General features: G+C 41.5%; 7 protein-coding genes and 2 long non-coding RNA genes across 16 annotated transcripts in view; 4 read left to right on the forward strand and 5 right to left on the reverse strand.

The window, feature by feature from the left end:
* Nucleotides 1-1,001: 1,001 nt before the first annotated feature.
* Nucleotides 1,002-9,787, reverse strand: LOC105022233 (outer dense fiber protein 3-B-like). 2 transcript variants are annotated; one of them, XM_020056651.2, is made up of 7 exons: nucleotides 9,688-9,787; nucleotides 4,186-4,304; nucleotides 3,576-3,779; nucleotides 2,249-2,350; nucleotides 1,574-1,695; nucleotides 1,293-1,433; nucleotides 1,002-1,168 (listed from the first exon to the last, which is right to left on the reverse strand). In XM_020056651.2, exons 1-7 carry the CDS (start codon nucleotides 9,705-9,707, stop codon nucleotides 1,076-1,078), a joined length of 801 nt encoding a protein of 266 aa, XP_019912210.2. In that variant the 5' UTR covers nucleotides 9,708-9,787; the 3' UTR covers nucleotides 1,002-1,075. The 2 variants fall into 2 exon arrangements, with proteins under 2 accessions (XP_019912210.2, XP_010888775.3); XM_010890473.3 differs by lacking the exon at nucleotides 9,688-9,787 and adding an exon at nucleotides 4,396-4,589.
* A 10,768-nt stretch (nucleotides 9,788-20,555) lies between these two features.
* On the forward strand, nucleotides 20,556-24,467 carry miox (myo-inositol oxygenase). The gene is made up of 10 exons (XM_010890429.3): nucleotides 20,556-20,714; nucleotides 20,951-21,028; nucleotides 22,195-22,275; nucleotides 22,433-22,595; nucleotides 22,734-22,801; nucleotides 22,931-23,040; nucleotides 23,226-23,293; nucleotides 23,380-23,429; nucleotides 23,638-23,750; nucleotides 23,846-24,467. The coding sequence occupies exons 1-10, from the start codon at nucleotides 20,700-20,702 to the stop codon at nucleotides 23,952-23,954; spliced, it is 855 nt and encodes a 284-aa protein (XP_010888731.1). The 5' UTR covers nucleotides 20,556-20,699; the 3' UTR covers nucleotides 23,955-24,467.
* Nucleotides 24,468-24,769: 302 nt separating this feature from the next.
* Nucleotides 24,770-35,624, reverse strand: lmf2a (lipase maturation factor 2a). The gene is made up of 15 exons (XM_013138854.4): nucleotides 35,380-35,624; nucleotides 33,508-33,624; nucleotides 33,267-33,403; nucleotides 33,161-33,189; nucleotides 32,848-33,041; nucleotides 32,380-32,558; nucleotides 31,958-32,099; nucleotides 31,717-31,845; nucleotides 31,504-31,609; nucleotides 31,275-31,371; nucleotides 29,190-29,372; nucleotides 27,822-27,990; nucleotides 27,534-27,645; nucleotides 26,285-26,393; nucleotides 24,770-26,204 (listed from the first exon to the last, which is right to left on the reverse strand). Exons 1-15 carry the CDS (start codon nucleotides 35,471-35,473, stop codon nucleotides 25,866-25,868), a joined length of 2,136 nt encoding a protein of 711 aa, XP_012994308.3. The 5' UTR covers nucleotides 35,474-35,624; the 3' UTR covers nucleotides 24,770-25,865.
* Nucleotides 35,625-40,433: 4,809 nt separating this feature from the next.
* On the forward strand, nucleotides 40,434-45,199 carry LOC109616915. The gene is made up of 3 exons (XM_020056660.3): nucleotides 40,434-40,501; nucleotides 43,495-44,409; nucleotides 44,961-45,199. Exons 1-3 carry the CDS (start codon nucleotides 40,480-40,482, stop codon nucleotides 45,128-45,130), a joined length of 1,107 nt encoding a protein of 368 aa, XP_019912219.2. The 5' UTR covers nucleotides 40,434-40,479; the 3' UTR covers nucleotides 45,131-45,199.
* Nucleotides 43,896-46,146, reverse strand: LOC117593335. The gene is made up of 2 exons (XR_004574783.1): nucleotides 45,793-46,146; nucleotides 43,896-45,759 (listed from the first exon to the last, which is right to left on the reverse strand). It is a non-coding gene; the product is annotated as an uncharacterized LOC117593335 (long non-coding RNA).
* Nucleotides 46,147-53,009: 6,863 nt separating this feature from the next.
* c2cd5 (C2 calcium dependent domain containing 5) lies at nucleotides 53,010-85,418 on the reverse strand. The gene is given in 28 exon segments (XM_029114940.2): nucleotides 53,010-53,729; nucleotides 53,820-53,966; nucleotides 56,804-57,000; nucleotides 58,230-58,301; nucleotides 58,649-58,687; nucleotides 59,212-59,304; nucleotides 59,442-59,514; nucleotides 59,672-59,761; nucleotides 60,190-60,288; nucleotides 61,716-61,777; nucleotides 62,578-62,641; nucleotides 62,819-62,956; nucleotides 64,130-64,294; nucleotides 64,413-64,599; nucleotides 65,489-65,680; nucleotides 66,679-66,852; nucleotides 66,977-67,091; nucleotides 73,533-73,641; nucleotides 75,670-75,758; nucleotides 77,444-77,577; nucleotides 77,579-77,602; nucleotides 79,534-79,765; nucleotides 80,170-80,325; nucleotides 80,498-80,593; nucleotides 81,132-81,303; nucleotides 81,420-81,506; nucleotides 84,296-84,404; nucleotides 85,080-85,418. Coding segments are annotated over 27 exon segments (3,222 nt in total). The 5' UTR covers nucleotides 84,386-84,404; nucleotides 85,080-85,418; the 3' UTR covers nucleotides 53,010-53,603.
* Nucleotides 84,302-89,243, forward strand: tnni1c (troponin I, skeletal, slow c). 3 transcript variants are annotated; one of them, XM_010890435.4, is made up of 9 exons: nucleotides 84,302-84,339; nucleotides 86,709-86,743; nucleotides 86,827-86,830; nucleotides 87,015-87,056; nucleotides 87,693-87,734; nucleotides 87,838-87,969; nucleotides 88,077-88,166; nucleotides 88,318-88,500; nucleotides 88,649-89,243. In XM_010890435.4, the coding sequence occupies exons 2-9, from the start codon at nucleotides 86,733-86,735 to the stop codon at nucleotides 88,745-88,747; spliced, it is 603 nt and encodes a 200-aa protein (XP_010888737.1). In that variant the 5' UTR covers nucleotides 84,302-84,339; nucleotides 86,709-86,732; the 3' UTR covers nucleotides 88,748-89,243. The 3 variants fall into 3 exon arrangements, with proteins under 3 accessions (XP_010888737.1, XP_010888735.1, XP_010888738.1); XM_010890433.4 differs by lacking the exon at nucleotides 84,302-84,339 and adding an exon at nucleotides 86,337-86,480; XM_010890436.4 differs by lacking the exon at nucleotides 84,302-84,339 and adding an exon at nucleotides 86,337-86,480 and having other exon boundaries at nucleotides 86,725-86,743.
* A 22,459-nt stretch (nucleotides 89,244-111,702) lies between these two features.
* Nucleotides 111,703-113,104, forward strand: LOC117593419. Its single transcript, XR_004574815.1, has 2 exons — nucleotides 111,703-112,484; nucleotides 112,648-113,104. It is a non-coding gene; the product is annotated as an uncharacterized LOC117593419 (long non-coding RNA).
* Nucleotides 113,105-126,636: 13,532 nt separating this feature from the next.
* The window catches only part of b4galnt3b (beta-1,4-N-acetyl-galactosaminyl transferase 3b), a 22,934-nt gene continuing 5,391 nt past the window's right edge, over nucleotides 126,637-144,179 (reverse strand). The window contains exons 2-20 of one of the 5 annotated variants that reach the window (XM_034288051.1): nucleotides 141,222-141,277; nucleotides 141,043-141,114; nucleotides 140,755-140,850; nucleotides 140,347-140,437; nucleotides 139,727-139,827; nucleotides 139,342-139,409; nucleotides 136,866-136,944; nucleotides 136,692-136,758; nucleotides 136,465-136,605; nucleotides 136,270-136,379; nucleotides 136,075-136,175; nucleotides 135,577-135,629; nucleotides 134,411-135,470; nucleotides 133,821-134,068; nucleotides 131,703-131,856; nucleotides 131,179-131,251; nucleotides 130,931-131,084; nucleotides 128,512-128,638; nucleotides 126,637-128,256 (exon numbers count right to left, since the gene is read on the reverse strand). In XM_034288051.1, coding sequence (XP_034143942.1) covers nucleotides 128,145-128,256; nucleotides 128,512-128,638; nucleotides 130,931-131,084; nucleotides 131,179-131,251; nucleotides 131,703-131,856; nucleotides 133,821-134,068; nucleotides 134,411-135,470; nucleotides 135,577-135,629; nucleotides 136,075-136,175; nucleotides 136,270-136,379; nucleotides 136,465-136,605; nucleotides 136,692-136,758; nucleotides 136,866-136,944; nucleotides 139,342-139,409; nucleotides 139,727-139,827; nucleotides 140,347-140,437; nucleotides 140,755-140,850; nucleotides 141,043-141,114; nucleotides 141,222-141,277 — 2,963 coding nt within the window. In that variant the 3' untranslated portion in view covers nucleotides 126,637-128,144. Of the gene's footprint in view, nucleotides 128,257-128,511; nucleotides 128,639-130,930; nucleotides 131,085-131,178; nucleotides 131,252-131,702; nucleotides 131,857-133,820; nucleotides 134,069-134,410; nucleotides 135,471-135,576; nucleotides 135,630-136,074; nucleotides 136,176-136,269; nucleotides 136,380-136,464; nucleotides 136,606-136,691; nucleotides 136,759-136,865; nucleotides 136,945-139,341; nucleotides 139,410-139,715; nucleotides 139,828-140,346; nucleotides 140,438-140,754; nucleotides 140,851-141,042; nucleotides 141,115-141,190; nucleotides 141,281-144,179 lie in introns of those variants that run through there. The other 4 variants (XM_034288050.1, XM_034288052.1, XM_034288053.1 and 1 more) reach the window with 4 other exon arrangements.

The raw sequence follows: 144,179 nt of genomic DNA on the forward strand, positions 1-144,179 counted from the left end.
TTATAGCTACAGTAATCCACTTAGCCAGCCTACACACACTGCTCATCATGAAAGAATTAATGAACATTTTGGATTCGTTCACGACGTAGACGTGACGTAGCGTATTTTTTAAATAAAAGTGTTACGCAAAACCACATTATTTGGGGGTACACTTTAACCCGTTTCTAATATTGGGGGGGGGGACATGTCCCCCCCGGCTCCTACGCCCTTGATTAGTTACCTTAGACTCTGTTGGATTTTGCTAAGTCAACCAATTAATGTTTTGGGCACATAAGGCAACAACCTCCTTTAAGTATGAGTTAGAATTAAAAAAAAAGTGAGACTTTACTGGGCAGTTTTTAAGGCAACTTCTGGTCACATTGGTACCAAAATACAAATTGCCAGCTTTTCTAAAACAAAAAAAGAGGTATGTTTAGTTTGAATGTTTGCTACAATGTTTAACAATGTTTATACTTTGAGCTTTGCATACTCTGGTGCAGTAAGGTGGCTTGAAGCACTGAGTAATTGCAGGTTTCAGTCAAACAACTCAAGCCTGCTCATTTTATAAACTGATATTCAGTACAGTATGCATTATATTGTTCGAAAAACATACTCTACTCGCTGAAAGTGATCAGCTGAGCATTTTAGCAAATTACTTTAGTCAAGACATTGACCAACACTGGTCACCATGTTTCATGTGTTGCATTATTTGGATAAAAAGTATGCTGAATTGGAATGGAGATAAAAAGAACGCCAAATTGGAATGGGGCGAGAGACAGTTACAGGAACAAAGTCAATGACATGCCCCTAATATTTTCGTGACACAAAATATGAAGGTAAATTTAACATTCAAGTATTCTGGATAGACTTTGAATTTTGTCTCAGCGATTTAAATCAAATATTGTGATGAGAGGGTTTAATGAATTTTAAAATGACCTTTTTTTTAATAATTGGCAATGATTTGATTGTCCAGTTCTCAATGTAGTATAAGCAAAAGAGACGAATAATAAGGCACATGTAACTACTTTATTAGTGAGCTGTTTGGTACAGCTGTGTTTATTACTTTAATAATGGGATACATGAAATGGACAGGCTCCTATTCCATCACATCCACAATGAGTGGAACAATGAACTCGGAATGACGAACTCCGAAAGAGAAACTGGGAGGTTTGATCCTTGTGAAGGTCACCTAACAGCAGAAGATTGGCAGTTAGTGCATTACCCTTGCAACGATGGATACAAAAACACAATATCTCATCCTTTTTTATTTTAAGCTAATAGATGAGTGATCTGGTTATAATGAGGTGACTTGCCTTTTCAGGATAATAAGCTCCAGGACCTGGTGTCTTGGTGGTGTCTCCAGGCATGCCGTTCCGTCCTGTCATGCTGTAGTGGGGTGGCTTGTTTTTATATATGCATGGGTCCACCACTCTGTATGTCCCTGGGCCAGGGGACTGGTGCGTGGATGAAGACGCATTGGGTAGCAGTGTTAGGGAAGAAACAACAAGCCACAGGCTTACGGACTCAATTTGTTCATTAAAAGACAACTGTTCAATTTTGAATAATTTTCTGTTTTAAATGTCATATACATTACCTTCTGCAGGTCTTCATTGAAGTTGCCAATTTTGCTGCGTCCTTGGAGAGAGAAGTTTGGAGCAGAGGTTTTGTTGACAGTTGCAGGCCCGAACAAGGATGGCAGCATGTAAGCAGCAGGGCCTGAGAGACGATACAAACAATCACATTCCCTAAATACAAACACCAACATTCTATTCCACAGTTTCTATAGGTTCTCATGGCCAGGTGATGTTTTAATGGCTGTGTGCATTGGTCGGGTAAGGATGTAAACCTTCCACATTGAAATCAGTGCAGCCAAGCCTAATTTCAAGCCCTAACTGAAGTAAAGCTTCCGTCCAGATTTTGTGAATGTTATATTAATGTCATACTCAACCCACCATCAACTCCATAATACTCAAATGTTATTTCTACTATTCTATGCTAACTGTTCTACCTTTCTGTCTTAATGAAAGTTAGCATTCTAATAACACACCAATTAAACAAAAAAATATAAAGTGGTATGATCAGTAACAATATCACCAAATAATTTTGTAACAGACATTTTTACATCTGTACCCAGGTAGTGGGGCACAGCCACTACAAAACACCACCCATTGAGGATTGATCAGATTCTGAGTCTTCAGTCTATTCCACATCTCTTAACCCATAGTGTTGAATAGTGTTGAACAATCATTATCATTAGAGAGACTGGTACCTGGGGTCTGGTCATTGCAGAAACCTTTGCTTCTGGCAGATATGGAGTAGGCAGGGGCAGAGTAATATGCAGACTTCCCTGATTTTTCCGGAGAGTAGTGGCCTGAAACACCAAACATACTGTTAGAACATGTTCTCGTTATGTGTCTTGTGTGTGTGTGGGTGGCTGTGCTTATTTTCTTAGAGATGCTATACACATTTTCAAAATGCGTGTGTCAATAGTAGGACTGTCAAATAATTAAAAAAAAGTTATTTAGTACATCATTTTCTGTGTGTATTGTGATGAGTTCGCATTTTAGAATTAGCTAAAATTGGTCCCCGAAGAACAGTACATTGAGTTACAGACACTGAAAAAGCTTTAGACATTCAAAATGTGTCCCCATTGCTTATTGGAGGGTTTACCAGGGCCACATACAGTATGTAAAGTTGGGCACAGAAATAAAACCAGTTCACTAATAAGGTTTGTGAATGATGCATTTACATGAATAAAGAAATGCTATGGTCGTTATTTTTTTTTAATTTAAATGTAAGGAATTAAAGGAATAATGCTGAAACCAAATGTCTGCTGTAAAAACATTGCTATGTAACAATGTCTAAAATGAAAACAATATTTAGTATTTTATTTTTTAATATTAAGTTTGTGAAATGTCAATATAAATTATAGAAAGAGCCTTTAAACCTATTCAACAATGGTGTAAATTGTACAGAAAACAATGGAAAGATTTGCTAGGTTTTAGTTAATTTACATGATTTATCCACGTTCTTCCACATGAACTACATCTACCCCCTTTATCCCCTTGTGTCCCTTCCCTCAAGAGGATGTCTTCCTCCTGCCAGGCTGGGGTTGTAAATAAGAATTTGTTCTTAACTGACTTGCCTGGTTACATAAAGGTTAAATAAAATAAAAATAAAATACAAGCTGCTACTAGAAGGGGGATAATTTGTTCAACTCTTTCTACTTGAAAAATTACCAAGATGTCCTGTTATGATTAAATCATTGTAGAGGTTCGCTAGGTGGCATTAGCCTGATTATATACAGTAGCTACTTTTGTAGGCTACAAATTGTGTTTTTAATGTTCTCCAAAGAACACCTGTGAATGTGTAGTTGAACCTTCACTAGGTTTCCCTTCAAAATGTGTGCTCAAGGTTTAATTTAAACAGAATACAAAACTATAGAGCTGTAGTGTGCACTAAAGTCCATGGAGAGATGTGCTCTTAAATACAGTAGTGTTTATGTGCTGAGGAAATGGAGATGTATATAACAGCTTTAAAAAATAGATACCATTATTAACTTTGGTATACAGGATTCTCTAGTATGTGTTACAGACCAGGTCCTGGGCTCTGGAAGAGATAGGGGTCTTTTGGACGGCTGCAGATGGAGTATGATGGAGTTCCGTCACGTCCAATCCTGGTGATGTTGGGGGGAACCAAATACTTTGGCCCTGGGGAGGAGTCAGAGGTGACCTGGCGGTGACGTGTCCCAAAACTGAACGCCGGACCATTCGGCTTCGTAGGATCATGGCAGTTCAGACCTGATGGCATAGAGCAGTGGTACTCAACACACTCCCCAGGGACACCCAGCCAGTCTGTGTATTTGACTTACACCTGAGCTAGCACACGTGATTCAACTTTTCTACTAATCCTCAAGCCCTTGATAAGTGTATCTGCTGTGCTCAGAGCTACAGCTAAGTTGTGGATTGTCTGGGTGTCCCTGAAGAGTGGGTTGAGAACCACTGGTTGAGGATCCATTGTCTTCTTTCTTATAAGATAATCTCCGATTTTATTCTGATTATGATGGGACCAGATTTTCTAATCAGTTCACATATTTAAAAAAAAAAATTCTGAAAACTCCTAGCCTTCCGAAGAATGAAAATGCTTTCAAATTGTAGAAATATTGTAGTTGTTTATAAGAATTTGAATTTACTATGTTATTGGTACCTGTGGCTCCAGGCAGGGCATATTTGGGTCCAGGACCGCTGTAGTGAGCAGCAATGGGTCCTCTGGGCTTGTGAGGCCTCCAGACACCAACCCAAACATCAGCGTCTGACATGATTATTCTGGGGAGAAAAGATTGAGGTTATAGTCAAATTACCTTGAGGGATGCTTGTCCAAATCTTTGAATTGAGTATGTTAAACTTGGGTGACTACCTCTATAGCTAGTGAGTCAGAGCTATTTAGGTGGTGTGTGTTTGCTTGTTAGTTTAAAAAACTACAGTTACTTTATTATGTCATAATGGAATGGAATTCGGATGCATAGCGCAGCCGAATTCTTTAGCATCTACTTGCTGGTCTAGTTGCTTATAAATATATATCATAAAAATCACAACATCTCTGCTGCCTCTACAGCAGCCTAACGATCTCGACATTTTAGTGTTCAGTATGACGTGGATTAGTCAAAGTGATACATAACCATAAAACATCGTTCACCCCAACGCACATGCATTTCGTCTATTGTAGATAGATCTAAATACACATGATAAACGGTTATTGCCGTGATACAAGTATCCATTAGATAAAGCCAGCTTATCGATAATGATGTAGTGCCTGGTCTTTATGGCACTCGGCAACCTGGAACACGAACGTGAGAAAAGACATACAAGATTGTTAGTTAATAGAGTTAGTTAATACAAGATTGGGTTTTTCAATGTTTTATTCCAGTTAGTTATTGCAGAACTCTTTAGTTAAGATCGTAACTTTGTGTTTCCCAAAAAGTAGAAGTCCTGAATCCTGCATCACTGATACACCTTGTCCAACGACGGGGTACCTCACACACAGAGTTGGGGAGTTAGATGTAACGGATTACAAATAAAACTGTCAACACAAAGAAAATATATATACATTGGCATCGGATTACAGATACTTTTGAAAAAATGTATGATTACTTTTGGATTAATAGGTGCGCGAAATAATTAGGGCACGTGACATGTGTGATCTGTTATTTAATGTTTTAAAAACATCGTTGTTGTTTTTTTACCAAAAAAACTATTGCACGCCTCATTTGTGTGATCATCATGCGCGCAAAAGTGGATTAGTGACCGATGAAGCGCTAATTAAAATGTCTCAGGTTTTGGTTGGTTATGTCTCGTAAAAACAGAGTATATCTACGATATTATTAGTCAATTCATATAAAATATGATTTCCTTATCTACTATCGCCGCATTTTTCTCAGAACAATGATAGGTGACAGGCCTACCTGCTGTAATATTTTTTATAGACTAACTTAAGGTGCATTTTATTCAAATGCACCGAACAACTCAGCCAGGAAGAGTTGCACTGAACAACTCTGACAGGAATTGTTTAGATTCGACTATTTATTAGATATCTGTAACATTGCGCTGCCTTCAAGATAAAACATTATATGGAATTCATCACGATATTTGAGGAGAAAATGTGTGTTGGGAAGCACTCCGCCGAAGGAAGGTTGCATTTGCAGCCAACTCAACTTGGTAGGCTGTGTGATTCTGCTTACTTTGCATCTCAGAAAATTTAGTTAATTTGTTATGGGTTGGGCATCATTGGCTGCTGACGACATTTATTTTAAGCTAAGAATGCAGGTGTATAATCACAGTTTATTTATTTCATTTGCGTTTTGAAAATCCATCGCTGGTAGCCCTAATAATTTCAGGTTTCGTTCGCGCGGGTAAAAGGTAATTGTGTGCATTGCAAATATGCATTCGCACGTTTCTGCACGTTTTGACAATGTTGGTGGTTGAGGAAAACATCAAACTACTGCAGATTTAGTGTACGAGCGAAAATCTTCGGATATATACAATAATATCAATATCCTTTTCGAGAAATTACCATTTATTTTTCAACAATGTTTTGAAGCAATTAAAAAAATTAATAAAACACAAATAACATAATAAAATAACTCATCCTTAGATTTGGGGTTATGTTCAGATAGAAAGTCAAATTCTGGAAGATCAAGGGTTATTGGATTAATTGGAATGAGGGACTATCTGAAAGATCTAATGTAATGTAGAGATGTAGCATATTGAAGTAGAAAGCAATGATTTAGAAATCCTTTCCAACTGCACTGTAGCCTACACAACCCATAAGGTAAAATGCAAATTCTGTTTTGGGCCAGCTATGTTAATTCTAACATTGATTGATCTTGCAAAAGGTGTTCAAATTGGTTATAAGGTATTCCTGTTTGTTTTCAAATGCCTCTTAAGATGAAAGTAATCAGATTATGTCAGAGTTTGAGTAATCAAAAAGTTACTTTACTGATTACCAATGTGGACAGGTAACTTGTAACTATAACAGATTACATTTAATAAGAAACCTTACCCAACCCTGCTCACACATGTGGCCCAGATCATTCCAAGGCTAAACCAAGCCCAGAACTATGTGACTGGAGGGGTGGGTGACAGGCTTTTGCCATGTACAACAGAGGGAGGCTGGCCCATTGCCAGCAGCCATCACAGCCAGAGGAGTTGAGCTTTATGAAGGAGAGGAAACCACCTAGACACACTCGTAGGAAGAGGAACACTTGACTCTAGGACTTTGGGGTCATAGGAGGGTACATTACAGACATTAGTGGGCACACACATTAAATGTGGGCACACCAGAATGGTTGAGGGGAAGCAACAGCACAAGGGGAACTGCGGCATTAATAAGGCTTTAAAGCACTGCAGTTTTTTCACATCTAACAACCAGGAAGGTTGGAGTGGAGAAGGGCACGCAACACAATGGGGCTCCAACATCCATAATTACATGAGCCAGGATCCTGGACGTGGGGAAATCAGAGCAGAGGCGAGTCGTATTGACACTTACATTTTTTACTTCATATTCTTATTTTAAATCAAAATAGTAGTTGTGAATTACTTGTGATCATTTCACAAAACTGGAAAAAATTTCCTGACATTTAAGTAATGGTCCAATCATCTCTTTAATAGTTGAGTATACAGTACATTTTATAATCGGAGAAGCCTATATGTTAGGGCCCAGGAGAATAATCCAACTGATTCTGTGTTTTGTTTTCTCACTTCTCCGATAAGGACAGTGTGGCAGACCTCTAACTCAATGCATTGAGATGAACTGGGAACAATTATATAAAGTGAAACCTGCAACCTTACCCTTTGGCACCTTTTGAGTACCAGAGCCAGATATGTGGCATAAAGGACTTTTAAAAAGGTGGAAAGCCTGACGTCTTTGATATCTCTGGAACACATTTCCTATCGAACGGTGAGACAGAACATCAACACTTGAATATGAACCTTGAGCCTTGTGCCCAACAGAAACAGATCTTAGGCACAGTCGCTCACTACAGGAGATATTGTGAATGTGTCCAAGTATTTACATCACGAAGAACGAGGCAGAGAGGTCTTTGTGTCGATACATCAACGGATGAGGACAACAACAGTAACACAACAATGTGCCAGGTGAGGGGAAGGGACTGGGGAGTAGCTTCACAATTAAATGTAGACGTTTGACATGCATTTTCATAGAGGTTGCACTGTATTAGGTCAAAATCGAGCAGGAAGTCAAAATAGTAATCTGTAAACCCAGAATCTGCCAGTTAAAAGATTCCAGTTAAAATTGGGTTGGGAAATGACTGACTGGCTGACTACCCCTTGTTAAACAGCATAGTGGTTAGAGATGCGGACTCCCACACAGGGGACTGGTGTTCGAGCCTCACCACAAGCAAATTATGCATTAGGATTTGTTCAGGATGGAAAAAAATGTTACTTCCCACAACCTTCAGAAGCTACATTATAGTTTTAAGCCTAAAATAACATTGTTTAGTTATATTCCGACTATTTCTTGGTTGCAGTTTATACTGTACAATATTGACTGTAGACTGTATGGTTTGTCATTTGCATGACTTTTTAGCACATGGAAAGTTTACCACATGCGGAAATCTCAGTTGTACCCATATTGACTGGGGAACATAGAAGGAAGGTAATTGTGGGAGGTGGAACATGGGCCTTATGAATCAGTCTGGGACCCAAAGGGAATACAATTTTTCTATCAATTGTCATGGTATTGGAATTTTGTGCCAGGAATGAAGTAATGTGTGTGGTGAAGTCAAGGTTCATCCAAAGGGAGCTCTTTTGACATCTGTACAGCTGATCTTGTGCACCTACAAAACACGGCTGCTGGCAACATTTATTATTTTTGTATAAATGAGGGGGCATGTCTAATCACTGCACACATTAACCCATTTATTATACACAAACATGATAGGTAGTGCATAAGTTATTTTTACGAAATTTGATCCACATTATGTTCAGTTCACCACTTGGTACCTTAGCACTCAGAAATGTTGAAAGCTGGACCACTTTGGCTGACTGGAGAGTATTTTGTAAATAGTTAGAAAAGTTATTCAACTTTCAGGTACCAATTAACACGTATCATACTATACTGATAAGTATTATTAAATGTTTTTGACATTTTAAATGTAAGTTAGGAATAAAAAGTATATTCACTTATCAAACTTGTGTTCAGGGCGGCAGAGGTACATCATTATAATATGTTAGATCACAGTTGATTGCTATATGACAGTAATCTGTCTGCGTTTCACCTCTTTTGTGTATTATGCTGTGTTGGGTAGTATTGTAAATATAAGCATGCTCATTCTAATCCTCTGTTCTTGATTTAGTTCTGGTGACCCTCAACAAGATGCCCTGGGCTGTAAGGGAAGACACTTGTGTTCCATTTGCAGATTGCTTTTGTAAAGACTGTGTTGGATACTCCAGTAACGGAAAGCGTGGGGTTCTCCAGGGATATTTTATGGACCCCTGATTTCCTGGACAGTGCCCAGAAAGTCACTTTTAGGGCAGGAGAGTGGACTGTGTATTAGGCTTTTTTTAATTGTTTGAGATAAAATCTCTTGTTAATACACATTAAAACATTTTAAAGAGTTTTAAGAGTTGAGCTTGAATCCTTGGGAAATTGTTTGTCTGATCGTTTTGCCATGTCTATGCAAATAATATAATCATTGTCGATGTACAACAAAAAATTGGTATGGCCTTTAAAGAGTTTTGTGTTAGGATACTATAAACATGTAAAACAAAAATGTTTTGGTGTTTAGTAAGAGATAGAGTTGGTAAGCTAATACTAGTAATGTACATGTAATATTCATAGTCAATAACATTACAGAAAGTGATTCTATAAATATTGTTAGTGGGTTGATTAATACTATTTAGCCATGCTATTCATTCTAAATCATATTGTTATAATTTAGATGTAGGTTTTACATGTACTGTTTTTAATTGTACTATGTGTAAGTAGTGCTGCACGATTTTGATAAAATATTGAATAAAGTTTTCTTTGACAAATATTGCAATTGCGGTTGATTTGATAATTTCAAATGGGTGTAAACAGCGTAGATAATCTCAGCCTAGAATAACCACGCTATTGTATATGGGACAATATATTCATGTACTCGTTAGCTTGAAGCATACGTCTTGACAAGCAGTTGCAGTGTTAACTTACATTGAAAATCCATCAAGCATTTTTTTTTAAATAGTCCAGGTATTTTCGTAAACTCCAAAAAAACTACAGCACCTGCAAGACAAGCTATACGAATGTACGATGCGTGCCAGTTGTCACCCGTGAAGCGCATTTCAATAAAAGAATGTGTAGATGAAAATCGCGTAAATTATTGATTGGGAACATTTTTGCACGTGTCAGTATCGCAATTTCGATTATAATACGCTTAATCGTGACGCTAAATGTATAAGGTATAATGGTTTTAACAAGCTAGTTTTAGCGAGAGCAGATGTAAGGGAAATTATGAAACGGAAGTAAACAACGGTGGAATTGTCCAAACGTTACTTAGGTTACTCAAGTGACAACAGTTTGAAATTGCGAGGAGTTGGTCAGGAAATGACGAAACGGAAGTATACATTTTAGCCAGCCGTGTCTGCGGGGCTGCAGCCAGATGCTTTTGGATTTTGTAGAGATTATGACGCATCGGCCTTCGGTCATAACCACCTTGTTATTTTGTTGAATTACATTATTAGGGGTCAGGAAACCTATTATTTAATTCCCCTTTTATTTGTATCACAAATTAAATATCACAGTCTTTTCTGAAGTGTATACTAGAAAGTTGTAGCTACCTGTCTTGCCCTCCAATAAAGAAAAAAATTATCACTATGATATTAGCCTACAAGATATCTGGTCGGTCACGCAAGTCAAATTTCACGAACTTGTCTAAAATAACATCTTTAAAATCACCAAAAAATTATTTTACCTATATACATTTCTATAAAAAATTGTGATGGGCTATAGCTGAACGGGTATATATAATAGCAGAACGTACCATTGTTTACCAGCACTTTTACATTTTGGACAGGATTTAGCCGTTAGAAACGGCCGTTAATAGGGGGTTGCCGATGATAGGGGGACGTTATGAAGCCATCTAATCGAAAATACTAATCTGTGTGCTTGGCACTGTGTTCTTCTTGGCACTGGTTTATAACTATAACCAGAGCTGTCGCTAGGATCACAATACATTCAGGGCATAGCCTACCACTGACTATAACTGTTATAGTTTTAACTTCGGTCGTCCTCACGCTCACTATGACGGCGTTATCATGGAGACACAACTGTCCTTTCAGATTTACATTTAAAATATGGTTTTACATAGCCTACATCATAGTAACTATCATAAAGGCAGTTATCCTTTTATAACCACTTGTGTGTTTCTGATTTAACTATATAACAGGGCAAACATGTCCCCAAACTAGTGAAATCTGAAAACGTTGACAAATGGCGGAATTTCTTCTGTCCTATTTTGAAAAGGGATCTGTTTAGTGTTTAGGGCAAAAGCTAAAGTTGGGGAGCGAGTTAGTGTTAAGGTAACTTTGTACTTAACACCACTTGTTACCCTATGTTCATGGATTGCGAAATGTAGATTTTTTTTCATGATTAAGTTCCTCTAGGGCTATTCAAAGCGATGTTTTCATGCTGTAGAGGAATATTTTCATGAAGAATGTGTATGTGTCTTACCAATTCTGTGTTCCTAGATTTTTTGTGTGTGTTTGTGCTCCCCTACTTTGTAATGTGTACTAAAGCTATGTGTGGACTGGGCTCAGCATGACCCCCCCCCCCCCACCACCACTATAAATACATCTGAAATTAAAGTTGAGTATTAAATTACATCCTGAGTCTCTTAAACCTCTCACGACAACTCACTTTTTCTGTTATTTGTCAGAAGAGTTTGAAATTCTTCAAATGGCCCCATCTGTGTGTGTGGGAGACCCTGTCCTCTTTAGGTTCGGAACAGGGTTTGGGCTGTAGCTTTAATGGGAGACATAGGCACAGATAAGGTAAGTGATACCATCTGCTTTCCACCTCCTCCACATGACCAGGAGGCCTTCTCGGTTCCATTTCTCACTGCTTGTCCATTTTCAGAGTTTTAAGGGGTATTATATGATGATGGGATTTTGATGGGAAATGACAAAAATATAAAAATGTGCTAAAAATGGACAAACTTTTATTTGAATATTTTTCTTTAGGACTATGTTAGTTTGGACATTGTTGAGCTGCTACTTAGAAATATGGTGCCATCTTCTGGAAATCTTGAGAACTACAGACATTAATTTAGCTTTTCCACCTGGACACCAACTTTTTGGGGTGGAACTGCAAAAGTTTTTATGTTGTAAAGGAAAATATATAAATACTGCTTGATTGATTGATTGTGTTATCTTAATTTTTTAAAATTATAATTCCTGTTACTTTTTAACTTTTAACTGCACTGTCGGGAGTAGGAAAACCAAGCATTTAATTGCCGTAAATTGTTATTGTAAATACCTTTTGAACTTTTAAAATGAAGGGAACACCTAATCATCACAGTATAACATCAAAGTCAATTAAACTTCAGGGATATCAATTTGCCCAGTTAGGAAGCATAAACGATTGTGAATCAGTGTCACCTGTTTTGGTGCAAATGAGAGTGACAACAGGCTCACTGGAAAGGCAACATCAAGACAACCCCCAAAATGGTTATGGTTTTGGTTTTCCTCTTTCCTTTTCCTTCCTGACTGATTCTTCTCTAGTTGTGCATTTTGCTAGTGTCCTTGTCACTAATGGTAGCATGAGGCAGTACGTGTAGCCCATTCAGGTTGCACAGGCAGTCCAGTTTCTCCAGGATGGCACATCCATATGTGCCATCACAATAAGGTTTGCAGTGTATCCCAGTACAGTCTCAAGAGCATGGAGGAGATACCAAGAGACAGGCCTTTACACGAGGACAGCTGGACAGGGCCGTAGAAGGGCATCAACCCTGCAGCAGGACCGGTATCTGCTCCTTTGTGTGAGGAGGAACAGAAGGATCATTGCCAGAGCCCTACAAAATGACCTCCAGTAGACTACTGGTGTGCATGTTTCTGACCAAACTGTCAGAAACTGTCTCCATGAGGGTGGCATGAGGGCCCGATGTCCTCAGTGGGACCTGTGCTCACAGCCCAGCACCATGTAGCTTAATTGGCATTTGCCAGAGACCACCAGAATTGGCAGGTCTGCCACTGGCGCCCCGTTCTCTTCATAGATGAGAGCAGGTTCACACTGAGAACATGACAGACATGAAAGAGTCTTCAGATGCCGTAGTGAACGTTATGCTGCCTGCAACATCCTCCAGCATGACCGGTTTGGCGGTGGGACAGTGATGGTCTGGGGAGGCATATCCTTGGAGGGCCGCACAGACCTCCACGTGCTAGCCAATGGTATCCTGACTGCTGTTAGGTACCGGGATGAAATCCTCAGACACATCATCAGACCCTACGCTGGTGCAGTGGGCCCTGGGTTCCTCCTGGTGCAGGACAATGCCTGGCCTCATGTGGCCTGGGTGTGTAGGGAGTTCCTGGATGACAAAGTAATGATGCCATTGACTGGCCTTCAAGTTCCCCGAATCCAATTGAGAACCTCTAGGACGTTGTGTATTGTCGGGAGTGCATACAGTCATGTCGGGGCCATACACACTACTGAGTCACATTATGAGTAGCTGTGATGAAATTCACACAAGTTGGAACAGCCTGTGATTTCAATTGTTTACTCTGATATTCAGTGTGAGTTTGAATCCAGCCCTCAGTCGGTTGGTGATTTTTGATTCAATTAACCATTGTTATGTCATTTTATTCTCAACAAATTACACAATGTACAGTGAAGATTTTGACCTTTAATGTATTTAATTCATCGAGACCCGATGTGTGATGTAAGTATTCCCTTAATATTTTTGAGCAGTGTATACATACACTGGTGGCCAACATTTTTGAATAATGTACAGATTTTGCTGTTTCGGTAGGAAATTGATACTTTTATTCACCAAAGTGGCATTCAATTGATCACAAAATAAAGTCAGGACATTACTTATGTATCAAACACCACCATCACTATTTTAAAAAGTCATTTTGATTAAATCTAGACAGGTTCCATTTCTAGCAGCCATCACTCTAACACCTTATTCTTGACAAATCGTGCTAAATTGCTAATTTGGTACTAGAAAAAAATTCACATACCATTATATCAAACACAATTGAAAGCTATTTGGTTTTTTAAATTAAGCTTAACATTGTCTTTGTGTTTTTGAGTTGCCACAGCATGCAAGAGGCTGGCATGTCTTAAAGTCAATATTAGGTCAGAAATGGCAAAAAAGGACTCATCAGTTAATCATTGTTTTGAGGAATGAAAGCTATATATACAATGCTAGAAACGCCAAAAAACTGAAGATTTTATACAAATGTGTACATTATCAGTAACCATCTCTCCTGTGTTCCAATGGCATTTTGTGTTTGCTAAACCAAGTTAATAATTTTAAAAGGCTAATTGATCATTAGAAAACCCTTTTGCAATTATTTTAGCACTGCGGAAAACTGTTGTACTAATTAAAGAAGCAACAAATCTGGCCTTCTTTAAACTAGTTGAGTATAAGGAGCATCAGCAATTGTGGGTTCGATTACAGTCTCAAAAGGACCTGTAGAAACAAAGAACATTCTTCTGAAACCCATCATTTTATTCTTGTTCTGAGAAATGAAAGCTATTCCTTGCATATAAATTGCCATGAAACTGAAGAATTCTTACATCACTGTGTACTACTGGCAGTTTCATTAAACAGTAACCACAAAACACCAGTCTCAATGTGAGCAGTGAAGAGGCAACTCCTCCTCAACTGAAAAAAAAGCCATATCTCAGACTGGCCAATAAAAAGAGAAGGTAAAGATGGGCAAAAGAACACAGGCACTGGACAGAGGAAGATTGGAAAAAAGTGAAATCAAAGTTTGAGGCATTTGGATCACAAAGAAGAACATTTGTGAGACGCAGACCAAATGAAAAGTTTCTGGAGGAGTGCCTGGCGCCATCTGACAAGCATTGTGGAGGCAATGTGAAATGTCTGGGTTTGCTTTGGTGGTGGTAAAGTGGGAGATTTGCACAAGGTAATAGGGATCTTGAAGAAGGAAGGCTATCACTCCATTTTGCAACACCTTGCCATACCCCCTATATTGGAGCCAATTTCCCCCTACAACAGGACAATGACCAAAGCACAGCTACAAACTATGGAAGAAGCAGTCTGCTGGTATTCTGTCTATAATGGAGTAGCCAGTACAGTCACTGGATCTCAACCCTATTGAACTGTTGTAGGAGCAGTTTGGCCATATGATACGCAAGAAATATCCATCAAGCCAATCCAACTTGAGGGAGGTGCTTCAGGAAGCATGGGGTGAAATCTCTTCAGATTACCTCAACAAATTGACAACTATAATGACAACAGTCTACAAGGCTGTGGTTGCTGCAAATTGAGGATTCTTTGACAAAAGCAATGTTTAATGGACCCAATTATTATTTAAATTAAAATGCATTATTTCTAACCATGTCAATAACTATTCCCTATTAATTTTGCTATATTTCCTATTCAAAGTAATTTTATGTATGTTTTCATGGAAAACAAAGGCACTTCTAAATATAGTGTATATTCTATATACACTGATGAGACAAAACATTATGACCACTCACAGGTGAAGCGAACAATGTTGAGAATCTCCTAACAAGGGCACATGTCAAGGTCTGGGTAGATTAGATGGTAAGCAAACAGTCAGTTCTTGTAGTCAACATGTTGGATGCAGGAGAAATGGGCAGGAGGAAAGACCTGAGTGACTTTGACCAGGGCCAAATTGTTCTGGCCAGATGACTGTGTCAGAGCATTTATGAAATGGCAAGGCTTATGGGGTGCTCCCAATCAGCAGTGGTGAGTATCTACTGACAGTGGTCCGAGGAGTGACAAACCACAATCCAGCAACAGGGAACCAACAGAACATTTTAATGATGGTTGTGGGAGGAATGTGCAGACCAGGTACACCCCTTCATGGCAACGGTATTCCCTGATGGCAGCGGCCTCATTCAGCAGGATAACCGCCACACAGCACACATTGTTTGCAAATGGTTTGAGGAACATGTTGAAGAGTTCAATGCGTTGCCCTGGCTTCCAAATTCCCTGATTCCAAAAGTCCAATCCATGGCGGCTCCAACTCACAATTTATAAGATTTTGAAGGATCTGCTGCTAATGTCTTGGTGCCAGATACCCTCCCGTCTCAGTTCCAAGGTGTTACGCTGCTATATTATGGTGCTGGGGGATATGAGGGATGTACTACTAACTTTTCTCAGTCTCCTCCAGTTTTAAATTTTAGGAGGAGATGAGGTCCTGGTCCACACCTGCGGATTACCTGGTTTGGGGGGCCCGTTGCTGTCCCTGTCCTTGTCCACCTGGTCATACTTCTGACCTAGTCTAAAATCAAATAGACTCTGGATTTAGCCCGGAGAAATGTATTTATTATTCCAATTGGACTCTTTATATCTCACCCGGCACAGCCAGAAGAGGACTGGTCACCCCTCTGAGCCTGGGTCCTCTCTAGGTTTCTTCCTAAAATTCGACCTTCTTAGGGAGTTTTTCCTAGCCACTAAAATTCAACACTACTGTTGTTTGCTCCTTGGGGTTTAAGGCCGGGTGTCTCTGTAAAGCACTTTGTGACAACTGCTGTTGTAAAAAGGGCTTTTATAATAATTTGATTGATTTGATTGATTGAGGACACCTTCAGAGGTCTTGTACAGTCCGTGCCTCAGTGGATTGGCGCTGTCTTGGCAGCATGCAGAGGACCAACAGCATCTTAGGCAGGTGGTCATAATATTTTGGCTCATCAGGGAATAGCAGTGTCATAAAACGCAATACAGCTGGGGAACCTAAAGACACCATATTAAAATGGAGGGCTGTATTCCAAGAAGAAAGAATAACAAATCCTGGGAAAGATGGACTGATCTATGGACAGTGAACAGTAGGAGTTAAGATCTACCTATTGGTTTAACTGCCGACATCAAACCAGTGAAAAATGAATGTCTAGTGAATGTGTTTTTTCTGTTAAAACTACTAAAGTGAGGAGAGAAAAAAAAGTGGAGGTACTTATGGGGAAAAGAGAAAGCAATTTTAGCGGGGTTAGAAATCATCAAGAAAATAACATTAGTTTAGAGCGATGGTATTCAAAGCTGGCTCTCGAAGCAAGTTTCACAGCATTTTTTTTATTGCAACCATCTAATCAGGGACTTATTTAGACCTGGGAAACAGGTGGATACAATTAACTATTTTTGCAAGGCAGTGTATATAAAACAGCAACATTTAATAATATGTGAAAAACTAATTTGAGTGAATAATCTGTCAGTAGGAACATTAGTTAGCACCTCACTACTCTCATCGAACAATTTAATCTTTCCTTCTCTGCTCCTAACATTTTTATAATATAGAATTCTTGCTCTTGGATTAAAGAATAGATCAGTTGAATGAATGGACGGCATTTTATCTTATCAAAGATCTCTTCACAAATTGGCCACATTATTTTCAGAAGGTAGGAGAAGTCTTAAAAGAAATTTAAAGAATCAAATTGATTATATATTTTTTGTAGGTCGGCCAAGAGGCCAAAGGGCCATATGTGAACAATTAAGACATTGATCTAACAATTCCAGGTGAAATATTTATCAATTCATCATATTCTGTAAAATCCTCCAGGGAGCACAAAATACTTGGATATTTGTCATGAATTAGAAAATTGGCTGAATGTTGGCCCAGTTCCATAGTCTTCGAACACCTGGCTACTGAAAACACTCAAGGTAGTATTTGCATTTTTGTAATTTAGGGGATTCTTTCTTTCATTCTAATCTTCCTTCCATAAAGAACATAAACAGACAAGTGCAATGAAATGACAGCTCTACAGAGAAATGACAGCTCTACAGAGAAATGACAGCTCTACAGAGAAATGACAGCTCTACAGAGAAATGACAGAACTACATTTAGACTACTTACATTTACAATGACACTTATACAAAATAAACGTAATATTATAGTACAATATATGAATGGGCTAGTTCACTGCAGAGACATCTAATGCCCTTTGAGATGATAAAACGTAGTATAGAGTGCCCTCTGTAAGTATTGAGACAATGACAAATATTTTTCCAATTCTTGCCCTGATAGGGGGGAATCATGTTGTCACTTCTAAATGGTGAAACCAATAATGGTGAAACCCGTAAATCTAAACTTTAACCTCTCATTTAAATCTAAACTTTAATATTTCATATAAAACTGTTTAGTGTACAGAGCCAAAAAAATGTAATGATTATCAATGACCCAGTATTTAGGGAGGGCACTGTGATTTTGTAAACACTGCAATGTGTTGCTCTACTGAATCAGTTGTTTTGTCTAATCAGGCCTTGAGATCCTGAACTCTATGCTCTCTTGTTTGAAAACATTTTCTGTACAATGACGCAAAAACCCACCTCCCGAAATTACTTTTCCAACTCTACTAGGAACTTCTGCGTCACTAATTTGATTGGCATGTTGAACTGTTGCATGAAATAAAAGCTAAAAGACTGAAATACTATGTATTTCATTTTATAATTTTTTTATTTCCTTTTCACTAAGTTGAAGCTTAAAACAGACTGATCTATTCATCTTCTTTAACCCTCTGTCTGCCATGGCATTATTTTACTGACATTTGCTCTCCTGGGTCAATGGCCTTATGACTTTAACCCAGTACAAGGTAATTTTAGCTAAAAACCTGGTTGCCTTTGCCTGACCTGAAGTTACATTATATAGCAGAATTATTGTATATTCTACAAACCATACAGGTATTTTAGTTCATCAACTGCTAGTCTTCTTTTTGAAACAACTGCCATTTTGACAATTTAACAAGTTAGATTAAAAGTATAAAAAACTTAAAAACTTAAATGAAATACTTTGCTATTCAAATGTAGCAAAAAAACATATTTCTCAATAACCACAGAAATAACTTTAAAGAAGTAACTTTAAAGAGACTCATATGTAAAATAAATCAATTTGTTGCTAGTTGTAAGTTGCCACATGTTCTGAAATTGTCATAAGAGTATCTAGTAAACAACACAATTCACCAAACAGTAAAAAAAAAAACACTTGAGTAGCAAAACATCTACTATACGATCTTATAGTTCAAGAAAAGTTCAAGTAAAATGGTAAATAATTATATTTGTATCTGATTTAAATTCACCTACATTTCACTTTGAAATGTCTTGAAATAATCAATACCATGTAGCTTTTGCTCGTTCAAACTGCAAAAATAAATCTTTTTCAGATTGGATATGGGAATATATAATGTAGGATTTCAATCGCTTCAAAGTGCTAATGTTAATAAGTCTTTAATTAGCACCCTACAAATTGGCCCATAGCTGCCTCAGGTGCACATACGGTATACCACTGATCCATTGGTTCGAATTCGGCCCACTGCTATTTGAGGAAACTGCCCCTTATCTCTCACACTCTAGCTCTCTAGCTGATAAAGCTTCAAATACGATAAAAACATACAACAATATTACTATATAACTACAAATATGTTTTATTTTGTGCTCCCTCCTCAAAATAACAATACTGAATCTTATCTTGCAGTGTTTGATGAGGTGGGGGAAAACATAAAAAGGACCTGAAATCATTCATCCATGCAGAATCTCTCCAAAATCCCTGAGTGTCCTCTCTTATTCAATTTACCCCACAGGATTTCAGTGGCGTTTCTGGTAGCTGGGATGGCTATTGCAAAAGGCCAGTGAGAAATGTTTGTGTGAATCTAGATGCATGCTATGGGTCATTGGCCTGCTGGAAGATCCAGCAACCCGGTTTTAGCTTCCTTGCAAAGGTAGACAGATTAACAGAGGGTGGACAAAATAATGGCAACACCACATGGAAAAGGACAGTCACTTCAAAGTAAGGAAATTACAATTCAAAGGCAGCTAAAGAGGTCACATTAGGTTGATTGCCAATTAGCAGTACATACATAGATTTAAAAAATCCTGGTACTCGAGTTTGATGCCATATACTCTATCCAAGTTATCAGGGCCTTTGTAAACAAAACAGCACATAACATCACATATCCACAACTATACTGGGGAGTAGTTTCTACTTTTGCATGACTTCTCCCTTCTTACAACAAATTCACAGATGCTTCTTACGGAGCCACTCCTTAGTTGCCCTGGTTGTGTGTTTCGGGTCGTTGTCATGCTGGAAGACCCAGCCACGACCCATCTTCAATGCTCTTACTGAGGGAAGGAGGTTGTTGGCCAAGATCTCGCGATACATGGCCCCATCCATCCTCCCCTCAATACAGTGCAGTCGTCCTGTCCCCTTTGCAGAAAAGCATCCCCAAAGAATGATGTTTCCACCTCCATGCTTCACGGTTGGGATGGTGTTCTTGGGGTTGTACTCATCCTTCTTCTTCCTCCAAACACTGCGTGTGGAGTTTAGACCAGGTCTTTGACCAGGTCCTGCCATGTAGTTCTGGGCTGATCCCTCACCTTCCTCATGATCATTGATGCCCCACAAGGAGAGGCCCTGCATGGAGATTGACCATCATCTGGAGTTCAAACTGGTGCAGTTATTACAGGTAATGAGTGGAGAACAGGAGGGCTTCTTAAAGAAAAACTAACAGGTCTGTGAGAGATGACATTTTTACTGGTTGGTTAGTGATCAAATACTTACGTCATGCAATAAAATGCAAATTAATTATAAAAAAATCATACAATGTGATTTTCTGGATTTTTGTTTTAGATTCCGTCTCTCACAGTTGAAGTGTACTTATGATAAAAATGACAGACCTCTGCAAGCTTTGTAAGTAGGAAAACCCGCAAAATCGTCAGTGTATCAAATACTTGTTCTCCCCACTGTAAATACCGTACACCTCCAGACATCAGATAATTGGGGACACAGTTGCATAATTAAAGACTCACCTCAAACACTGTTCTCTTTATGAAAACAAACACACACGTACGCGATGAACCCGGCTAGTTATCTCAATGAGGTTAAACTATCACTAACTGTACGCTGTGTGAGGTGTATGACCTACATGTTAAACCAGACTGATATAGAGCAGAGAGCTGGGGCTACACCATAGAGGAGCCAGAGGACCACTTCTTACTCAAACCCGGACTGACTACACCTCTCACCATGAGGGTCATTATTGTACGTATGACTGCAAAACAGGAGAAAATATGCGTATACATCATTAGTTTGACATGGTGTATGTCAGTTGCAGATTCATATCTATTACCAATCAAACAATGTATTGTGTTTTCTAGTGTTACAGGTAAATGTTTTGTTGATATATTGTTATCAGAAATGTTTAGTGTTTTTCACCTGCAATGTGTTAAGATCTGTATTTTATTGTTTTTGTTATTATCTGTCCAAATCTGTCTCAGGGTCCAGACCCATCTCTGGTATATCGTCCCAACCTGAACCAGGAGCATAAAGAAAAATCAGAATACAGGAATTTTGAGGTCAGCGAAACACCATTATTTTTAATGGTTGTGTTAAAGGGGTACTTGGGATTATGACAATGAAATCTTTCCAAGACTCAGATCTAGTTAAGGAAGAGGTATAAAATGCTAAATGGGTTGCTAGTAGATGCAATATTTTTTCAGTCACTGCGCTAACACTAGTCAGTAATTGAGCAAAACAACACACAGCAAATTCCTTATAAAGTACATATAATGTTCACAATTTAATGTGATTCAAGGGAAGTAGATAAAATGCCTGCGGGAAGAACAATCCAAACTATCAGAACAATCCCTTTCAAATTGGTATCCTTAGTTTTTACATACATTTCGGAAGTTCTTAGATCTAAAGTTGTATTGGACAGAAATGAAACTTGGTCCCTTGGTCACTTTTTCACATGCTATTAGTAAGGACAGTTTTGGTTGCTTAAAATATTAGATTAAAGCCAAATTGTATCAAACACTTTTGATGTACCACACATTTTTGCGTCAATAGCATTGACAATATAAATCACAACTGTTGCTGTTGCAGTAGTTGCAGAGTCTCTGTCTTAAATCTGATTGGTGTACATTCAAAATACAATGCACTGATTAAAAAACATGAAGTTGAACATTCAAGATTCTTTGATGGACTGGATCTTAAAATAGGACAACAATTGTTATTAATGATACCATGTTCATCTGAAATAGGGCCTGATTCTACATTAATTTATTGAGGAGGTGAAGAGCAATAATTTTCTTTCAATTATACAGCTTTCCAAATTGTAGCTGGTTTCCTAGTACATTCAGATTTAGTGTTTCAACTAATTTTCTAAATACAAATTGGCACAACAGTCCTGCTGTGTATGTTCTATAGAAAATAGAATATATAAAAAGATACAGAAGTATTTCTGGCATTTAGCCTCACCTATTTGGATACAGAGCTGCCAGAATTGCAAATTTGTGTTAGATACTTGGAGTGGTTTTGCTAAATGGAATCACAGGAATTTGAATGTTGAACAATAGAAATATTTCAGTATGGATATACTCATCACTAAACATTCAACAGACTTGAAATATAACACAACACCTGTGTAGAACAGAACTCAACACTACTATTTTGTATTCATATAAACCCAAATGTGATAAGCGGCAGGTGTCCTTTAATACATCTGTAATGTGTGTAACAGAGCGGGGGTCTGATTGATCGTGTCTATAACACATACAAGCTGATGCACACCCACCAGACCCTGGACTTTGTCAAGAAGAAAGTGAGTTGGTCAGAGATTCAGAAAATGATGTTAGTTTGGGGGACAACGTAACAAGTAAAACAAGTAGGAGTGTAAAATAACTGTGACGATTAACATGGAATGCCCTCTAATGTTACAGATTATAATCTGAACACGTTTTTCCATCTCCTCTTTGCAGCACTGTGAGTGGTCAGGTTGTGGGCATGCCCAGATGAAGATGATGGAGGCTGTCATGTCTCTAGACAAGCTGGTTGATGAGTCTGACCCTGATGTCGACTTCCCCAACTCATACCATGCCTTCCAGACAGCAGAGGGAATACGCAAGGAGCACCCTGATAAAGGTACACGCACACCCAGACACACAGACACACACAGACACACGCGCACACACACACAGCGTTTTCAGTGTAGCTGAATAAGAATTTGCACAGAAAGTGGGCCTCAGTTCCCATGCTTTACTCTGTTCTCCCTCCGTTCAGACTGGTTCCACTTGGTAGGGCTAATCCACGACATTGGAAAGAACGTGGCCCTGTGGGGGGAACCTCAGGTGACTGATTTTTATGTTCTCCAGAGTGATGATGAGCCTTCATGATGCTGGACTATGCTAACTGCAGTGGTAACATTGCTTGTAATGCTAAGCATTGCTAAGCTACTACACTGTGCCCCTGTCCACCAGTGGGCTGTAGTGGGGGACACGTTCCCAGTGGGGTGCAGGTTTCAGGACAGCATTGTGTTTCGAGACAGCACCTTCGTGGACAATCCGGATGACAAAAACCCTGCTTACAAGTACTGCTCCACCTTCCTCTACTTTTTTTGACCATTCTCATCAAAAAGGTCTTAGAAACCCACCATTCATGGTATAACTTGCAGGCTAGCCAGGCTGGAGGTGTTTATTTATAATAATAAATAGATTGACGTAGTTTAACAGTTTAGATGGCATATTTGTATGACAACCTCTCCTCTCTCTCTAGTTCTGAATGTGGGATCTATAAGCCTAACTGTGGGCTGAGCACGGTGCTGATGTCCTGGGGCCACGACGGTGAGTTTACCCAAACACCATCACTCAAAGACACATAGGTTTATACTGTAATACTACTGACCTGCTCTTGGGGCCGTTTGTTTCAGAGTATCTCTACAGGGTCATGAAGTTCAACAAGTGCACCATCCCAGAAGAGGTGAGTACCTGACTAGTGAAATGTTTTCATTCTGCTACCTCAACCCCAGGTAATGTTGTTCACTATACCTACACATGCCTTTTTGCCTTATTTTTTTCACAATTGTTATGTTTTGGAATGAAAGCACCATTACTCATATTGTAGTTCATTATAATCCACCTGGAAACCCAGAGATGTTAATGTAACTTCACCTCTCCTCTGTGTGTAGGGTCTGTATATGATCCGGTTCCATTCGTTCTACCCCTGGCACTCCCATGGAGACTACATGCACCTCTGCGATGACAGTGACCTGCGCTTTTTGCCCTGGGTCCGCGAGTTCAAGTATGTCTCTCTCTCTCTCTGACACCAAAACACACACAACTGTTTATTCAGTCCTGCGTGCAGTCAGTTTGACGTCAAACCTCTGACCCCTACAGTAAGTTTGACCTCTACACTAAGACGGCCGAGCTGCCTGATGTGGAGAATCTGAAGCCATACTATCAGTCTCTTATTGACAAGTACTGCCCCGGTGTACTGAACTGGTGATTCACAGAACTGGTGTTGAGCAATTTTCAAACGAATCCTCGTTTCTTAATTGGTTCTCAAAGATTTGGTCTGGTGAGTCACTATAGTGCAACAGAGTTTCCATCTCGTTCTACAGGCAGAATCAGAATCAAACTTCTCATATCTCAGAACTCTAAATAATTACAACTTAAGCCTAACAAATCTGTTTCCCTTATTTCTGTATCCATTAGAAATTCAGCAAATTACTTTGAAAATAAAACAAACACAACCTGCAACAATTTTAGAGATTTAGCTGTTTTACTGTCTGATAAAGTTATTGAACGTGAGCATCGGTCCGTTTATTATTGTTTTGCGACGTTAAAAAGGTTTACATTTTTGTTCAGTGCATATTAGGCCAACAATGTTTTAAATGGTTCTCATTACTCATGCAAACTGTTAAACGAGAACACAACTTGTAAATATAAAGTGTAAGTGAATATCTTTTGTAGCCCAACAGACAGGCCATGTATGATGTAGGCCTATAACAACATTAGCATGGACCAGAGGTGTGCATTCTTATTATGTTCTAGATTTGTATTCCATGTTATAAAAATAAAAAAAAGTGAAATGATAAATTGTTTTAATGACATTTGTTCCATTTTGTGAACTGCATAACAGAGCTACTGAATTAAATGGGATTGAGATTTTTATATATATCTATATCTAAAGAGATCAGTGATTCAAAAGATTGTAATCATTTTAAAAGAACTGAATAACGGAATTCATTTGGAATGCCCTTAATCAGACAGACACACAGACACCTCAGGGATGGACCATGAGCTGAGCTTGATACAAAAACATGTAAATGACAGATGTTTATTATGAATGATACAAAAACATTAGCATTAATGACCACATTAGGGTGTGATAATTTTTCAAAAGTGAGAAATACACTTGATGAGACAAAAGGAGCACAGTGACAAACCAAACACCCTGTAAACAACACGCCAACACATTGTGCACAATTAAGCACAGTAACCCTGATATATACTGAGAATATATTTTTCAGGCATCTTTTGCTTCATTGGACAGGAAAGTGGTAAAAGAGTTTCGGCAGTGGACCAGATTCAAACTCATGCTGCAGCATTACATACGCTCCAGAGGCAGTGACTTGGACCAGGTGGCTCTCCATCCTCTCCTAGGGACACCACCATGTTGTTGTAGCTCTAAACCAGCTCACCTGAATCAAGCAGCCATGGGCTTAATAAATTAGTTGACAAGTTGATTCAGGTTTGCGGGCTCTGGGATTGGTATAACAGACCTGCTGGGGGACCCCAGGAGAGGTTTGACCACCACTGGCTTAGACCCCTAAGCCACAAAAGTTCAGGGGTTTGAACACTTTCTGAAGGCACTGTTAAGTTGCCAGAGAAGCGTGTGTGTGTTAAGGAAAAGAGCTCACACAAGTGGATGGCATTATATACATGTATATTAGGCATATATAGTGTAGAATCACAATGATTGCAATGGGTGAAAATGCTTGTAAATATATTCAGCATCTACCAATAATGTTTAGTCATTGTGATACAATATATTAACAGCACTGATTCACTGGGATGCAATGAAATGTGTATTGTGATTGTAGTGACTCTTCCCAGGATCCTGTGTGTGGTGATGTGACTTACGGTCTGACCGATCCTAGATCTTCCTCTGGCACGTCTGAAAGCAGCAAATAGCCGAAAACTGGTTCCATCAGTACAATAAAGCTCCATCTATTGTTTCACATGACTTACAGTCAAGTCTTTGGTTAGAGGTTTGCCGTTAGGGAAAGGCTGACATGAAGTCAAGACAGGCAGACAGATAGTAAGGAGAGGCAGCTTTCTCCAAACTAGGACAGCTGGACAGGAGAGGAGTTAGTTTCAGGTATAAAGATCAGGAGGAAACGTATTGTTTCAGTCAACCATCCTCATCAGTCACATCCTCTACATTTTCATAATCGTCTTTAAAACCTCCGGTCTTCTTTCCAGCATCATCCTCTACCTCCTCCTCCTCGTCCACCTCCTCTACAGACATGGTCTGTTTATCTTCTTGGGGGTGTGGTAAGGTTGTGGGTTCACTAGGTTTGGTCTTGAGTGTGACCTCAAACTGCAGTCCTCGGAGCAGACAGATGGAGGCGCTGCAGAAGAGTAGGCTCCAGAGCAGCAGGGGTGCAGACAAACCGTTCACTTGAGCGCGCACCCACCTCACCAACTGGACTAGAGCAGTCTCAGACAAACGTCGAGGGGAGGACTTCTCCTACACACATATGTGCACAGATCAGAGACATACACTGGTCTGACACACCAGGACAAGCCCCCCAATCAATGGGTATTTACCTTGAGTCCGTGATGGCTGAGCATGCTCTCCAGGAAGGCATCACCCAGATGCACTGTGGGGTAGAACTCCTCAACATACACCCTCCTCCACCAGCGCTTAGGGAATGGCCTAACACACACACACACACACACACACACACACACACACACACACACACACACACACACACACACACACACACACACACACACACACACACACACACACACACACACACACACACACACACACACACACACACACACACACACACACACACACACACACACACACACACACACACACACACACACACACACACACACACACACACACACACACACACACACACACACACACACACACACACACACACACACACACACACACGTTTGTACAGCTACCCTCATGGGGACCAGAAAATAGAAATTGCATGCTCCCTTGCCCTAATCTTAACCCTAACAAAGTAACATTTATGTCTAAACTTTACATAGATGTAATGCCTAACCTTAACCCTAAACTTAACCAACAACGCCTGGACCTTAAAGAAACCCCATTTCTAACTATAAAATCAATTGTTAAACCCTGAGCCAGAAATTGACTTTTGCCTCACGGGGACCGGCAAAAGGTCCCAATGAGGACGATTTTTTTCTGGTTTTAATATACTCATTGGGACATTTGGTCCCCATGAGCTCAGTAAGATCTATAACACACGACACCCCCACACGATTTTGATGTTCCTCACTTTCTTTTTTGCCGGGCCGCATGACTGACTGACTGACTGAAGTTAAATAGCGTAGTGGTTAGAGATGCAGGCTCATGAAACAACAGGTCCCACGTTCGTCTCCCGTAAGTCGGAACGCATTATGCCAGAGGTTCAGGACAAACAAAAACTTTGCTGGCTACAGCCCTATGTAGCTACATAATAGGAAGACTAAAATAAAACAGTTCTAGTGGATATTAAGATTTGTTCAGCATAGACAAACACATCGCTGGCTACACAATTCTCTTGTCTCTTCTCTTGACAAAAAAGTAAGTTATCCTCACCTATAGTGATACAGTAGTTATTGTATCAATGTCATTTACGAATGGCTAATAAGATGTTAAAACGGCCAGTGGCAAAAGCCATACAGTTCATAGATGCGATTTGTGGTGGAGGTAAACTTAATAGGAAACGTTACTCAGTTTAACACAATGCTTAATGGCATCTAGAAGTCCTAAAGTGTAGGATAAGAACATATGTTAAATGGCAAATGCAAACATACTAACCCATTGGCCAGTTTTTCAGTGAACCAGTATTTGTAGCGGTGTGCTCTGAGGTACATGGGAGGCTGCTGGTGAAACGGGTACTTAGACATGTCAGACTGGATCAACTCGATAACTGGAGAAAAACACATTAAAAATATTTCTAAAAACAATTAACTTATAGGTGTGATGTGTATTGGCTCGTAACTTCTGGATTTAAATATTCTATTTCAGGTGTGTGTTTTAATAGGGCTCTAATGCAGCAAATAACATGTTGTCATTAAAGCAGAAGAATCAGTCGTGTCTGGTCACCCTCGGTCTTGCCCTGCAGCAGCCTGTGCATCAGGCTGGTGAACCAGGGAGAGTGGCTGTGGACTCCCAAGGCTGCAAACCACATCTGCCAGTCCAGGCGAGGTTGATGAGGGGTGATGACCGCGGGAGTGGCGCTGAGGTTACCTGGCTTATACATGAACTCTATCTCCTAGAGGAGGGAAGCGAAAGGAGTATAAAGAGAGTAATTGCACTGAATAATAAAGAACAAATGCATTTGTGATGTTACATTTTTAAACATTATAGTCCCAATTGCAGATGCATTACAAACAACTGTGTGAAGTTGGCCCCCCACCCAACGCCAAACTTCGGCAAAATAGACTCAATCGTTTGTGCTCTGTTTGTGCCATAAAAAAAGTATTTTGTGCTGCTGTGATTTTTAGATAATAAATTATACATCCTCCGAAATAAACAAAAAGTCGTATTTGTTTGTGCCGTAAAAGTTTTCGTTAGTGCTGCTTCTGTATTTTGTATATTATACATTCAATTACTGGTGATAATGTCACTCAGCCCCCCAAATTGAGTCAAAATAGGCTCATTCGTTTGTGCAGTTACAGTTGTCGTTTGTGCATCATCTGCGTTTTTAATATTAGAAATGAGTGACCTCGGAATGATCTATAGATTTCTAATATTAAAAACACAGATGAAGCACTAACTAAAATTTTAACAGCACAAACCAGCACAAACAAACAAGACTATTTTAGTTGATTTGGGAGGATGTTGGGGGGCTGAGTGACCTCAGAATTACATAAAATATTCTTTAATATCTAAAAAATGACAGCAGCACAAATAAAAATGTTAACTGCACAAACAAATTAGCCTATTTTGACTACATTTGCAGCATGTTGGGGGGCTGAGGGGGGGGGGGGGGCTTCACAAGTAATAAAATGTCTAATATATAAAATACAAAAGCAGCACAAACAAAAATATTAACGGCACAAACCAGCACAAACAGAGCACAAACGATCAAGCCTATTTTGCCAAAGTTTTGCATTGGGTGTGGGGCCAACTTCAAGCAGGTATTACAAACAGGTTAAAAAGAAAAATCAATTATCTTTACTAAATCAGGAGGGGAATCCTGAATGCTGATTGGCTGAAAGCCGTGGTGCAATATGAGACCACATATACCACGGGTATGACAGCAATTGTTTACTGTTCTAACTGCATTGCTAATCGGTTTATAATTGCAATAAGGCATCTTGGGGGCTTGTTGGTACAATATAATGCCAGAATAAGTGCTGTATTCAGACAATCCATGATGTGTTGTACATAAGAAACGGTCAGCGTGGCCCAAGTGCCGTACTACATAACTACAAACCGCTTCCAACTCCGTCACGCGCACACACCTACCGTCCAGGTGACTCTGTCCATGGATCCCTCTATCACCACCTCCGGCCGCCCCCCCACCCCAGTCATGCGTCGGAACAGGCCATAGGAGTTGACCAGCTGGTAGCGGCCGACTGCATCATAACCCTGTCTCAACCCCGGCCATAAACTGGCATTACTGTCGTACTCTATGTAGGTGAATGGGACCTGGAACACAGCAGCACACAGGCATCCCAGTCATATCCCACGCAGCCCGTGGGCCGGACCAAACACTTCAACATCCTCTCCAAAAAAAAGATGTCATTTAGGTTGTTTTTTTCACACCGGGTGCATTCAGTGATTTTTGGCGACGGTTTAGAAAAGTGCAACCGTGGAGTGAGCGCAGGCACACTGAACAGTGTGAACCATGTCATGCCGATTGGGCACAATGACACCAAACCACTCAATTTCAAAAAACTTATTTGAGGGCATGAGTCATTCTGCTTAATAGGATTATTATATAAACCCACATAGTTCCTGTACATACAAAATGGGAGGTTTAATATACACTCACCTAAAGGATTATTAGGAACACCATACTAATACTGTGTTTGACCCACTTTCGCCTTCAGAACTGCCTTAATTCTACGTGGCATTGTTTCAACAAGGTGCTGAAAGCATTCTTTAGAAATGTTGGCCCATATTTATAGGATAGCATCTTGCAGTTGGAGATTTGTGGGATGCACATCCAGGGCACGAAGCTCCCGTTCCACCACATTCCAAAGATGCTCTATTGGGTTGAGATCTGGTGACTGTGGGGGGCATTTCCGTACAGTGAACTCATTGTCATGTTCAAGAAACCAATTTGAAATATTCAAGCTTTGTGACATGGTGCATTATCCTGCTGGAAGTACCCATTAGAGGATGGGTACATGGTGGTCATAAAGGGATGGACACGGTCAGAAACAATGCTCAGGTAGGCCGTGGCATGTAAACGATTGCCCAATTGGCACTAAGGGGCCTAAAGTGTGCCAAGAAAACATCCCCCACACCATTACACCACCACCACCAGCCTGCACAGTGGTAACAAGGCATGATGGATCCATGTTCTCATTCTGTTTACGCCAAATTCTGACTCTACCATCTGAATGTCTCAACAGAAATCGAGACTCATCAGACCAGGCAACATTCTTCCAGTCTTCAACTGTCCAATTTTGGGGAGCTTGTGCAAATTGTAGCATCTTTTTTCTATTTGTAGTGGAGATGAATGGTACCCGGCGGGGTCTTCTGCTGTTGTAGCCCATCCGCCTCAAGGTCGTGCGTGTTGTGGCTTCACAAATGTTTTGCTGCATACCTCGGTTGTAACGAGTGGTTATTTCAGTCAAAGTTGCTCTTCTATCAGCTTGAATCAGTTGGCCCATTCTCCTCTGACCTCTAGCATCAACAAGGCATTTTCGCCCATAGGACTGCCGCATACTGGATTTTTTTCCCTTTTCACACCATTCTTTGTAAACCCTAGAAATGGTTGTGCGTGAAAATCCCAGTAACTGAGCAGATTGTGAAATACTCAGACTGGCCCGTCTGGCACCAACAACCACGCCACGCTCAAAATTGCTTAAATCACCTTTCTTTCCCATTCTGACATTCAGTTTGGAGTTCAGGAGATTGTCTTGACCAGGACCACACCCCTAAATGCATTGAAGCAACTGCCATGTGATTGGTTGATTAGATAATTGCATTAATGAGAAATTGAACAGGTGTTCCTAATAATCCTTTAGGTGAGTGTATATAAATAGAAATACATGAGACATACTTACAAGAGACATACTTGGGACATTGTGTGGTATTGTCATTGCAATTAATGTGTCGTTATTGCTCTAATTACACCCATGTTATAATTGTTCTGACCATGCAAAATCTAGTCAGAATAATAAATGAATCCCTGTGTAATTTAATGTGTTTATCATGTAGGGAACCACCTGACAGCATGTCCTAATACTTCACATTGAGAGAATACCTAATTTACCCAGTGGATTAATGAGAAATGGTCCCAGTGAACCACTAAGGGGATGGTGACAGGTGTTGAGGACAGGACAAGAACATTTGTTCCAGCCAAAGTGTTCCACTCACCAGACTAATGGCAAACATAGAGACAGCAGCAGCACCAAACACCGTCCACTGAACTGTACCCAAAAACCTCCTGAAGAACCCCTGCACACACGCACACCTACCAAACACACAGACGCTTCTGTAAATACACTCACAACTCTTTCTTCAGGGGGGTGTGTGTGTGTGTGTGTGTGTTTGTTTGTTTGTTTGTTTGTTTGTTTGTTTGTTTGTTTGTTTGTTTACTAGTTACCTGAACATGGCAGTCACTAGTTCCCATGTGAGAGACAGTACTCCCAGCCAGACTGCAGGGAAGGTGACCGTCTTCAGGAACTGGTTGAACTGGTGAAAGGTGAATGCTGAGAAGACAAGCAGCCACAACAGTAACCATAACGACCAGCTACTACATTTGACAACTGACAAACTGCCACATGGTGATGGAGGAACAAACAGAGCACACACCTACCTGTCCTGGAGGACACAGTCCCCTTGTCCCAGTCAATCTGCAGGTCAAAACATGTGACTGTTCCATAGCCAATCAGGGTCCAAACTGCAAGCTCCACCAAAAACCCTGCCCACGACCACAGTGAGGAGCCTATTTGTGGGAGAATAGAACCAGGATGGACAAGTCACAGCTTGCTTACAGAAAATAAGCTACGGATCTGAAACTGAGAAGTTCTGAAAACATGTTTCCGGAGCGTGTGTACCTTTGTTAGGAGTGTGTATGTACTTCCTACGGAGCCAGAAGTATATGTGCTGGTCATCCAGCAGAGACAGACACAGTGTCAAAGTAAGGAGGTTGAAGAAGTTATAGTTCCCCGACAGGATGATCAGCACCTGCAGTAACACCTGAACACCAAAGGGCAGACAGCGATCAGGTCCAACCGCACCGTTTAAGCATCCAATTGAAATAGCTAAATGCTGCTCTTCATGATTATCTGTGCGTCCAACGGTGTCCGTAAAAGATCACCCAATGAATGCCAAGGTCCCACACAGCGGACTACACTGACAAGCTGAACGCTGTCATCGAGACTGCCCATGGTGAGAGGCCTCCATCTATCCGTGTCCATCAAAGTCTCATCTTACTGGTGATGACAGAAAGCTGCAACATACATACAGAAACGCCAACCTGCATGTAGAAGGCCCCGAGGCGAAGTCGACGTAGAGGGCTGAAGAAGAGGAAGGGAACAGCAATCTCAATGACGAAGGTAGCCACCACAGACAGCTTGTGCAACCAGACAGGGAGTTGGTGGGCAAACCAGGCCAGGGGTGTAGGGATACACTGGGTCTCATAGTGATAGGTCAATGCTGTAGACACACGACACATCCTTTAACCTTGCCCTAAACCAAACCCCTACGGACGAAACCCTTTTCCGGGGACTCTGGTTCCTGCATGTACAGTAGAACTAGATATGGATCAGAAACATACACAGACAAAATAATTATTGGTAAGCCAGCAGTTTGTCATTTGCTTATTTGGAAAATAGGCCCATCGGGTGAATAAAAACAACTGATCCAAATTAACAACAGGAATGGGGTTACTTAACCCTGGTATAAAAAAGATGGTGTAACATTGGCATAACAGGGATGACGTTACCTGTGAGGCCCCACCAGGTTGGGCAACGTGACGTGAGTTTGACAACACCAGAGGCAAACATCAGCCTGAAAAGCAGCCAGCGGGCCAACCAGAAGGTCACAGGGTCATGCACTCTCCCAGCCCGCCATCCTGGCACAGTTGTCAGTGGGGCAATGAGCACACATAGGAATCCAGTCTCCAAAAGAAGAGAATCCCTGGATCAGGTCACCAAGCAGAGAAAGAGCAAACGAAAGGTTCTACTGTAGGATCTAGAGACATACTCAGGTTCTCACGCATAAAACGAACAACACACTCCGATGAGTGAGACACTCACCACTGAAAGTAGAGGAACACCTGTCCCACCTGGAACAACAGAACAGTCAGATCAGTTACACTGTATACCATCTTCTGCTGCAGAGCCACTGTTTGTTATAACTAACCTGGCACAGTGACAGATATAAGACCCAGAGAAACAGAAACACCAGGCTGTCTCTAAGAGATTCTAGTAGCGTAGCAGCCAGACTCAGTGCTGCCCCCAGCAGGCAGAGCAGCTCCATAGCAGTCTGAGTGTCCAGACCTAGAATTCAGTTTTTTACTGTTAGATCTTAAATAAAAGACATTATTAACATGGTGGGTTGATCATTTTTTACAAAATGAAGGCTAAAATAGTTTAGGACTCACCTAGGTGTGGCCCAAGCCAAAGTAAGGTGGGAGTGGAGAGGAGCTGCTCCAAGAAGGCTTTCCCACTGTACCGCAGCTGCCACCGTGCTGGCAACAAGCCGTCATTTCCATACAGGCCTGGCCAAGGACACAAACTTTGTCAGCAGTTAAGGGCAGAAAAAGAAGAATGAAGTTGACATCCTGGAGGTTTACTAGGGGGGTATTTGCATTAGAAAACCCATAAATGTCCTTTAACTAACGGATGGGAAATTCTACAGTAACAGGGCACCGAATCTGGATTTTCAAATTAGCGCAGATGAAAAGTTTCGAAAAAGGACAACAATGTCACATGTTGTGCAGTTTGGGCAGTCAGTCCATAAACAAAGTGAATTTGCAGGGTTCTTCAAGATATTCGTTTGCAACGTTCTTTACAAAAATAAAATAAGTGTTAATATGCAGACATTTCTGTTATCTTGGTAAACACACAAAAGCCTCCAAAATTGCTGTATGTGATTATACATATATTATTGTATATGCTTTATATATGTAAAGAACTTAAAACACTTCCAATTCAGAGGCTGTGATGTATTTTAAAGGCTATAATGAACAAAATATTTAATGTAGGCCTGCATTGAAAAACAGAAAGACTCCATCATTTAAATCAAAAGGATTTGCTAAAGGATTTTCACCAGTGCTTTTTGTTTACAGGGCACTTAAAGGCCTACATTCTGATCAAATAGCTTATTGGCTACACTCTGAAAAAGCCTGTGTTCACTGTAACTGCATGCCAGAAGTTGCAAAGAATATTCACACATTTAAAGTTTCAGCTCAGGAGACCAGACATTTGCACAGTAACGCAGTAACACTGAGAACCACTATAGCGGCACAGTGAGTACACAACTTATTTATTGATTTGTCTACAGAATACATTGTGCTGCTATTGCAGGTAAAGTACATTACTGAGGAGTGTAGCATGAGAGCAGTCACTAATACAATTGTGTAGTCAATCCATTGAGTCACTGGTACTGAGGTTCAGTTTGGGTCCGTTTGTCACACATTCAGTAGCCCAGAAAACACAGGCAAAATGTGAATGAAACTTGAGTAAAAAATGCATCTTACCATAGAGATCTGGTATTTATAAAATAAAACTGACTGGCCAGAGGGTGGCACTATAAATGGCAAGGGGAAATGCAAAGGCTATGTCCCTCACTTTGCTTAACATTTAGTCAAGAAATAAGGTAAACAGGTCCCTCGCATAAAAAGAAACACAGTTGCCTCAGGGACTCAAAACACCAGCAACAATTTATTTCGTGAAAAACAATTAAAAAGCTACTCCACTTGCACCAACTTTCTGCATAAAACGTTCCATGTGGCATCATGGATGTTTGTAATATTTTGGCTTGAGAATTAGAAATCACTATTAATTGGGTGGCACAGGGTGGTCCGGCAGTCGGGGCAGCTGCCTCCTATACACGTACGGCAGCGAAGGTTCGAATCCAGTCCTCGGCTCTTTCGTGCAAAGGTGTTAACGTTCAGATTGAGTGTCGTTGTTCTACAGAACTCCACCCGTAGCACCATAGGCATAGTACATAATTGAAGATAGCGGACCTATATAGTCTAAACTTCGTTAACTGGTGAATGGTAAATGATAATCAAAGTAACTACAGAAAAAGTTGTTGATACACAAATAAAGGAAATGTGAAATGTTTTTGTTGACTTCAATCGTTAACCCCGTTTTGCAGTCCTAAATTCTAGTATCTTCGGTCGTAATAGTAAATCTGCTATAGCTAGCTAGCTGGCTAACAGTTGCTAAACCACAATCCTAGTACTATAAAGTACAGTAACTGCCTAGAAAGTAGCTAAATTGGACAACAGGTTAGCTAGATATCTCACCAGGTATCTGCAGGTAGAGGGAGAAGAAGGCAAACATGTAGATGAGAGCCATACACCAGAGGAACAGGCGACGCGGTAGAGTGATGTAGCCCATGTTTGAGCAGTCTTGGAGCGGTGACTTTTCCTTCTACAGTAACCCTCCTCTCGCTTACTTTCACTTCTCCACTTTGGCCTGTCAACTACAGTCAGGACAAGCAGTGTTTTAATACGACCCGGAGACACGTCGCTACGTACAAACGGATAATGAGAGGCGGGGAGGGGCGGTGGGCGGGGGATGCAAGGGCTAAAGACTAACTGATACACATGCGCAGAATAAATCACTTAAATGAAGCTCCGGACCATTTCTATATATGCTCATGGACAAATGAGTAGTAAGTTAAATTAGCTTTACGAATTTAACTTACTACAAAAAAAAAATGTTTTACTGTCAGATAATAGTTTACAATTCAAGAAATCAACATACACTGATAGCTTAATGTATTGTTACAATACATAATGTGCTTGCGCTGCCTTTTTGTCCATGGTGTTACCATATATTAGGTAACACCAGTGACAATTCTGGCATTCCACAATGTAATTTGACTGCTTATTTTAATCTACAGTGAATATAAAAAGTCTACACACCCCTGTTAAAATGCCAGGTTAAAATGCCAGGTTATTGTGATGTAAAAGAATGAGACAAAGACAAATCATGTCAGAACCTTTTCCACTTTTAATGTGACCTATGTGAACAATTCAATTAAAAAACAAACTGAAAACATGTCAAGTATCATTTCATTCCATCAGCACTCAATGGTGGTAAAATAACCAGTGAATATTGTCCCACACCTGACATCATAGAAGATAATATGATCAACCCTGTAAAATATCAAGTTATGGAATTTTTTGAGATTTCACAAAAAATGTTGTTAAGTCAAACAATGTAATTGTTTGTTAGTTACTATAATTGTTAGTTACTATAATTGTTTACTTTAACCATTACTTCATTTAACTTTACAAATATATTTTTATTATAATAATACGCCATTTGTTTGCTATCGCAGGAGTGAAATGCTTGAATGTGCCCTTGTTTCAAGTTAATGCAACATCCTTTTTGCTACTTGTCACAGTAATTGCCTAAATTTCTGATAATGGGCTTGTGAATTAGGATAATCAACTATTGGTGGACCCTTCTGCATTCATTTCAACTGACTGCATCTCTACTCTTTCCTCTGGTGTCATGTTTTTCTCTATAAATCATACCCTGTCTCCAGCCTTGCTTTTCACAGGCTTCGTATCTGCATTTTTTATTGGTTCACTATAATATAATCATTTAAGTTTATAATACTATATTCTAGTTTTAACTTATTTTAACAGAAACAAATATTATATATATTTAAGAATCTTAATAATTCATTAATTACTTTCACAGAAAATTCTACTGCGGTGAAGTTAGCTTAAATTTATATTTAAGATTTGAACTTTGATCATCAATGCCTAATCAACGAAACAAGGAGTGTTACTTGTTCGCTATCGCCAGCAGATTCAGAATATGTAATTGTTGTCTTTCTGGCAGGTTTCGTTGACTCCCAATCTTGAATATAAAGCTAACTTCACTGCAGTAAATTCCAATTATCCGTAACTCATTTACACAATAGCCAACTTTGGTTAGCTAGCTCACATTCAACATTTACCAAAATATTGCTAGATTTTAAAATAATATTAGGCTATAACAAACACCACTAAAATGTATGGGAAGTGCGATATCATGTGTGCCACTGTTGTAGGACTACTCAACTTTGGTAAGACAGGAAAATGACCTTTGTGCTGAGTCTGCCTGTGTAATGGAGAAGCACTGTCAGCAGTGTTCTTAATAGGCCATCAAAACATCTCCATTATGGTGCTGCACTTGGCAGCATCTGGTTCCAGAGAGTTATTTTTCTCTTACTTTCTCCACGCTACCTTTCCTCTTCCTCTCCATTTTATCAACAAATGTATGTTAAGAAAAGCAGAAAATACAAAAAACGTTTGCTAAACATACTGACCAATCCCGTTCTGCAAAAATGTTGGACAAATATAAAGAGCGGGCAGCTGGGCGGCCCACAGGGAAAAGTGCCAAACCTTCCGGTGGCCAGTCCACCCCTGGTCCGCATGGTAGCCAGCAGTTAATAATGCAATTATGTATACCTTTTAATCCGGATGGAGGGGTTTTGTAGGTTGTTTTAAATGTGTTGGTGTTGAGTTGTTAAGTGTACACTTCACAGTTATGTCATCTTTTATTATACTGCAGGGCGATTATTCTACTCCTATCACATTTCCCTTTTTTTCAAACACTGTCTGTAACCATGATTATCTAGATTTAGTTTACTTTTGATTTGCTAGTTCATGTTCACTTGTGTTAAAATATCACTTACCAAAGTCAAAGTTTGTCACTTTAAAAGAAAGTCTAGCTAAAATTGTGAAGTGCAGTAGAGTGCATTATACAGTTTGTGCAAAGTAAGGAGCATTTTGCGAGGTAGGTCAGTTAGTGTGCAAAGGTGGAGTGGCAAAGACAATGAATAGCATAACCAGAGGGCATACCTGGGCAAATGGTATAGTGCAAAGAAGCAATAATATGAGACAATTGTGCAGATAAAAGTGCAAATGTGCCATGGGGCATGACAGAGATAATAAAGGCAGCTATGTGCAGGATCAATGTGCGCATGATGGAGGAGAGTTAACACGTACAACGAACGGTCAGTAGCTCAGACGTTTTTTAAAGGCAGTGAGGGGAATGAGGGTCTCCAGTTTCAGTTTTTTTTGTAATTCGCTGAGAACTGGAAGGAGTGGTGGCCAAAGGAGGTGAGGGGGTGACCAGAGAGATGTATCTGTTTGAGCTTAGGTACAGTTTGTAAATGAATTGGTACCAGTGAGATAGGGGCCGGGTGTGTAATGAGGGCCAACCAACTAATGTGTAGAGGTTGCATTGGTGGGTATTATATGGGGCTGCAGTAGCAAAACGGATGGCACTGTGGTAGACCACATCCAGTTTCTTCAGGTGATAGCTTCAGGCAGTTCTATATATGACATCATGGAAGTTTAGGATAGGTACAATGGTCATTTTCACCAGGGCAAGCTTGGCAGCATGAGTGAAGGAGGCCCTTTTGTGGAAAAGGAAGTCAACCCTAGACTTAATTATGGACTGGAGATGGTTTATGTGGGTCTGGAGAGAGAGTGAGCGGTCTATCCAGACACATATATGTTTGTAGGTGTCCAAGTATTCTAACTCAGACCCATCAAGAGTGGCTCCTGGCGTGAACCCCCCCCCACCCCCCCCCCCATATAAAGAAAATTATATATACAAAAATAAAACTCATAAATATCAAAAAGTGACAAAGACAAATAGAAACAAATTGTACTATATAATTTCAAATAAAAAAAGAGAGTTGAATTTTACACTATTACACTATTGCTTACAAAAAATACACAGAAAACAATAAAATGTACAAAGCCTAGATCCTCATCCTGGTCAGTGCCAGAGGGTGCCCCAAAATCTTTCAGAAGTGAAACTGAATTTGCATTGAAACACAGTATAGGAGTCTGACAACCTAAATACATTTGTTGGACATTAAAAATGTCATTATGCACATTTTATCACATTTATAACTTTCAGAATAGGAACTAAATTAACCATACAACCTCCATAGCTAATGTCAGGCATAAGACACCTGAAAAGAGTCAATATATCACATAAAACCTAGAAAATATCAGCATAATATAGACGTCTTAATTAGTCTACAGCACTGGAAATTCCCCTTACTGTGCTCAGGACCTAGTCAATACAATCACAGAAAACCTTTATGATGTCACCTCAGTAAAAGTTAACTAAGTCAATATTGTGCTGCTAGTTAAGTTTTAATCGTTTTCCTACAGGCTACACATATTATCATGATAAACCTGTGTGAAATTATATCCAATGTTATGTAAGCTAGTTGGACAGAAAACGGAATATTGTCGCCTTATGTGTAATAGCGTAGCAAGCAACAATGGCTAACAACCATACGTATTACACTAGCCTATTTCATTACATGCATAACATTATACTCATATCGAGATGACATAGCTGCATACCTTTCTTTTGCTCCTTTCCCCTTTCATATTTTTTCCTAAACTGGGCATCTGATGACTTAGAGCATCAATACATTACTCATCCAACAGCACTGTCAACCAACAGTTAAGACTAAACTAATTCAGCTTTTAATTGGTTTTATGTTATTCCTAACGATTTCGCACAAACCAGAAAAAATTGCTACAATATGTATGTGAAACTATATATTCAATTATATGAATGAATTGTGGTTTATTTGGTAGCATTTCGTAGTGTGACTGATTTTACTAACTGCATTAGTAGGCCTTCTTTTCAAAGTTAGAGGTTCGCTATTTAATAGATTCCCCCGCTCCTCAGGCTTCCAGTGGGGAGATCTACCCATCTCGTATCGCAGGCAAATCTGACTAGCTCACAAACTAGAATCAAGGTTAATTGACCCACAGTCCCACACGGTGTTATGATATAATTTACTTGACGTGCAAATGAGCGATAGAAATCCAATCACGCAAATGTCACCATTCCGACTTTTTTGTGCGGGCAACTCGTGCCGCCCCCGGCTGCTGCCCATATGGCCAATATATAAATCCACTGCTGGCAATAAGAAACGAGGAAGTGCGGTTTGGCCAATATACCACGACTACGAAATGGTCGTTTTGCGGCAGTGGCCTCGTACGCCTGGGCGTCCGGGACTATAGCCCCGTGTCTTTTATGAATAGCTCCGGATCTCAACTTGACCAAAAACATTTTTATTTATCTTTCCGATCGCGCATTATGACAATGTATACCTGTAGGCCGCTAGCGTGCACATCGAAATTTTCCTCATTAATAGCTCCAGATCTCAACTTGAGCCCCCGAAAATAATTGCCTAGCAACGCCTCTGGTTAAAACTGATTGTTCAGCACTTTTGAATAAAATATGACGTAATAATGATAATGATGACGTCAGCGCATCCTCAAGGAGATATAAAAGCCCCATCTCAGTGTTTTTCATTATTTTATGTTATTTGCGAAGGACGTTTCAAATACATTTGTACCATGGACAATAAAGAAGTGATAGGTAAGTAGGGTAAACGCTGCACAAATTCAGAAGTTATTTTGATTCCATTAAGACTAGGAAATGCCGACTTCTTTAATGTGTGTAGGTAATTGCGGTGGCATAACGAATTTCTAAAGTACACCCTTAGTATTGAGCAGTAACCGGCCGTGAACCTGCCTCCATATGCGCCAGCATGAGCAAAAACATTTTCTATTGCTGGCCGGCTGAACTAGCGACTTGTCTGGTTTCTTGTATTAACTAAATAGAAGGATCTGACAAGGCCATGGTAGCCGGTCTGGACGATATGACATAAAATCACAATTAATTGAACATTTTACCACGATTACGATTAATGAATGATTATTTTGATTTAGTTTTTTGTTATGTTTTATAATGTGAAGTTTATATGGTAACATTGTAATATCAATCACATTGTAACATTGAGAAAGGTGCTAATATGAAGTGTTTTTTTAACGGTATTTAGTGTGCTGAAGTAAAATATTATTGATATACAGTGGGGAGAACAAGTATTTGATACACTGCCGATTTTGCAGGTTTTCCCACTTACAAGCATGTAGAAGTCTGTAATTCTTATCATGGGTATTCTTCAACTGTGAGTGACGGAATCTAAAACAAAAATCCAGAAAATCACATTGTATGATTTTTAAGTAATTAATTTGCATTTTATTGCATGACATTTGTATTTGATACATCAGAAAAGCAGAACTTAATATTTGGTACAGAAACCTTTGTTTGCAATAAAAGAGATCATACGTTTCCTGTAGTTCTTTGCACACACCGCAGCAGGGATTTTGGCCCAGTCCTCCATACAGACCTTCTCCAGATCCTTCAGGTTTCAGGGCTGTCACTGGGCAATACGGACTTTCAGCTCCCTCCAAAGATTTTCTATTGGGTTCAGGTCTGGAGACTGGCTAGGCCACTCCAGGACCTTGAGATGCTTCTTAGGAGCCACTCCTTAGTTGCCCTGGCTGTGTTTCAGGTCATTGTCATGCTGGAAGACCCAGCCACGACCCATCTTCAATGCTCTTACTGAGGGAAGGAGGTTGTTTGCCAAGATCTCGCGATACATGGCCCCATCCATCCTCCCCTCAATACGGTGCAGTCGTCCTGTCCCCTTTGCAGAAAAGCATCCCCAAAGAATGATGTTTCCACCTCCATGCTTCACAGTTGGGATGGTGTTCTTGGACTCATCCTCCTTCTTCCTCCAAACACAGCAAGTGGAGTTTAGACCAAAAAGCTTTTTTTTGTCTCATCAGACCACATGACCTTCTCCCATTCCTCCTCTGGATCATCCAGATGGTCATTGGCAAACTTCAGACGGGCCTGGACATGCGCTGGCTTGAGCAGGGGGACCTTGCGTGCACTGCAGGATTTTAATCCATGACGGCGTAGTGTGTTACTATTGGTTTTCTTTGAGACTGTGGTCCCAGCTCTCTTTAGGTCATTGACCAGGTCCTGCTGTGTAGTTCTGGGCTGATCCCCCACCTTTCTCATGATCATTGATGCCCCACGAGGTGAGATCTTGCATGGAGCCCCAGACAGAGGGAGATTGACCATCATCTTGAACTTCTTCCATTTTCTAATAATTGCGCCAACAGTTGTTGCCTTCTCACCAAACTGCTTGCCTATTGTCCTGTAGCCCATTCCAGCTTTGTGCCTTTCTCCAATTTTTTGCCACCCCAATAACGACACATTTTTTACACTAAGAACAACTGCATATTAAAAAACATTGATAGTTATTAATTAGTTAAGTAAACCATAGCACACACCTTAGACTGCGCACTGATAGGCCTAACGAGCCGTGAGTTTGCCGTGTTTTACCTACTCCTGTCACCCTGGTCCCCCCTAACCTGTTGGTGGAGGTCATGTTGGGGTACATAGTGCCTCCGTAAATAGAACTTGTTAAACTTTCATCAATAACTTTCACACATATAATTTTTAACCTTCATGCTCATATGATAGTAATAACCTTGTGTCGGATTAAATGTGAAATCGACTGGGATATGTAATTGCGAGAATGTTTAAAAAAAAACCTCTTCTTTAAATGCATTTCTTAAAAAACTCTATATTAACCCTTTGGCGCGTACGATCACACCGGTGTGATCAATCTAGAGTGGTCCCTGAAGCGTACGATAACACCGGTGTGATTAGAACGTCATGTTTAGAACGCACCATTAGCATGCCTAGCTACAAGTAACGTAACAATGGCTGGTCAGACCGCGCTGTTATTTAATCACATTTTGCTCAAACAGTGTTTATAACTTTATTTCCTGATTGTAATTGTTTCAAGACCATACTATGATATTAACAAGGTAGAAAGCATTCAAATCGGGACAAGAAGTGTTACTTACGTACCAACAGACAGCCAACACTAATACACAAAAACAAATTATATTAGCGACTACTACCGATCAAAACCATTGCAAAAACTTAGTTACGTTACCCGTTGTATGCATTTTATATAGTTCATTTTCACGACACTGAATTACTGGTCACGATTTGTTAGCTAGCGGGCAGCTGACGTTTGCTAGCGGTTAGCTGACGTTTTCTAGCTAGCTACAGTTATAAATCAACCAACTAAATCAACCAAACAATGGGCAAAAAAACTCACGCTGGGGGATCGGTAAGGAATATTTGAAACTCACGCGTGAAAAGGTTAAGCACATAGTAACCAGTGTGTAACCGTTATAGTAAATGCACTAGATGCTTCATATTGCTACATCGATGCGGCTTCAAACTAGTGTGACATATTCACCTGGCACAGCCAGAAGAGGACTGGTTACCCCTCTGAGCCTGGGTCCTCTCTAGGTTTCTTCCAAAATGTTGGCTTTCTTTGGGAGTTTTTCCTAGCCACTGAAATTCAACACTACTGTTGTTTGCTCCTAGGGGTTTAAGGCCAGGTGTTTTGTAAAAGCACTTTGTGACAACTGCTGATGTAAAAAGGGCTTTATAAATACATTTGATTGATTGATTGATTTACATTGTTTTCTTAGAAGTTGATTCAGAGGACAAGAACATGCTTCATTGCAGTCCGGACACAGATGTTCCAGAGGACGGAGATGATGTCTCTGTAGCCAGTGATGGGTCCCTGACGCTGACTGAAGATTTCCTGGAGATGACTCCCTCCCTCCTGGATGAAGAGAGATCTCTCTCCAGCCCCCCCACTGTCATGAGCCCTGAAACCCTGAAGGTCATCATCAAGGGCACCATGTGGCGAACGTATGCCAGAGAGTGCCCGCACACCAGCAGGGCCACCGAGCCATTCGGTCTAATGAAGAATCTCCTGGTGGAGGTCAAGCGTGCCCTGGAGCACTTTGGAATCTATGTCTGCTTAGTGGAAGACAGCGTTGAGTTCAGTGAGGTGAACGCAGTGGAGGACATTGTGGAAGTTGCGTCAAAAAGGATGTCTTTGCGTTCACACGGCAACCTTGCTCAACTGCATGCCGCATGTCGCGGTGACATGGGAGCCGTATGTTCAATGGCAAACACCTTTGCACTGGTCATCCATAACTACGTCATGCACTATTGGAGTAGCTTTTTAGTTCGTAGTGGCCAGTCAAGCACTTCAACAGAAGTCCTGGAAGAGGACCAAGAGACGACACCCACTGACAAGCAGAGATGGAACTCTGCCGGCTCGGCGCCTCAGATGTCCTCAGAACGCAAACGGAGATGGAAAGCTGCCGGATTGGGGCCTCAGACGTCTTCCCGCCTCAACCAGAGAAGTAAGTCTGCTGGCTCAGATCAGTGCAGCAGAGGCTGTCTCTCCACCAACCGTTTCGGCAGCACCTCCACGCAGGAAAGAAATCCTCCAGTAACTGGTGTCAAGGCTGATAGGAAGTCAGGAATGGGGAAACTAAGAAAGATCTTGTTTCGAAAGAAGAATAAGGTGTTTCCTTTATGTACTACTGGTAAGTCTTTCTAATGTATATCCGTCTTTACTCCTGTGGGTTAAATGTCTGCTCTATGTTCGCACTTTTATGATAGTTATGCCTCTTGTAATACATTTAGTTAATAGACAAAAGAGAGTTCCAAACATCATCAAAACACTCAGAAACAGTCTTAGCAAAATAACTGATTTAGAAACAGTCAAAAAAGGTCTAAAAGGTAGATTTTTCTTCATAGAACATTATGTAATTGTTACCTTGAAGGGATCTGACACATTTGTTGTCCATGCTGTCAAAGTGCCAGTATAGACTTTGTTGGGTAGGGGGCAATAAACAGACATTTCACTTCTCCAAAATGTACCTCAGTGGTGGTGGAGCCTTCAACAGGATGAGGGGCAGCAATCAGACCAGAGTAGAATCAAATAATGATCTCACTTCCTGTACTGCGGCTGAATGAGCACCACTTTGCCCTCTGTTGCCAAGTGATAATTCACACTTTCAGGTTGTGCTGTGTATTTCTGTCTTTCTGTTTTGATCAATATAACGGTGTCATGCCCTCTTCCCTGTCACGTTAGGTCCTGTAGCTGTCAACGAACCTGAGGAAGAACCTGAGGAAGAACCTGAGGAAGAACCTGAGGAAGAACCTGAGGAAGAACCTGAGGAAGAACAGTCTCTCCTGAAGAGGTTCAAAAATGGACTGGCAAAGATATTTTGCTTCCCGTGCAGGAACAGAAGCAAAAACTAACACCCAGCCCACACAAACTCCATAGTCCCCAATTCCAAAATAAATACAATGACTTTCATCTGTATAATTGCAAATTGCCATATATTGTATCTTTAACTGTATTCTGATTAAGCCAGTCATATAGCCAGCGTAGGTTAAAAATGTCTAACAGAATACTACCAGCCCATTGGCTAATTGCAGTCATGGGCTTTGACAGAATTTCACTTCCTGTGAATGTGACTTCCTGAGAACAAATACAAACGGCTGCTCTGTTGTATAACAAAGTGTACATTCATATGATGATTCCACAACAGTTTAATTTATTTGTACATACAGGAAATCTCACAGGTACATTGTAATGTCATGAACGTGGTGCAGTTGGGCAAATATTCTCCCTAAATATGGTAGGGTATCATTACAATTTCAAAAATGTGACAGTGAGGTGACGGACAGCACCGTCATCTCCCGCTCTTCCCAGATTCCCTTTGCACATGAACTCACCCCAGACTCCTTGATTTGTCTTGTCTCCAATTGTCGCTTACACCAGATCCCAATCAAGTCATTAGTATGTGTGCTCAGTGGTCCCCCTGATGCTCAGTGGTCGCCGCAGCCAACGCCCCCTGATGCCCAGTGGTGGCCGCCGCCAGCACCTCCCGCTGCCCAGTGATCGCCGCCACCAGCACCTCCCTCTGCCCAGTGGCCACCACCACCCGAGCCTGCCGAGGACTGGCCGCCTCGTACCGCGGCGCCCTCTCCTGCCCTGGAGCAGCTCCGTCATCTACCGCTCTTCCTGGATTCCCGTTGTACATGAACTCACCCCGGACTCCTTGATTTGTCTTGTCTCCAATTGTCGCTCACACCAGGTCCCAATCAAGTCATTAGTATGTGTTTAAATATTTCTCCTCTGCTCCTCTCACTTGTCTGTCATTGTTGCTTGTCCACGTTAGTGATTGTATGTGGTGAGTGTTCTGCTTTTGTTCATACCTTTTGTTTTGTAGGTTTTTTGGTGCTCGTTATACTTTTCAATTAAATATCACATCATGGACTGCCACTCTGCCTGCGCCTGGTTCCTTCCTGTCCACCCCTACGCCAACCTGTGACAATACATTTAGATTCTGCTTATCAAATCCGGTTCTTATCCAATCCAGTTCCAATTCCAATATTTTTACAAGAGAAGTAATACTAATATAATATAATAATTTTAAAAGTAAAATTTGCCTAACTTTTATTCTTTGCACATTTAGGCTGTAATCAATCAACATTGACAGGATTCAGGAAGGTTTATTTTTCCCTTCATTAATAAAAAAATAAATATTCTTATAAAGAATGATCAACAAAAACAATTACAAACCAAAATATTTTAATAAATAGTATAAAAATATGTCAGCTCATCTGTGTTATAGAATGGAGAGAGGGATACATGATGTTGTCTAGCTAAGTTAATGTTACTGTGATAGGCAGGCTTTCTAGTTTTAAAGAAAGAAATTACAAGCAAGCTGGGTAGACATTCATTTACCCACAGACCAGTTTGTGGGTTATGTCTTATAATAAATATGATGTACATTATAGTAACCTAGCTAGCTTGGTGTTCTATGAACACTTGTGCTCATAAGTTTGCATACCCTGGCAGAAATTGTGAAATGTTGGCATTGATTTTGAAAATATGACTGTATTTTATTTAAGGATTATGATCAGGCATTTATTATCACATAGTTGTTTGGCTCTTTTTTTAAATCATAATGATAACAAAAATCCCCCAAATTGCCCTGATCAAAAGTTTACATACCCTTGAATGTTTGGTCTTGTTACAGACACAAGGGGAGACACCCAGGTGAAAATGGCAATTAACGGTGAATTTCCCATACCTGTGACTTTTTAAATTGCAATTAGTGTCTGTGTATAAATAGTAAATGAGTTTGTTAGTTCTCAAGTGGATGCACTGAGCAGGCTATATACTGAGCCATGGGGAGCAGAAAAGAACTGTCACAAGACCTGCGTAACAAGGTAATGGAACTTTATAAAGATGGAAAAGGATAAAAAAAAAAGCTTGCCAGAGAGAAGCCTTTACTGCACCAATGCCAAAAAAAGCCTGGTTACAATGTGCCTGACAATATTTTTGACACAGCTTCTGGCACACTGTAAATTGGAGTGACGAGACCGAAACAGAGCTTTATGGTCACAATGTTTGGAGAGGGGTCAACAAGGCCTAAAGTGAACAGAATACCATCCCATGGTGGTGGCTCACTGATGTTTTAGGGGTGTGTGACCTCTAAAGGCATGGGGAATCTTGTGAAAATTGATGGCAAGATGAATGCAGCATCTTGTTATCAGATGATACTGTCAGAAAATTATTCTGCAGGAAAGCTGCTCATGGGACGCTCTTGGACTTTTCCAGCACAACAATGACTCTAAGCATACGGCCAAGTTGACACTCCAGAGGTTCTGGAGTGGCCATCACAGTCTCCTGACCTTAATATCATCAAGCCACTCTGGGGAGATCTCAAACGTGCGGTTCATGCAAGACGACCAAAGACTTTGCATGACCTGGAGGCATTTTGCCAAGACGAATGGGCAGCTATACCACTAGCAAGAATTCAGACAGACAACTATTACAAAAGACTGCATGCTGTCATTGATGCTAAAGGAGGCAATACACTATTAACAACTAAGGGTATGCAGACTTTTGATATATATATATAGAGAGCATGAAGGCAGCACATCTGCGGAGATGGAACGAAACACCCTTCAAGGACAGGCCGATTGAATTCTTTCAAAGGAAACTTAATGATTTGAAGCAACGCCAGTCCACCGTAAGTAACAGTTCTACTCCATTTACCAAAGCGCAAGAAGCATATTACCAGGCTAGCCTTTGTTTTGCTAGAGCGAGTAAGCCCCACTCTATTTTGTGTTTGCACAAACAAACCAACTTCTAACAGTGAAACAAGTACATACTAATTAGATCGGCCATTCATATTTTGGCATAATTGGTCTGAAAAGTTTGAGAACCCCTGCATGATTTACTGACTATCAGTACAATTTTAACTATCTAGTAGTAAGCCTATCTTTAACCTGTATCCTAATCCTAACTCTAATCCATCTTCTAAATATAACTTAAGCAAGCAGTTGCTTATCAACAGATTTGTTGGACATTTGTTGATAGTATTACTACTTGTAGGTTTATTTTCTAGTAAATATGATTGCATCTTTGATGCTTTACAGGTGGAGGCCAATAGGAAGGTAAGTTCGAAGTTCAATCAGTTGAAAGGTTTATTTGTAATTTATAATAAGTTATGGCAATGAAATTATAATTTAAAAATGAAGATAACAATCAATAATGACATTACACAAAAACATGCATCAATAACAATAACTATACAACTATAGTGCAATGTAAAAGTTACAGGTCTGCATGAAATTATTTGGTTGGCAAGTGTACATGGACTATGGATTGAAGGGAAGAGGGGTTCCTTAAATCCTTACAGCCTGTGGAAAGAACCTGTCCCATAGCCTGTTGGTTTTGGACTGAATGCTCCTGTACCTTCTGCCTGACGGCAGCTTGGTAAACAGTCTGTGACATGGGTGGCTGGTATCTGTAAGGATCCATTTGCTCCTCATCCTACACCTCTCTGTGTAGAGATCCTGCATGGATGGCAGGTCAGACCTTGTGATGCACTCTGCTGTTTTAATCACGCTCTGAAGTGTTTTGTGGTCGAGGGCGGTGCAGCTGCCATACCAGGCGGTGACACAGCTGGTCAGGATGTTCTCGATAGTGCATCTGTAGAAGTTGTTGAGTATCCTGGAATCCATGCCAAATCTCCTTACCCTTGGTAGCCTATGGGGATTTCAGCCGGATTTCACTACTTGGACATTTTGGGTCCTAGATTCATTTCTGTAACAGATACAACCTATTATGATGTATCCTGGTAATAAAAACCCCTCTGGCTACAATAAAAACACATAAAAACAGACTTCTGGGTCACTATTTATAAAACTAATCTGTTTGAAAGGCAGAAAAATTGTTTTCGGAAAACATTTCTGCCATTCAGCATCAAGATTTTTTTTTGAAAGCATTATGAGGTTTTGTGTCAATGGTATTTCCTCATACTTTCATGCCTTTACTATCAAATTACACTGTAATTGGGTTGAAAATAATGAAATAATTAAATAATAGAAGGTAAAAAATATAGGCACCCCCAAAAAATTTGGTTCTTCTACCTAGAAATAAAACACTATAAAATGAAAGATTATAACCCTATCTACCTTTTTTATGATGTAATGACACAAAACGGCCCTAGATCACTAGTTACGTTTGGACTTATATATTTTATAAACTCTTTTTTTATAAAAATTACCAACTTCTTCCCAAAAACTCAAGAACACCCCCATACTATGTGGACTAAATATTTATTTTTATATCATATTTATAATACAAACAATGTATTATGGTTCAAAACATCATATATAGTGATGTACACCCTTGTAATCCCTATTCTTGTCTACACATGAGCCTTTCTAAGATGCATGGTCAATGTCGTTGCCTGGTGAAAAGTTCTCATAGCAACCCAAACTATACAACCCATATTATACACGGACAACCCAAATTATACACGGAACGCTTCACGAAAGTGGCTACAAATAATATACCATTGGAATCGGACGATTATGGCAAATCTATTTTTCGAAATATTTATGCAAATGAGCACTGTCCGCGGTTCCGCGGATGTCGACTTTCCAGTTAATCTGCGTAGGAAGATGAGTCGTTTCCTGGCCTCCTTCACCACGACGTTAGAGCGATGAGACCAGGTCAAGTCTTCGCTGATGTTGACCCAGAGGAACCTGATGTTGTAAACTCTCTCTACTGCAGCCCCTTTGATGTTGTGATCAACAATCATCTCCTTTGTTTTGCTGATATTGAGCTGGAGGTTGTTATCCTGACACCACGAAGTCAGTGACCTTACCTCGTCTCTATAGGCTGACTCATCGTTGTCAGAGATCAGACCTATGATTGTGGTGTCTTCAGCAAACCTAACGATGGTGTTGGAGACGTGAGTTGCCAGGCAGTCATGGGTGAAGAGAGAGTACAGGAGCAGGCTCAACACACAGACCTGGGGGGAACCAGTGCTGAGACTCAGTGAGGAGGAGGTGGTGTTACCTATCCGCACCACCTGGGGTCCGCCCGTCAGGAAGTTCAGGATCCATCTGCACATAGTGGGGTCGAGACCTGGATCCCTGAGCTTAACCACCAGCTTGAGGGGCACAATGGTGTTGAAGGCTGAGCTATAGTCAATGAACAGCATTCTCACATGTGTGTTCCTTTTGTCCAGATGAGAGAGTGCAGAGTGGAGGGTCAGAGCGATGGTGTCCTCTGTGGACCTGTTTTGTCTGTAGGCAAACTGTAGTGGGTCAAGTGTTACAGGTATGGAGTCTGTGATGTGTTTTAACTAGCTGCTCAAAGCACTTCATGATGATTGGTGTGAGTGCTACTGGGCGGTACTCATTCATGTAGAGGACTTTTTGCTTTTTTGGCACAGGAACAATGATGGACTTTTTGAAGCAGGTGGGGACCACTGACTGATGTAGCGATAAGTTGAAGATATCAGTAAAGACACCAGCCAGTTGGTCAGCAGACAACCTGTGTAAATTGGAAGCTTCCATAAAACAGCAGTTGAATGCTTATACGACCAACATATTTCGGTTTGCTTTTCTTACAAATATTTTCCAACATAAATCGAATTTCACCATACAATTATTTGACTACTGATGTGTAAAAATCCAAATTCAAGCTGCTCTTCAGTCTCAGTCTGCACCATTTAGCTGCCCTGTCTTTAATTTCAGCAGAACTGACTTTTCCCATAACAAAGCCTTGTTGCAATATTGAAACAGTAATACAATGCTAATGAGGCCTTGGATCATGCCCCAGGACTACCTGGCCTGACGATTCCTGGATGTTGCTCATCTATTTGTTGTCTGAAGGGTTCCTGCTGTCACGGCCCGCAGCCCACCTGGTCTTCCCTGTCCTTGTCCCTCTGGTTGCGCATTTGTGTAGAGCAACTTCCACATCTTAAACAATAAATAAATCACTTATGTAATTTGATTAATTAGGACAAAAGTGATATCTTATCTCTACAACAAAAGGGTAACGTACAGTCAGGTCCGGAAATAATTGGAGACTGACACAAGTTTAGTTTATTTTGCCTGTTCATCAAAATATATTCAAGTTACAGTTTAATAATGTTTTAATGTGAGTGTATTCACATCCAAATTGGAGGAAAGGTTTAGGAATTACAGCTCTTATAATCTATTGGGGGTTAATTTGTATATTATAATTACTGTTACTTTTAACTGCACTATCGGGAGTAGGAAAACCAAGCATTTCATTGCCATAACTTGTTATTGCAAATGACAAAGGAACCTTTTGAACATTAGGAGTGGCCAAATCAACAGTTTGGTACATTCTGAGAAAAAAAGAACACACTGGTGAGCTCTGCAACACACAAAGGGCTGGATGTCAACTGAAGACAACAGTGGTGGATGATCATAGGATCCTTTCCATGGTGAAGAAAAACCCCTTCACAACATCCAGATAAGTGCAGAACACTCTCCATGAGGTAGGCATATCATTATCCAAGTCTACCATGAAGAGAAGACTTCACAAGAGAAAATACAGAGGGTTCACCACAAGATGCAAACCATTCATAAGCCTCTAGAATAGAAAGGCCAGATTTGACTTTGCCAAAAAATATCTAAAAAAGCAAGCCCAGTTCTTGAACAGCATTCTTTGGACAGATGAAACTAAGATCAACCTGCATGCATGGCTTCCAATGGCACTGGGTCACTAGTGTTTATTGATGATGTGACAGAAGACAGAAGCAGCTGAATTAATTCTGAAGTGTATAGGGATATATTGTTTGCTCAGATTCAGCCAAACGGCACTTCACTTTACACATGGACAATGACCCAAAACAAAATTGCAAAAGCTACCCAGGAGTTTTTTAGGGCAAAGAAGTGGAATATTCTGCAATGGCCAAGTCAATCACCTGATCTCAACATGATCGAGCATGCATTTCACTTGCTGAAAACAAAAGTTAAGGCAGAAAGATCCACAAACAAACTGAAGACAGCTGCAGTAAAGGCCTGGCAAAGCATCACAAAGGAGGAATCCCAGCATTTGGAGATGTCCATGCTTTCTAGACTTCAGGCAGGCATTGCCTGCAAAGAATTCTCGACAAAGTATTAAAAATGAAAATGTTATTTATGATTGTAAATTTGTCCAATTACATTTAAGCCCCTGAAATATGGGGACTATGTATGAAATTGGTTGAAATTCCTAAATGTTTAATACAATGTTTTTGTTCAACCCCTTGAATTAAAGCTGAAAGTCTGCACTTTAATTGCATCTTGGTTGTTTCATTTAAAATCCATTGTGGTGCGTACAGAGACAAAATTATAAAAAGTGTGACAGTGTCCAAATATTTCCAGACCTGTTTCCTTTGTACAAATTGCTCATACTTTGAAAGAAATCAACATTATCTGCTTTAAAATAAAACAGCTTGCAGCAGAACTGATTGTGAGGAAAAAACTGTACTGGCAGGTTTTTTTTCTTTGTAGTTTATTGTGGAGGACTGTTCTCTCAGGCAACGTGCAGACAAGAGTCATGGCAATAATAGATACATGCTGTAAGAGACTAAGCAACACAGTCTATGTATGTATTTACATTCAAGTCTTAGAGACATGTTGAGTTCATTAACAGATCACGTACCCTTTCTTGTCTTATAGCATATTAATAACACTTCCAGGACTGCATAAGACATGCAAAATTAGATTCCAATGACATACCTTAACGTTATAAAAATACAAAAATCCATTTTTAAAGCACATTTACACAGATACTTTTTTTGTGGCACCTATACTATGAGCAAAAAGATGTCATTGCAATCTTTTTGTTTTCCAGCATTTACATGATTGTAGGGTTCAGTAGTACAGAGACGTGGGGGGCTCCAGGAAGAACAATCGGGAGCACAATGGGAGGATGTAGACAGTGTGCAGGCTGAAGAAGTTAAATTACAAACTAAATCTACAATTTAGTTGTTTCTAGCATGACCATCACAACCATGTCAGTCTAAACTTGTGGCCGACACTGTTCTGAGTATGAGACTCTCTGAGGGCCAACTACCGGTACTAAGTTCACTGTCCACACTACCACCTGTCTACTACTGACCGCCCTGTCTGGCACGGCCAGCTAGTTACTACTGCGTTTGCATGGACAGGAGTCAGTCTTGTAGCTGCCTAAAGATTCACCATGTATGGGATAATCTATTATTTCACCATCAGAAAAACAGGGGGGAAACTATGGCAGAAATGGCTTATTTGGAGCGCCTTATTTGTCAAATAATAGGCTATTTCTCTCATGTACATTTTGTGGTGTCCTATCCTTAAGAATTTTCATTTGTTTAAGGCAGACTAAATTATTTGGATGGCTGGACTGATGTGTGTCTCATGTGGTCCCGTCGGCTCCAGTGCTGCTGATCTGTCCGCTGCTCATCAAAGGGGGTGTGGCCTCCTGTTCGGATTCCCTGACGAAGATGACAGCATCCCCACTAACGTTGATCAGACACTGAGCCTGAAGCGAGGAAGACAAACGGATATGGAGAGGACTGATTGCCATTAACACAGAACAATGCTTTTGACCTTCAGCGGGGTGTATGTGTACCTGGTTCTTGTTGGGGTTTTCCATGAAGACACACTCTTTCATGCTGTATGACACAACAGCATTGCCCCCAAGAGCAGCGACATGGGCCCGGACCATAGCAAACACTTCAGCTATGAAGCAATGAAGGAACCCACTGACACCCCCCTCCTGACACACACATACAGAGACAGACAGACAGACAGACACACACACACACACAGACACACAGCAATGCCTTATTATTACTATGAGCAAGAAGATGGACCAAATACACACACCACACAGCAATATACAGCTCTGGGAAAAAATTAAGAGACCACTGCAAAATTATCAGTTTCTCTGGTATTTACTATTCAAAGGTATGTGTTTGAGTAAAATTAACAGTTTTGTTTTATTCTATAAACTACTGAAAAGATTAGGTGTTCTTCCAAGATAACCTTGTACTTGGCTTGATTCATGCATCCTTCACAAGGACAAATCTGCCCGATTCCAGCCTTGCTGAAGCATCCCCAGATCATCACCGATCCTCCACCAAATTTTACAGTGGGTTGAGGCACTGGCTTGTAGGCCTCTCCAGGTCTAACCATTAGATGACCAGGTGTTGGGCAAAGCTGAAAATGTGACTTGTCAGAGAAGATGACCTTACTCCATTTTCCTTTACGGTCCAATCCTTATGGTCTTTTGCGAACTTCAGCCTGGCTCTTCTTTGCTTCTCATTGATGAAGGGCTTTTTTCTAACTTTGCACAACTTCAGCCCTGCCTCTAGGAGCCTGTTTCGAACCATCCTTGCCATGCACATCACCCCAGCTGCTGTTTGCCATTCTTTTTGTAGGTCACTTGATGTCATTCTATGGTTGTTGAGTGACATTGAATGAGTTGGTCATCTCGTTCAGTGGACAGTCGTTTTCGCCCTCTGCCAGTCTGCAGCTTTGTTGTCCCCAATGTCTGTTACTTAACCTTGTTTTTATGAACTGCCGTCTTTGAAATGTTCAGGATGGAAGCAAACTGACGCTCACTGTATCCCTCTGCCAGTTAAGCCAGAATTGAACCCTTCTTTTCCTCACTCAAAGCTTTTCTTTTCAACTCTTTTGTCATGCTGAATAGTTCTTTTCGGGGTTGGGGCTCGTACGCGAGCGCCTGGCCGCCTTCCCGTGGGCTCACCACCTGCAGGAGGGACCATAAGGGGTTGGTGCGTAGAGGATCGGGCGGCAGTCGAAGGTGGGGGCCTCGACAACCCGATCCCTGGACACAGAAACAAGTTCTAGGGACGTGGAACATCACCTCGCTGGCGGGGAAGGAGCCTGAGATTGTGCGTGAGGTTCAGAGGTTCCGACTAGAGATAGTCGGGATCACCTCTACACACGGCTTGGGCTCTGGAACCACACTCCTTGAGAGAGGATGGACTCTTCACCACTCTAGAGTTGCCCATGGTGAGAGGCGGCGGGCTGGTGTGGGTTTGCTTATAGCTCCCCAGCTCTGCCGCCATGTGTTGGAGTTTACCCCGGTGAACGAGAGGGTCGTTTGCCTGCGCCTACGGGTCGGGGATAGGTCTCTCACTGTTGTTTGTGCCTACGGGCCGAACGGCAGTGCAGAGTACCCGACCTTCTTGGAGTCTCTGGGAGGGGTGCTGGAAAGTGCTCCGACTGGGGACTCCATCGTTCTACTGGGGGACTTCAACACCCACATGGGCAACGACAGTGACACCTGGAGGGGTGTGATTGGGAGGAACGGCCCCCCTGATCTGAACCCGAGCGGTGTTCAGTTATTGGACTTCGGTCCATAACGAACACCATGTTCAAGCATAAAGGTGTCCATCAGTGCACGTGGCACCAGGACACCCTAGGCCGTAGGTCAATGATTGACTTTGTTGTCGTTTCATCTGACCTGCGGCCGTATGTATTGGACACTCGGGTGAAGAGAGGGGCGGAGCTGTCAACTGATCACCACCTGGTAGTGAGTTGGATCCGATGGCGGGGGAGGAAGCTGGACAGACTCGGCAGACCCAAGAGTACTGTAAGGGTCTGCTGGGAACGTCTGGCCGAGTCTCCTGTCAGAGAGATCTTTAACTCCCACCTCCGGCAGAGCTTCGACTGGATCCCGAGGGAGGCTGGAGATATTGAGTCCGAGTGGACCATGTTCTCCACCTCCATGGAGTCCTATCAGGCCTGGTTGGCTCGATGTATCGGTCTGTCGTGGTGAAGAAAGCCATGATTTACCGGTCAATCTACGTTCCTACTCTCACCTATGGTCATGAGTTTTGGGTCATGACCGAAAGGAGAAGATCCCGGATACAGGTGGCCGAAATGAGCTTTCTCCGCAGGGTGGCTGGGCGATCCCTTAGAGATCGGGTGAAAAGCTCGGTCACCCGGGAGGAGCTCAGAGTAGAGCCGCTGCTCCTCCACATCGAGAGGGGTCAGCTGAGGTGGCTTGGGCATCTGAAACAGATGCCCAAGCCACCTCAGCTGACCTGTCCCACCGGGAGGAGACCCCGGGGAAGACCTAGGACACGCTGGAGGGACTATGTCTCCCGGCTGGCCTGGGAACGCCTTGGTGTCCCCCCGGAAAAGCTGGAGGAAGTGTCCAGGGAGAGGGAAGTCTGGGCATCTCTGCTTAGACTGCAGCCCCTGCGACCTGGCCCCGGATAAGCGGAAGAAGAAATTATGAATAGTTCTTTTTTAATTTAAATTACCTTTGAGGTACTACTTGCACGGTTTTTGCCATCCAGCTGGTCCTATTGCAAGAGGATAGTGATGACCACAGCAGTGGTTTTTATACTTTTCCTCGTTAAATTAGATTTGGTTCAGGTAATCACCTAATCAGTACCTCATTAAGTAAAATGAGGTGTGCCGGTTTTGGAATTTCACAGACACTGGAATGGCTGCCATACATGTAGAGATGCTGATTAAAGAAAAATTGTGCGTGGTCTCTTAATTTTTTCCAGAGATGTATATCATTGTTAATTACAGCTGATGACACTGGCAGGAGTCGATCGTGTGTGTGTGTACCTCTCGAAGTGATGTGGTCTCTCTTATAAAGAACATGTTGATGATTCCCAAGTATTTGACAATGCGTGTGCCGGGGAGGAAAGACAGAGGGGTCATCTTCACTACTGCTACCGGAGCACCACATGGCATCGACCTGGTGGAGCGTAGTGACCGGGACCGCCCTTCTGGGAGAGGACTGCATCGCTCTGCAGACGAGACTGAACGATGTGGCGGGCGTAGAACGGGGTGGAGACAGGGAGGAGGAGAGACAAAGGAGAGGGAGCGAGGGACATTCCAGACTCAGTCCTTACAATGTGCAACAAAGAATAGCAGATATGGTGAGCTATGAGCTGTAATTAAATAAGCACAGACAAGGAATGGTGCGTACATGTACTTGTGTGTGTACTCCAGTGTACTGTAAACTATAAGCTGTGTGTGTGTATAGATCCAATGTACTGTAGACTATAAGCTGTGTGTGTGTGTGTGTGTGAGTGTATAGGTCCAGTGTACCGTAGATAATAAGCTGTGTGTGAATGTATAGTTCCAGTGTACTGTAGCTGTGTGTGTATGTTTACGTGTAGCAGTGCAATATGGTTACAGCTTAATCACAGGGAAGAAAGCATGAACTGCCATGCGCCAAGCAGTGACCCACAGACAAACAGCCATACAGCCTCTGCAGACAGACAGACAGACAGGCAGGCAGACAGACAGACAGACAAGGACTCAGTCGCACGCAAGTTCGCGCATGTGTTTGTGTTTCTCTGTGTACGTGTGCATATATTTACCTCTGTGTGTGTCACGATGTGCAACTATTTGAATTAATGCGTGATCCATGGAAAACAAACAAAATGGCGGTCTGCTAAGCAGAATGATTCAATGAAGCCAGAGTGTGAAAGATGTTCCATCTTTAATATAGTGAATTATGCTTCAGTCAGACCATGAACCTCTATTGCCAATCAAAACCATTTCAATTCAGTCATTTCAATTCAGCCCCAAGTTAGTGCACTACACAAGGATCGGCCAGTTGCTTTGGTACAAAATGATGCATTATATAAATACTAGGGGATGATTCGAGATGTAATTTAAACCCAGTTCATTATTTTAATTTATCATGACAGTTAATTTTCAAAGCACAGAAATATCAAACAGCATTTTCTCACAAATACCATTTTAGTGATATATTTTTAATCTGTTTTGAGAGTTTGAAGGTCTTCTTTTGACGTTTATTTCCTCTTTGTCTGTCACTATGGCAACAGGGTTAGAAATGATATAGTGTCTGTTGGTTGGTTATCCCTCTGAGGGGCGGGGCTTCAACTTTCACACTCTAGCTAAACAGCTGGTGCATGACCTGCGATGCTCCGCCCCCCAGCGGCATGCGGGGAGGGATGTGTTTGTCTGTGTGTGTTTGTGTGTGTACCAGAGTGTGCTAGCGACTGTGTCCTCCTACTTGTCTTAACTGATCCTCGTCTTATGGTGTGAGCTTTCAGCCTAAGCAGCTCTAGCCAGGTACTGCATCTGTCTGCAAAGGAACCGTAATCAACTGATGGAGCTGGAGAAACATACCCACCACATACACACACAGACCCCAAGCACGCACAGACACACACACATACCACCATAGAACACAACCTCCACACACACACACACACACACACACACACCACCAGAGAACACAAAATCCACACGAGCACACGCACCAAAAACCCCATACACACACGACATAGAACATAATAAAAAGAAAGAGAAATCAAAGGATGAAGTTGGGGACAGAGCAGGAGAACAAAAATATGAAAATGTAAAACAGGGCCGTGGTTGCCATGGCAGCAGGGAGGAAGGTGGGGTGGGGTGGGTTGGGGGGGGGCTTACCTCGAGACGAGGAAGGGACCAGGGCACTCTCTGAAACACCTGTCAATACACACACACACCACGATGCACATCTCAAGCACAGTTTAACTCGGTCATGTCCAGGTTGTCATTTGGGAACACAGTGTATCTAAACACCTTACTGACACTGCCTTTCCTAGGTCCTATTCCTTAGTCCTACCACTTGGTCACATCTCCGCATCATGATCCCTTTTCCCCAAGTCCATTTTGGTTTAAAGCAGGATGGTTTCTCTTCTTGACGTTACAGTCCAATTTCTCCACATAGCTATGCACGCACAAACAAAGCTGTATGTCTAAATCCTGGGTAATTTACCTGGTCATACCTACAGTCACAGTGACTACAGTTACAGCTGTTACCTGGTCATATAGCCACACATTTTGACAATTGTGTGTAACACAACCACAAGAAAACATAGAAATAGAGGACAGAAACAGAACACTGTGAATTACACATATTGCAGGTTTACAAGCAGTGGTTCTAAGGGATAGTTCTGGGAAGTTAAAGTTCAGGCTGTTTTCAGACATTTCAGGTTGGTGTGGTGTACCTGAAGGTTTGGATGTAGGCTGGTTGTTCGAGGGTGTTGAGTCTGCACATAGCTCCATAGAAAACTGGAGCTGGTCCTCATTTTCACCACTCCCTGAAACAAACAAACAAACAAACACACACCCACACACACATACACAATTCAGTCTAACTGCACCCATCTGATGGCACTCAAGTAGAGGGTTGTCGCTCCTCCTTTAACCCTGACCTATAGCCTTTCAGAATACTGACCCTTGTTGAGAGCCTTGTCTGCTGCCTGCTGGGTGTCCTTGTCAAAACTCATAGCCACTGCTGTCACAGCCACCTGTAGGGGGATGGGGTGTTTAAGAAAAGGACAGAATTAACTATCATTACCTTTTTGCTATCACGTAATGACAAAAACATAATGATACAGGCCAAAATGGAGTTAAGAAAGAAAGTCAAGAAAGGAGAAGTGTGGTCAGGTATGTTTCTCCTCTCACCTGTATGAGTTCTTCTTCTGGTACAGCTACCGTAAAGTTGACATGGCATAGACAGCAGGGGATCATTGAACGCAGTTTAAAGTAGAGACTCTGCACGCACAAGGCGAACACACACACACACACACACAAAAATGATAATGAAGACAAAATTACATGCATCAATTTCATTATCTGTATTAATTTCATTCAATCTATATGGAGCTACTGAAAGGCCATCTAAAAAAAGAAGCACAGAATGCTTATTTGCTGTTGTGATGTGACAAGACTATAGACAGAATTGGAGTTGTGTATGAGTGCCATTTTCCAAAACAAGTGATAGCTGTGATCTCTGGCTCTATTTTGACAGTTGAAAGACAAACCACTGTAATATTAAACAATTTGAAATAGGTAATTTGTCATGTTTGCACATAATGAAAAGGGGTTCTGTGTGAAAAGGCTCTGGAAAGTCAATTAAAAAGAAGGAACACCAAGGCTGAAGCTGGACAGATGCTTCCCCTTGAGTGAGTGTTTGGTCTTACTTTGAGCAAGTTCTCACAGAGCTCAGTGAAGATCTTGTTGAGGCCCTGGTTGGTCAGATTGGCATTACTGAGTCTGTAGACCCTGACAGATGTAAACATCTGGGAAGATGGGGTTGGGAGGAATGGAGGAGAAAGAAATATATTGTCATCTCTCAAAAACCTGTAGTACAGTAGTATTACTATAAGTAGTTGTATATTTAGGATGGTAGTACTAAACTACAGCAGTAGTAATACAATAGTAGTATTAACATAGTAGTGGTGGTAGTTGTAGTATTAGAATAATCATATTTTATTTAACTCCGGTAGTGCTAGTCATTATCTCAAAGCACTTCAAGATAATAGCAAAATATAGTGACAGGTTAACAAAGGTTATCAGAGATAAAGTATACTAATTATTGAGTCCAGGTGTTTCAGCCACACCTATTGATCACAGGTGTATAAAATCCAGCACATAGTCATGAAATCTCCATAGACAAACATTGGCAGTATAATGGCTCATACTAAAGAGCTCAGTGACTTTAAACGTGGCACTGTCATAGGATGCCCCTTTACCACAAGTCCATTGTGAAATTTCTGCCCCAGTCAACTGTAAGTGCTATAATTGTGAAGTGGACGCATCTAGGAGCAACAGCAGCCCAGCCACAAAGTGGTAGACCATGCAAACTCACAGAGCGAGGCTGCCGAGTGCTCAAGCACGTAACAATCACCTATCACCTGTTGCATCACTCACCACAGAGTTCCAAACTGCCTCTGGAAGCAACAAGCACTTCACAAAAACAACATGAGTCGGGAGCTTCACAAAATGGGTTTCCATGGCCGAGCAGCTGTATGCAAGCCTCACATCAACATGTAAAATGCCAAACATCAGCGTCAGTGGTGTAAAGCACGCCCCCACTGGACTCTGGACCAATGGAGTAATGAATCACGCATTACTATCTGGCAGGAGGGGTAATGGTCTGGGACTGTGTTTCAGGGTTTGGTCTTGGCCTCTTTGTTCCAGTGAAGGGTCATCTTAATGCCACAGGACACAAAGACATTTTAGACAACTGGGTGCTTCCAACTTTGTGGCAACAGTTTGGGGATGGTCCTTTCCTGTTCCAGTATTACAGTGGCCCTGTGCACAAAGCAGGGTCCACAAAGACATGATTCAATGAGGTTGGTGCAGAGGAACTCTAGTGGCCTGACCTCAACCCCACTGAAAACCTTAGGGATGAGTTAGAAGTTCCAATGCTCTCTAAATGGTAGCTATAACTAATAACAATGAAGTGACTTCATAGTGACTCAACCCTAGTAACAGTACAGTGTGTTAATCTGCCTCAACCCTAGTAACAGTACAGTGTGTTAATCTGCCTCAACCCTAGTAACAGTACAGTGTGTTAATCTGCCTCAACCCTAGTAACAGTACAGTGTGTTAATCTGCCTCAACCCTAGTAACAGTACAGTGTGTTAATCTGCCTCAACCCTAGTAACAGTACAGTGTGTTAATCTGCCTCAACCTTTGTAACAGTACAGTGTGTTAGTCTGACCTGTAGCCCTGAAGTCCAGTTGTAAATCCCAGGCATGACCTCTGTGTTACAGCTGTAGAACCCTGAGGAGACAAACATATTGATGGACATGGTGACAGATCCTCGCTGGATAGTGTTTTGCATCAGTGTGTGTGATATAAGGTTGCCTGCAGGCATGGGGGCATCAGTGTGTGTTTTAAGGTTAACTGCAGGCATGGGGGCATCAGTGTGTGATATTAGGTTACCTGCAGGCATGGGGGCATCAGTGTGTGATATAAGGTTACCTGCAGGCATGGGGGCATCAGTGTGTGTGTGATATAAGGTTACCTGCAGGCATGGGGGCATCAGTGTGTGTGTGATATAAGGTTACCTGCAGGCATGGGGGCATCAGTGTGTGATATAAAGTTACCTGCAGGCATGGGGGCATCAGTGTGTGATATAAAGTTACCAGCAGGCATGGGGGCATCAGTGTGTGTGATATAAAGTTACCTGCAGGCATGGGGGCATCAGTGTGTGATATAAAGTTACCTGCAGGCATGGGGGCATCAGTGTGTGATATAAAGTTACCTGCAGGCATGGGGGCATCAGTGTGTGATATTAGGTTACCTGCAGGCATGGGGGCATCAGTGTGTGATATAAGGTTACCTGCAGGCATGGGGGCATCAGTGTGTGATATTAGGTTACCTGCAGGCATGGGAGCATCAGTGTGTGTTTTAAGGTTAACTGCAGGCATGGGGGCATCAGTGTGTGTGATATAAGGTTACCTGCAGGCATGGGGGCATCAGTGTGTGTGATATTAGGTTACCTGCAGGCATGGGGGCATCAGTGTGTGATATAAGGTTACCTGCAGGCATGGGAGCATCAGTGTGTGATATAAGGTTACCTGCAGGCATGGGAGCATCAGTAAGGAGGGACTGGATGTCCTCTACAGCATCAGTGTCATCAATCTGCAGACAGGAGACATGCATTAACACACGCCCTACAGTACACACACACACACACACACACACACACACACTCTCTCTACATATAACATATCCAACATAACACACACACTCTCTGAAGTACACACAGACACACATACACCCCTGTATGACAGTACACCCAGAACCAGCCAGCCGTACCTCCAGTACAAAGGCATCTTTCTTGCCGTGAGACAGGTCCAGTTCTAAAAGCTCATCAGAACTCTCGGAGGTGGACCTGAAGAGTCTGGACCGCTGTCTGTCAGGGATGGGAGACCCCACCAGTTCCTCTGTACTCTCCTATGTCAAGACAACACATGTCAACATGTGTTAGTGGGTTGCTGGGTTAGTACCACTGACACCCCATCCTTCAAAACTTTACACAAAGTAGCAACTTGCCAATCACACTCAAGCCCAGGTACACAACAGAGTAGGTTTTTGGTTATTAGCACACACACACACACACACAGTTGTCATATAGAGCTATGATTGTAGAAATGTTTGTACTCACACAGTGCTGTGTTAAAACGGTTTTTACTCAGAGCCGTCATTCTTATTCTAGAGGGTGGTATCCTCATATAAGACCAGTGATTCTAGACAGTGTCCTCTAGGTTTAAAAATCAATAGGTTCACCATATACATATTTGCATCATGATACTAAGAGCTGTGCAGCTTGTAATATGTTGTATTTTGAGTGTTTTTGGAAACTACAATTTTTCATTTGCCCTGAATCTCAACAAAACTTCAAAGTATATTCAGCCTTCTTACAAGCCTGCATACGAAAAATATAGATAAGGGTTTTAAATACAGAAATTATTCTTTTAGACAACGTGACATTGCATCTGAAAGCATTCGAAAATAAAATTAATGGGACAGGGGTGTTGCTGCATTCCAAAGAAATAGCATTGAAAATGTGGCCAGTGAAAGCAAGTTGTAAATTGTCTTTAGACTTCTAGATCAACATAAATACAATCACAGTAAAGCAGTTACGCTGTGTTCTCAAGGATTAATAGTAAACTAATTTACAATTGTGTTTTCTACTTTGACTGCAATATTTTTGTTCTACTATTCACTCCCAGTCATAATGAACACGGACGTTGGTCCCTTGTTGCATAGTGGCACAAAGAGTTATGGGATATGATAGGTCTTAACCCTTTATTGTTTAATGTACTGTAGACTACTATGAAGCTTTGATTCTAGAGGCTGTTTACTTCTACTCGTATATAACTTGATTCTAGAGGGTGTAGTTCTCATATAGAGCTGTGATTAATAGAGAGGTAGTGTGGCATGCGTTGCTAACTGGGAATGCTCAGTACCGTATTTAGGCCAGTGAACGCCTCAGGGTCCAACGTAAATAACCTCTTAACCAGAGAAGGACACAGAAGATATTTAACTACAATGTTTATATTTACACAGTATTACACCAGTACACATGTGTGTGTGTGTGTTTGTGTGTGTGTCCCTCTCTCTCACCGGTGGGTGTATGTTGTAGAGCTCCTTGTTTTTAGTGATGGTGTCATTAATTCGTTTCTGCATGGTGGCGATGTGTTGGTCGTAATTCAGGTCACTGGGTGTCTTGCCAGCTACCTGGATGCCACCTGGAGCTGGCAGGGCTGACAAGTACACACCTGTTGCAGACTGGACACACATCAAAGACCGAAAGACATGTCAGATACACATCAGTTCCACACATCACAGCAGACTGATGAGAAGAAGGGGTCAAGCGCCAGTACCCCCCCCCGGCATACAGACTTACAGCTAGTCCCAGGAGCATGTTTTCACCCACACTGATCTGAATGCGGAGTCCAAACAGAGCATTCATGGAGCGCAGCTTCAGTTTGTTCATCAGCTGGGTGTGGAGCTCATACTCCATGAAGGGGAGGAGGTTAGAGATGGCTGTAGCATTCACCTCCCCTTGGGCCTTCTTCTTTGTACGACACAACCTGCAATATGACACACAATTAAATTGACATTTCCCAGAGCCACCTTCTTTGGAACATAATGGGATCCGTGTAGCCTACACAGTTGACATTTCCACTCAAACAGACAAAGCTCCCTTCTTTTAATACTAAGTGTTGGTTGACGTATGACGGAGGACCAATCCGCTGCCTCCAGTGTACATGTATTACTGCAGCGTGGGTTGGATTCCAGCCCGGTACCTTCTGAGGGCCATGTGCTGGAGCGGAAAAAGTGTGCGGAGTTGTCGGCTCACATGGACGGACCACGTATCGGAGTGACGCGCGTAAAAAAGAGGGTTGATGCATGCTCATCGGTGTTGCACGACGCACGACACCAAGGCAGACGGTAGTCTTACAGTAGTGTGACAGTACTCTTCCAGTAGTGTAAGAGTACTCTTCCAGTAGTGTGACAGTACTCTTACAGTAGTGTGACAGTACTCTTACAGTAGTGTGACAGTACTCTTACAGTAGTGTGACAGTACTCTTCCAGTAGTGTAAGAGTACTCTTCCAGTAGTGTAAGAGTACTCTTCCAGTAGTGTGACAGTACTCTTCCAGTAGTGTGACAGTACTCTTACAGTAGTCTTACAGTAGTGTGACAGTACTCTTACAGTAGTCTTACAATAGTGTGACAGTAGTGTGACAGTAGTCTTACAGTAGTGTGACAGTACTCTTACAGTAGTCTTACAGTAGTGTGGCAGTCGTCTTACAGTAGTGTGGCAGTCGTCTTACAGTAGTGTGGCAGTCGTCTTACAGTAGTGTGGCAGTCGTCTTACAGTAGTGTGACAGTCGTCTTACAGTAGTGTGGCAGTCGTCTGACAGTAGTGTGACAGTAATCTTACAGCAGTGTAGCACTTGTGTGTGTGTGTGTGTTACCTGGCCTGTATGAGGCAGCCCTTCCCAGTAACAGCAGCCTCAGCTGGTAGGTCTATAGTAGTGAAGAGCACGTCAGGGACCTTCTGTCTCCTACAGCGGTAGCAGTAAGTAAGTTGAGCTGGGAACGGCATGTTGAACTCATCATACGGGATGTGACAAAACCCACAGCTAGGAGGAGAAGCATCCTCAAACCTGAAATACACGCAAGCAAGTTCATTTATATAGCACAATTCATACATAGAAGCAATTCAATGTGCTTTACAAGGAAAAAGAAAAAATATAAAAATACAATAGCATGAAAACAAATACTCAAATGAAACATCAAAACAACATCATAATAAGAAAACAGAATAAGAAAATAGAAAACAGGATAAAAACATAGGAAGCTATAAAAGCTGTAAGTGCGGTTAAGTTTGAGCGCTCAGTCATAGGCATGTGTTTTTAACTTGGATTTAAAATTGATACGTTTGGGGCACATCTAAAATCTTCAAGTAGTTTGTTCCAGTTGTGTTCAGCGTAACTGCTAAACGCAGCTTCTCCATGTTTAGTTTCTCATGGATCTAAGAGCTCTGCTCGGTTTATGTTCTTCAAACATATCAGAAATGTATTTGGGTCCTAAACCTTTCCGAGATTTATAAACTAAAGCACCACTTTAAAATCTATTTTGTAACTGACTGGAAGCCAGTGCAAAGAACGGCAGCTAAAATGCTATGACATTTATTAATAGCATTTATTAATTTCCTAACACATTCATAACATCACTGTCATTTTAAAACTAATTTATGTTAGTAATCCAATTTAGCTACTCACATCTTAAATCTACACTAACATCCTTCCAACAAGAGCCAGAAGAGGTTTGTCGGACAGAGTTGCCCAACAGCCCCCTTGTATGGCCTCAATGCAGGCCCTGCTGTTAAGTTACGTGATAGTGCTTTCATTGTATGTTGTACACACAGCTAAAAAGTGTAGGTACAGAGAAAAAATGTCCGTCAATGAGGAACTGTGAGTCACTAGTTACTAAGTCATAGGGCTTTTTCGGGTTGCAAAGCAATTTATATGACTATTTTGCTTGTTGGCATCAGAACCCTGGAAAATTAGGCAACACCTTGAAGTGGCGTTGCCCTAAAAATCACTCAAGTGCCTGATGTCTATGTGTTTTTGTGTCTTTGGGTCAGTGTGTGTTTTCCTACCCAAACCAGGCTGAGCTAGCGTCCCCCTCGATCCTCTCCGACCCCACCACGTTGAGAGGCGGTTGTCGTGACAACCTGTGGTCACTGCCACCAGCGTCCAGGCAGCCCTCACGCATGAACCTGGGATTCAACATGGCCGCCGTGCCCGAAGCAGACAGGATACACACCTCCTCACTGTGGGCAGAGGATGGAGTGAGGGAAGAGATGATGGGGAAGTTAACATCAGTATACAGTCTGATTACTTTGTTCAGCCATCATCGGCCAGCCAACAGATGTGGGTTTGTTTAAACTGGGGTACCAGATGCTGGTGCTCTCGCTGTACCCCACCACAGCGTGGCAGCCCAGGGCTTTCGCATGAGACTTGATCTCTTGACGAATCTCTTCCCACCACGCATCCCTGGTCTCCGGCTCATCTGCAACACACGTACACACGTACACACGTACACACGTACACACGTACACACATACACACATACACACATACACACATACACACATACACACATACACACATACACACATACACACATACACACATACACACATACACACATACACACATACAATGAATGGTGGCTACTAGAATCAAGTAACTGTCACAAATTAACCAGCAGAAACTTACATCAACTAGAATATATAACTTACTGGAAATATAATATCAGAAATAACTAATTATTAGAGGAAATTAGCAACTAAAAAAATAGTGCCTGTCAGAAATGAAATACTTTTTCAAAGTAATAGCTACCATAAAAGTAACTATTAGCAACAAACCCCGGGTAGAAAGTGAAAATTACAATTACTAGAGACTAGTAGTCTAGTTAAACTTGAAACTATCAGAAAACTACAATCATATCATAATAGCAACTCAATCTGACCAACAGAAAATCAACCATTTTGTGATTCATTGGGTTTAATGGTGCATCGTAACAAGCAAATACCACTGAACCAACTGTCGGTTTGTAACACAGTGAACATGATGTTGATGACAATGATGAAGACAATGAAGGTCTTAGGTGTGCCTGGGCTGTTCTCATCTCTCCTAGCATCGTTTCTAGGTCAGCCATTCACAGGAAGGCAGGGATAGAGTGGGTGGAGTAACGGAGGGGGCCTCCCAACCTCCCTACATCTCCTTGATGCCCAGAATGGGTTATGTTCAGTAAGACACACCAAACCATAACCATAAATGTTTCAAAACATTTCTGCTGGTTTTCATGTCTCCTGAACACAGCGCCACCTGATATCTTTGTCCAGGAGAGGAGGGGGAGGAGAGGCCATCTCAGAACCTTCATCATACTTAAACCACAGACGCTTAGCGGAGCCTAAACCATGGTCCTTAAAGACAACCATGGGTCCACTTCATAGCTCCTTGGACAGGTCACATGCCCACAGAGAGATACAGAGAGAGGGAGGAGGGGTGAGGGAAAGAGAAGAACAGAGAGATGTATGGATGGATCAGGAACAACAGACCCAGAGCACAGTCCTCCCCGACAGAAACGGCATGTCTGACGTGCACGTGCATGGGCAGAGGGCCATATTCATTCACCAGCCTGAACCACCTCCGCCTCCTCACTCGCCACCTCGCTACGTCACTGCCTCTCCCTCCCCGCACTCCTCTACGCCCCTCCGTCCTCCTGTCTCTCCCCCAGTATGAATACGGCCCAGTGGAAGCCAGGGATGATGCACACATGCCCGCTATGTCTCAGTGTCCACCTGGACGCGGTCAGAGCAGCGTTACAGAAGCGCTGGGAGAACCACAGGGATGCATGGGGTCACACAGCTGCCTGGTAGGGTGGGCAAGCCAGGCGGGGAGGGAGCCTTAGCGCGCTGTGGCCAGATGGGGTGGGGGGGGGGGGGTCTTAGCGCAGGGGGGTGGGGGGGATAGGTGGGGTGGGGGTCTTAGCACAGGTGGGGTTAGGGCAGGTGGGGGGGGGGGGGGGGGTTAGCGCATGCTCAGCACACAGACACAGACTAGAGAGGAGGATGGCAGCTTAGTGAAACTGGCATGTGTCCCCAGAACCAAAACACTGGCAGGCTTTGACTAGATGTTTGCACACACCCGTGTGTGTGTGTTTGTATTCACGCGTGTCTATTGGTGTGTGTTTCAGTGAGCTGCCATGTCTCCAGTGTGTGAAACCAGTAGAAGGAGGGAGGTACCTGCAGCGAAACTATTCCAGTCTAGCAGTTTGTAAGAGCGTGTGTTACCCAACGCTGAGCCAGAATAACACACACCATTAGTACAGAGAAAGAAAGACAGAGAGAGAGAAAGACAGAGAGAGAGACAGAGAGAGAAGATACAAACTACAACACAACACAACCACAGTCATTACAAAGACACAGACCGCAGAGTCAACACCAGAGTCAGAGAGAGAGAGGGAAACAGAAAAAGAGATGTAGAAAGAGAAGATGGGGTACAGACAGAAGAAAGAGGGTGAGAATAAGAGAGATATTTTGAAATTAGAGAAGGCAAAGACAGGTACAGGCTACAGAGAGGAGATAGGGAAAATAGGCATGCAGATATCATCTACAGTGATCTAGTAAAACTTAGACTAGGCCCTCATAAGATTAGCACTAAGCACTAGTAAGACTCAGACTAGGCCTGGGTAAACTCTATTTCACCACTAAAATTGCGTGGACCATTCTTCCACAACTTAAATTTTCGTATATATTCATTATCAAACCAAATCCCAGTACGGGTGTTCATTAACTAATCTCTTTCTCCTAACCATGTAAAACTAGTACTACACTACCACAAACATACAGACAGACAGACAAATAGAGACAGAGACAGATACAGACAGACATTCAAATAGATACAGACAGACAGATACCATACAGATAAATATATACAGACAGACAGATACTGTACAGACAGACATACATACAGACAGATATATACAGACAGACAGACAGACAGACAGACAGACATATACATACATACAGAAATACAGACAGACAACAGACTCACATTGCTTGAATTCTAAAACTATGTCTGGCTGACAATGTAGTATTAATGATTACAGTGGGTCCATCTCAACCATGTAGTAAGGCTTTGGAGTACAGACCACACCAGGCTGGAGCCCCCTAAAGCCCCAAACACCAACACAGCACAGCCAAGCCACAGCACACAATAGCCATGCACTACCAAACCTTAACACCAGGGGGAGAAAACACAAACAGCACAGAGCACAGAGGAAGATACTACATAGCTACATACAAACAGCTAGCAGCCCCCCCCACCACCACCACAGATCTAGGATCAGATGAACCCACCCATAATTCTAACCTTCACCATTGGGAGAATGAAAACCACATCTGACCCAGTATCAGTGGTTAGGGATTAGCTGTTCCCTACAGGGCAGGGCAGAGCCTAGTTTCCTCTCCATCTGGAACATGGTGGGACTGGCCTTAGGAAGCAGCTATAGAGGGATTCATAGGCTGGATTCCTTTCCATTGTCTACTCTACTGGAGAAGTAGGAAAGTAGTTGAGGCTTTGCACTATGATATAGAGTAAATGAAAGAGATTATTTTACATCAAAACCTACAGAATAATAATAGTAATCTACTTGCCATTTTTGTCCTTCACTATCAATAAATAGGCAAGGTGTAAATTGACCAAATTGAATTTGAAGGTCATTGTCCACTGAGGCTACATATCGGAGAAATCACTATTTTGGTTCCTGGTTGATATTACAACTATTTGAATGACAAGCCTTTTGGGTGCATAATGAGCCCTCACGTTTAGGTAAACGGGGCCACAAGAACCGGCTTGGTAAAAACACCCAGAATGCCCTTCACTACCCTCAAACGCGGAGGCGTGTCATGGGACTGATATTATCAAGCTCTCAGCTGAATTAACAGGTCTATCTGCCACTATAACTCAGTCAATTCTTGACAAAGAACTGTAGAAAAGCATAATAGTTCAAATGTTCAAACTAACATACTTTAAAGTTTAAATATTTTTGGGATCACTGTAATTATCAATTTAAATCATGTTTATTTGTTTGACTGGACCAGACAAAGTTCAGTTTTTTTCCCTGACAACAGCCTCCCTATTTCGTGTCTTGTCTTCGACCAGAGCGGTCCCTCCAAACGTCTCTGATTAGTCGTCAGAAATATAAAGTCACTCAGAAATTAAATCGCAACAGAACTAGTACCCATGCTCATACTTCCACAGCCCCCTAGCCACCAAAACAAGGGGGATGAGATACATACAGTTGTGATCGGAAGCTTGGACATGAATGGACATGAATGTCATGGCAATACTGGGCTTTCCATGATTTCTTTATTATTATTTTATTCATTTAGGCTTTTCTGTAATCAAAATAGGTTCAAAAGTATACACGCAGTGTTCAAAAATATACATACAGCACAACTAATATTTGGTTGTATGTCCCTTAGCAAGTTTGACCTTGAGCAGATGCATTTGGTAGCCATCAACAATCCAGTTGACAGTAAAACAACCCCAGAGCATGATGCTGCCACCATGCTTAACAGTCAGTACAGTGTTCTTAGGGGCAAAATCCTCACCTTCACTCCTCCAAACATACCTCTGGGCATTGTGGTCAAAAAACTCAATCTGTCTCATCTGATCATAAAACCTTCCTCCAGAATGCTTATCTTTGTCCATGTGGTCAGCTGCAAACTTTAGTTGAGTTTGAAGGAGTTGATTTTGGGGCAGGAGCTTCTTTCTTGGGTGGCAGCCATTCAGTCCATGGCGATGTAAAACTCACTTGACTGAGTGCCACTGGTGTTCCAGCAACTTCTAGTTCATGGCAGGCCTGTGCTGCCGGAAGGCCTGTGTTCCTGAGCTGTTCCTGACCATCTGAACCAATTTCCTCTTAGCTGACAGTGACAATTCGGGTCTTCTTCCAGACCATGGCAAAGTGGCTACTCCTCCCAATAACTTGAACTTAAGGTACAATTGAACCAATGACTTTGACATTCTTGACTATGTAACTTTACTATCCTCTTTCTCAGATCTGCACTGAGCTCTTTGGACTTTCCTTTAGTACTGTGTGTTGGTCAATCCAATGAGTGCTTTTATGTTGGCAAAGCGAAGCTTTCAGCTGTAGTCAATCATGATCACTAACAGGAAGTTAAGAGGCCTTGGGCTTGGCAAATTAAAGGACATTTCAGAACATTCAGCAACACTGAATTAATAATCAGAGTGGGTGTATGTATATTTTTGACCCTGTATGTATAATTTTGACTGTTTATTACAGAAGGCCCAAAATGAATTAAAACTTGTGCAACAAATTCTAATTGTTTTCTATTAAAGATGTTGTACAATAATTCTTCCCCCAAAAAAGAACAGTTCAAAGAAATCAGTGAAAGCCAAATATTACCATGATATTCATGTCCATGATGAGTGTATGTAAACTTCTGACGGCAACTTTGTGTCTGAGATAATTATGATAAATTTGTCTGAGATAATTATGAGATGAATTTGCCTGAGATAATTATGAGATAAATTTGTCTGAGATAACGAGATACATTTGTCTTCACACTTCCAATTCCTCACACAGGAATCTTCTAAAATAGTAGCATGTACTAGCTTAGAAGGTAGCATTTCCTAAATGCATATAAAGCTCTGGAAAAAATTAAGACAACTGCACCTTTTTCTTTCTTTTCCAAATAAAGTCGAAAAGGAAGGTTTTGAGTGAGGAACAGAAGGGTTAAAATTAAGAGACCACTGCAAATTGAACGCTTCTGTTCCTCACTCAAAACATTCCCTTTCAACTTTTTCAGAAAGGAAATAAAAAGGTGCAGTGGTCTTTGAATTTTTTCCAGAGCTGTTCATGGCTTAAGAAAGTATTCAGACAACTTCACTTTCTCCACATCTTGTTGTATTACGTAACCTATACTTGATTACAGTTATTGTGTTTTCCATTCATCTACACACAATACTACCGCATAATGACAAAACAACAAAAACAAAATTGGGGGAAATCTGTGCCAATTTATTGAGAATAGCAAACAAAATGGCACCATAGTATTTACATAAACTTGCTAAGCCCTAGTTTAAACACCGCTATATCACTGCATTGAACTAAATCATTTCATTTCTCTTTGGAATAGGGGGATAGAATGCTGTTCCTCTATTGACAGTATGCATGCTAATCTGTATGATATAATATGATAATTTCATCAAAGTTGCTCCACTGTCACACGCACAATAACAGCCTCGTAGTTGAGTAACAAGGTCCTCTGAGAGGAGCATCTCCACTACACACCCTGAAGTATTTGAGGGTCCAGGCTTTATATTTGTTTAATCAAAGCATAAGCTTTTCAGTTCTTTCAGATATTACAGAAAGGCTACAAGACTGTGCTATTTCGGTAAAAGGGAGTTATGAAATACACTTCACATTAGACACATTATACCATCTTGTTATAGTCTCAGACATTAACTGCAAAGGTGTTAATCATCTTAGTTTGCCTTCTAGGTACAATAAACTTTTGTGGTTTCACTTAGAACAGAAGTAATATGTCAGTTTTACTTTTAACTGTTCATGTTTTAGCAAGAGATAGCTAATGCTTGGTCCTCAAAACCAACAATGAAATCTGCAGTGGGTTAAGGGTGGTTGTAGGTTGTAGTAAACCGGTAAGAAGGCCAAACAAATGCTCTGAATGTAAATGTTCCTCCTAAATGTGTTGCCTGAACTGAAACACACTAAACCTTATGTGTGACACCCCTCCAGCCTTTATTGATCCTTAAGCCAGATGACCCCATTCCATCTGTTTCACAAGACAGGCATGTCAGGGCAGACACAACGTCTAACTAGCCTGGAAACACAAGCTACTGAGCAACATGGAATACACACATTGCTGGGACCATGCAGTTATGGGGAACTCACCGGGGTTGTGTATGCGGTCGAGGAGTTTGACTGAGCGGGCACTGACCACTCCCCCAACGTGAACAAGGAAGCCGGGGGGAAAACAGGTCAATGTGAAGAAGGGGAACTCCTAAAGAGGGCAGGGATACAGTAAGGTCATGTTAGGGGGCAGAGGTCCACCTGGTCCCGTTTCAAAAATGGGTGTTATCAGCGTAGATGATCTCATTTAAAAATAGAGATCATAGTCTACATAAACTGAATAAAATGTAGTTAAAATTCAGTGTTTTCTTTTTTAGACTTATTACCAATCTGAAGGTGCAGCTTGTGTTGTTTAATGCATTGGCGTTTGCAGCGTTTGTACTGTTGTCATAGCTGGTTAGGCATAATTTCTCAACCCTTCAGGTATATTTTCTCCCATATTAAGTTTGTTTGTAGGCACCGACAATGAAGCCGAAACTTTTAATAACCATGCCGTTGTGTATGTGGGACAATATCTTGGTTCCACTCGCTAACTTGAAGCGGATGTCTTTGGTAGCAGTTGCAGCGTTAACTCAAACTAACATTGAAAAACCATCAAATATTTAAACAAAATTAGTCCAGGTATTTAAGTAATCTACAAAAATATCAAACAGCACCAACAGCTAGAAAAACAATGACGGACTGTTGAGAAAAAGGCTGCGAAAGGATGTACGATGCAAAACTGTTGCATCGCGTGAAGCGCATATCATTCACCTTTTTTGGAGCTGAAAATAGCACAAATTGGCAATTTGGATATTGCACTTGTCAATATCGCAATTTCGATTACATTTCGACTAATTGTGCAGCCCTAACATAGCCGTAATACAATACAATGATATGTGGTTTAAAGTAGCCAGGCATTACAGGAGTCATCCATGGAAGTAAGCTACTAAGTAGTACAGTGTCCCCTCAGTCTAAGTCAGGGGATTTCAGACACACCAGGGATGGTTGCGCTTAGAAATGTGTTGGCCTAAGACATAAGTGTATTTAGAGACATGTAACTATTTGACAACTAACAATCAATAATGTATAAAATCCACCATTAAGAGGACTTGTTTGATCAAGGTAAAATGTTTACATCAGATTGTTAATCAGCTGTGTGATTGTTCTTGCAGACCGCTTCTGCATGTCAATGGTTTCTCACTCACAACTCAAAGCCAGTTCCCCTCCTTTTTCATTGCAACACCCTAATCAGGGACTTATTAAGACCTGAGACACCCGGTGGGTGCAATAAATTATGAGGCTGAAAAGAAAGGCTAGCAGGCTCCAGACCTCATATGGTTAGAGTGGATTACCCCTACCCACTATACAGGGTTCTATATCTATCAGTATGGTTAGTGGATTACCCCTACCCACTATACAGGGTTCTATATCTATCAGTATGGTTAGTGGATTACCCCTACCCACTATACAGGGTTCTATATCTATCAGTATGGTTAGTGGATTACACCTACCCACTATACAGGGTTCTATATCTATCAGTATGGTTAGTGGATTACCCCTACCCACTATACAGGGTTCTATATCTATCAGTATGGTTAGAGTGGATTACCCCTACCCACTATACAGGGTTCTATATCTATCAGTATGGTTAGTGGATTACCCCTACCCACTATACAGGGTTCTATATCTATCATCTCCACCCGAGCTACTCCTTTAATAAACAGCATTATCATCGCCCGTAAACTGCAGGTTTTGTGAATTTGTACCAATAATAATAAAACAATTCTGAGCTTTCAACTGTATAAGGCATTTTTAAGGCCTGATTATAGCCCTCTCGTGAAGATGTGTAGAAGCTGAGGAACAGATTTCGCAACATGGTAAGACGGTGTGCTTCTAACCACTGATCAGGGGGGACTAAGGCTGCTTCTGAACGTTCAACCCTTCTTCGCAACTGCACTGAAAGAATGGTGGCCATGAAGTCAAAGCCTACTGCCTCACATCCAGATTAAAAACTGTGTGATTAAAAACATTATGGAGGATGATGCTCTTCAGACAGTTAAGAGAATGGAGAGTACTCTATTCACTCTTACATAATTCTCCCTCTCCAACTGAATTTTTCATACAGCTAAATACGTGTGTGTGTGTGTGTGTGTGTGTGTGTGTGCGTGCGTGCGTGCATGCGCACACACAAGCGTACCCTCTGCTCCAGAGCTGATTGGGTGTGCTGTCTGAGAAGGGTCTTCAGAGGCCCTGCCTCTTTCCCAGCGCTTCCCCCGCTCCCCATCCCTGATAGGACAGAGAGGAACAGAAAATGTCTGAATTGATTGTTCAAAACACCAATTAGTGGAAAAGAAATATCCAAAACAGGCTGTTTAAACATAGCCCATGTAGCCCTGCATGAACCTAGGCCTGGGACTGGCCTGAATACCTTGACAACCACGTAAATCCCAATTAATGCTCTCTCTTACACTCCTAGGGTAACACATACAAGGTATTTCATTCTGCAGCTCTTTGTTAGTGACAACATTCCCATTGACCCACATGCGAGTGCTGAGGCAGTGGAAGTGTTCTCCCCTCACTACCTGACCTCGGAGGCTGCAGACTACGCCACCACAGAGACTCAAAGGAAGGGGACATGCTTTAAAGCCTACAGTTGGGTGGAAAAACATGGGGGATATGGTCACTCCGGGGCTGTCAGTATCGGGGCCAGAGACCAGGGCTAAGTGCAGTCAGAGATGTGTCCGGCTGTTGTCCAGGTTGGTGGGTTTGTAAAAGGTGTTTAATACAGGCCTCATGCAAACACTTTGCCAATCATAGACTATAATAACAGCTACGTAACTATTTAGGTGTAGCAGGTGTTTTGTTAAAAGGGATGTGGTTGGGCATGATGACTCCTGCAGGCAGTTATAATGTTATACAATGTTAATGAGGACTGTTACAGAGCTTCATTACTCTCCTACCGGAGGATGCCAGCATCAGCTCATCACTGAATGATACACTTTTTCTCAACACGGAACCCTCTGATTGGACAGAGGGAAGAGGGGGTAAGGTGTTGGCTCTGGGGGAAGACCCAAGGCTGTACAGGATTGGCCGAGTGGGAGGAAGGGGCAGAGAGTCGGAGGAGTGGGCAGGGAAACTGGGACAGAGGAAGATTCCAGGACGAGAGACGAACCTCTCTGGGAAGGAGGTCACTGTTGGGGCAGAGAAAAAGGTGAGGAGAGAGAAAGAGACAGCAGGGATACAGTGAGAGAGAAAGAGCCAGCAGGGATACAGTGAGAGAGAAAGAGCCAGCAGGGATACAGTGAGAGAGAAAGAGCCAGCAGGGATACAGTGAGAGAGAAAGAGCCAGCAGGGATACAGTGAGAGAGAAAGAGCCAGCAGGGATACAGTGAGAGAGAAAGAGCCAGCAGGGATACAGTGAGAGAGAAAGAGCCAGCAGGGATACAGTGAGAGAGAAAGAGCCAGCAGGGATACAGTGAGAGAGAAAGAGCCAGCAGGGATACAGTGAGAGAGAAAGAGCCAGCAGGGATACAGTGAGAGAGAAAGAGCCAGCAGGGATACAGTGAGAGAGAAAGAGCCAGCAGGGATACAGTGAGAGAGAAAGAGCAGATGTGGAGAGAAGAGAAAAACAAGAAAATCCAGCAAGACAGGTAGAGAAGGAAAAGAGCAGAGGAAAGTAAAAAAAAGAACAAAATAAATCCTTTACAACAAAAAAAAGGAGAAAGAGGTTGCATTTCCCCCAGTTGGGGGAGCCATGTCCTGTCTTAGAGCGGCAGCAGGTTTTAATGTGGTCAACACCTGAACTTTACAGTTGTCTACTGTTGATGTGTGTGTTTCTAACACAATGACTCAGAATACAGAAATCAACCAAACAATGAAATGGGATGGAAGAAAAAAGCAACACAGTGGGGTGGGCGGAGGTGAGGAAAAGCACACAGGGTGAGGAGCGTGAGGAGGTGGTGAGGTCTTACCCATCTTGGGCGTCAGACTGAGGTCTGTGTCTGAGGAGGAGGACTGGCGACTGCATGGCTTGGATGGAGAGAAGGGAGGAGGGGAAGAGGAGGGGAGCGTTCTGAAAGGTGTGGGAGGGCCGGAGAAGGGGGGGGGGGGGGTCCTCACTGAACACGGGCCTGCCAGGAGAACACACACACACATCAGTCACCTCTCCCTCTGACCGAGACGCCACACAACGCGGGTGAAATCAAGACCCGTAAAACCTTGGCGATATAGAGCGCTTCAACCCCTGTGGTCAACGGTACCTGATAACCAGGGGCATGCCGAAAGACCAGACACTCTGCCGTTACTGGAGCAGCAACACATAACTAGGTTCGGAGACGATGTTTCAAAATGTTCACTCGGCTAGCTTCGTAATATGTGACCCAATAGAAATAGGACCAGTATTCGAGCCTGACTGCACCTGTGGACTATGAATAACAAGCTGATGAAGAGAAAGGTTTGCGATTGGATGTTGTATGTATGGTATCAAGGCTTGTTTGGTTAAATGTGTTCACAACAGCTGATAAATGCAGCCTGCTGTAGAGCACGCTGAAATAAACTAGACCCAGTGCTGCCGATTTTTATTCCACGGGCGCTCGTTACGTTTCTCGTCCAGCAGGTAAAACGCGCGCAGAAGGAATGTTCACGGGTTGAGTGTGTGTGAGAGATGCGTTGCTGATAGGTGTGTGGAGCCAAATGACAGGACTGCAGAACTGAAAAGCCAAGCACATGAAGCGTAAACATAAATACAGACAAACACAGACATCCAACTGAGAAGGAGGGAGAGCATGGCAGAAACACACAACACAACATGAGCCCGACTAACACACAGGGGATTTGAACATTTCAGTTCATTTCCACACAGACGGAACTGAAATGGCCCTAGCCTAACAGGCCCCTGAGTGACCGCTCCTCGAGGACCAAACACATTGGCTAAATGGGAGGGAGGACCTGCTTGGGCGGGTATCTTGTGTCCTACCCCTCTCTTCATTATCTTTCCACTGGTTTCTCTGTCCCAGGATCTTTTTCTATGGCTTTTTCTTCCCACCATTTACCTTTTATGTCATTCTCCTTACATCTCCCTCCCTCATTGTACCAGTTAAGACCTGTCTCCCTCCCTCATTGTACCAGTTAAGACCTGTCTCACTCCCTCATTGTACCAGTTAAGACCTGTCTCACTCCCTCATTGTACCAGTTAAGACCTGTCTCACTCCCTCATTGTACCAGTTAAGACCTGTCTCACTCCCTCATTGTACCAGTTAAGACCTGTCTCACTCCCTCATTGTACCAGTTAAGACCTGTCTCACTCCCTCGTTGTACCAGTCAAGACCTGTCTCCCTCTCTCCTTTCCTCACCCCATCCCTCCCTCCCACCCGTTTCTCTGTCCGTACCAGTGAAGACCAGAGTAGGGACAGAGACAGAGAAGTTCTGGGAGTGGGACAGTCTCTGAGAGCTGCAGGCTGATCGGACTGGGCTGTTGTGGGTGGAGCGACATCCATGGGCCAGGGGAGACCTGAACCAATCACCACGCAGAGACGGACAGAGTGGACCAATCCAAACGAACACAGCAAGAGAAGAGCCAATCCGTGTGCAGCAGAGGCAGAGAGGAAGAGAAACACAACAACAACACACCACAACATTGCAGCAAAGAAAAAGTTAGCACAAGAAAAGACAAGAAGAAAAGAAAAGAAGGGTTTGTCAAGCCCCTTCTCTAGCATTCTGAACCCAACAACATGCTGCAGCTAAAGACCACATTCCATCAGCACCCACTCAACCTCAGACCAGACCAGGAACAGCCCTCAGACACGCCAAACACAGGAGGACACAGTACACTGACTAGCCTGGATAACCATTGGACATGGGAGAGTTGGAGCAGCTCCATCATGCTGAGGAGTAGAGGACACAGCAGACAGAAACGGAGAGAGGGGGGGGGGGTTACAGGGAGGGGCCATACGTGTCTGTCTCAACTGTCTCAGTGCAGGACACAGACACACTGTTGCGCACGCACACACACACACGCACGCGCACGCACACACGCGCTCGCGAATAATCTTTCGATACTCACTCTTTGCTGTCCTTGGAGGGAGAGTTGCAGGCGTTGGATGCAGGGGCGGTGTTCGAGTGTGTGTTGGTGTTGGGTGCTGTCCCAGGGGTTAGTTTGTCCAGAGTGCAGGCGGTACCAATGGCTCGGACCACCAGACCCGACTCTCCCTCTAGATCAAAGCACTGCAGGTAGCCCACCACGGCATTACCTCCCATCTCCAATACCTTCAAACCGATCTTCCTCTGCAGCTCGCCTGCACACACGCACCCCAGCGCACACACGCACCCCAGCGCACACACGCACCCCAAAAAAATGTCTTTAACACTGGAAAGGCCACAAATCGTCAAAATGACATCAAACACATTTATAAATCAGCACCCCTTCCTTGACTTTAGATAGAACAATGTTATTGTCAGAATTCTGAGCTGATTTTATGTATCAAGCACACCTGGTATTATAAAGATATTTTCTTTCAGTATTTCTTGCCAAAGGCACACTAGGCGATAATTTGATGCAATTCATCGTAGCAATAAATGTAGTAAACTGGGTAAACATATTAGCAGAAAGGAAGAGAATTAAGGACTGGGCTCTGCCATGCGGTTCAACTGGCCCTACAGACAGGAGGGGTGTAAGAGGACAACCCTGGGGCTCATGTACCCGACATGAGGGAGATGAGCCTCTGACGGGCCTCATTAGAAGCCCTGGGTGTTCTGATGCGGTCAATCCATTGGTACTCTGGGTCTTCGTTTACCACCAGCTCCTCAACAAAGCCATGCACCAGTGCTGCTCGGTAACACCTCGGGATTGACGTCGCTAATACACACACACACACACACACACAGGAAAACCACACCTTACACAACATGACAAGAGTCCAACAGTGCGGGGATAACATTTCATTGTTATTGAATGGAATTGTCATTTCATTGTTATCATTTCCCCTACTGTCACCAGTTCAGCCCTGCAAGCAAAGAACTAAACTCACTGCAGAAGAACTTGACCCCGCAAGAGGACTGCCTGAAAGAGTTCAGGTCATTGAAGAGGTCAACTTTCACCAGAACATTGATCTCTCCTCTGATACCTGAAGGAGAGTACAGAGTAAAACAACAAACGCACCATGTATAGTGTCGTAGATAAGGAATAAAACAACAAACGCACCATGTATAGTGTCGTACATAAGGAATAAAACAACAAATGCACCGTGTATAGTGTCATAGATAAGGAATAAAACAACAAACGCACCGTGTATAGTGTCATAGATAAGGAATAAAACAACAAACGCACCGTGTATAGTGTCATAGATAAGGAATAAAACAACAAACGCACCGTGTATAGTGTCGTAGATAAGGAATAAAACAACAAACGCACCGTGTATAGTGTCGTAGATAAGGAATAAAACAACAAACGCACGTGTATAGTGTCGTAGATAAGGAATAAAACAACAAACGCACCATGTATAGTGTCGTAGATGGGGAATAAAACAACAAACGCACCGTGTATAGTGTCGTAGATAAGGAATAAAACAACAAACGCACCGTGTATAGTGTCGTAGATAAGGAATAAAACAACAAACGCACCGTGTATAGTGTCGTAGATGGGGAATAAAACAACAAACGCACCGTGTATAGTGTCATAGATGGGGAACCATCCACAGATGCGGGTAGCAGCCTCGCTGCACAGCAGAGGGTCGATGTCAATGTATACCTTCCCTATTGCATCATTGGCACTGTAAGTGTCATGGTCCAACACTGTGATCTGTAAAGGCTCATCCTGCAGATCCTCGTCATCAACCTAGAAGGGGTTAAAGGGCATATCATGTCCACCTGGAATCCTATACCTTTCACATATACTTTCTCTAACTCATTTTATTTAGAAATAAATTAATACATAACATCCAGACATTTTACCTCAAATTTAAACCACTCTGAGTTCCACTGTGGGTTGAGAGACTTGGGAAAGACATCCGTTTTGAAAGTGGTATTACCAAACTTGACCTGTAAAACAGGACCAATCAATAACAAAAAAATATGACTGTGACATAATAACACAATATGTTCCAGACTTTTTACTTAGATGAAAATATTTAAAAACCTTTAACGATGATGTCCAACTGGGAAGGGTAAATAACCAGAAAAGTGGGCATTAGCATGTTCAAGAAATTAAGCTAATTACAAGCGTAATGGATGTTACAATAAATAGACAGGTTTTTTGGCAAGAGGAAAGTCTATAAGTGATTGACAGAAGAAATGGTTGGCTAAACACAAATGTTCACTTTTTGTTTGAGTCCTAAGCAGACATTCAAATACTGTCAAATTCTTGATCAAATTAGATTATAACTTATACAGTGAAACTTATTTTAACTCATTAAAAAGCATTTATTTGGGTAGTGGTAATAGAAGAGAAGTAGAGGAAAATTTTGAATTGTACATTTCTGTTAAACTTGTTGTTAGGGTTGAAACTGCAGTTTTGTGTATTCTTTTTTATACAAATATTTTTGATGCAATTCTTCAAACAGCTTTATTGTTATATTACAAGTGTATATGTTTGTTAAATTATTATAACAATTCCAGCAGAGGCAACAAAGCTTTTAGCTAAAATGACCTGGCACTGTGACCATAATGTAGTTTAACCAAGACATGGTACTTTGCCCTGAATGTGGCATGCAGAAGCCTGGTAGTCCTATAGCAGGCTGAGTGAGAAGGGCTGACATGTAGGGAACAGTCGACTTGACCAGATGTTTCCATACAAATCAGGGAAATGTCAGAGGAAAAGTCTCAGTGTTGAGCTGTAAAGAGGGGAAGTAACTGCATTTATATTCTGCTTAAATTAAGATAATTAAAAAAACAACTACATTACCAAAAAAGATGAAACGAGATCTCATTTGTCTCCATGTCAGCGTAGCATCTGTTCCAGCATTAAGGACATCGCTACGTTAAAGTTTATTTCAGTATATTTAATTGGCTGATCATTTCTGATGACCTGGTTAGAGAAATCAGGAAGGATTAGCCAATTACTAACCAGGTCATCAGGAGAGATCAGCCAATGACGTGGGAAGTCCCAGTCTTTGGCTATATTAAAATGCTGGAACATGATTTCTTCCAGTCACGTCCTATAAGATTCTCCATAATTTGTATTTTTAAGTTAGTGTGGCCTACCCCTAACTTTTAGAACTGGCCATATAGGCTTACATACAGTGGGAAGTTATATTAATGAAATGTGTTGCAGTTACAAAAACCGCAGTAGCTCTTAGAATAGCCGCGTTTTTGAAGGGGTGTCAAACACCTTCCATGAAGGGTCTGATGATGCAAGTTTTAGTGTTTTTATTATTATACAATGTGGAAAATAGTAAAGAAAATTATAATAAAGAAATACCCTTGAATGAGTAAGCGCCCAAACTTTTGACAGATTTGACTGATATATGATTTGTTAGACAATAAATATTTAAGTAGGTTATGTCTACTCCTCCCTTCAAATAGGTTAACTTGCCTCTCGTCAAACATAGCTTTAACTGCCCATATTTCTAGAATGCTTGCAGCAAGCACCGTGCCCTGTCTTTCTCACCATGTCTCTTCCAGTCAATTCCTTGCTTACTGACTACTGGTGCCAATTGAACGGCAAAGCAAAGACGATCTATATATACACTATGCTATTCCAGATATACTGCATCTCCACCGTTTCCTCTCCCACATTGATTGAAAGCCAAGTCTAACACCAATTTCCAATGTTATAGCTGCAACTGCAGCTGAGTATGAGTTTTTGGCAGTTCTGAATTAGATCAGGGGTCACACAGACTGCGGTCCAACCGGCCAACAAACTCTGGGTTTGGAGTGTCAAATAAAATACGGTTGCCTTCCATGGACAGAATTAATAGATTGTCCTTGAAAATATAAAGTCTGCACTCCAAAACAAAGTAAAGTAGGGCTGGGTGATAATTCGATGAATTCAGTTAGATTTTTTTAAATAATTCAATGAAAATAAAGTAATCTTTGATATAGCGGTATTGCTAATTTGGCTAATAATTTATTTAGAAAGAATATTTGATTTGGGATGTAGTTATTTTCTTTAATATAATCTTTAATATATTGTGATGTAAGTGTAACTGCTGCTGTAACTAATAAAGTGTAAACAAGTGTAACTGCGTTGCTATGGCAGTGGGTTCGAGCTCCAGTCGAATCCACGGTCACGTATTCATGAATGCCTTATTTATGAACCTATGTATTTATGCATGTCTGGCATATATCTATCCACTTCAAGCTCAACCCTATAAGACATCTGCTCTGCCTGCAGGGAAATGTCCAATAAAAGACATCTCCATCATGGTTAACAACACCGCGTGTCCCCCTCCCAGGGTGCAAATCCTGGACAACACCCTGACGTTCTCCGCAACCACGGCAACTAGCTTCTGCAGGTTCAAGCTCTACAACATTCATAGAGAGCAACCTTACTTCACAAAGGAAGCAGTGCATATACAAATCCAGGTACTTTGTCACCTCACATCTAGACCATTGCAAATCACTGTTGATATTGCTCTCTACTTGTGGCATCAAACCCCTGCAACTATGTTAAACATTCCCATATTCTCCCATGTCACCCCGCTCCTTTCCACACTCCACAGACTTCCTGTTGAAGCAACCATCCACCACAACATCATGGAACTGCCGCTCCCAACTTTCAGATTCAGACCCGACCTCTTCATAGTCCCACAGTTGACAAGGTTAAAAGATTATGCTGACTTCATGTTAGTTTGTATTTTCAGTGTAAAATTCCAGTGCACCATGCTCACCTCTACGAAGGCATCAGTGAGGTCGCTGGCTCTGTCCATGACAGGTAAGTGGCGCCCAGCCACAATCTTAGCTTTCAGCTTCCCGGGCATGATTTAGCTTTATCTTCACCTGCAGATGCTTCAGTTAAAGGTCAATCATAATTTCACTGAACAAAATGCAAACCTACTATCACAGTGCGGTTGTGGTTACTAAGTAGAACTGTTACTAATCTTGTTTAGCTCTGACATGGGCACGTATTTATGTGACATATGTTGGTGACAGTTGACAGATTGAGCAGCCATGAGCCTACCAAGATAGTCTGATTACTTCCATGTTCATTCCAAGTAATCAGCACACATTGCTCGCTCTACATTCAATTTCACCTCTTTAAAAGTACCATTATTGCAATTAATACAGTAGCTACTGTAGGGAAGTTATCTGGTTTAGCTGTTCTAGTCTGTGCAGTGGTACTCGGATTGCCACGGAGTATATCGCTTAACAAATATTGCCTCCTGGCTATTACAAGATAACTAACCTAAATAGCGAACTATCTGGCTAATCATGGACAGCTTTCAACAACAGAAAATACGTTAGCTAACGTTCGCTTTACTGCGTGGCAGTAGACAGAGATTCGTAGCTAGCTAGCTACTAGCTAATTTAGCTGACTACAGGACAGTTAACCGCTTTATTTCTGTGTGGATGGGTCGCCACAAAACATTGAAATGTAATTGTCTTACAAACCGCATTACAGATACAGAAAGCTGTCTAGCCATGCTTATGTTGTCAGACACTTAATTTCCTTACCAGGACTATGTCATACGAGAACGCTGGGTACCCAGCAGATGTCTTCAGCCAGACATTGTTGACAGCCCGCGCGCCTGACCTTCGCCTCTCTCCCAAACATGACAAGGGGGTCTCCTCTCAAACACTGAAGTATAAAAGTCCAGATATGTGCCTAATAGTCACTCTTAAACCACGTCACTTTTGTATTCATAATTAGCTAAATCATAGTATCAAGAAACTGACTGCTAACATAATGTGGCTAGCATCTCTGGCTAACTAAAGCTAAGTATGAAAATGGTAGCGTGAATGAAATGCTACAGTGGCACGTCATCCGGTGAAAAGTAAAGGTGGTCAACACAACAAATCGTGCGCGGGATTTCAAACGTTTTCAATTTGCTTTGTCTTTTGCCATCGCTAATATATATCGTACTGTAAAAGCTAGAGGTGACGTTAGTAGATTACTGTAGTAATATGCAAGTTATGTAATAAATATGAGTTAAATGTACAGGATTGAAAACATCCGACTTGGTAATTTCTCTTACGCTCTTCAAACAGTTCCAGACAGGTATTTTAATCTCTATGCCACATATACATAACTTGCATATCCTTGGAATCTATTTTCTTCACCCTGCCATGGAACTGCCAAGGATACACGCAGGCTGGCCAAGCCCACATTTGTCTCAACACCCGGCCTCAATCATATGACTAGATGATAAAGTCAGTCAGTCACCTGTGCATGATCTACAGTGGCAACACTTGGGTGACAGACATGGTTAGGATGCAGCAGAATAATGGGGTTAGGGAGGACAGACATAGCTAGACAGAAGGTTACTGAATAAATAGAACACATTGTAACATCTGCTGTTGACTAAACATAACATACCCCAATAGGGGCAGACTGGCCATCTGGCATTTCAGGCAAATTGGTCCATTTTTAGACCAGTGGACCATTTTTACTTTGTATTCTTTACCCAAAAAAATCCTTATCTGCAAAGTGTGGGCTAGTGTTTTAGAAATGTCAGAACCAATTTTTAGTCCCAGTCTGTGACTTCGTAGTATAGCCTATATTTACTACCTTTCACTCTCACGCACATATATTCAGGCTGGGGCAGCAGGTGACCTAGACATTAGAGCATCTTACCAGAAAACAAAGTTAGCTTGATCAAAATGCATAGCTGATCAATTGGGGGGGAAAAAATCTGTAACATGTACTTTCAATTGAGAATTACCGATTGTGCTTAATGGACTGATTGATTAACAGACATCCATATGCCATGGGAGGAACGGCATGCATCACATCAGCCAATCCCATTGCTTGGTGTATGTGTGCGCTGGCATGCACACTATATATACCAGCCAATGACAGCAAGTTTGTTTGAAAACCCTCACTCCAAAAGCTTATAACAGCAGTAGTGAAAGCAGGTAGGGAAAATCAGTACATTGTTACTTTTTATTAATCAAAAAGTATTATAAACCAAAATGGATCATTACTATGCTGGCCATTTATAGTACAGATAGGAGGAGAGTTAATTAGATTACATTAGATTCATGTTCATTCATTACTCATAACTTTAGCATGTATGCCACATTGCATCAACTGTAGTTTCTCCTGGATGTCTTTCTCTGATTCATGTCTCTGATACTAAACAGACTGCTTCCCTGAAAGGTTCAACAATGGCTGATGAGTAAGTACTGCTTTCCTGAATTTTGTTACATACCCAGGGTTTATTGAAGTCTAAATAGTGTATTGTTATAAAGACTATTTGAGTGATGTTCATGCACCAACTGTCAGTCTCTCTGTCTTTTTTTCTTTCTTTCTCTCTTGATTTCTCTCCCTCCTTAAACTCTACATGGCCATTGCAGTGATGTAAGTTTTTCACCAACTGTTTTGAAGTAAATCAAAATGTAGATGTTTTGAGAGTGTCTGTACTTGTACCTGTGTATGTGTGTTTTCAGGATGCTCCCAGGCCCATGGCTCCGAAGGGGGATCACAGCAAGGTAAATCTAATGTAACTACTGTACCCCTGTTTCAATGGAAATGTCTTGAATTCCCAGCACAACCCAAAAAGAGCTCCTAGGACACTCAAGTCCTCAGTGTAACTGTTGGCTCTACTCTCATTATGCCTTCTATTTCAAGGAAAAGGTATGATGTGTGGCTAGGACTGTCTGAGGAAGTCCTGCTAACTTTCCTGCCTTTGAACATTCTTAACCAAAGTGTATTCAAATGTTTTGCAGTTCAGTTGTTTTGTTTTACTTTGCTTAACTTTTTATAACTATGAGATAGATCTGTATGGGATAGGCTTATTGCTTGTTTATTCGGATGTCAAATTTGATGAAAACCTACTCCCAAAATGTATAACAGTTCTGAATTTTTGTCCACTTGAAACATTGTGTTGGACTGTAAAACCTAAGGTTACATGTGGTGTGGAGGGGCAGGTATGTTTTTTTTGTGGGGTAAGAATGTGTGGCGTATAGATGAGTGTTGTTGCTAGATAGCAACTTTCTCTTCTCTTAGAGGTATATTTTCATTTACATATGCCAACTGTTTGGGGGAAAAAATCCACAATTAATTTATACAGGTGTGGGCCTGAGAGCACATAACATTACATTTTACTTTCTTTTTTTCTTTATCAGCCCAAGCCCAAGATCCCGGCCTCTCGCAAGCTGTCACTAAAGGTAACCTATGCAAGCCTTGGTCCACCCAAATGAAAACACACCAACACACAACCACTATTCCCTCCAGAGTAATAGAAAAAACGCCCTTTCCGTCCACCACAAGATCCTGATGCTGATGCGTGCAGTGGAAGAGCTGGAGGCTGAGAAGCAAGCAAGAGAAGAGGAGAAGGTTCGTTACCTGAGGGAGCAGCTCCCACCCCTGCAGTTGTCTGGTCTATCCTCAGAGAAGCTGCAGGCAAGTGATAAGATCTACAGCAAATCTGTGAGGTGCATGAAGGAATACAGACTACAGCAGTACTATACTGTTAGAAACCGGGGCAACGTACTGTTTGTTGGTTGTAGAAACTGTGTGAGCAGCTTCATGCCAGGGTTGAGCAAGTGGATGAGGAGCGCTATGACTGTGAAGCCAAAGTCTACAAGAACAGCAAAGAGGTATGAAACCATTTGCACATTCACACCTACTACACAAATCCACACCTATGTGAAAAAACACCCTCAATTGTACTCAATGTAATTGGTGATCCTAAATGTATTAGTTTAATTGCCAGTGTCCATTTACTAATCTCCCCTACCTATACTGCAGATCCATGAGTTGAATTTGAAGGTAATGGACATGGGGGGTAAGTTTAAGAAGCCAGCTCTGAGGAAGGTCAGAGTATCTGCAGAAGAGATGATGAGAGCTCTGTTGGGCACCAAACAAAAAGAACACTTGGACCTCCGATCCAACCTCAAGTCTGTAAAGAAAGAGGACATCAAACAGGAGAAGGTGTGTAGAGAAGAACCAACACAGACTGGTTGACCGACGTACTTTAGAATACAGAAAAAATGGGATCTACCAATGAAACAGATGTTCTGATTCTGACCCACTAGGAATTGTTTTTCTAGTCTGATGTGTTACTGTCTTTCCTTGGTAGGAGAGCAACCTGGAGGTGGGAGACTGGAGGAAGAATGTAGAGGCCATGTCTGGCATGGAGGGAAGGAAGAAGATGTTTGACGCTGGTACTGGCCAATAAGAAGCTTCCTCACCAAAAGGGGGGAGAAAACTATAGAGGGAAGAAAAAGAGACTAGGGAGAAAGAGTGAAGAAAGTGATAGGGACCAGGAGGAAATCTTCTGTGTCTGACTGAAATCAACAGGGTGGTATTTATTCCACAAAGGCTCTAGCAGAACATTTTGTATACAGACGCAAACAGGATGTAACAGAAATTAAGTGTAAGCAATGTGAATATAGTAAATGGCAGTGTGCTGTTGGTGTGAAACGTAATGTAGTTATAAGTTGCAATTGTATTTTAATGTGTATGTAGTATACACATGTTGATAAATGTTTATAGTATCATAGGCACTGTCATTGAAACAAATCTGATATTTTGGTCCAAAATAAGTTATTCACATAAAGTTACCTTTTTGCTTGTCCTTTACATGTGAGCTGTATCATATTTCTGAAAAGGTCAGTTATGATGAAAAAAATAATAATGTGAAGCCCATATTATGCAAACACATTTTAATCAATACTGGGTGTCAATAAAAATAACAAAGTAATGGGATGTGCTTATTGAGTCATGACAGAGGAACACATCACAAGAGTTCTGAGATCTGAAACTTAAAGTATAATGTCAAAACCGTATGTTTGCATTTACATGAACCTTACAGTTCCATATCCACGATTAGAGGTCCTTGTGCTCTTTTGCAATACATCATCATTTAACATCCATTTAGTTTTAACTACGTTTTTCTACAGTAGGAACCGACTGGTTTTCTTTGTTAGTTAGAGGGACAAGGAATGTTAGTATAATATACAGTGAGGGAAAATGTATTTGATCCCCTGCTGATTTTGTATGTTTGACGGAATCTAAAACAAAAATCCAGAAAATCACACTGTATGATTTTTAAATATTTGTAAGTGGGAAAACCTGCAATATCGACAGTGTATTAAATACTTGTTCTCCCCACTGTATCTATTTCCCCGTTTACATGGAGACTGATAAGGTACAAGAGATGACCATCCTGGGACATTGCTTCATAACATATGTTACCCAAAGGTCAGTTGTTAGATGGTGGGAATCAGCAGAGAGAAACTAACACTGACGAGAGCTGTGATCGTAACATCTGGAGATATGTGCTCTAACTGCAGAATGAACATTGAATAAGCCTCTATACCTGATTCTATACCTGAAAAATGTATGCCAACTTTGAATTTGTTGGCAGCAACACATTTCAAAAAAGCTGGGACAGGGGCAACAAAAGACTGAAAAAGTTGTGTAACGCAAAAAAAAAAAACCTGGTGGAACACCTCACAACTAATTAAAATAACTGCCAACCAGTCAGTAACATATTCAATTTGGAGAAATCTCTGTATGCAAGGGACAAGGAAGAAAACCAATATTGGATGGCTGTGATCTTCGAGCCCTCGACGGCTTTGCATTAAAAACAGATACGATTCTGTAGCGGAAATCACTGCATTGCCTCAGGAACACTTCCCGAAAGCATTGTCTGTGAACACAATACATTGATGGAACCACAAATACAAGTTTAAACTCTGCCACTCATAGAAGAAACCATACATGAACAAGATCCAGAAACATTGCTGCCTTCTCTGGACCTGAGCACATTTAAATTGGACTGAGGCAAAGTGGAAAACTGTCCTGTGGTCTGACAAATCAATGGACGGTCTGGGAATCATGGACGCCTGGTCCTCTGGGCTAAAGAGGAGAGGGACCATCCAGCTTATTATCACCGCACAGTCCAAAAGCTAGCATCCGTGATGGTATGAGGGTGCATTACTGCACATAGGTGACTTGCACAACGGTGAATGCAACATTAATCAATCAATCAAATTTATTTATAAAGCCCTTTTACAACAGCAGTTGTCACAAAGTGCTTTTACAAAAACACCTGGCCTTAATGCTGAACAATATATGCAGATTTTGGAGCAACATATGCTGCCATCCAGACAATGTCTTTTTCAGGGAAGGCCTTGCTTATTTCAGCAAGACAATGACAAACCACATTCTGTATGTATTACAACAGCATGGCTCCATAGTAAGAGTCCGGGTGCTAAAACTGGCCTGCCTCCAATCCAGACCTGTCACCCATTAAAACATTTAGTGCATTATGAAAGTCAAATACAATACAATACAATACATGTTTTGCATCTCACGAGACAACAAAACAACGTATGCTACAATACCAATTTTTCTGACAGTATCAATAAAAATTGGACACAGTAAGAAAGTTACTATGCATGTAGTACCATGCAGGTAGCTGACAACATATGAGTATGTGGAGTGGGGTGACCTCCAGACAGCCTGACGACAGAGAGGCAGCGATTTAACTTCTGACCCAGGTTATACATAGCCCCTGTTCCTTCCCATGAATACTTAACATTCTGACAATAAACACATCATTTCCAAATAAGTCACGCTCACACCTCCAAATGTCCTTGGAGCAAAAGGTGGAGGTTGATGGGAGGGATGGAATCATAAACACCTCAAGCATGCAAAATCAAGCCACCAAGCAGAACACAGGTGTGCACACGTGGGTGAATGTGTGCATGCACGTTTGAGCGCATGTCATTTCCAAAAACCAACATAAGGAACCAAACAATGGCCAGGGGTTTGCATCCCAGACTGATGAGGCCTGTGGGTCAAACATATGGTAGCGCAAATTGGTTCAGTGTGTTAGAAATCAGCCGTTTCGTATATTGGTTAAAAATAATGATTGCTTACCGGGTCGTCAAGGGAGAGTAATTAAATTATTTATTGCAGCATTTGATAGAGTCTGTAACATCCTGAACACTGGCCTATGTCATCTCACTCAATCTTACAAACTCATCTCAAATCAATCTGAAAGAAACTTGTGCTGTCCTCTACTTTATAGACACATCCTAACCTGGAATACACAGTACTGGTAAGCCCGTTGGTTAATTACTGTCACACTTTGACTGAAAGTGTATGGATAAACAGATGGTCTGTTGTAAACTAAACATAACATATACTTCAACACTCCCCCCATCAAACATTTACATAAAAACATTACATGTTTGATAAAACATTAAAAGTATGAGTCAAGTACAATTCTGAATGAAAAGAAAAGACCTATACACTTATGTAACAAATTACTAAGACAAAACAACAAGAGGTGACCAATGAGGTCTTTTTGTTCCTCAAACGAATGTAAACAAGACACACCCCACTCTGACACATAACTCAATGTATGAGTCATTAACCCCTCCCCCACCTCAGATTATAACGGTCGAGAAACATTTTGACATCAACAGTCTACTAGAAGTGTTAACGGTGTTCAGCAGATAATCAGACCCAGCATAACATCATGATTAAACGTTCCCCCAAAGTCCAATGAATAATCAAAACCCTCACTTGTCTGTATCATGCATGTACCATGCAACAATATCATACAGAAGACTTGTGCATATCCTGTTGTACCTGTGAAAGATTCTACCTTTAAATAGGGAAAAATTCTACCTTTAATAGGGAAAAATTATACCTTTAATAGGGAAGGATTCATTATACAAACATACCATGATTGCCATCATAATGAAGATCATTAAGCATCATCACAAAACACATTAAAGTCCAATACTGGGATTTTCCACCTGTCTTGCGAGAAACAAACCTTATTACATATGAAATCACAATATCAGTTCATTTAGGAAAATCTTAGATTGTAAGGAATTAAGTTAGTTTCCAATTTAGTGTCCTGTAGTTCTTGTCTTCAGTCTTCTCTGTCTTGTATCAGTGATGTAAAGCTATTGCAGTCAGTGTGATGTGGACCCAGCAAATTGCCTGGTTGTCCTAACAAGTCAGTGTAGGTGTGTAGTGGAATAGTGAGTTTCCAACAATCACTAATTCAAGATTAACACCACAATAGTGTCTTCCACTGTGTTTGGACCATGTGACCTGTCCCGTCAACTGGCCAGTGGGACTCTGACCTGGAGTATGTGGAGTCCTTCAGGTGGATTTTCCTCTTATCTCGCTGTTGATGATTCATCTAGAAATGGAGTGTGAAGCCAAGTGAACTGAACCTGGCATTGTTCTGCCATGTGAGTGGTCAGGAAGATTCGAAACAGCTTCATCCAGCATGGTTGTAGAAATTCCTCTAGAACATGTCGTGGAACTCACACTCACTTGTCTGTATCCAGTCAGTAACGTGATGTATCATCAGAAAAGGGGTTGTGATGTCCCGATCAATCGATAGTATAACTACAAAACAACGATTAGTCTGGTTCAACAGTCCAAACAGTTCTGTCAACTCCTAACAATGAAGACAATAGATCAGTCCTGAAAACCTGTGTATCCCAGAAGTTCCATCATTAGAGTGAAGCTTACACCCAATTTAGGCAAGTTTCTTTAACAGTCTATATCAAATTTCATTTGTAATATTACTTTAAAAGCTCACTAATATAACCCTAAATGCCAAGTCTAATGGCTATATCACACTGTTATAGGAAAAAAGTTGAAGTGACCTGTGGTGAAAATTTCCGGTGGAAATTATAAAGGCTTACCCAACATTGGATCTATAAATTACAAATATGTCTGGTGTTGGCCCTTGCGGCAATATTAAACCATTCCACACTACTGTGGGATTTGTAGTTATTTTAGGAAGCGAAGTCATAACCCAACTATTTAGTAGCATAAACACCATTAGAACTTTTCACTGCAAAAATCTGGACCAGTAAACATTTCTGAGTTTTAACATAGTAGTTTCATGCAAAATGAAAAGGATAGTTTTCCCTCCCAGACTGTAAAAGGTCATATTCATCGTCATTATTTACCAATTCTTCCTACAGCCTCTGACCTCACCTGTTTTTGTGACTTTCCCCACATCAGCTAGGGCCCTGGACCTACTCATAATATGCACACCAATCCATACCCCATTTTTCTTGATGTCATTATTGTAAGCATTTTATTTAAATTATAATATTAACTGATATAGTAATACTACTAATACTAGGAATTAGCATTAATCTTAGAGATATCCAGACAGCAGTGCGTCTGGTGACCAAGTCCATCAGCTCCAAATAAACTGCTTTAAAGTCATCTTCTTTACGACAAAAAAAAATATAAAAAAAAATAAAATAAAAGCAACAATATCATTGGGCAAATATATCCATGGATGTTAGAAACCCGAAACTAGCTAACTTTTGTTGGCGCTGCTATGTTCGTTTATGCGAATCAACCAAAGAGTATGTTTCGCGCAGGTACTCAATCCCGAAAAATAACATCTCCGTTGACAGTCGCTCATTAATTATTCTGTAATCTCAATTACCTAGCTACTACATTTTTCCTTTGAAAATACAATGTCTTTCAAACGGAGACAGCTCACAAATGAAGATTTCCTTGAGTAGTTTTTTAATTCTGATAATGAGTCAGAATATCAGAGTGAGGCGTCAGACTCTGACAGTGACGAGGAGCTACCCGCTAACCTTGTGGCTATGGAGAACTCTGAACCTGTGGACCCTGAGGTAACCACCCAAATCCTCATTGAAAATGCTGATGATGATGGAGGCAGGCCACTTGTGGGTGATGTGGTGGAAGTCAGCAGCCACTGGAAGGCCACCAGTAATTTTACCCCCCTCGTCCCTGCCATAGCCTTTGATGAGGGCCAGTCTGGAGTTCAAACCCGTTTTTATGACAGAGAAGCTGGTTGGAGACATAGTGGAGGAGACCAACCACTATGCACTGGAGCTGCAGGAAAAGACAGCCAAGAGTAAGGGGAAAGCTTGTCAAGTGGGTGTCAACAACTGTTGGTGAAATGTATACCTTCTTGGTGGCTGTCCTCCTCATGGGAATAGTGAGGAAGAACTCCCTTATGGAATACTGGAGTTCAGATCCCATGTTTGCTACACCCTTCTTTGCAACACTCTTTTCCCAAGACCGCTTCTTAGTCCTCCTACGATGCCTGCACTTGGCCAATAATGCCACAGCAAACCTCCCATACCCCTTGCAGAATAAGGAGAGTTCTATCAGGACTGACAAAAGCATTTGGTCAGGTCTTTGTCCCCTACAAAGATCTGTGCATCGATGAATCCCTAATGCTGTGGAAGGGTAGGCTGGCATTTCGACAATATATTCCCTCCAAAAGGCACAGGTTTGGAGTCAAATTCTGTGTTCTGCGCGATGTCAAGACAGGATTTGTTCAGGATATTATAATATACACAGGGTCCACTACTGACACCCAGCATTATGAGGGTCTTGGTGTGTCTGGATCAGTGGTAATGACCATGTTGGCTCCTCACCATGGCAAGGGCCACACACTTTATGTGGACAACTGGTACAGCAGTCCAACTCTGTTTCAGCATCTCTTGTCTAAGATCACTGGGGCCTGTGGCACAGTCCAGAGTAACAGGAAGGGGATGCCCAGATTCAGCAGCAGGAAGAAAGCTAGCTGTGAAGTGGCATGACAAGAGGGATGTTCATGTCCTCTCCACTGTCCATACTGCCACCATGACAGAAACCGGAAGGGTCGACCACATGACAGGAGAGAGGAAGGTGAAACCTGACTGTGTGCAGGAATACAACAAAAAGATGGGAGCTGTTGATATGGCTGACATGGTCAACAGCTTTGTGGAGTGTGCCCGCAAAACCACCAAGTGGTACAAGAAGATATTCTTCCATCTTGTGGACACTCCACACCTCAACAGCCATATTGTACACCGCCATTTGACAGGTAAGATAATAACTGAACGAGTTGTTTCTTTGTAATTGGATATGCAGATGTGTCACTATAATTGTATAATGTAACTCTCTCACTCATTATCTTCAACTCTCTCACACTTACAGGTGAGGTTATCACATACCAAAAATATCGGGAAAACCTCATGGGAGAGCTGCTGGAGGAGCATAACATCCCTCGCCGTCCACCCACAGGAGGCCGGCCTTCTGGTGATAAACCCCTACGCCTCACTGCACCACATTTCCCAGCTGGAATGCCTCAGACAGATGCCCAAGGCAGCCGAACCAGTAGGCACTGCAAAGTATGTCTGTCCGGGACCAGGAACAGGAAGCTGAGGAAGTTAACTAAGTACATGTGTGTACCTTGTGACACACCCCTATCTGTTACACCATGCTTTGGGGAGTACCACACTCTCAAGCACTTTTGAGCAATTGTATTCCTTGTTCTGTTTTGTGTGGTCTTTTTTTACTGCCATTCATGTTTTTTCTTCTTGTGTCTTACTACCCAAATAAATTGCTATAGTAAAATGTATTTAGTTAAGTCTTTCAGGGGCATAAGACTTTTTCACAGCACTGTATTTCTAACTTTGTGCGTTATTTCTATTCCAGTTGTAAATAAAATAAAAATGTCAGTGGAATACCCGTATGCAGTGTCATCAATACAGTTAATGCCTTTTCTTACGGTTTTTAATTCCAAGAAAACTATGCACAAGGCCACATAGACCGCCTCTTGATCACAATGGAATTGGCTATACTTACATCAATATGAAGACCATAATGCAAACCAACATATTACTGTATACAGTTTATGCAATTATACACTACTCACCATTGTGTCAGAAAAAGATCTGTAATCACGAATGCATAGCCAGGTCCGGAGGGCGTTCAGCAAATTCTCGGGTCCCAAATAATCATAACGATTACGTAAAAGTTGACAGCCCATAAGGTTAACCTTAGCTATACCCAACCTATCTAACGTCAATGCATCGGCTAAGTACTTCACCTCTAACCAACCAAAACAACGGAAATGTTTTTTAGAAAAAAAAAAAATCACTGCATATTGCACTGGGGTAGGCTAAATGATATCCGGTAGTGTGTTTAACGTGCTAAGCACTGTTTAACAGCATATTACAATTTACACTAGTGACATGCTTTGCAGACAATGTGCTTTTAGGTAAATTATTAGGTAAGTGAGTATTCTGATCGTATCATTATTTCTATGCACATTTTCCAACTCTAAACCATATAAACTTGAATGCTCATTGGATTGAATCACAGAAAAGTAAAAAAAATTAAAATGTTTTTCAGAAGATTGATGCAACACTCTTGAAATAGCTAATCTATTGATGCGTGGCCACCAGACAATCAAATGTTTTGTTCCGAATAGTCAACTGGGGCACAAAAAATGCATGAAGAAAATATGCAAATTACACGTGAAGCTACCAGGAACCCATTATCCTCCAGCGCCACCATATTCCAGAACTGCAACCTACATGGAATGTCCAGAAGTACACGGTGTCAGAGACATGGCCAAGGTAAAGAAGGCTGAAAGAAGACCACCACTGAATAAGATTCACAAGTAGAAGCGCATAGATTGGGCAAAGAAATACCTGAAGACAGATTTTTTATTGACAGATGAGGTGAGAGTGACTCTTGATGGACCAGATGGATGGGCCCGTGACTGGACCATAAATGGACATGACACCACTTCGAGTCAGGTGCCAGCAAGGTGGAGGAGGGATACTGGTATGGACTGCTATCATTAAGAATGAGGTAGTTGGACCTTTTTGGGTTGAAGATGGACTGAAACTCAACTCCCATACTTACTGCCCGTTTCTGGAAGACATTTTCTTCAAGCACTGGTACAGGAAGAATTCCTCAGCATTCAAGAAGGCCATGATCTTTATGCAGGACAATGTTTCATCACATGCATCCAAGTACTCCACTGTTGGCTAGAAAGCAATGGCCTCAAAGATGCCAAAACTATGATCTGGCCCCCTACTTGACCCGACTTAAATCCTATTGAGAATTTGTGGGGCCCTTCTCAAACGTAAGATTTACAGTCAGGGAAGACAATACACCTCTTTGAACAGCATTTGAGAGGCTGTGGTTGCTGCTTCAGTGAAAGTTGATTATAAACAGATCAAAAACTGACAGACACTATGGATGGAAGGCTCAATTTAGTTGCCTAATAATTCTGCAAACCAATTGTTGCCTAATAAGTCTGCACACATATATTCCCCTGAGCAAGATCAAAACTAATTTTTCTTTTGTTAAACATTCAGGTTTGAGGTTCAATTATATTTTAGATTGACATAAAGCAATGTGATTGTTCAACAATAAAATACATCTTGAGAAATATGATGTGCCTAATAATTGTGCATGCAGTGCATATACAACCCACAAAATGATATATCCAAGAATCCAGAAAGTCAGATTGGGGCCAGTACTTTTCTTCTTACACCCGAAGGAATGGAAATGCATTTCTGTCATTACTCAAAACATAGCAAAACATCCTGTGACTGCTTAATTAGCTTTCACTGTCTTTACAAAAAAAAAAAACCGTTACTACTAATACTACTGCAATTTATGTACTGGTTCCCAAATCCCTAACTGTACCATTACGGCTGATGTCAGGACTAGCCATATTGCCAGCTAGATCAAGCTCTAACAGGTCTGGGTTATGCACAGAAAACATACCACGCACCACAAAACCAGATCATGTAACACGTAAAACTGATCTTGGAGCTGTGTTTGGAGATGCAAACTATAGCAAGTTTCTTCCACTGTGACTAACAAGCCAGTTAGCTAGCTACAGTATCAGCTAGCCACCTAGAATATGTTTCGTTTTTACAGCCTAATCGATTAATCTAGTAGCTAGTGTGGTCAAGTTTAAATCCAGCTAATGAAAACATATATTTTAAGAAATTGTAAGTTGAACTATCAACTATTATTATACACCGTAAACTAAATTGCGCTCACAAAGCTACACGTTGGCTTACCTTACCTTGTTATGAATGGCAGTTTTCGGTTAACTTCGGAACTGATCGGATCGGAAAAATCCAAGTTAAAGCTACCACGTCGTGATTTCAAGGCACCTTTGTCGTCACAGTATGCCGCAGAGGGAACGTTGACCGATCGTCGATTTTAGACGCCTATGGATAGAGAACCGTCTGGAAAGCTCACGTCAGCAGTTCGTTGTATTGTCCATGAACCCGAGGTTCCATGAAAGAGACTCTATCTTGTGACTGGTACCGTTCGGCCAGATGGATAAACAAAATGCATCTTAGTCCATTTTGAATTGTCTCCTTTCCCGCCTTACAACTCTTGTCCTCTCTCGGCCAACTTGACTTTCTTTTGTCTTTGCTCTTCGTATGTACCACACTCTCCATTTGTCCATATACAGCTTTCGTTCTTGATAGTGTCCTATTGGCGCTATCATAGTTATGCATCCAAATGCATTATTTTACTTGCAACGCAAATAGAGTTGCACGATTTTATTCGTGGCCTGGTCAGAGTAACTAGGGCTTCTCTTGAATGTATCCACCCCTAGAGAGTTGCACGATTTTATTCGTGTCCTAGTCAGAGTAACTAGGGCTTCTCTTGAATTATCCACCCCTAGAGAGTTGCAAGATTTTATTCGTGGCCTGGTCAGGGAGTAACTAGGTCTTCTCTCAAATGTATCCACCCCTGTGTAGTTGCACGATTTTATTCGAGGACTAGTCAGAGAGTAACTAGATCTTCTCTCAGATAATCCATCCCTAGAGAGTTGCACGATTTTATTTGTGGCCTGGTCAGGGAATAACTAGGTCTTCTCTAATGTATCCACCCCTATAGAGTTGCACGATTCTATTCGAGGACTAGTCAGAGAGTAACTAGATCTTCTCTCAGATGTATCCATCCCTAGAGACTTGTAAAATGTTATTTGTGGCTCAGGCAGGGAGTAACTAGGTCTTCTCTCGAATGTATCCACCCCTAGAGAGTTAGACAATTTTATTCATGGCCTAGGCAGGGAGTAACTTGGTCTTCTCTCGAATTCATCCACCCATATAGAGTTGCACGATTTTATTTGTAGCCTAGTCAGGGAGTAACTAGGTCTTCTCTCGAATTCATCCACCCATATAGAGTTGCACGATTTTATTCGTAGCCTAGTCAGGGAGTAACTAGGTCTTCTCTCGAATTCATCCACCCCTAGAGAGGTGCACGATTTTATTTGTGGCCTAGTCAGGGAGTAAACTAGGTCTTTTCTCAAATATATCGCCCCATAGAGAGTTGCACGATTTTATTCAAGGCCTAGTCAGGAAGTAACTAGGTCTTCTCTCGAATGTATCCACACCTAGAGAGGTGCACGATTTTATTTGTGACCTAGTCAGGGAGTAACTAGGTCTTCTCTCAGATGTATCCATCCCTAGAGAGTTGCACGATTTTATTCGTGGCCTAATCAGGGAGTAACTAGGTCTTCTCTCGAATGTATCCACCCCTGTATAGTTGCACGATTTTATTTGTGGCCTAGTCAGGGAGTAACTAGGTCTTCTCTCGAATGTATCCCCCCATAGAGAGTTGCACGATTTTATCATAGACCGTAAAAAAAGATGGACGACGCCCCTTCGCTCTTTTCCATTGGTGAAAACTGAAGCCGCCAGTGTCCCGATATGGCGCTGACATCTTGGACTTGCGTCTGCGCAGATAGCGATATTGGGACCAGTTCTGCGCAGTAGTTATGAACAGTAGCGAGCAGGAAGTAAAGCCGTAAAGCCGCGAAATCAACGGCCCCACCCCTGTGCCCCGCCCTCACTCTCCCTCGCAGAATGCGCATACCGTAATCAATCGCAAGCACACGCTGCACTGTTTTGGAAGTGGAGTCCTGCTCCTGTGAACTGTGTCTGCTCCGTTCCACTCCAACCTCATTAAAATAAGGTAAATAGAAGTAGCCTACTAACCACACATTTAAATAGGTCATATTTAAAAAAGTTAAACATGAATATACTGTAAAATACGAGTACTCGTATTACTACAATTAAACTATTATAAACAATTAATCTCAATTTAGCAGACAGCTAAATCAACTTCATATTTGGCTCATGAAGTCTGTTTTAGCTAGGTTTGCATCCTATAATTTATTGTTAACATGCATTCAGTATGTTAGCAACTAGTTTATTAATGCAACTCACTTCTGCTTTTTCATACAGAAGCAATATTTTATTGGATTGTTAGTCATTGTCTTATTATTTTTTTTTGGTATCCACATTTTAGACAAAAATGGCATTAAGAAGAGACACAACATCCTCCTCACAATCATTAATCTCCACAGAGGCCAAGAGTAAATAAAACTTAAGTGGAAATATCTATAAATAAAAATATTGTATTGTGATTTCACCATGAGATTTGTAATATGAGAATGATCTAAATACACAGTAATTTAAATCCAGTTAAAATAATTTAAATAAAATAATTACTGTATATTTGGTAAAATATTGAAAAATTAAATATAATTTAAGTTACATTTAATATTACTCCAGATCCATTTTTTAAAAGGTAATGTTGTTTTCTTTTTGTTTTACAATAAACAGGTCCCAAAATATACATTATTGGGGACAGCTACATTCGCCGTGGGGAAAAACATGCGAGGGAGACCATCGGGACCAACCCTGGCCTGAATGCCCAGGTCCGGTGGTTTGGCTGGGGCGGCATGGTTTGGAGAAATCTCCTCTCCTTCTTCAATCAGTGCCTTCAAGGAAGAGCTGTGCCAGATGTCCTGTTGGTCCACTGTGGCGGCAACAACCTTGGGACCACCAAGAGCGTGAAGCTTGTTGCCAGGATCAAGCAGGACTTGCAAGACCTCCATCGGCAGTTCCCTCAGATGAAAATCATCTTTCTGCCATCACCCAGAGATGCCGCTGGAGGTCTTCTCAACCCAAAAAAATTGACAAGTCCCGGCGCTATGTTAACAGTGTGATGTCTTCTTTTGTTTGTACTCTTGGAGGAAAGATTGTACATCATCCTCAGATAAAGCATAGAGATCCTGGACAATTTTTGCATGATGGAGTTCATTTCATCCCTTTAGGAAATTATATATTTTTTAAAAATATTGCCCAGTGTCTGGAAGACCAAATTCAGTAGGGTTATGCTGGATTTGGATTTCCCACCAAAAGTTTTGGTATCAAAAGTAGTCAGCAGGGTATTTACGTAACACATGCAATAAAAAAAAGATTTTATCACCGTACATCTAATCATTAAAAGCAATTGCATCTGAAAAAGGATAATGATAATAAAAAGTCGATTATTTTGCTAATTCGGGTGTATTTAAACGTATTTTACTGTTTAATCAATACTGTTAGCTTCACTCTTATGTTTATTATGTTAATTCAGATTATTATTATTAAATTCAATGTACATAAATGTTTCTGGAGCGGCAATAATAATCTTTATAACAGCAAATTCACTAACCTTATTGAACTATAAACAGAGTTCAATCAAGTCTAAGTACAGTACAACCTTTGCTTGTTAAACCTAGACGATATGTTATAGCCTAACTTACTTCATGTTTAACCTTAATTTAGAATAGGCCTAATACAAAAATAATTGGTAACTTCTAGCTAATGATCACCTGCTAGCTATTAACATGGCTATTAACGAGGCTTGTTGTCTTTTAGCTAACGTTACCTAGCCCATTACATTTATTTACTAATTAAATAGCTTATAAATTTAACTTACCGAAAAAAATTCAAAGATTGATTGGAAATGCCAGATCGGTTAGCACAATCTACTGCAGAACAATCCATTATGTCCGTGTGAAATTATATCAATTATAGAAATTTAGAGATTAAATTTAAAGCTCCAATCTCCTTAGTCCTCCGAAGATCGCGAAAAAAGCCTGTTGGCGCTTCAGTGGCTCCTCGGCTCAGATAGCTGTCAATCACGACGTCACACCACCGTTTTTAGAGCATTAAATAACTAACTAAAAACCAACTTATTTTAAAAACAAACTCTTGAATTTACATTAGCGTGATACAAACTACAGTAAATGACAGAAACCAGCTTCGGAAAAAAGATATTTGAAGGGTAATTTAATTGTTTAGTTGGTCTCGCGTCCCATTGAATAACATGGGGAGGCGGGGTTTATGACCTATACTAGGACCACCCACAAGGGGGCGATCGAGACGTTTTGGCTTCACTTTTCAGGGCTTGTGCGGCACGCTTGGATTTTATTCGTGGCCTAGTCAGGGAGTAACTAGGTCTTTCTCAGATGTATCCACCCCTACAGAGGTGCACGATTTTATTTGTGGCCTGGTCAGGGAGTAACTAGGTCTTCTCTTGAATGTATCCACCCCTAGAGAGTTGCACGATTTTATTTGTGGCCTAGTCAGAGTAACTAGGGCTTCTCTTGAATTATCCACCCCTAGAGAGTTGCACGATTTTATTCGTGGCCTAGTAAGAGTAACTAGGGCTTCTCTTGAATTATCCACCCCTAGAGAGTTGCACGATTTTATTTGTGGCCTGGTCAGGGAGTAACTAGGTCTTCTCTCAAATGTATCCACCCCTGTATAGTTGCACGATTCTATTCGAGGACTAGTCAGAGAGTAACTAGATCTTCTCAGAGATGTATCCATCCCTAGAGACTTGTAAAATTGAATTTGTGGCCCAGGCAGGGAGTAACTAGGTCTTCTCTCGAATGTATCCACCCCTAGAGAGTTAGACAATTTTATTTGTGGCCTAGTCAGGGAGTTACTTGGTCTTCTCTCGAATTCATCCACCTATATAGAGTTGCACGATTTTATTCGTAGCCTAGTCAGGGAGTAACTAGGTCTTCTCTCGAATGTATCCCCCCATAGAGAGTTGCACGATTTTATTCGTGGCCTAGTCAAAGTAACTAGGGCTTCTCTTGAATTATCCACCCCTAGAGAGTTGCAAGATTTTATTTGTGGCCTAGTCAGAGTAACTAGGGCTTCTCTTGAATTATCCACCGCTAGAGAGTTGCACGATTTTATTCGTGGCCTGGTCAGGGAGTAACTAGGTCTTCTCTCAGATGTATCCATCCCTAGAGAGTTGCACGATTTTATTCGTGGCCTGGTCAGGGAGTAACTAGGTCTTCTCTAATGTATCCACCCCAATAGAGTTGCACGATTCTATTCGAGGACTAGTCAGAGAGTAACTAGATCTTCTCTCAGATGTATCCATCCCTAGAGACTTGTTAAATGTTATTTGTGGCCCAGGCAGGGAGTAACTAGTTCTTCTCTCGAATGTATCCACCCCTAGAGAGGACCTGCGTGATGTTGCCCACCCCCACCAACGCAAAACGTCGTCAAATTATGCTCAATCGTTTGTGTTCCGTTTGTGCTGGTTTGTGTTTTAAAAAGTTTCGTTGGTGCTGCTTCGGTTTTTTAGATATTAACATTTTTAGGTCAATCTGAGGTCACTCAGCCCCCCTACAAGCTCCAAATTCACCCAAAATTGTCTCGATCGTTTGTGCTTCGTTTGTGCTGGTTTTCACCGGTAACATTTTCGTTTGTGCTGCGTTGGGTTTTAAAATATTAGACATTCAATTATTGTTGATGACGTCACCAGCCCCCATACACGCTCCAAATTCTTGTTCGTTTGTGCTCCGTTTGTGCACAACTAACTGAATGGGAAAGACACTGAATGAGAGAAAATTATAGACGGTGCACCAGCCCACTTTTTTCTTAACAGTAGGCTAGTTGAAGTAACAAGGTAAGACCTAAGACCTAAAGAATCGGCAAACCAAATCACAATATTCACTTAAAGGTTACCCTGTGCGTTTTCAACTTTTAACGAACTGATGCGGATCACAGGATGTGTGGATGCAACATAAACTTCAAGGTAAGTGTTTTTACTTACTGCATGCTGTGTTTTGTTAATAATATAAAAATTCTAACAAATACTCGCACCATAATCGGTTTGCTGTGTTTATACCATAGACTGTAAAAAAAAATACACGTGTGTATTGTTAAGGCTATAGGCCTATATGTCTCTTAAGCTCACTATGGCTTTTTATTTTTTATTGAACATACTGATATTGTGAAATATTATTACAAGCTATTTTCTATTTTGTAGCTATTTACGATTATATTATATGTATAATTACATTGTCATTTATTCCTGTGATGTAAAAGCAGAATTTTCTGTATCATTAGACCTACTCCAGTTTTCAATTTCACATGATTCATTAGAAATCATAGTAAAATGTTGATTGTATGCTCAATTATTATTGGTGCTCATTTAAGAAAGGTTCTTAATTTTGATCAATGTTGATCAACCTTTTATTCATTTATTATGTCCTTGCTAAAAATACATATTTTTTTTATATAGGCTACATTACTTAACCGAATTCTTTGAATTGTTGTATATATTGGTTTTCAGAAGAAGAAAATAACAACTCTTTTCAAAATTGATGTTTCTTGAGCATCAAATTGATAACATCAGTAGGCTTGCTATTTTAGAATGTTTTCTGAAGGATCATGTGACACTGAACTAATGATGTTAAAAATCAGCTTTTATTACAGGAGTAAATTACACTTACAATTACAATTACTATATATTCACATATAAAACTGCAGTATTATTGGAATAATATTTCACAATATTACTGTATTTTTGATAAAATAAATATAGCCTTAGTGAGCATAAGTGAACATTAAACTTTTAGAAACACTTTTTAAAACTTTTCACTGGTTACTGTGTGTGTATTTATGTTTCTGTGTGTATATATAATTTAATTACTACTATTATTATTATTATGTATGTGGAAACTCATGACTCAATTAAGTCAAAATGATTTAACTTTTCAAATTTAATTATGTACTATCGAACATTCCATTAACCACAAAAAAAATTACTTTAAAAACTTAAAAACACTTAATACTGACAAGTTACAATCTGTCTTCAAAAGATACCACACAAAATAATAGACTTGAGTGCGAACTTCCATAAAATAGCACACTATGTCTCCTAAGAGGAGTAGGAAAACAAGAGTGTATGACATACAAAATGTTCAACAAAAATAATTTAAAAAATAAAATACAATCAGGAGACACTGAAGTGAAGATAATTGTTTAGTCAACAAATTATGTGATGACAGAATGTCTTCGTCAATTCTACTTTAAAAGTGTACTCACCTCGAGGATAGTTTAGCTGTTTTCTTGCCCAAAATGCTGAAGTTACATTTAAACCACAAATTGATGGCACACGCGCTCAGATCCATTTTACTCAGAGAGAGAAAGTGGCAGAAAAAAAAAGTGACATAGGCCTAATATCCGAACAACATTACGTTTTTATTAAACACTACAGGACTACAAAAAACACTGATAAGAAGTTGCATGTTGTTCTATTAAATCATCTTTATTAGCATCTAACATTATAGAGATTGAATAGACAAAACCGAAGTAAAACGCTCATAGGCTATAGGCTACTGACTAACTTCACACAAAAATACAGAGCTGTCTATAACTATTTTTGATATTGTGACTATTGACTTATCTATTTTATTCAGTCAGCCTTATTTGTAGCCTATAGGTCTAATAAATATTAACATACATTTTATTTAATTTCTGATATTTTAAAACCCAACGCAGCACAAACGAAAATGTTAACGGCACAAACGGAGCACAAACAAATGAGACTATTTTGGGTGAATTTGGAGCATGTGGGGGGGCTGAGTGACCTCAGAATGACCTAAAAATATTATTTTTGTATCTAAAAAACCGAAACAACACAAACGAAACTTTTTACAGCACAAACGGAGCACAAACGAACGAGACTATTTTGGGTGAATTTGGAACATGTGGGGGGGCTGGTGACGTCATTGTCCATAATTCGATGTCTAATATTTTAAAACCCAATGCAGCACAAACAAAACTTTTACCGGCACAAACGAAGCACAAGCGAACGAGACTATTTTGGGTGAATTTGGAGCATGTGGGGGGGCTGGTGACATCATCGTCTATAATTCGATGTCTAATATTTTAAAACCCAATGCAGCACAAACAAAACTTTTACCGGCACAAACGAAGCACAAACGAACGAGACTATTTTGGGTGAATTTGGAGCATGTGGGGGGGCTGGTGACGTCATCGTCTATAATTCAATGTCTTATATTTTTAAACCCAATGCAGCACAAACAAAACTTTTACCGGCACAAACGAAGCACAAACGAACGAGACAATTTTGGGTGAATTTGGAGCATGTGGGGGGGCTGAGTGACCTCAGATTTTATTTGTGGCCTAGTCAGGGAGTAACTAGGTCTTCTCTCGAATGTATCCACCCCTAGAGAGTTGCAAGATTTTATTTGTGGCCTAGTCAGAGTAACTAGGGCTTCTCTCTAATGTATCCACCCCTAGAGAGTTGCACAATTTTATTCGAGGTCTAGTCAGGAAGTAACTAGGTCTTCTCTTGAATGTATCCACACCTAGAGAGGTGCAGATTTATTTGTGACCTGGTCAGGGAGTAACTAGGTCTTCTCTCGAATGTGTCCACCCCTATAAAGTTGCACGATTTTATTTGAGGCCTAGTCAGAAAGTAACTAGATCTTCTCTCAGATGTATCCACACCTAGAGAGATGCACTATTTTATTTGTGACCTAGTCAGGGAGGAACTAGGTCTTCTCTCGAATGTATCCACCCCTAGAGAGGTGCACGATTTTATTTGTGGCCTAGTCAGGGAGTAACTAGGTCTTCTCTCGAATGTATCCACCCCTAGAGAGTTGCACGATTTTAGTCGTGGCCTTGTCAGGGAGGAACTAGGTCTTCTCTCGAATGTATCCACCCCTAGAGAGGTGCACGATTTTATTTGTGGCCTAGTCAAGGAGTAACTAGGTCTTCTCTCGAATGTATCCACCCCTAGAGAGTTGCACGATTTTATTCGTGGCCTTGTCAGGGAGTAACTATGTCTTCTCTCGAATGTATCCATCCCTAGAGAGTTGCCCAATTTTATTTGTGGCCTAGACAGGGAGTAACTAGGTCTTCTCTCAAATGTATCCACCCCTAAAGAGTTGAACAATTTTATTTGTGGCCTAGTCAGGGAGTAGCTAGGTCTTCTCTCAAATGTATCCATCCCTAGAGAGTTGCACGATTTTATTTGTGGCCTGGTCAGGGAGTAACTAGGTCTTCTAATTTATCCACCCCTAGAGAGTTGCATTATTTTATTTGTGGCCTAGACAGGGAGTTACTAGGTCTCTCGAATGTATTTATTTGACAATTTAACTGGACAAGATCAAAAATAGGATCTAACATAATTTAGCTTGAGGATGTCTCATCTCCAACAAGAGAGGTTCAGTTGAAGAACTTAGCTTCCAAACCTAATGATTCAAGGGTCTCTGCAAAAGCCTCTGGGAGTTGTGCCTTGCATGTGGAGAAGGTAGGTTTGAGAGGTGATCCTACAGTTAAGAGACCTAATTGTTTTAGATGAGACGTTTAGCGTGGCTTCAGCTATGACGTTACTGATGAAGTAGTCCTAGTAGCACGACTGCCTCTTATTGCTGTAGGCTGGGGGCGGTCAGAAATTGTGCTTGAAATGCGTAATGTATTCCCAGACAATGCAGGTGTCCCAGCTAGGCCTCTATTTCCCACAATAGTTTTTGTATTTCTGGCTTGTTTACATTTTGTTATTGTTATTGTGTTGTTTACTGAGGTCTAATCTGATACAGATATGGCACTGTGCATGAAATAACGTTAATAAGTATGAAAAGTAACAAAAACATGGTGTTTTTAAAACAAGTCAGTATTTGGTGTGGCCTTCCATAAAATGGAAAACTGAAACAATTTGCTTTGGTAGATGATTGTCATTTTTTTCAAATAGACCTGTTGTAAATTCTTCCTGGTTTTTTGAAGGATTTCCCAACAATCAGAGGGCAATTTATTGTAAAACTTCTCTAAGTCAAAGTTTTTACTTTGGTGTCTTTTTGTCTTATGAGCAAATAAACACATACCTGGATAAATATTTCCTCATTTTATATTTATATCCGGTTTTCTACGGAGACTGCACATATTTGCAAACTAGTTTTCCTCCTTTTCATTAGTCTCATGACTTTTTGCAGGACCGTGTAATCAGAGCCAGCCAAGAAGAGCGAATGTCTCTTTCCGACCGACCGACCCACCCACCCCTGTTAAATAGCGTAGTAGTTAGAGACGTGTTCTATATCGGGAAACTTTGCCCAAAGGGGCTTCGCTCCTATTAGTTTACCCCCTGCCAATAGGCAGGCACTGAAAATTTTAATATGCAAATCGCACCTATCATGGCTATAAAAGAGGTCGTCATACTCTGTTCTGTCTCCCTTCTTTCTTCATGAGAAAGTTTTTAGTATGCAATCAGTGATTTCTACAAAGCCAAGGATGGCTTCACCTACTTCAGCCGCTGGAGCGGCTTCTTGTAGCACGGCACCCCGTCCGCCGACTTCACTGTCGGCTTGCCAATGTAGCGAGCTGGACCCGGCAGTGGACGCACACACACTATGCTGTGTGTGTCTGGGACTGCTGCATGCTCGCGACGGTGCCATCGAGGAGCCTGTAGGACAGTAGTATGCAATCTGAGATTCAGCCAATGTTTTCGATTTCTCTTGTAGTTCACATAGCATAGTGGTTAGCTATTCAACTGTTGTATGGATGACCATCTACAGTAATCTTTGTGCCAGAGTACACTTTGGTTCTGTTAATAAACTCAGATGTTCCAATTTTTGTCTCTCAGAAACATTTATCCATTCAGTCCTTTTCAGCCGTCGCACAACAAAATATCTCTGTACTACCATGAATCTCATATATTTCAAAGAATACTTGTATTACGTTACCCTTTTATATTTTTATTATCACAGGTGTGGGAAATTCACCTTTAATTGCCATTTTCACCTGTGTGTGTCACCTTGTGTGTTTGTGTAAGTATGTAAACTTTTGATCAGGGCCATTTGGGTGAATTCTGTTACCATTATGATTTAATGTGTGATTATGTGATAATGAATGGCTTCATATGATCTCTGTCCTTAGATCAATGTTTTTTTTTGCATGATCAGTCATATTTTCAAAAACAATGCAACAATTTCTGCCAGGGTATGAAAACTTGTGAGCACAACTGTACATGGAACAACAAGCTAGCTAGGTTACTATAATATATAACATAATTATTATATTGTATATAACCTACCAACTGGTCTGTGGGTAAATGAATGTCTACCCAGCTTGCTTGTAATTTCTTTCTTTAAAACTAGAAAGCCTGCCTATCAACATTAACTTAGCTAGACAACATCATGTACTGTATCCCTCGGCTCCATTCTCCGATCTCTCTCCATTCTATAACACATATGAGCTGACATATATTTGTATATTATTTATTTAAATATTTTGGTTTGTAATTGTATATCTTTATAAGAAATAATATTTATTTTGTATAAATGAAGGGAAAAAGAAAACTTCCTGAATCCTGTCAATGTTGACCGTTGATTGATTGTAGCCTAAATGTGCAAAGAATAAAAGTTAGGAATATTTTACTTTTAAAATATGTTCAAATGTTACTTGAAATATGTTGCATTACTTCACTCACACAAATTTTGGAATTGGAACCAGGATTCAATAAGAACCAGATTTGATAAGCAGAATCGGAATCGATGAAACTGAAATGATACCGTACAATATTAAGGGAAAATATCATATGAATTTATCATATTAATTTACACTTTGTTATACAACAGAACATCCATTTGTATTTATTCTCAGGAAGTAACATTTACAGGAAGTCGAATTCTGTCAAAGCTCGGGACTGCAATTTGCCAATGGGCAATGTAGTATTCTGTTTCCATTTTTAACATATGCTGGCTATATGACTGGCTTAGTGAAAATACTGTTAATGATACAATAGATGGCTATTTGCAATTATGCAGATGAAAGTCATTGTATTTATTTAGAATTAGGGACACATGGAATGTGTGTGTGTGTGTTAGGGGTGGAGCCGAACCCGAATACGGTATTCGGAAAGGCACAAATAACGTGGTTTTTACAAATACTTATTTCAAACAAATACTTAAAAAAATATTTGTATTCGGGAACAAGAAAACCATTATATCAAAAAGCTGCGTTTTCTCATGAGATCGCAGTAGATGCCCGGATGAGTGAGTGACGTTCAGTCGGGGGAGGGGAAATGAATAAAAGCGGTAACTGACACAGGCTACTCCACACATCTCCATTCTCCACACAGCAACAGAGAGCGCTCGGCTAAGCGAAAAAACATAACTGCGTCACAATTTTGTTTAATAGATTTTTGTACCTTAACTGGGTTCCAAAGGCAATTTATAACTTTCAGGAAGCGGGGTTTTTTGAATTTTACTCAAATACAAATACTTTTTCCCCCTTAACAAATACAGATACAAATACTGGCTGCTTTGCACACCCCTAGTATTTGGTGTGGGGGGGTGTACGTTTTTGCTTCTTTTCCTGCACGTGAAGCAAAATATCTTTGCCAGTTCAACTTTGGTCCTCTTCAGGAGAGACTGTTCTTCCTCAGGTTCTTCCTCAGGTTCGTTGACTGCTATAGGACCTAACGTGACAGGGAAGAGGGCTTGACACCGCTTATATTGATCAAAACAGAAAGACAGAAATACACAGCACAACCTCACTTGGCAACAGAGGACAAAGTGGTGCTCATTCAGCCGCAGTACAGGAAGTGAGATCATTATTTGATTCTACTCTGGTCTGATTGCTGCCCCTCATCCTGTTGAAGGCTCCACCACCGCTGAGGTACATTTTGTAGAAGTGAAATGTCTGTTTATTGCCCCCTACCCAACAAAGTCTATACTGGCACTTTGACAGCATGGACAACAAATGTGTCAGATCCCTTCAAGGTAACAATTACATAATGTGATTGTTTTCAAAAATTATGTTCTATGAAGAAAAATCTACTTTTGACTGTTTCTTTATCAGTTCTTTTGCTAGGACTGTCTCTGAGTGGTCTAAGAGTGATGAAAGGAACATTGAAAAGAAGCTGTTTTGATGATGTTTGGAGCTCTCTTTTGTCTATTAACTAATTCTCTGCCTGCTGATGTCACAAAGCATGTCAGAACTAAACTGACCCAAAGCAGACTAATTTTAAGTGCGGGCATTTAACCCACAGGAGTAAAGACAGATATACATTACAAAGACTTACCAGTAGTACATAAGGGAGACACCTTATTCTTCTTTCGAAACAAGATCTTTCTTAGTTTCCCCTTTCCTGACTTCCTATCATCCTGGTCCACAGGCTCGACACCGGTTATTGGTGGTTTCCTTTCCTGTGTGGAGGTGCTGCCCAAACAGTCTGTGGAGAAACAGCCTCTGCTGCACTGAGCTGAGCCAGCGGACTTACTTCTCTGGTTGAGGCGGGAAGATGTCTGAGGCCCCAATCCAGCAGATTTCCATCTCCGTTTGCGGTCTGAGGACATATGAGGTGCAGAGCCGGCAGAGTTCCGTCTCTGCTTGTCAGTGGGTGTTGTTTCTCGGTCCTCTTCCAGGAATTCTTCTGTTGAGGTGCTTGACTGGCCACTACAAACTAAAAAGCTACTCCAATAGTGCATGACGTAGTTATGGATGACCAGTGCAAAGGTGTTTGCCATTGAACATGCCGGCAGGGTTCCGTCTCTGCTTGTCAGTGGGTGTTGTTTCTCGGTCCTCTTCCAGGACTTCTGTTGAGGTGCTTGACTGGCCACTACAAACTAAAAAGCTACTCCAATAGTGCATGACGTAGTTATGGATGACCAGTGCAAAGGTGTTTGCCATTGAACATGCCGGCAGGGTTCCGTCTCTGCTTGTCAGTGGGTGTTGTTTCTCGGTCCTCTTCCAGGACTTCTGTTGAGGTGCTTGACTGGCCACTACAAACTAAAAAGCTACTCCAATAGTGCATGACGTAGTTATGGATGACCAGTGCAAAGGTGTTTGCCATTGAACATGCCGGCAGGGTTCCGTCTCTGCTTGTCAGTGGGTGTTGTTTCTCGGTCCTCTTCCAGGACTTCTGTTGAGGTGCTTGACTGGCCACTACAAACTAAAAAGCTACTCCAATAGTGCATGACGTAGTTATGGATGACCAGTGCAAAGGTGTTTGCCATTGAACATGCCGGCAGGGTTCCGTCTCTGCTTGTCAGTGGGTGTTGTTTCTCGGTCCTCTTCCAGGACTTCTGTTGAGGTGCTTGACTGGCCACTACAAACTAAAAAGCTACTCCAATAGTGCATGACGTAGTTATGGATGACCAGTGCAAAGGTGTTTGCCATTGAACATACGGCTCCCATGTCACAGCGACATGCGGCCTGCAGTTGAGCAAGGTTGCCGTGTGAACGCAAAGACATCCTTTTTGACGCAACTTCCACAATGTCCTCCACTGCGTTCACCTCACTGAACTCAACGCTGTCTTCCACTAAGCAGACATAGATTCCAAAGTGCTCCAGGGCACGCTTGACCTCCACCAGGAGATTCTTCATTAGACCAAATGGCTCGGTGGCCCTGCTGGTGTGCGGGCACTCTCTGGCATACGTTTGCCACATGGTGCCCTTGATGATGACCTTCAGGGTTTCAGGGCTCATGACAGTGGGGGGGCTGGAGAGAGATCTCTCTTCATCCAGGAGGGAGGGAGTCATCTCCAGGAAATCTTCAGTCAGCGTCAGGGACCCATCACTGGCTACAGAGACATCATCTCCGTCCTCTGGAACATCTGTGTCCGGACTGCAATGAAGCATGTTCTTGTCCTCGGAATCAACTTCTAAGAAAATAATCTCACACTAGTTTGAAGCCGCATCGATGTAGCAATATGAAGCATCTAGTGCATTTACTATAATGATTACACACTGGTTACTACGTGCTTAATACATAGTTTTGAGTGCATTTAAAGATTTTTTTTAAAGAACATTTTATCCAACATCGGTTTAACATTTTATCCAACACAAGGTTATTACTATCATATGAGCATGAATGTTAAAAATGTACCATTCTGGAGATGCAGCAATTCATCAGTGTCGTTGTAGGTTTTCTTCAGGATGGCTCTCATCTTGGTCAGCATAACCTCACAGATAGCCCCTAGTCAAATCAACATTTAGTGTTAATTGAACCACAACATGTTGTTTACAGGAATATTTATATATATATATAAAAAAACAATACTATTATGAACAAAAAGGAAAAAGAAACAAGGAGAATGGGGGCAAAATAATCTTATTGCCTGATTTCTGTCATTGGAGAAGTCAAAGGACTGGCAGGTTAGGGAGCTTTCCGTCTCCATCACATGTATCTAGTTTACATGAGTCTGTTTCCCCACAAAATCACTGGACAATCTGGATTCGCTGTCCCAGATTTCATCTTTTGATGTGGACCCCAAGGTATCTGTGTACACCACCTTGAAGTGGAGGCCACAATCCAGGATGGATGGAAGGCCCATTAGTTCCATCATCAGATGTTGGATGACAGCTTGGCAGAACATCAGCAACAGTTCTTCTAAGAATTTATACTCCATTCTGCAGATGTCGACCAGATCTTCCTGGGACTTTCACTGGTGGGCCACTGACCTCAGGCCTACAGTGTTGTCCAGAAGAATCTTGTACGCCAGGCAGATGAGTCCCTTCCCAAAGAAACAGATCTTCTCCCATAGGATCTTGTTGAAAGGCCTCTTTGAGGATTGGGTTGGTCACAGGGGCTCTCCTGCCGAGGTGAATTTACCATCCATCATGGGATCAGTCTGGGAATTATCCTCCTTCTGGAGTGTATGAAAAACATCTTCCAGGATTTTACTGGTTATAAGTTTGGCATCCTTGGGGACATCGGCGGGTCTTGTCGGTCTGTCTCTGCTGCGGTCTGCTGAAGCTTGGACCTCCTTGACTTTGTCAGCAGTGGAATGGTGGGACTGCTTGCCCCAGATGAATGGCCGGTTACAGAGGCTGGGAGGAAGACCAAATTGAAGATAAAGGTCAGCTAATTAATGATGTCCTTCAGCTTTCCAATTGTCACCACCTTCAAAACAGAAACATTGGAAGAAAAAAAAAAATCAATTTAAAACTAGCATTTATTACTTGTTCTAATGTACTATGACCAAAATGATCAACAGAGGACTGTAATGGAGAACTAAATGTAACTTTTCTTTAAGGACCTGTCTGATAACCTTTTTCTTCCTGGAAAACAAACAAATAAAAAAAATCTATATTAAAAATAACATACAGTATCTCACAAAAGTGAGTACACCCCTCACATTTTAGCAAATATTTGATTATATCTTTTCATGTGAACACTGAAGAAATGACACTTTGCTACAATGTAAAGTAGTGAGTGTACCGCTTGTATAACAGTGTACATTTGCTATCCCCTCAAAATAACTCAACACAGCCAATAATGTCTAAACCGCTGGCAACAAAAGTGAGTACACCCCTAAGTTAAAATGTCCAAATTGGGCCAAATTTGCCATTTTCCCTCCCCGGTATCATGTGACTCATTAGTGTTACAAGGTCTCAGATGTGAATGGGGAGCAGGTGTGTTAAATTTGGTGTTATCGCTCTCACACTCTCTCATACTGGTCACTGGAAGTTTAACATGGCACCTCATGGCAAAGTCTCTGAAGATCTGAAAAAATATGTTCTATATAAAGATGGCATAGGCCAGAGGTCTCAAACCGTTTCCACAGAGGGCTACCCAGATAGCAATGAGTCGGCGGACCGGAGGCGGTCCTCCAGAGACAGTAGAAGCGTCAGAATGTCTAAATCGCAAACAAGTTTGCCGGCTCACGCTTTTTAAAAGGCAGACCTTCCGCGGCAAACGCTATTTTCGAGCGATCTGCCGCTTTTATATATAAATATATATATATTTAATATTTATAGCATGCAGTTTATCGAGAATAATGATTGATCAAACCAGACAAATTTCCATTTGGTGTTTTAATTCCACATTTCAAAGTACAGTAACTGTCATTCAAACAAAATGTGTCAGATCACTGAAATAAATAACAGGCAGAAAAAATATGCATATAAATACACACTACAGAATATGCAGGTTTCCAATTAAATTTTGGTAAAAAACAGCCATACAAGCAAATTATAACACAAACACAATAATTGTTAATAATATAAAGAGGTCAGCTCTGGGATGAAAATAATTACCAGTAAACATAAGTAATGAGGATATTTGGTACCAAAGAATGTGCAGGATACCAAATAAATCAAGGTATAACATCACATTTTCAAGCCATTTCTTACAATAGGAAAAGTGGTAATAATTTAGAGTAAAGCTCTAGAGTAGAATAGACCGTTTTAATGGCACTGCTGACCTGGAGCACAAGATTTACACCGTGCTGCAATAAGATCTGTGTCTCTTGTATCTGTGATAAACAAAACTTGACATATATATTTATATAAAAATACAGAGGTAAAAACAGTAGTAGAACAGACCATTATAACTGCAATGCTGACCTGTGGCACAAGGATTTACAAGCTATATTTAACAATAGAATAACAGTTAAGCACTGTGATGGAATGAAAAATGCTGATGTTAAAAACAGTAAGTAGAATATTTGGTACCAGGTAATGTGCAATATCAAGTATAAGAGGTAGTAAATAATATTTCCAAGCTATTATTAATAGAATAACAGTTAAGCACACTGATGAAATGAAAGTAGAATTTTGGTACTAGTTAATGTGCAATATCAAGTAACAGGTAAGAAATAGGATTTAGAAACTATAATAGAATTGTTAAGACGGAATGAAATAAGCCAATACTAAAGTTAAAATACAAAAAAAACAGGGTGGATTTGGTGAGTGTAGTCTGGCACTTCTGGCTTCTTGATGTTACTGACTGCAGGATAAAGAAAGTGTTCCAGTTCAGTGATGCTGGGGTGTCAGTAGTCAGCCAAGGTTTAAGGGGTCGGCTGTAGGTCCTTCTCAGCTGTGCGGCTTTTTCTGCCTTCACGGTCAGATGCTCCTTTCAGGTAACGCACCTACAGGGGTTCCCAGAATAAAAGAATAAAGTAGTCAGTCCTGGTCCCTCAAATACTAAACTACAACATTTATATCTAGGTCTACTACATGTACAGGTATTAAACTAACAACCACAGGTGTTGTTTGCAAGTTGTACCTGATTGCCCAGTGAGAGCAAACGTCTTCAACATTGTCCCTACTTGCTTCACCAGTGAGCCGCTGTCAACCCGAAGCTACAAAATCAAAGGCATATGGTAATTCTGAACCTACATTACACACAAAAAAGTAAAATTTAAGAAAGAGTGCACGTTCTCACCTCCTTGTGCATTGCATTCCCTCAGGGCTTGGTTCTCCTCCCTCAGAGCTTGGTTTTCATTCTGGAGTCACTGGAAATCTACATAAAATAAAAAAACAAAAGCAATATTTTCAATACTGTTAAAACACTGGACAATAAGACATAGGCCTAGAATATACCTTCATAAGTGAAAACTTTGTGCTGTACACGAGATGCCAGGGGCGTCCAAGGGCCAATAACAAAGCGATGACTTTCTCCTATTGATAATCATTGACGTAAAAATATGTTTGAAGTAATTGCATACATTTAATGAATTGGACTTAAATGTAAAACTTAGTTTAGCGCATTGTATTACATACCTCCAGCGTTTTCACCCATATGCTGCCAGGGTAAATTTGCTGCTGGCGTTGTAAAGCTTAGTACTTGACGAGCTGCGGGAACAAACATAACAGCTTTAATTTCACTGCATAGATTGCATATTCAGTAATGAAACAATAATTGAACTGTGCAAAGCTAATGATATGTACAACACACCTCAACACCTTTTATCAAGAAAGTCTAGTGCCCTAATGAAAAACAGATTATGGATAAAAGGATTCCTAATCTTAAATAGAAGCAATAGTTTCCAAGACAAAAAACGTCACAAATAACATCACTTACTTGTACTCAAACTCTTGGCTCTGTGAAGTGGAGTCTGGATTACTGGGGAGAAACCTGGTTCTGAGAAAGAGGGAACAGAAATTTTAAAATCTAACAAAGTGTATAGTTTAGTTACAGGATCACAAATTAAGCATCACAGCAATACATTTTACATACCAGCTCTGAAATCTACAGATGGCTCAACATTTTCCTGGTTTTCTGGAATCGATGCAACTTCTGTAGCATGTAGTGATTCAAGTGAATGTCCTGTTTGTCCCTCTCAACTCTTTTCAATATTATTTTCCTTTTGGCCCAGTAACTAAACATTGTGACTAACAATGCATTTACCTTTAAAACCAAAACGATTGACCAACAGTAGGTCTCTTGGGTGAAGATAACCGGTTATGCTCTGGCCAAGGTATCTGCAAGAAAACATGAACAAAACCGGATTGTTAACGTTAGGAATATACAGTAGCTATGCTGTGGGGGGGAAACATTATCAGCCAAATGTGGAACAGTGAAATTGTTAAAAATCAAATGTATTCACCGAGTGTTGTGATTCAAGTGAACACAGAATTTTCCTCAAACATAAAAAGTACAGCAGTTCAGAGAATTAGAAACCATAATCGCCTTAAATCCAGTACAGTAGCAACACAGCACAAAACTTGCTAGCCACAGTGTGTACTGTAACAAAGGCAAAACAGCATGTGCTAGCTAACACTTACTAGCCACTCTAGCTACTGGACTAACAGCATACTTGTTCAGGCAAACAAAATAATTAAAAAAACATATATACATTGTTAGTTTTGTAAGAAAACACTAAAAGGTAAATTTAGTCTTTCTAGAACAAAGATGACTACACATTTTCAATATATAAACTAAAAACAATGTAAACATAATATTGCGTTACACAAAAAGGAAACATGTACTTACTTAAACGATGGTAGTCGATGACTTTGCTAGCTAGCAAACTGCAGGCTGTTACTCGCGATTGAGCGACGAACTGATGCGAATGTGTGTCCAAACCAACATGGCCGGTCGATTTTGAGAAAAGCCTTGTATTTAAAAGCGTCTTGCCGCCGGACGACCACGGTCCTTTAGACCCAGGCAACCGCCAGAGAAAATGAAGCAGTCAAGAAATCTCGCAAGAAATGGGAGTGATGTAATCGGCGGCAAATCGGCGGTTTCATCCCCGCCAGCAGGACGCACCTATAGCCGACAGCTTGGGGCCGGCAGCAAAAAGAAGCTGTGCGGATATTTTTTGCTATCTGGGTATGTGTCTGCAGGTTTTTGGGTTTTCCTTTAAATTGTTTCCCAGTTCAGACCGAAACAACCAGGTGGGGGTAGAAACGAACCAATTAGTGACCTAATTTGTCAATTAAGTACAAGGTGAGAGCGAAAACCTGCAGACACCAGTTTGAGACCTCTGGCATAGGCCATAAGATAGCCAAGACCCTGAAACAGCTGTAGCACGGTGGCCAAGAACATACAGCGGTTTAACAGGACATGTTCCACTCAGAACAGGCTTCGCCATGGTCGACCAAAGAAGTTGAGTGCACATGCTTTGCGTCATATCCAGAGGTTGTTTTTGGGAAATAGATGTATGAGTGCTGCCAGCATTACTGCAGAGGTTGAAGGGGTGGAGGGTCAGCCTGTCAGTGCTCAGACCATACGCCGCACACTGCATCAAATTGGTCTGCATGGCTGTGGTCCCAAAAGGAAGCCTCTTCTAAAGATGATGCTGAAGACAAGCAGACTAAGGACATGGATTACTGGAACCATGTCCTGTGGTCTGATGAGACCAAGATAAACGTATTTGGTTCAGATGGTGTCAAGCGTGTGTGGCGGCAACCAGGTGAGGAGTACAAAGACAAATGTGTCTTGCCTACAGTCAAGGATGGTGGTGGGAGTGTCATGGTCTGGGGCTGCATGGGGCTGTCGGCACTGGGGAGCAACAGTTCATTGAGGGTACCATGAATGCCAACATGTACTGTGAAATACTGAAGCAGAGCATGATCCCTTCCCTTCGGAGACTGGGCCGCAGGGTAGTGTTCCAACAGGACAACGACTCCAAACACACCTCCAAGACGACCACTGCCTTGCTAAAGAAGCTGAGGGTAAAGGTGATGGACTGGCCAAGCATGTCTCCAGACCTAAACCCTTTTGAGCATCTGTGGGGCATACTCAAACGGAAGGTGAAGGAGTGCAAGGTCTCTAACATCCACCAGCTCCATGATGTCGTCATGGAGGAGTGGAAGAGGACTTCCGTGGCAACCTGTGAAGCTCTGGTGAACTCCATGCTGAAGAGGGTTAAGGCAGTGCTGGAAAATGATTGTGGCCACACAAAATATTGACACTTTGGGCCCAATTTGGACATTTTCACTTAGGGGTGTCAATCAACCAAGATAAAAGAGCCTGTTTACATCATCAGTTGTAACACAGCGTTAATACAGACACGCAGAATAAAACCTCAATAGCAATGGGTTGGACTTACGGGTGGGACCTCAGGAGGTGCTCTAGAGAGTTATTTTCTGTATTCTTGGTTGTCATTGCACTGGTCGCAGGAGTAAAATTAATCTCTGAGATCAGAGGCTCACTGGGAGATGGACAGTTAACCATCTCCCCAGGCTCCAGTGTCTGGGAATTTCCAAGCTCTTTGAATAAAAATAATTGCTTAAATACAGAATTTGTTTCCGTCTGTTTGAACTGTTATGTTTCACCAACTATGAATAACTTTGTTCCATTCCCCCAATTTATGTGAGTACTGTCCTTATACTACTACTCATGAGTAGCCTACTGGTCTTTAATGCATACGAGGAATAAGGCAGCCCACTTGTTTATCTACTATAGGTCAAATGTGCTAGCAAGTGTAGTCTCAACTTACGTGACTGTTTCAAGTATTTTTTGACATTTACAAAATTAATATAATTGATTCACATTTGATTTTGCTATTTAAACCGAGTGTAATCATCGCGTCTGGTGGGAAACAACATATTTTTCCTCATGCTAGTGCATATGGAAGCAGGCTCACGGCCGTTTACAGCACAATATTTGCCAGACCGCTTAAGCAGCTCCGGCCTACAAGAGCGAATGTCTCTTATTGAGTGACCGACCAACCAAATTAAATAGCGTTGTGGTTAGAGAAGCGGACAAGCAAGCTATAGGTTCGGCGATCAAATCTCCTCACAGTCAGGACAAAGTATGGATTTAGATTTGTTCTGGATAGACAAAAACTTTGCTGGCTACAACTTTCAGTATCTACGTTATAGTAAGTCTAAAATAAAACTGTTCACGGTTATATTGCGACTGTTTCTGGTGGATTTTCAAAGGTATGCATCTGTGCATGCTTTTGGGGGTAATAATATAGGGTTTATCAAAACCCCTAGGGCAGTAAAAGAGTCTTTTCACTTGATGAGAAAGTCAGTTATCGTCACCTATAGTTATTGTATCAATGTCATTCACGAATGAAAGAAAAACGTATGTTTTTGTGCCATGACATGAAATAACTTTTGCAGGGAATAGTTCATCTTCAGTCTCGCTATCAATTGCTCAATTCTTATGACTATTCCTAGGAAGTTAGCAGATACTAGTAAGCCTATTACTGGCTAATAAGAGGTTAAAACGGCCAGTGACAAGCTTTATGGAGATGCTAATTTGGCAGGACTTGGCACTTGCCCACTGTGCCAAAACAACTGGTAAGTGGTTTGCTGCCCATGGTATTACTGTGCTTGATTGGCCAGCCAACTTGCTTGACCTGAACCTTATTGTCAAGAGGAAAATGAGATACTCCGGATCCAACAACACAGACGAGCTGAAGGCCGCTATCAAAGCAACCTGGGCTTCCATAACACCTCAGCAGTGCCACAGGCTGGTTGCCTCCATGCCACGCCGTATTGATGTAGTAATGTGTGCAAAAGGACCCCTGACAAGACCCCTGACAAGTGCATAAATTAATATACATAGGAACCTTTTGCATTTGTTTTGAGTTAATTATCTGATCAGAGCTCTTCTCAGGTCAACATTTCTGTATTATACATTTTTATTCTAATATTTTGAGAGGCTGGATTTTTTATTTCCATGAGCTGTAAGCCGTAATCATCAAGATTGAATCAAGAAAGGCTTGAAATATTTCACTTTATGTGTAATGAATCTAGAATATATGGTTTAAATTTTTGATTTGAATAACAGAAAAAAAGGAACTTTTCCATGATGTTCTAATTTTGAGATGCACCTGTACGTAATATAAATAAAGAAAACTAGCAGCAACTTAGGAGGAGTAGGATTGGAATAAGTAGTAGTATTAGTACCTAAAAAGACATCAGAGCATCTGAAATGTTCATGTGTGATCTTGAATCAGTGTTGTTGGTTGAGGAGGCTTATGTCCTCAGGGGAAAAACTGTTTGTGAGTCTGGAGGTGCGTGCCCCAATACTCCGGTAGCGTCTACCAGACGGCAGCAGTGTGAACAGATCAAAGCCTGGGTGACTGTGTTCTTTGATGAGGTTTTGTGCTTTCCTCCGGCATTGTGTATTGTAGATGCCTTGTATGGAGTGGAGATGGCAGCCCATGACACGCTCCACAGACTTTACCACCCTCTGGAGGGACTTGCAGTCCACAGCGGAGCAGCTGCAGTACCAGGCAGTAATGCCTGAGAGGATGCTTTTAATGGTGCACCTGTAGAAGTTGGTGAGGGTTTTTACAGACATGCCAAACTTCTTAAGTATCATCAGGAAGTAAAGTCGTTTTTGGCCAGTTTCCACTGTCGAGTTTGCCTGCCTGGACCAAGTGAGGTCATCTTTGATGAACACACAGAGGAACTTGAATTCGGAGACTCTCCACTTCAGCTCCATCGATGTGTATGGGGGCATGACCCCCCCCCTGCCGCTTCCTGAAGTCCCTGATCATCTCCTTAGTCTTGCAGACACTGAGAGAGGTTGTTGTCCTGACACCATGTAGCCAGGTTCTTTACCTCCTCTCTATAAGCGGTCTCAGCATTGTTGGAGATGAGACCCAAGATGGTACTGTCGTCCGTTAATGTAAGGATGGTGTTGGAGCTGTGCACGGCCACGCAGTCATGTGTGAACAGGCTGTACAGGAGGGGACTGAGCTTATCCCAGGTTCCTGAGCTTATGAACAAGCTTAGCAGGCACAATGGTGATAGTCATTCAGGCAGGTAATGGATGTTTCTTTGGTACAGGGATGATGGTGGTCTGTTTAAAACCAGAAGGGACTGCAGAGACAGGGAGAGGTTGAATATGGAGATGAAAACCTCCACTGGCTGGTTGGTGCACCCCCAGAAGACACGGCCTGGAATGCCATCTGGCCCTAGTGACTTCTAAGGGTTCACTTTTTTTAAGAGCTCTCCTTACGTCAGCCATGGTTAGGGACAAATTCAGTCGTCCTGGTCCTCAGCAAACCTCGCCGAAGGAATTGTGTTGGTCGCCTCAAACCGTGCATTGGTGTTGAGCTCTCCAGGGAGCGAGGTGGTGGGACGTGCATCACTGTTATTCCTCCCTTTATTGTTCGTGATGATATGCAGTCCACACCACATGCCTCTGGGTCAGGGCTGTGGTAGTTAGACTCCAATTTATCCATGTTGTCTCTTTTTCCATCTCTGATGGCCTTCCGTAGGTCATATCTAGATTTCTTCAAAGCCTCCAGGTCCCCAGATCAATAGCCAGAGGACCATGCTCTGAGCTTAGCACGGACATTACCATGAACCCAGGGCTTTTGGTTGGGGAAAAGTCCTGACATTGACCCTTGGGCAACATCAAATGCACTTGGAGATATATGCTGAGACAGAGTTTGTATTCATCAATGTTGAGCAGTAATGGATCCCTAATTCCAGTCTGGAAAATGATCTAGTTTTATGACAAGGTTGTATGTCTCAATCAGTCCCAATACTAGCTTACTATATACAAAACAGCACAGACTTCACCATAGTACACGATTTGGGATACATCCATTGCTTTTGATTTACATAGTAGTTCACATGGCGTGGCTATTCAACTTTATTTTCTAAAGCAATGAACCAGCCATGGAGTGATTGTTTTCAAGACTGTTAGCTAGCCATCTACAGTAAACTATTTCTAATTTAACGTGTTTGAAGTAGTGTAGCGACCCTGTTAAACCTGTTGTTGGTTTGGATGTTAGCTAATGTAGGAAACTAGTTTCAAAATCAGTGGAGTTTTGACTAGTTAGTTTAAGAATGCACAAGTATACCATCACCACATCTCTGCAGATGTATAGCTTAGTTGTGTAGTGGTTAATGACACAGTCTGTCACATAGGAGACCCTAGTTCGAATCCAGGGAGTGCAATATCATTCATCCGTTTTAATCGCGGGCCAGATGACTTAGGCTTGCCTGGTTCCTTTTCTTGTTCCTTAATGTTAGTGTAATTGCCTGTAAGAGGGCAACTTTTTCTTTTAATCAATCCTACGGTCAGTGGAAAATAAAAGCTACAAAAATAAAATCACAGTCATGGACATTTCATTAGTTTATTGATTTATTAAGGCATTGGAATAGTACAACTGTCCCAATAGACAAAACAATTGTGACCAAAATAGAGATTGTTTAGAGTATTTCTTAACCATCACGGTAAAACAGCACTAGTCACATTGCTTGCCCTCCCTCTTATCAGTTAAAAAAAAACATATTTTACTTCTAAGAAAACCATCTGAGTCAACAATGATATTTAACTTGTTTTCCGAGCTTTTAACCAAAAAACTTTGTCTACATAAAAACGATTACAAAAATCCCAAACATATTTGTGTATTAAGGCTGTGACAGAAAAAGTAACTACATCCCTTATTTCTATACTCAAAGCAAGCAATAGAGGTTGGAGGTTGATTTCAAATGAGGGTATACACTATAGCAATGACATGACAACACATTGAAGAAGTCTATGGCCAGTCTAACTGACAAATAGAATGTTGACTCAGCGCTTCAAAAAATTTGCGGAAAGGGGAATAGGGTAGGCACAAAGTACAATGGCTTCCATGATTCTGACTTCAGTAACAAAAAAGCAACAGGAAGATGATTTCCTGTGACATATATAATCACTTTATAAATATTTATATTGTTCTGTGTCAACTGAACACTGATTCAAGGAAACTTTTGAGAAGGCACAAAGAAATAACTCCAAAAGCTGTTGGATGAAGGATCCTCTTCAAGGTCGACTTAAGGCCAACGTAATGGCTTTAAACTGTAAAAATAAGTGAATGTACCATCATACCAGGTAGTAGCATGCTTAACAAAAGGATGAATACGATATCAAGATTTTTTGGTTCCGTCCCCCACAAATATCCAGTGAAAATGATTTCCACAGTAGAGCAGCCAATGTGTGTAGCACCTGCTAGCACTGTGTGTAGCACCTGCTAGCACTGTGTGTAGCACCTGCTAGCACTGTGTGTAGCACCTGCTAGCACTGTGTGTAGCACCTGCTAGCACTGTGTGTAGCACCTGCTAGCACTGTGTGTAGCACCTGCTGCCTTCCACGTTCCCTCTCCGCCCAGATATTACAGGAGTAGGAGGACTCTGTCAATGTCATGACTTACTCAAGGCATACCGAATTTCTCTTACATCATTTACAAAGAGGTTTAACCGTTGTTTATGGCCAAAATGTTCTGTTTGTATATAGATGTATATAGATGTAATTTATATAACAGCACTTCAGAACAATACATGTAAAAGGCACAATGTGATATTACCATAGTGGCGAAGACACTATGGTGGATTCAGCAGGGAGCATCTGTAAACGCTTTATGGGACATATTCCCAACTAGTGCAGTAAATCCAGTTGTCCAGCCACTTTCATCAGACTATCCTTCTCTACACTACCGTTCAAATGTTCGGAGTCACTAGAAATGTCCTTGTTTTCCATAAAAACATACATGAAATGTAGCAAAATGAATAGGAAACAGGAAATATAGTCATTGACAAGGTTAGAAATAATTATTTTTAACTGAAATAATTAGTGTCCTACAAACTTTGCTTTTGTCAAAGAATCCTCCATTTGCAGCAATTACAGTCTTGAAGACCTTTGGCCATGTTAGTTGTCAATTTGTTGAGGTAATCTGAAGAGATTTCACCCTATGCTTTCTGAAGCTCCTCCCACAAGTTGGAGGGGCTTGAAGGGTATTTATGTACAGTTGTGATCATAAGTTTGCATACCCTGGCAGAAATTGTGAAATATTGACATTGATCATGCAAAAACAGTCTTTTATGTAAGGATAGTGAGCATATGAAGCCATTTATTATCACAGTTGTTTGGCTCCTTTTTATATCATAATGATAACAGAAATCACCCAAATGGCCCTGATCAAAAGTTTACATACCCTTGAAAGTTTGGCCTTGTTACAGACACACAATGTGACACACACCGGTGAAAATGGCAACTAAAGGTGAATGTCCAATACCTGTGGCTTTTTAAATTGCAATTAGTGTCTGTGTATAGTCAATGAGTTTGTTAGCTCTCACATGGATGCACCGAGTAGGCTAGATACTGAGCCATGGGGAACAGAAAATAACTGAAAAGGTAACAGAACTTTATAAATATGGAAAAGAATATGAAAAGATATCCAAAGCATTGCAAATGCCAGTCAGCACTGTTCAATAATTTATTAAGAAGTGGAAAATTTTGAAAGATTTCAACCAATACTGATAAACCCACAGGTAACCTCAGGAGAAATACAAGCTGCTCTGGAAAAAGACTGTGGTTGTTTCAAGGAGCACAATATGACGGTACTTGAACAAAAATGAGCTGCATGGTCGAATTCCCAGAAAGAAGCCTTTTCTGCACCAAAGCCACAAAAAAGGCAGGTTTCAATATGCCCGACAACACCTTGACACACCAAACAGCGTCTGGCACACTAATTTGGAGTGATGAGACCAAAATAGAGCTTTATGGTCACAACCATAAGCGCTATGTATGGAGAGAGGTCAACAAGGCCTATAGTGTACAGAATACCATCCTCACTGTGAATCATGGTGGTGGCTCACTGATGTTTTGGGGGTGTGTGAGTGCTAAAGGCATAGGGAATCTTGTGAAAATGAATGGCAAGACAAATGCAGCATGTTATCAGAAAATACTGGCATACAATTTGCATTCTTCTGCACGAAAGCTATGCATGGGACATTCTTGGACTTTCCAACACGACAATGGCCCTAAGCACAAGGCCAAGTTGACCATCCAGTGGTGACAGCAGAAAAAGGTGAAGGTTCTGGAATGGCCATCACAGTTTCCTGACCTTAATATCATCGAGCCATCCAAGAGAGATCTCAAAAGTGCGGTTCATGCAAGACAACCAAAGACTTTGCATGACCTGGAGTCATTTTGCCAAGATGAATGGGCAGCTATACCACCTGCAAGAATTTGGGGTCTCACAGTCAACCATTACAAAAGACTGCACTCTGTCATTGATGCTAAAGGGGGCAATAAACAATATGCAAAATTTGAACACAAATATACCATACAGTCAAGCTGCTCCCACAACAGCTCAACAGATTTGAGATCGAATGACTGTGCTGGCCATTCCATTATAGACAATACCAGCTGACTGCTTCTACCCTAGTTCTTGCTGTGCTTTGTCCTGTTGTAATAGGAAATTGGCTCCTATCAAGCACTGTCCACAGGGTAAAGCATGGTGTTTCAAAATGGAGTGATAGCCTTCCTTCTTCAAGATCCCTTTTACCCTATACAAATATCCTACATCACCACCACCAAAGCACCCCCAGACCATCACATTGACTCCACCATGAATGACAGATGACAACAAACAGTCCTCCATCATCTTTACATTTGGTCTGCGTCTCACGAATGTTCTTCTTTGTGATCTTAACCCTAACTTACTCCACTTTCTATTCTGGTTAGAGACAGTTTGCACTGTTCTGTGAAAGGATTTGTACACAAGATTTGGAGTTTCTTGGTAATTTCTCACATGAAAGAGCCCTTATTTCTCAGAACAAGAATAGACTGATGAGTTTCAGAAGACAGTTTTAGTTTTTGGCCATTTTGAGCCTGTAATCAAACCCACAATGGCTGATGATCCATACTCAACTCGTCTAAAGAAGGCCAGTAGGCCAGTAGTAACATAACATCATTGAAGAAGGGTTTTCTAATGATCGATTCGCCTTTTAAAAATTATAAACTTGGATTATCAAACACAATGTACCAGTGAAACACAGCACTGATGGTTGCTGATAATGGGCCTCTCTACGGCCTATGTAAATATTCCATAAAAAGTCTGCCGTTTCCAGCTACAACAGTCATTAAGAACATTAACAATGTATACACTGTATTTCTGATCAATTTAACGTTATTTTAATGGACCAAGAAAATGCTTTAATTTCAGAAACGGGACATTTCTAAGTGACTCCAAACGTTTGAACGGTAGTATACATTCTGAATACATTCAGAGTCATATTCTATCACTAAATCAAACATGGCACTCAGAGGTACCATGTTTCATTACTCAGTAGTATTCTTTTTCAATACTCAGTAGTATCATATTTCAGGACTAAAAAGTATTGTGTTTCAGTACTCAGTAGTATCACAATTGAATTCAGTAATTAGTAGCATTTTCCCCTTTTATTATTCAAGTCCAGTTCTTGAGGTCTGTACCACAGTGTCTTATGGCCAAACAGCAGTATAGCTGACCAGATTTCAGTACTGGTGCGATGGTGGTAGTGTGTTCTTCAAGGACAGTCAGCAGTGTGTCCAGTGTTAAATGACCCTCCCCAGCCCGACGTCATCAGGAATCTCTTTTGTCCTGCCCTCTCATCAACAGTAGTAGATAGCTGATGTAGGCGGTGGAGATGTTAGAAGTGTGTCGGTGTCCTTGGCTTCATTGCGCGCTGCCGCGGGTACGTGTTAGCAGGTTACGTACCACTGTGCTGGGTGCGTCGGTTCCACATACCACGTTTAGAGTGGTAGCGATGCAGAAAGTTCCTCAGGTAGATACGCTCCACCTCCAGACCTGACTGCAGAACCCTACGGCAGAACAGGGAAAGACAACAGAATGCATGTTTGATCAGACGAATAGGGCTTCCCTAGCAGCAGAACACAGACACACACAGACCTGTCCAGCAGCTCCCAGCCCCCCCCCCCCCCCCAGCGGTCAGTGAGCTTCCCTAGCAGCAGAACACAGACACACACAGACCTGTCCAGCAGCTCCCAGCACCCCCCCCCCCCCCCCCCCAGCGGTCAGTGAGCTTCCATAGCAGCAGACCACAGACACACACAGACCTGTCCAGCAGCTCCCAGTCCTCGCCACCCCAGCGATCAGTGAAGTCCTGTGTATTCATGCCTCCAGCTGCCTCCAGGTCAGACTTATAGATCCCCAGCAGACCAAACCCATTCACCTCCCAGTAACCTGGAACACACAGGTTGGGAGTGAGTGTGTATGTAACTGCAAAAATCTGTCTTTACAAGATAGTAAAACCTGACAAATCATTCCACATAATGTTTTCTTGCCCGTCCCAAACTAGGAAAAAGTTCACAGTGTCAGATTTTTTTTATTTTTATAAATTGATTTGTATTATAATGAGTGAAATAAGTATTTGATCCCCTCTCAATCAGAAAGATTTCTGGCTCCCAGGTGTCTTTTATACAGGTAACGAGCTGAGATTAGGAGCACACTCTTAAAGGGAGTGCTCCTAATCTCAGTTTGTTACCTGTATAAAAGACACCTGTCCACAGAAGCAATCAATCAATCAGATTCCAAACTCTCCACCATGGCCAAGACCAAAGAGCTGTCCAAGGATGTCAGGGACAAGATTGTAGACCTACACAAGGCTGGAATGGGCTACAACAAGACCATCGCCAAGCAGCTTGGTGAGAAGGTGACAACAGTTGGTCCGATTATTCGCAAATGGAAGAAACACAAAAAACTGTCAATCTCCCTCGGTCTGGGGCTCCATGCAAGATCTCACCTTGTGGAGCTGCAATAATCATGAGAACGGTGAGCAATCAGCCCAGAACTAGACAGGAGGGTCTTGTCAATTATCTCAAGGCAGCTGGGACCTTAGTCGCCAAGAAAACAATTAACACACTACACCGTGAAGGACTGAAATCCTGCAGCGCCCAAAAGGTCCCGCTGCTCAAGAAAACACATGTACAGGCCCATCTGAAGTTTGCCAATTAACATTTCAATGATTCAGAGGAGAACTGGGTTAAAAGTGTTGTGGTCAGATGAGACCAAAAATCGAGCTCTTTGGCATCAACTCAATTTGCTGTGTTTGGAGGAGGAGGAATGCTGCCTATGACCCCAAGAACACCATCCCCACCTTCAGACATGGAGGTGGAAACATTATGCTTTGGGGATGTTTTCCGGCTAAGAGAACAGGACAATTTCACTACATCAAAGGGATGATTAACGGGGCAATGTACCGTCAAATCTTCACTGAGAACCTCCTTCCCTCAGCCAGGGCATTGAAAATGGGTCGTGGATGGGTATTCCAGCATCACAATGACCCAAAACACACGGCCAATGCAACAAAGGAGTGGCTCAAGAAGAAGCACATTAAGGTCCTGAAGTGGCCTAACCAGTCTCCAGAACTTAATCCTATTAAGAAATCTGTGGAGGGAGCTGAAGGTTTGAGTTGCCAAAGGTCAGCCTCCAAACCTTATGACTTGGAGAAGATCTGCAAACAGGAATGGAACAAACTCCCTCCTGAGATGTGTGCAAACCTGGTGGCCAACTACCTCTGTGATTGCCAACAAGGGTTTTGCCACCAAGTACTTAGTCGTGTTTTTGCAGAGGGGTCAAATACTTATTTTACTAATTAAAATGCAAATCAATTTATAAACATTTTGACATACATTTTTCTGGATTTTTTGGTTGTTTTTCTGTCTCTCACTGTTCAAATAAACCTACCATTAAAATTATAGACTGGTCATTTCGTTGTCAGTGGGCAAATGTATACAGAGGCGTTGCCAGGATCATAATACGTTTGGGGCTTACCCCAACCTCTTATGATGCCGCGTGTTGTTCCAACCACCGTTTTAAGGGTTTTTAATATTAGGCCTACATTGGTTTACAACATCTCTCTGGAACCCTAAATATTCCCAAACAACAGAAGATTCATAATTTTTCAGCACCAAATCATCCCTAGTCTCTATCACATTGTCCTCTCCCTAACAGGACGCCCTACTCCGCACTATTCTTTCGCAGTATGCTCTGCGCCGCATCTTCGAGCATTCTAACTGGTCAGAGTACCCGCACAGCTAGTAGCCTATCGTTTCCCCGACCCGCACATGCCTTTATTGGGTTGCGGCTATTACTTTCGTTAGTTATAGAGCCATCACGGAATTGGGATATTTTAATTGGGATAGATCTGTTGACTGACACGATTGTGCCATTCACTTTCCAGACTCCAAACTTCATAATCATAATGGATCATTATTTTTAAGTAGGCAAACAGATAAAAAATAAAAATATCACCTCATAATCAAAACTGTATCAAAATATAATTATAGCAAAGATTAAACATAGGGAAAAAAATAAAACATACATACATAATTTGAGATCCGATATAGCTATAGCCCCGGACACCCAGGCCTAAGGACGCCCAGGCATATATATATATAACACGGATCCATGGAAACATGGATGTCTGGTTTAGGGTTTGATTCCCACAATGAAAGAAAACCAGTGCGATTGTACCTCTGGGGTCCCTGGGCGTAGCCCCGCAGTCAAGTCTCATGACAACAGGGGCAAAGGCCATGTATCCCTCCACACAGTGTTTCCTGACGGAGTCGATGATGGAGGGGGGGAAGTGGATGTGGAGGTCACAAAGGAACACTATACTGTGCTCATCCTGGAGAGGAGCAGATTCACACCCATGAAACTCAGCTTACGTACAGTACGGAACACAAAAGCAATGATACGGCCACTGATGACGTCCTACTCACAGTTATGAGGTCAATGCCAGCCTGCAGACCAGCAGAACGCTCAAAGTTCCCACTCAGCTTCAAGTACTGAAATCTAGTGAACAAACATAATTAGTGGTGAAAGCATGAATTCATCCTGAAGATGGCTCCTGACCTGTCTAACAGTTCATTTTAGTCTTCTTCATGGTGACCATTCTTCATTAATTTACTAGAGGTCTTCCATTTTCCATCACTGAGCTTACCAGGGGCACTGTATTTTAATTACGTAGAGACATTTGCAGCAGAATTTCATAACAGTGAATAAAGTGCACCTGGTAAAATCTCTCAGTGGTCTGGACATGATGTATTACCACACACCTGTGTGGGTCACACCAGGTTTCTGACCTTTATGTAGCTGGACACTCAGAGTTCACATTTGGTTCACTAGAATGTCCGTCACTATTAGGGTGTTGGAATTCTTTTAAACGGGAGTAGTGCTCACAATTAGCCCCCAAGTTACTTTAAAGTTTGCCAGTGATATGAAGACATTAATACTCTCAGCGTACCTATGCAGTTTGGATGCCTTCAGTGCTGTCTCGATGTCCATGTCAGTGCTGTTGTAGTCAGTAATGATGAGGTTGAAGTTGGGGTCTCCAGTGCTGTGGTACAGACCCTCCATGTCAACGATCAGCTGCTGCACCCACCGGGCCTGGTTCTTCACTGACTCACACACACACAAAGAAACCCTTAGCGTCGAGGCATGTCTCCAGTGCGTATACATGGGTGTGTGTGTGTGTGTGTGTGTGTGTATACAGTTAGGTCTGAAAATATTTGGACACTGACACAAATTTCTTATTTTGAAATGAAACAACAGGGATGCAATTGAAGTGCAGACTTTCGGCTTTAATTCAAGGGTTTGAACAATAATATGAAACATTTAGGAATTGCTACCATTTTCATACGCAGTCCCCTTATTTCAGGGGCTCAAATACAATTGGAGAAATTAACACAATCCTAAATACAAATTTCATTTTTAATACTTTGTCTAGAATCCTTTGCAGGCAATGACTGCTTGAGGTCTGGAACGCATGGACATCACCAAACGCTGGGTTTCCTCATTTGTGAAGCTTTGCCAGCCCTTTACTGCCGCTGTCTTCAGTTGTTGTTTGTTCGTGGGTCTTTCTGCCTTAAGTTTTCTTCAGCAAATGAAATGCATGCTTGATCAGGTTGAGATCAGGTGACTGACTAGGCAATTGCAAAATATTCCACTCCTTTGCCTTAAAAAACTCCTGGGTTGCTTTCGCAATATGTTTTGGGTCATTGTCCATTTGTAAAGTGAAGCGCCGTCCAATCAACTTCGCTGAATTTTGCTGAATCTGAGTGGACAATATATCCCCATACACTTTTTTCATCTGGCTGCTTCTGTCTTTTGTCACATCATCAATAAACACTAATGACCCAGTGCCATTGCAAGCCATGCATGCCCATGCCATCACAATACCTCCACCGTGTTTTAAAGTTGATGTGGTATGCTTCGGATCATGAGTCATTACAAGTCTTCTCCATACTTTTTTCTTCCCATCATTCTGGTAGAGGTTGATCTTAGTTTCATCTGACCAAAGAATGCTGTTCCAGAACCGGGCTGGCCTTTTTATTCTTGAGGCTTTCGAATGGTTTGCACCTTATAGTGAACCTTCTGTATTTGCTCTTGTGATGTCTTCTCTTCATGGTAGACTTGGATAATGATATGCCTACCTCCTGGAGAGTGTTCTTCACTTTGCTGGGGTTTTTCCGTTACCATGGAAAAGATCCTACGATCATCCACCACTGTTGTCTTCAGTGGTCATCCAGGCCTTTTTGTGTTGTAGAGCTCACCAGTGTGTTCTTTTATTCTCAGAATGTACCAAACTATTGATTTGGCCACTCCTAATGTTCCTGCTATCTCTCTGATATATTTTTTTTTACAGCCTAAGGATGGCCTGTTTCACTTGCATTGAGAGCTCCCTTGACCGCATATATTGTGGGTTCACAGCAACAGTTTCCAAATGTGAATGCCACACCTGGAATCAACTACAGACCTTTTTACCTGCTTCATTGATGAAGAAATAAAGGAATAGCCCACACCTGTCCATGAAACAGCTTTTGAGTCAATTGTCCAATTACGTTTGGTCCCTTGAAAAAGAGGGGGCTTCATATTAAAGAGCTGTAATTCCTAAACCCTTACTCCAATTTGGATGTGAATACCATCAAATTGAAGCTGAGACCATGCACCTTAATATTCACGCCAATATTATTTAACTCTAACTTGAATATATTTTGGTAAACAGACAAAATAACAACTGTATGTACGTGTGTGTGTGTTTATATACACACACATAGGTACATCTCCAATTTGAATATTGTGGAAAAGTACATTTTGTCCCATAATTCATTTCTGTATTGTACGTTTTTTTATTCTAATATTTTGAAACACTGGATTTTTGATTTCCATGTGCTGTAAGCCTTAATCATCAAGATTGAAAGAAAAAAGGCTTGAAATGTTTCACTTTGTGTAATTAATCTACAATATATTAAGGTGTCACTTTTTGATTTGAATTACGGGAAAAAAAGAACTTTTCCCACGATATTCACATTTGTTGAGATGCACCTGTATACACATACATATACAATACACATATACACACCTGGGACTATGAAGTGTACTGTAGCAGTTGGGTTCCACTGAAAGCCTACAGGGTTACATAGCAACTTTTCATGAATAAGAGGCTGGAGTCCCCGGGAACGGTTGTGGCGAATCAGAGCGTAGATGTATTTTGACAGGCGTAGGTGTTGGCCATTTATGTCTCTCAGCTCCAGCTCCAGGAAGTACCTGCTGCCCTGAGCCCCATCCACCCTCCTCTCAATGTTTAACACACGCACAAGGGAAAAACGCCTAGAGGGAGAGACAGATTGGGTAAACACACACACACACACCCTTTACTACTCAGTTGTTGAGAAGTAACAATTAGTTGACATACCCAAAATTCTGTTTCCTCTAACGCTTAACCTAACGTTGAAATCCTAATCCTCAACCCAACCCTAAACCTAGTCCTTGGGGATTCTAAAACAAAGAAGTGGAGAAAGGTCATCGTAATATTTTGGTTTACCAATCAGCAGTGGTGAAATAGTGCTTATACAGATACCAATAATTAACCCTGAAAAGCCCATAATGCATAATGTGAAGTGGCAAAAAAGTAATCCCTATGAAAGCAGGACAAATAAACAAACAACTGACCCATGGTGTTTGGTGTTTAGTTTGTCCATGAAAGCCTTGACAACAGGCAGTGCGTCACTAGCACGGAGCATCAGGTTACCAGACACATTACAGCGGAGGTCTATCCAATCAGAACGCATTGCCTGTAGGTTGACAGGGGTCAACTGGAATGTCTGTGCCCAGTTCACCTCAGGATCAAACACAGGTGGGAAGGTGGAATCATAAGCCTGCTCCTCTTCAGAATCACGCCCCAGGCCCCATAAAGACTTCCCCTCACCCTCTCTCTCCCACTCTCTTTCATCCCCTTCCCCTCTGTCAATCCCTTCAACCAGATGGTTCATCTCTGGGACCACACTAACACTTTGCAATGTTTCGTCATCTTCAGGTTGCTGATGTGACTTCATCTGCGTGTGTGCTTGAAATAAGATATCGGCCTCTAGGTCCTGGCCTCTCTTCCTGGTCTCTGCTGGTTTGTCTCTCGCTGCTGCTCTGCCTTGTCTTATTAGTGGATGTTCTGGTATATCTTTGTCTATGTTTTGTTTAGATTTTTGTAGTGCAGGTAGAATATTTGAATCAGCCGAGTTCTGTTTTGCTTGTCTGTCTCTGGTTTGTTCAGGGGCTGCTGGTCTCAACACTAATTTGTCTACTGATTTCCATCCTTGTTTATGTTCCCCTGCTCTGGACCTTTCCATTTTTGTTGGTCTGTGCTGTTCAGCTGGTCTAGTCGCTGATCTCAGCTGTTCTGTTGATGTATTGTTCAAATGTCTTTGTGACCAAGGACCAGGGTCCAGTTCTTTTGGTTTGGTTTGGACTACAGCTGGCTGCTTGACTACAGCAGAAGTCTTTGTCCCTCTCCTCCTCCTCCTCTTCCTCCTTTTGCGGTATATGTGAGTATCAGATGTGCTTCTAGGTGTGCGTGCTGCGTCGGCCTGTGGCAAGGAGAAGAGTTTGCGTCGTCGTCTCTGGGTGTAATCATCAAAGTCGTCTCCATAGTCAGGAGTGTGGTCTTTCTCACTAGCCCCGGCTACATTTGGAAGGGCCTCGCTCCCTGGGACCGTGTTTCTCCTCAAGATGCCAACATCTACCAAAACACATGCAGACAGGCGTGTTAAATGAAAACGAAGGCTGACCCACAGCTGAAATGTCGTTTTGAACAGACTGTTTCATTAGGTGTGTCTCTCTCCTACCTCTAGTTATGTGCTCTCCCTTTGGCCCCTCTGGCTCATCCAGTCTCATGTACCTGGAAAAAACATTCAGTGGAAACAGTGGAGATAGAAGACAAGTAGAGATGGAAGGGAGGTACTTCCTCATCATTGTTCTCTATTGCTATTATTATTATTATTATTATTATTTATTATTATTATTATTCAATTCAAAAGAACTGTAATAGCATCTGGCCTTCTGTTGTTTGGTAATATTATCATATAGATATATAACTTTCAATTATTCAAATATGTACTGGAGAAAGGCAGAAATGTATGCAATTGGTTGTCTCAATGAAGAGGGCAGAGTTTGCATTTCAATTATTTAGACATACTCAAATACTCAGAGAACTGTGGACCAGGGGTAGTTGGAAGGTAAGCTATGCCCTCTCTATTGAGTAACGCAATCGCATGTTTCTTCCATCCTGCAGATCTGTCTGCATTAAAACTCTGTCCCGTACACCATCTAATTCAAGTCCTCACCTTCCCAGGTACATAGGACTGTCGTGGTAGAAACATGTGTTGTGTGTCTCCATGTGTGTGAGCCGTGTGTAGTCATTGGGGTAGATGTAGGACATGTGGATCTGAAAACACAAACAACATAGTAATAGCATGCTAATGGCCCATCTCAATGGTGTTTATTACAGGAACTTAAGGTGTAGTGTTGAGGGAACTTACAAACTGCAGGCCTTGGTATCGTAGTAGGGGGAAACCTTTGATGACGTAGCTGGGTTTATAGGAGCAATCAGGTAACACACCTTCTAGATATTTACTCTCTAGGGGAGGGACTACACAAACACACACACACACACACGTTTGTCTATGTTCCAACTGTAGTGTGTAGTGTGAAGGAGTGAGACAGTGATGAATTACCCTGGTAGAGCGTGTCTCGTGGGTCATCTCTTAGCATGTCGGCGACAGGCTGCTCGTCAGGCTGGTTGCTAGGCAAGAGGGTGTGACTGGCGATGGTTTGAGGTATGTGAATGACATCATCCATCCTCAGACTAGACTCATCTGTACACACACACACAAAATAAAGTTCAGAAACAACTAGGATCAAGTAGTGAAACAGAAATTGATTAGTGTTGGTATGTACTCACTTGCGTAGAGGGAGATGTACTTGGAACCGATGACTGTAAACCTTTGACCTTCTTGGTTCAGCTGCCACTGTGTCAAAACAAATACAGACACTGAATACTACCACACACGCACGCACACACCCACGCAAGCACACACGCACGCACACACAGAGAGAGAGAAGAGGGAAAACTCACAGCCACCTCTACATGGTCTGTCCCTCTGTCGTTTTGTTTGTGGACAATCTCAAAGAAGTACTTCCTCTGTACCAACAACCTGCAACACACACTGAACAGTTACTCTGTTTATTTGTAGATATACACAAACCTGTTAATTATGGCAGCTTTGTTTTTGGTTTTATCAGCCTCCCATAACCCTGGACAAACAGCCTCCTGAACAAGCTGAAAAAGGCTTTCTGATTTTCCACATGATGGAAGTAAGAGAGTAAATATTATTTCATAGAAAGAAAATTCATTACTAAAATTATAGACTTTCATTTGTCATATTTAGGCAACCTCTTGTGCAGAATCAAAAGTGCTGTCAAACTACATTAAGGCTGTTGTCCGGAGCTTTAGTACGTTGATAAAATAGCTGACAAAATGAACACACACTGCTCATATTAGGAACTTCCTATGATGTCATGTCATATGTACAAAGATTAGACAGTTTATAAACTCTGCTTCTGACTGATTTTCCATGGTCTGTCACTGTATACGTGACAGACCATGTAAATGATGTGCTTTGACTTTCAGTTTCGTATGTTTCAATTGATTTAGTATGATAATGTGCAATTCAAAATCCTATTTCACATTATCGTAAGCCTGGAAGAATAACCATAAAACTAACCCTAAACCTAACATGCCAATTTTTTTACTCATGGGGACTGATCTTCTGTTACTTGCCAGTATAGTAAATCAAGGATACAGGCACCTCAGAGGTGTGTGTTTGTGCGTGTGAGTGTTTCTCTGTGTCAGTGTCAGTGTTTCTCTGTGTCAGTGTCAGTGTTTCTCTGTGTCAGTGTTTCTCTGTGTCAGTGTTTCTCTGTGTCAGTGTTTCTCTGTGTCAGTGTGAGTGTTTCTCTGTTTCAGTGTGAGTGTTTCTCTGTGTCAGTGTGAGTGTTTCTCTGTGTCAGTGTGAGTGTTTCTCTGTTTCAGTGTGAGTGTTTCTCTGTGTCAGTGTGAGTGTTTCTCTGTGTCAGTGTGAGTGTTTCTCTGTGTCAGTGTGAGTGTTTCTCTGTGTCAGTGTGAGTGTTTCTCTGTGTCAGTGTTTCTCTGTGTCAGTGTTTCTCTGTGTCAGTGTTTCTCTGTCAGTGTGAGTGCGTTTCTCTGTGTCAGTGTGAGTGCGTTTCTCTGTGTCAGTGTGAGTGCGTTTCTCTGTGTCAGTGTGAGTGCGTTTCTCTGTGTCAGTGTGAGTGCGTTTCTCTGTGTCAGTGTGAGTGTGTTTCTATGTGTCGGTGTGTTTCTATGTGTCAGTGTTTCTCTGTGTCAGTGTGAGTGTGTTTCTCTGTGTCAGTGTGAGTGTGTTTCTCTGTGTCAGTGTGAGTGTGTTTCTCTGTGTCAGTGTGAGTGTGTTTCTCTGTGTCAGTGTGAGTGTGTTTCTCTGTGTCAGTGTGAGTGTGTTTCTATGTGTCAGTGTGTTTCTATGTGTCAGTGTGAGTGTGTTTCGATGTGTCAGTGTCAGTGTGTTTCTCTGTGTCAGTGTGAGTGTGTTTCTCTGTGTCAGTGTGAGTGTGTTTCTCTGTGTCAGTGTGAGTGTGTTTCTCTGTGTCAGTGTGAGTGTGTTTCTATGTGTCAGTGTGAGTGTGTTTCTATGTGTCAGTGTGAGTGTGTTTCTATGTGTCAGTGTGAGTGTGTTTCGATGTGTCAGTGTGAGTGTGTTTCGATGTGTCAGTGTGAGTGTGTTTCGATGTGTCAGTGTCAGTGTGTTTCGATGTGTCAGTGTCAGTGTGTTTCGATGTGTCAGTGTGTTTCGATGTGTCAGTGTGTTTCGATGTGTCAGTGTGTTTCGATGTGTCAGTGTGTTTCGATGTGTCAGTGTGTTTCGATGTGTCAGTGTGTTTCGATGTGTTTCTATGTGTCAGTGTGTTTCGATGTGTCAGTGTGTTTCTATGTGTCAGTGTGTTTCTATGTGTCAGTGTGTTTCTATGTGTCAGTGTGTTTCTATGTGTCAGTGTGTTTCTATGTGTCAGTGTGTTTCTATGTGTCAGTGTGTTTCTATGTGTCAGTGTGTGTGTGTTTCTATGTGTCAGTGTGTGTGTGTTTCTATGTGTCAGTGTGAGTGTGTTTCTATGTGTCAGTGTGTGTGTGTTTCTATGTGTCAGTGTGTGTGTGTTTCTATGTGTCAGTGTGTGGTTACTCCCCCTGGCTCTGTGCCGTAGCACCAAGGCAATACATAAATAACCTGTCAAAAAAAAAAAAACTAGAAAACCCATGTGTGGGTGTTCTGTTATTCATCTGAGACATCCAGATACAAACAGCATTTTGTTACACCCCACAGTTCAAGGAATGACAGCCTTCACTAATAAACATCAACACAGCATTTTGTTACACCCCACAGTTCAAGGAACGACAGCCTTCACTAATAAACATCAACACAGCATTTTGTTACACCCCACAGTTCAAGGAACGACAGCCTTCACTAATAAACATCAACACAGTATCCTGCAAGACTCACCTAACTGGTCTGGAAGTCTGACTAGCGTACTTCTCAAACTCACCAGGAGCCGTCCACTCCATGCCAGTCTGAAACACACACACACGTAAGAGATTCAGCAGGAGGCAGGGAGGTGAAGGTGTTGTTAACTAAGGCAATGTTAATTACACCAGAATATATAGAAAGACGATAATGCATTAGTGGAGAGATTTGCCTAGTGTGTCATTCCCACACATAAATACATCCAGACATTCATTTACCCTGCTGTTAGGTTAAAGTACAGCAGTGTTACCAAGCCCACAAACATGCAGAGGGCTGTCAGAATCTCAGATAAACACACATTACTGTCACTGGAGCTACTTCAAGTACACAGGTACATAGACATTTACACACACCAAGAGCCCACCTTGCCGATCCAGGCCAATAGCTGCAGGTTGAGCGGAGACTCATCCCAGCTCAGCCAGAATTCAGAGTTATCATCAGAACTCACAGCGAACACAAATTCACCTGGAGCACACACACACACACACACACACACACACATAGAATTACATCTGGCTGACTTTATGCTCCTACATTTTTAAAATCCTTGGTTCTGGTTTAGCATACACGGATAAAGCCTAGTCTTAGACTAAATGAAAATCTATTTCTCTGGCCCTTGGTCTTACACTGCATCCAACTGCCTAGATATTCCACTTAAAGAGGAACAGAAGCACTCGAATCCAGACAACCAGCTAACTGTGAATCAACATGTGTTTATCAGAGTAATACTTACACTGACTGGAGAAGAAAAAAAAATATTAATATTCAGTTTGTGTTCTCTAAAGCTGGTGAAGTTCATCAATATCTTCCTAATGGTTGTCTTCTGGATATTACTTTTCAGTTGTCTCAGCCGGTTGAGTACATTGATTTTGTCAATGAACTGTGTTTCTTGCAGGAAAACGATAGGCCTCAAACTACTGTCAACATCATCTCTGGAAAAGGAGAAGACAAACAGGGTGTGATGCCACTGGAACGAAGGGGTACCGTTGGTGTAGGGGTGAAGGTAGCCAAAGATCCTGAGGCCATAGTTTGTCCATCTGGGAGAAACAGCCAGCTTCTTTACTGTGGTTCTAGACTAAAGAAAGAGAAAATACTGAGCGAAATGAAGCCAGAAGAGGTAAAGAGCTGAGCTGACACTTGGCATGCCTGGTGTGTTGGTTGAGGGCATGATGTGCATGTGTAGCATCTTACATGTTGGTGCTAAAGTACTTGGAAATCGGAGATGGTTTGACAAGAGTAAATAATCAGTTAATAACTCCACCTTGCCCTTGGATAGCTTAGGTGGAAGACTAAATCATACAAATTAAATCCTCTCAGATCTTCACAAGTGGTTATAGTGTAGAGTTTAGGGCTCAATTTGGGATTGGGTGTGTGTGTGTATGAGAGACTCACGTGTGGGTAGAGTGGGTAATGGAGGTTCTGGCGGAGCTGAGCTGTAGAGCTGCCGCACCAGTCCTCAAAGACATGGAGATTAGCCTTTCCTTTATACTGAAGACAAAGAGAGGAAGAAGGGCCATGACAGTGAAATGATGACCGCATAAACCACTCCCTGTGTATAACCCATGTTCGTAGCCAAAAGCGGATTTTAAAACAGAAATGTTTATGTACGGTTTATATTCCAAGGCATTTACAAGCCTGGACAGATTGTGGAGGTTTCTGTGAGGTGACTAAAGCCTGTACCTCTGGCCTCCAAAGCTGAGGGGTAAAGCTGGAACGCCAGACTTCGAACCCGCCCCCCTCATCACCTCCAACCTGTAACACACACACACACTCATGAGGTAACTCATTTCCTAATTCTACATTTTATCCCTTAACCTTCTCTGCATACCATCTCTCTCCGTCTTCTCCCCCATCCTTACCACTCTCTCTTGGGCAGGTCTTTTCCCAGGTTTACTCTCAGATGCTAAACGGAAACCTGCTGACACACACAGACAGAGATTTATTTTCCATACTTTTAACTATTTTCTCATTGTTACAACATTGCATAGCTAATAACATTTGAAATCCATATGCAGGGTCTTTCCTGGCTGAAAATTAGTTAAGGTATACTTTGATATACTTTATATAATGTCTGGCCACTTGAAAAATAAAACTATTATAGTGTTATATCTGCCCTGTTGTCCATGTCCACCTGAGCAGCAAATGCACACTACACTGTCCTCCCTAATACAATAGCAACCAAAAAACAATAAATCTATTCTTTAAATATTAACATGTTACGCATTTGTTTGTTTTTTTTGTTTTTTACATATGTTGGATTTCCCCCTTTTGTTTTTTTTTGTTCTCCTCTGCCTGTCCAGGACTTGTAGACGTTTTATTGGATTTAAGTCAACTAGCCTAGAGTTTCTGCTTGGCTATTTTCCTAAGCCCCCAAACACACTGGCTCCACAATGCTTCCTGCATACAGAGCATATCAGTTCCATACAGTTCCAAACTGCCTCTGGAAGCAACATCAGGACAAGAGCTATGCATTGGGAGCTTCACAAAATGGACCGAGCAACTGTATGTAAGCCTCCTATTAACATGCACCCATGCCAAGCAACGGCTGGATGATGTAAACCATGCCGCCACTGGACTCTGGAGCAGTGGAAATGTGTTCACTGGAGTGATGAATCACACATCACTACCTGGCAGTTTGGTGGATGAATCTGGGTGTAGCAGAAGCCAGAAGAACAATACCCACCGGAATGCATAGCGGCTACTGTTAAGTTTGGGGGAAGAGGCATAATGGTCTGGGACTGTGTTTCGGGGTTTGGTCTAGGCCCCTTTGTTCCAGTGAAGGGTCATCTTAATGCCACAAGATACAAAGACATTTTAGACAATTGGGTGTTTTTCAACTTTGTGGCAACAGTTTGTTGAAGGCCCTTTTCAATTTCAGGATGACTGTGTGGTCCATAAAACATGGTTCGGCAAGCTAAGACTGGCGGAACTCAAATGGCCTGCACTTTCAGCTGAATTTGTGTGGCCTGTCCACACAAATGCATTTTCGGCTGAATTCCCAGAGACACTCCAAAATCTTATGGAAAGCCTTCCCATAAAAGTAGCTGTTATAGCTGCAAACAGGGGGCCAAATCCATATTAATGCCCATAGTTTTGGAATGGGATGTCCAATAATTTCAAATATGTGCAATGGTCGGTGTCCACATACTTTTGGCCATATTGTTTGCCTCGGCAATGGCTGTCCAAGTCAGCTGGGAGTTTTAGCAATTTAGCAGGCCCTTAATCACGAATGGAATATCATGAACTTGTGAAACAAATGGGGTACATATTACAAAGCCAACAGAAACATCATACTTTAGAATTATTGTTAAATTATTTATGTAAATCTTTATTTAAACATGGAAATCAAGCTGAGAACAAGTTCTCTTTTGCAGTTGAGCCTGGTGATACAGAAAGAAAACAATAAAACACAGGAAAGGCAGCACACACATTAAGAAAACCAGTCACAGTTCAGATCTGCTTATGGTTCTAACTTAAGTTCATTCAGCAAGGAATTAAAAAAATATGGGTATCTGATATCTCTCCAGTACTAGCAAGTCTTGTGACCGTGTCTGAAATTAATAAAGAACAGACTGAACCAGAAGCATGCATATCTCACCATAATCTAACACTGACATAAAAGTAGTTTGCACAACTTCCTTTCTATGCTGAGATGACAGGCATAATTTGTTTCTACCAAACAAATACAGCTAATTGAATTAAATTATTAGCCAATTGCTCCCCAACCAAAGATCAACAGTTTTGAGAGTTAAATACCATACCTACCTCATTTACTACATTTATAGGCATTGTATAATGAACAATAACAAATGGAATGAGTGCAGGGACTTTCCAGGAAACGTGCACCACACTTCAATGCTGGATGAAAAAACCGTGTGGGGAGAGAGAGCGTTTCCACTGATAGGCATACATGAGTATGTATGCATACAGAATAATATATATTATTGAGTTCAGGTGTTTCTGCCACACCCATTTCTTACAGGTTCACTGTAATATGAAATATTGGAGGCAAGGGCATCATCAGTCTGCAGTGATTTTAGGGAAAAAGTTCAAATATATAAAGGGTCCGGGAAATTCAAATGCCTTGCGTCACACTGTCCAGCAGCAAATCTCTTTAAGTGAAACCCTGACACACACAAACACACGAAGCTACCCTGTGTTTAGAAGGTATGAGCCGTTTAGATGGGGGGGGGGGGGGGGGGGGGGGGGGGTTTAAAGTACTGGTGGTCTGTAATTACCAGCAGGGTGGAGACACAAAGGATAATTTTAGAATTGTAGCTAGTTGAGAAGAGAAAAATAATTATATTTTTAACTCTGGGAATAAGATCCCCTATCGCTTCTCCTTTCTCCCTATTTTTATACCGACTATTTTTGGTACATCCAAAATAGAACAAAAATGTGTTATTTTAAGTCAGGGAATAAGATTCCCTACACCCCCCACCCTTCTCTACAGTTCTGTTTTTTAAACAGCTCTTTTTGGTACATCTGTCTATTTGTGAAACTCTTGTTAATTTGTGTTACTGATATTTTGTTACTGCTTTTGCTCTGGCGAAATTTATTATTTGCAGACGCTGGTATTACAATGGAACACTGTAATTCCTCATTGCAGGAACACCAAAGAGTGAGGAGAGCCATTTTCTGGTGCACAGCATATACTGTACATCTCCTGTTTTAGCATTATAGATTACTCAGAGGTTGCACAACAGAATGCAGGGGTGCCAATAATTGTGGCAAAAATAACATTTCTGGATGACTAGATGACATTTTCATTCAACTAAATGTAGGGCCTATATTCATATCCTTTTTTGGGTGTAAGA

Source organism: Esox lucius, chromosome 19, assembly GCF_011004845.1.
Source record: "Esox lucius isolate fEsoLuc1 chromosome 19, fEsoLuc1.pri, whole genome shotgun sequence".
Taxonomy (NCBI): domain Eukaryota; kingdom Metazoa; phylum Chordata; class Actinopteri; order Esociformes; family Esocidae; genus Esox; species Esox lucius.

Coding starts and splice junctions, on each gene's coding strand:
- LOC105022233 (XM_020056651.2), bottom strand. CDS start 9,707: ATGCTTGATGGATTTTCAAT. Junction 1,434..1,573: donor TCAATGAAGACCTGCAGAAG/GTAATGTATATG, acceptor TCCACGCACCAG/TCCCCTGGCCCAGGGACATA. Junction 1,169..1,292: donor GAGCTTATTATCCTGAAAAG/GCAAGTCACCTC, acceptor TTCTGCTGTTAG/GTGACCTTCACAAGGATCAA.
- miox (XM_010890429.3), top strand. Junction 22,802..22,930: donor CCCTGTGGGGGGAACCTCAG/GTGACTGATTTT, acceptor CCTGTCCACCAG/TGGGCTGTAGTGGGGGACAC. Junction 23,751..23,845: donor CCCTGGGTCCGCGAGTTCAA/GTATGTCTCTCT, acceptor TGACCCCTACAG/TAAGTTTGACCTCTACACTA.
- lmf2a (XM_013138854.4), bottom strand. CDS start 35,473: ATGGGCTACATCACTCTACCGCGTCGCCTGTTCCTCTGGTGTATGGCT. Junction 33,625..35,379: donor CCTCTACCTGCAGATACCTG/GTGAGATATCTA, acceptor GTCCTTGGCCAG/GCCTGTATGGAAATGACGGC. Junction 31,372..31,503: donor CTAGTGACTGCCATGTTCAG/GTAACTAGTAAA, acceptor TGTGTTTGGTAG/GTGTGCGTGTGTGCAGGGGT.
- LOC109616915 (XM_020056660.3), top strand. CDS start 40,480: ATGGACAATAAAGAAGTGATAG. Junction 40,502..43,494: donor GGACAATAAAGAAGTGATAG/GTAAGTAGGGTA, acceptor TTGTTTTCTTAG/AAGTTGATTCAGAGGACAAG. Junction 44,410..44,960: donor GTTTCCTTTATGTACTACTG/GTAAGTCTTTCT, acceptor CTGTCACGTTAG/GTCCTGTAGCTGTCAACGAA.
- tnni1c (XM_010890435.4), top strand. Junction 87,057..87,692: donor CGAAGGGGGATCACAGCAAG/GTAAATCTAATG, acceptor TTTCTTTATCAG/CCCAAGCCCAAGATCCCGGC. Junction 87,735..87,837: donor CTCGCAAGCTGTCACTAAAG/GTAACCTATGCA, acceptor GTCCACCACAAG/ATCCTGATGCTGATGCGTGC.